Consider the following 144,179-nt stretch of genomic DNA (forward strand, 5'->3'; position numbering starts at 1 on the left):
TTTCAGCTGATGTTTTTCAGACCACTTGAAAAGTGATCATTATTATAGTTGGATTATCTAGTGTTTTAATTGAGCTGTTATGTGATTTCATTGTATTTCCTCACTTAGAATATCAACTGTATTTTTTAAAATATTATTTAGTGGTGTTCCTGGATTTTATAAGATACATATTTTTGACTAATCTAAATCCACTTTCAAAAGACACTGTACTGCTTTAAATGTCGTGTAGGTACTCAGAACATTCCCAATTTCTCTTGTTGCTTCTTATATTACTGTATCAGTCTGCTTGGGCTACTATAACAAAATACCAAGGACTATGTGCCCTAAGGGCTTACCTGGTGGCTCAGATGGTAGAGTCTGCCTGCAGTGCAGGAGACCTGGGTTTGATCTCTGGGTGGGGAAGATCTGTGGAAAAGGAAATGGCAACCCATTCCAATATTTTTGCCTGTAACATCCCGTGGATGGAGGAGCCTGGCAGGCTATAGTCCATGGGGTCGCAAAGAGTCAGACACGACTGAGCGACTTCACTGCTTCCTGCTGTGTGCCTTAAAGAACAGAAATTTATTTTTTATCAGGTCTGAAGTTTGGGATGTCCAAGAACAAGGTGATAACCAGTTCAGTGGCTGAGGGGAGCTCTCTTTCTGGCATGTATTTATATGGTTATCTTCTTGTTACATCTTCACATGGCAAAAAGAGAGTCCAAGCTCTTTGATGTCTCTCCTTATAAGGATACTAATCCTATCGGTTTGGGGCCCCACTCTTATGATCTCAATCTTAATTATCTTCTTATATGCTCTGTCCCCAAATACAGTCACATTGGGGTTAGGGCTTTAACATATAGGTATTAGGAGCACAGTTCAGTCTGTGGTAATTAACATCATTCATTTCACTTACTGATGTATTGTAATCAGCCAATGCATTTTCACTAGTTTTACTTTAAGCAAAGAGTATCTTTTTAGATCAAGAATAGAACATTATTTTAGCTTTATTCTTTCTCTGATAGTCTTACTTATGCAGATTGAAGTTCTGATCTATATCATTTTTCTTTTGCCTTGTGATCTTAACATTTCATGAATGGCAAGTCAGCTGGTAATTTCCTGTTTCTTGTTAGTTTGAGAGTCTTCATTTTTTCTTCACTTTTGATGAGTAATTTACTGGATATAGAATTCCAGCTTGGCATATTTTTTTTCTTTCCCCCCTTTATTTTTCTTAACTCTCTTATATAATTTCTAATGAGAAGTTTACTATAATCCATTTTCCTTGTTTATTCTTTCACAATTTTCTTCTTCTGTTTGGTGTTCTACAGTTTAAATATAATATGTTTGGGTGGTTTTCTGTTTGTTTATATTCATCCTGCTTATTCATTGAGCTTCTGTAAAATGTGTTTTGGTAACTGCCATTAATTTTAAGAGATGCTCAGCCATATCTATAAACCAAAATTTTTGAAACAAAGACTGATTGAAATAAAGAGGAATATTTATTTGTAGTTTGCTAGTACTGCAGCCTGGGAGACACAGATTCAACAAGCACTTAAATTGTGTTCTGCTAGCCTGTAAAATGGAGAAGGCAATGGCACCCCACTCCAGTATTCTTGCCTGGAAAATCCCATGGACAGAGGAGCCTGGTAGGCTGCAGTCCATGGGGTCGCTAAGAGTAGGACACTACTGAAAGACTTCACTTTCACTTTTCACTTTCATGCATTGGAGAAGGAAATGGCAACCCACTCCAGTATTCTTGCCTAGAGAATCTCAGGGATCTGGGAGCCCAGTGGGCTGCCGTCTATGGGGTCACACAGAGTTGGACAGGACTGAAGTGACTTAGCAGCAGCAGCACCAGCAGCCTGTAAAATAGAGGAAGCTTATAAAGGCAAAAGCTGTAGGGCCACAGTTAGTCACATACATTTTTTGTCAAGAATTGTCATTGAATCTATCAAGAACGGTGCTTGTTAAGCAAAGATTTGTTGGGATCTGATATGGTTGCCTAGTTACAATCAGTGAGAGGGACTTGAGACCTTAAAGTTGCAGTTGGTAGACATTGTTCCTAATACACCTGGTGATATCATTTGATTTGATATAATTAGGAGAAAATTCAAGTTCTCAGTGGTCTAGAGATACATCTTGGACCAGATCCTAAATGGTTTCCTGTCCCCAGTTTTGTGTGTCTGAACTATAAATACTCCCTCACAATTTCAATTTATCATCAGTCATTATTAAAATTTTTTCTGCTCCATTATTGTTTTTCTTTTTCTCTTGCTCCAATTATAGGTTATGCTATAATTGTTTTTATATTTTCTCTTTATACTTCAGTTTGGAATAATTTTCTTTGTTTAAAGAGACTTTGTCTTTTTAGAGGAGTTTTAGGTTCACAGCAAAATTGGAAGAAAACATAGAGTTCCCACACACCCCCTACCTCCCTCAACATGCAACCTCTCCTGCAGTCAACATCCAATACCATAATATAAAAATGTCAACAGTCAGTGCAACTTCACTGTCACATCATCACCCAAAGTCTGCAGTTTACACTTAGTTCATTACTGGTTCATTACATAGTTCATTATCAAATTTTATTGATATTCCTTTAAGGTCACTGATTCCTAGGTTGTGTTGTCTACCGATGAGCCCATGGGGGACATTCTTTGTTTCTGTTACTGTGTTTTGAATTCTAGCATTTGCTTTTGACTCTTCTTGTAGTTTCTATCTCTTTGCTGATGTTACCCATGTCATTGCATATTGTCTCCTTTTTTTTCCACAGAGCCTTTAACGTATTAATGATTGATGTTTTAAATCCACTAGGTCCAGCATCCATATCCTATCAGATCATGTTTCTGATACTGCTGTGTCTCTTTAAACAGTGTTGATTTTTTCTTACTTTTTGGCATAACTTTTAATTTTTTTTTATTATAAAGCAGACAGATTATACTGGGTAATAAGGCATCAGAGACATGGGTTTGATCCCTGGGTTGGGACGATCCCATGGAGGAAGAAATGGCAACCCACTCCAGTATTCTTTCCTGAAAAATCCCATGGACAGAGGAGCCTGGCAGGCTATAGTACAAGGGTCAGTTACTAGCATGCATGCACACATACACACAAATGCACACACAATAAGAAATCAAGTAAATAGGCTTTTAGTGAGAATTTGTATTAATTTGGCTTGGAGCTACATTCACTGTTTGTTCAACTGTAGGTGCAAGACGCTTCAAATTCCTCTAATGCCATTATTTTAATCTCTCCTCTTGACTTGGGGACTTCTCTGTACTGCTCCTCAGAAAGAGTAAGCATCTTTTAGCTCTTTTAGCTATTATCTCCTGGAGCAGCTTGATTGTGGTGCTAAAATGTGGGGGAGAGGGAACACTCTATATCTACAGATGACTTGACTGCAGCCATGAAATTAAAAGACATTTGCTCCTTGGAAGAAAAGCTATGACCAATCTAGACAGCATATTAAAAAGCAGAGACATTACTTTGCTGACAAAGGTCCATCTAGTCAAAGCTATGGTTTTTCCAGTAGACATGTATGGATGTGAGAATTGAACCATAAAGAAAGCTGAGCACTGAAGAATTGATGCTTTTGAACTGTGGTGTTGGAGAAGACTCTTGAGAGTCCTTTGGACTGCAAGGAGATCCAACCTTCCATCCTAAAGGAAATCGGTCCTGAATATTCATTGGAAGGACTGATGCTGAAGCTGAAACTCCGATACTTTGGCTACCTGATGTGAAGAACTGACTCATCTGAAAAGACCTTAATGCTGGGAAAGATTGAGGGCAGGAGAATGGGACAACAGAGGATAAGATGGTTGGATGGCATCACCAACACAGTGGAGATGAGTTTGAGTAGGCTTCAGGAGTTGGTGATGGACAGGAAAGCCTAGTGTACTGCAGTCCATGGGTCACAAAGAGTCAGACGCAACTGAGTGACTGAACTGAACTAGTTTATGGCTCTGGATCTCCCTGGTGGCTCAGATAGTTAAGAATCTGCCTGCAATGCAGGAGACTTGGCTTTGATCCATCGTTTGGGAAGATCCCCTGGATAATGGAATGACAGCTCACTCCAGTATTCATTCCTGGAGAATTCCATGGACAGAGGAGCCTGGTGGGTTATAATCCATGGGGTTGCAAAGAGTCAGACATGACTCAACTACTAACACTGTGACTTTTATGACTCTAGTAGCTTCTGCTCCCACTAAGCAGAGTTGGCTCTGATCCTCTAGCTTCACCTTTCTCTCCAGACTTAATAGTGGCAGTTTGCGCTGAGATCTCAGATTGCTACTGGATCCGAGAAATGTCACCAATTTTTGGATTGTCCAGGTTTTTTTCTACTTATAAGAATCAGAGTGACTGCTTCCAAAGTCTTTATATTTTTAAACTGAAAGTAGAAATGTTTTTCTAATTTTTGAAAATTGATTTTGTGTAAGTTTAAATGACTAAGCATGCCGTCTCAACTGCTTTTAGTTCAGAATATTTGAGCAGTATCACGTATGCTGTAGCAATCTAATTTTTGCATTAAATATTTTGAGACGTGCTTATGTTAACATTTGAATGAAATCTTAAATATAAATTCATCTGAATTGTTCAGGTATTTCTATTAAATATTTTAAAATCTTCCACAAATGCAATAGGTATATATAGAAAAATATTCTCGGTTGGAGTGCAAGAAACACTTTTTAAGGTGCTTGTAACTATTAACTGTGATTTACTTGAATGGAGATTTATTAAATACTTGAGGAATTCTCTGTCCATGACTTTACAAAAGTGTTGTTATCCCTTTCCCAAATAAGGGCTAAGTAAATTAGGTTTAAAATGCTAGGAGTCTAAGGCAGCAGAGGTGTTGGAAGTTTGCTTTCTCTGCAACTTTGAAGAGAACGTCCTGATGTCCCATTAAGACTCTAAGCACTGACAGAAATGGAAAGAGTGTTTTTTCTTTTCATTTTAAAGGTTTTATTTACATTAGAAATACAATTTCATGTTAAAGGGGAAAAAAAATCATTGTGACACTGAATCTGCAGCAAATTTTGTACATTCTGCTACTGTACAAATTGGAGACCTACTAGGGTGAATTAGAGATGCTGATTCTACAGTTTTCACAAGTAAACAGGAGACAAAAATAGAATCAGTCACAAACCGCTAGAGAATTATAGCAGCATGCCATGATGTTGATTTTTTATTTTAGCAAGTAGACTTTAACACATGTTAATGATTTGAGTGATTATCCATACAGGTACTATAAATAATCTGATGCACATATATGCATACTCTAAAAAATATGTGAAATAATTGCATTATCAGATGATATTTTTCCTGTTCTTATATGTTAATTGGTTTGTATTTCAATTTCATTTTCTTATGAATTTAGTTTAGAGATATGGTAATTCAAATATATTTTCAAAATCATCCTAACTTAACAACCAATTTCCTTTTGACAATGTATTATACTGTATATCTGACATGTTTCTAGTACAATTCAGAACCAAATGGCTAAGTTTCTTCAGCCTAAATTGCTAATTTGTTCATAAAGTTAAATCACATCCAAGTACCTTAAGAAAAAATTCTAGCAGAAATCTAATTACTAATATTATTATTATTATTAAATTAACATTAAACCAATCCAAAGTGAAATCACTAGCTGTTTATTACCTTGACAAAAATTTTACATTTTCTTATAAATATTGTCTCAGCTTTAGTAATGCCACTGAATTTTTATAGCATAGCACTTGTGCTTTGAGTTATAACTTAGATTGTAGTTATAGTTAAGAAAATATTGTTCTCTCCGATTAAAAAATATCAAAGGGAAAAGGCACAGTAAGTTTTATGTGCTATAGAAACCAGAAAATTATGACAAAGTTAATGCATACATATGGCCAGTTTCCACCTAAAAAACTCAAGATGCATGAGCCTCTTTTCACCAAAATCAACACTTCATCATTTTCAGCCTTGGCAATGAGCATCTCCCTGAAGAAACAAGAAGTATCTTGTTTGCCCAGTTCTAGAATTATGTTTGACTGGTGCTATTTCTCAAAGTCACATCTTAATTTGTTTTCTGGGCTTCATTGGAAAATGTTTGATGCATCCTCACCTTCATGTTTGCAGTCCTGAAAATGAATCTTTCTAGAATAAGAAGACTGGAGAGGACTTTTTAAAGGGCTTAAAATGAAAGTATATGACAGAGATAAAAATATTATGAAGGAAAATAATCTTCAACAAATATAAACTCACTTGATGACAAGGACTTTGGGAAATAGTAAAGCAGTGTTATTTATGTTCTAGACTCAGTTAAGGCTTATGGGCACATCATTTTAATTCAAGACAGAGTTAAGTCATGCTTTAATAAATTTAGTAAAAATAAATTTTATAATGAAATAAGACAGATTCACGGTAGCAGTTGTCCCTATTTGAACGTATCATTGATAGTTTATATGAAGAAGTGACAGCTGAGCCCTGACTTCAAAGTTTCACATCAGCAGGAGTAAAGGAAAGAGTCCAAGTTGAGCGGTCAGTGTGAACATTAGCATATAGTGTTAGAATGTGGAAAATACTCTTTATAGGAGAAAATACTTCTGTTTCAGCCAGTGGAAGATACATGGTTGTTAGAATTTAGAACTGATACTTGGGTATGGCCAGTTTGTTGAAGGCATGGCTTCGGCATTTAGAGACATTATTTTGGAAACATTTCTGGTCTGGGGGCAATAAGGAGGCAATTACAAATGTCAATTGTAATTTCCCAATTACAAGGAAATAGGAAAATACTTTTTGGAAATATAAATTAAAAAACTAGAAGATTATAATAGGTTTTAGGGATAGAAATAATATAACTGGTAGTTCAGTTCAGTTCAGTTCAGTCACTCAGTCGTGTCCAACTCTTTGCAACCCCATGAATCACAGCACGCCAGGCCTCCCTGTCCATCACCATCTCCCAGAGTTCACTCAGATTCACGTCCATCGAGTCCATGATGCCATCCAGCCATCTCATCCTCAGTCGTCCCCTTCTCCTCCTGCCCCCAATCCCTCCCAGCATCAGAGTCTTTTCCAATGAGTCAACTCTTCACATGAGGTGGCCAAAGTACTGGAGTTTCAGCTTTAGCATCAGTCCTTCCAAAGAAATCCCAGGGCTGATCTCCTTCACAATGGACTGGTTGGATCTCCTTGCAGTCCAAGGGACTCTCAAGAGTCTTCTCCAACACCACAGTTCAAAAGCATCAATTCTTCAGCGCTCAGCCTTCTTCACGGTCCAACTCTCACATCCATACATGACCACTGGAAAAACCATAGCCTTGACTAGATGGACCTTAGTCGGCGAAGTAATGTCTCTGCTTTTGAATATACTATCTAGGTTGGTCATAACTTTTCTTCCAAGGAGTAAGCGTCTTTTAATTTCATGGCTGCAGTCACCATCTGCAGTGATTTTGGAGCCCCCCAAAATAAAGTCTGACACTGTTTCCACTGTTTCCCCGTCTATTTCCCATGAAGTGATGGGATCGGATGCCATGATCTTCGTTTTCTGAATGTTGAGCTTTAAGCCAACTTTTTTGCTCTCCTCTTTTACTTTCATCAAGAGGCTTTTAGCTCCTCTTCACTTTTTGCCATAAGGGTGGTGTCATCTGCATATCTGAGGTTATTGATATTTCTCCTGGCAATCTTGATTCCAGCTTGTGTTTCTTCCAGCCCAGCGTTCCTCATGATGTACTCTGCATATAAGTTAATTAAGCAGGGTGACAATATACAGCCTTGACGTACTCCTTTTCCTATTTGGAACCAGTCTGTTGTTCCATGTCCAGTTCTAAGTGTTGCTTCCTGACCTGCATACAGATTTCTCAAGAGGCAGGTCAGGTGGTCTGTATTCCCATCTCTTTCAGAATTTTCCACAGTTTCTTGTGATCCACACAGTCAAAGGCTTTGGCATAGTCAATAAAGCAGAAATAGATGTTTTTCTGGAACTCTCTTGCTTTTTCCATGATCCAGCGGATGTTGGCAATTCTTTGAGTCTGTTATGCTTTAATAAAATGTGAGAAAAAACAAAGAGAAGGTTTTAAAGGATAAACTACTTGTTTTGGATATCATGATTTTCAGGTGGTGGTATGTTATTAGAGGGGTTTCCTCAATGACTCAGCGGGTAAAGAATCCACCTGTAATACAGGAGACATGGGTTTGACCCCTGGGTTGGGAAGATCTCCTCAAGGAGGTAACGGCAACCCACTCAAGTATTCTTGCCAGGAAAATCCCATGGACAGGAGTCTGGCAGGCTACAGTCCAAAGGGTCACAAAGAGTTGGACATAACTGAGCAACTAAACATGCATGCATGTTATTAGAGAGCCCTTGTCTTCATCATGATAATTTGCCTATATTATAGATAAATTTAGTCTAAAAGAGGCTACGGTCACATGATCTTGAGTTATTTAGCAGACATTTGCAGTCAGTTTTGTCTAAAAGAGCAGCTCTTTTCTATGAAGCACACATTTATTTTTTGTCAGTGTAAGTATGACAGGTTGTATTTAGTAAAGGACTCGAGAATGTGTAAGAAGGCCCAGACTGGCTAGGCTGCTCGCTTTCTCCTACAACTTCTACTGCTTGGAACTTATCATTCAACCATGGTGAGTTTCAATGTAGGTTTAAAATGTGGATAATAGCACCCACCCTAACTTCTTGAAAGGATTTCAAACCAGGCTTCAACACTATGTGAACCATGAATTTCCAGATGTTCAAGCTGGATTTAGAAAAGGCAGAGAAACCAGAGATCAAATTGCCAACATCCATTGGATCATCAAAAAAGCAAGTGAGTTCCAGAAAAACATCTACTTCTGCTTTGTTGACTATACCAAAACCTTTAACTGTGTGGATCACAACAAACTGTGGAAAATTCTGAAAGAGATAGGAATACCAGATCACTTGACCTGCCCTCCTGAGAAACCTATATGCAGGTCAGGAGCAACAGTTAGAACTGGACATGGACAATAGACTGGTTCCAAATAGGAAAAGGAGTACATGAAGGCTGTCTATTGTCACCCTGCTTATTTAACTTATACGCAGAGCACATCATGAGAAACGCTGGGATGGATGAAGCATAAGCTGGAATCAAGATTGCCCGGAGAAATATCAATAACCTCAGATATGAAGATAATATCACCCTTATGTCAGAAAGTGAAGAGGAACTAAAGAGCCTCTTGATGAAAGTGAAAGAGGAGATGAAAAATTTGGCTTAAAACTCAGCATTCAGAAAACTAAGATCATGACATCCAGTCCTATCACTTCATGGCAAATATATGAGGAAACAATGGCAGACTTTATTTTTCTGGGCTCCAAAATCACTGCAGATGGTAACTGCAGCCATGAAATTAAAAGACATTTGCTCCTTGGAAGAAAAGCTATGACCTACCTAGACAGCATATTCAAAAGCAGAGACATTACTTTGCCAACAAATGTCCATCTAGTCAAAGCTATGGTTTTTCCAGTAGTCATGGATGGATGTGAGAGCTGGACTATAAAGAAAGCTGAGCACCAAAGAACTGATGCTTTTGAACTGTGGTGTTGGAGAAGACTCTTGAGAGTCCTTTGGACTACAAAAAGATCCAGCCTGTCCATCCTAAAGGAAATCAGTCCTGAATACTCATTGGAAGGACTGATGCTGAAGCTGAAGTTCCAGTACTTTGGCCACCTGATGCAAAGAACTGACTGTTTTGAAAAGACCCTGATGCTGGGAAATATTGAAGGCAGGAAGAGAAGGGGACAACAGAGGATGAGATGTTTGGTTGGCTTCACCGACTCGATGGACATGAGTTTGAGTAAACTCTGGGAGTTGGTGATGGACAGGGAGGCCTGGTGTGCTGCAGTCCATGGGTTCACAAAGAGTTGGACACGACTGAGTGACTGAACTGAACTAAACAAAAAATTAGAGATTTATATAAGACTGGAAAAAATTGGGTCCTATCCACAGACCATAAATATCAATGGTCTTTTGCTAGACTAATATATATGACATGACATTCAAGGGTGACATCAACTTTTGACTTACATTTCTTAGGAAGGTGATTTATGAAAATGAAGATCCTGTTGCATCTTTGGAGGCCACAGAGATCAAGACAGTATGATATTATAGACAGACTGAGAATTCTAGCTTTGGCCTTTTTGCATTCCACTGTATCAATGGTTTCATAAGTGAACTACCCTTTACTTGTGGAGCAGTCACATACCTGAAAAGCTACAGTTTATCACAGTATATATTTAGAGTATGTGGACATGTGACAATAATGATAAAAACTGTGACCTCCCCCTATTATGACTCTTGATACAATAGGGATAAAAACTATTACAGCAGCTCCAAGAAACAGGTTGAACAAGATCTCATATTTGTCAGGGAAGCTGGTGCTGGTGCATAGGACTCTCTAGAAACAAGAGAGTCTATACAGAGAAAACCTTAATGTACTGGATAGTCAATGGTTCAGCTACCTTCCTCTTCTTTGAAGAGGCTGGGTTACTGGGCTGGTAGCCTAAACTGGCATCATCTCCCATCATGGCAAACACAGACCTCCCATTTTAGGGGTAAAGGAGTAGGAGAACTTACTTGAGTTAGTGTTTGTTTCTAGGAGTTATTCAAGAGTCTTCCTTGTCTCTCTTCTGTGAAGAATGACAAACACCTCTGCTTACATTATAATAGTGATGAACGCTGTTTCTTCCTCTCTAGATATGTTTTATCAGGTACTGGCACATCTCATCTCAATGGAATTGAAAATCTTTATATTTGTGTGGCTTAGGGGAGATAGGTCATCTTATTTGCTTTGATCTGAGCATTAGTCTATTGCAAATGAACCAAAAAAAAAAAAAAAAAAGTGTTCCACGTGTTCCATGTCAGTTCATTCCCATTATCAGTGCAGTACATAGTGGTGTGGGACCAAAGGTCAAGTTACAGTTAGCGTACTATTTCAATTCCTCCACTTCTTGGTATGTATTCCTCTGCTTGAGACAGCCAGGATCAAGTCAGGACCCAGGGTAATGTTGATTTCCTGGTCAAAAGCCTGGTGACATCTTGCAAATATCATATGAAATGAATTCACATACATGTAAAGCTTTATTATAAAGTACAGATAAGGAACCAATCTCTGTATTGGGACAAAAATCATAGACAGTTGAAAAGTGTTTCCATAAGCAATAAGAGAAGTTTGAATATCTTCAACTTACTTATTAAAGTTCAGAAGGACATTTGATGAGATCAAATAGCTTTAAAGGATAGTTGTGAAAAGCATAATAAAGGTTATTGTAGAGGAAAATGTGATTGACAATTTCTGCTTTAAAAGTGCACTTGGAGGGAGTGAATATAAGATAGGGTAATAGAAAAGCCCATTTTGTGAAATAGAGGATAAAGTTAAGAAACTGATGAATCATAAAGGCAAAAAATAGAAAACACAGAATAGATCTCAGATGCCTGATGTGGTCTCATTTAATTAATCTTTTTACATATTTGTTGATTATCATAATTTTATATAAAGCACTATCCTGATTGTTTGGGACCTAACACTTAGCATAGCAGGCACTGTCCTTTTTCGGGAAGAGGCTAAAGTCAAGCAAACAAAACAGAAAATTGTGTAATTATGATAAAGCATGATAAATTGTCTGATCAGGTAAGTATAGATTGGTAAGAGAGTGAATAATGTTTATACGAGAGTATTCTTAATAGGATCACAGAGTCTTCTTAGAGAAAATGACATTTAAAATGAGATCTGAAATATGGTAGCAGGTAAAGAAAGAAATGATATGTAGGATTTCAGAGAAAATACCATGTATAATGCTCCATTAGGTCCATATAGAGGAGAGAACAGGCTTCCATGGTGGCTCAGATGGTAAGCAATCCACCTGTAATGTAGGAGACCTGGGTTCGATCCCTGGATTGGGAAGACCCCCCGGAGAAGGGAATGATTACCCACTCCAGCATTCTTACCCAGAGAATTCCATGGCCAGAGGAGCCTGACAGTCTACAGTTCATGGAGTTTCAAAGAGTCAGATACAACTGAGAGCCTAACACATACTTTTCATACACAAAGGAGAGAGAACAGGGCTTCCCAGGTGGCTCAGTGGTAAAGAATCTGCCTGCCAAGCCAAAGACATGGGTTTGATCTCTGCATTGGGAAGATTTACTGGAGGAGGAATGGCAACCCACTCCAGTATTCTTGCCTGGAAAATCCTGTGGACAGAGGAGCCTGGTGGGCTGCAGTCCATGGGGTCACAAAAGAGTCAGATACAACTTAGTGACTAAACAATAGCAACAAGAGGAGAGAACACGGTACATTGAAAGAAATGAAAAACATTCTGTTTTTGGTTGAACAGATGGTCCATTTCTTTCTGTTGTATAATTCACTGGGTTAAGCTTAATTAGGCCAGATACTGGCAAACTCTTGACTCAAGCCAAAAATTAAGAAGCAGTAGCAGGGGCCAGTGTGTCTAGAGACCTGCATTTCTTACTGTGACTGCTCAAAAATTGAGTGCACACAGACAGTAGGAAATTATTACATTTCATAGGACTTTGATGCATTCTAGTAGTTTATTGTAGTTTCTTACTTTTGATCATAGATGTCATGTTCTTGGATCTATGAACATCCATTACTTTCATTAGAGTGCATTGAAAGCAAATATCTTCCAAAATTAATTTTAAATTAATTTTTTCTGTGAGATATCTCTGCATCAAATGCATCTTTTATTTATCCTGAACCTTGAATACTGTATTTCCCATTTTTTAATCTACCAAGCACTATAATCTTCGCTATAACCGTGTAAAGCCAGTGCTATTTTTTTTTATTTTAAACATTTATTACTTAACAAATGAGAAAACTAAGACACAGAGAGCTTGAATTACTGGCCAAAGTCTTCAGAGCTAGAATAGTGGGGATAGTTTTCAGATACATTTATTCCAAGTGCAGAGCTACCTTCTTAATCACTATATTTTAAAAAACCTATCTATAGATAATTGTTAAGTAATATCACTGCTGATTTAAGAAGTGTGAAGGAATGAGAAAAACAGACAAGATAAAGGAAATTAGTTGAGAAAGAAGAAAATAGAAAATCTGAGCTGAAACAAGAAGTTTATTTCACCATATACTCCCTATAATGAATTATGTGTGTTTATTAGACTAGCTCTTTTTTAAGCATCTAGGCCAAAAATTTATATTTTTAAAAGAAGTAGATTGATAACAGTTTTTTTTCCTGTAATTTAAAATTTTTTTCTAAATTTATTGAGATTATTCTTTCACATTTTAATGTAAATTATAATCTCAGAGATTTGTACGTAGAAAATAAATGAATCTTGCATGAGATACAACACAGAAGATATTTTACCATTAACATACTCTTCATGAAAATGCATGTGGATAAAGAATGCAAACTAGTAAAGTGAGCACTAACTAGATGGAGTTCAAAGTCCTTATAGTGAGTGGTAGAAGTCTTCTGGATGAGAGGCATTAAAAGGCAGCCAGGGTGACTGGAACCAGGAGAAGAGATGGTATGGCAAGAAATAGACCTGAAGAAGCAGAATGATGAATTAGATCAGACAGGGTTTCATAAGCCAAGTTAAGTCATCTAGTCAGTAAGAATAGTGAGATGCCATCAGAAAACATTAAGAAAAATCACATTTAGGTTTCAAAATAATCTTTGTTTCTAGTGTGGAGAATGGTAGCGAAGGTGCTACCATTCATTTTGTCTACTGAAAAATGAGTAGACAGAAATGAAGTTGTTCTGGGATAATTCTAGTGTTTTTAATATCACCCTTTTTATTTACTGTTATTCATAGTAACCTATGTAATGCAAAAATAGAAATATTTTAAAAATTAAAATTATATCTGAATGTTATAATAATATTCTCAGTTTTTTAATAATCTAATGAATATCTTCTGGGTAAATCCAACAAATGAACTGAAACATTATTATCACAAATTAAAGTTCAGTAAGATCAGAGGTTCTGGCATAGGATCATGGCATCTGGTCCCATCACTTCATGGCAAATAGATGGGGAAACAGTGGAAACAGTGTCTGACTTTATTTTTCTGGACTCCAAAATCACTACAGATGGTGACTGCAGCCATGAAATTAAAAGACGCTTACTCCTTGGAAGGAAAGTTATGACCAACCTAGATAGCATATTCAAAAGCAGAGACGTTACTTTTCCAACAAAGGTCCGTCTAGTCAAGGCTATGATTTTTCCAGTGGTCATGTATGGATTTGAGAGTTGGACTGTGAAGAAAGCTGAGCGTCGAAGAATTGATGCTTTTGAACTGTGGTATTGGAGAAGACTCTTGAGAGTCCCTTGGACTGCAAGGAGATCCAACCAGTCCATTCTGAAGGAGATCAGCCCTGGGATTTCTTTGGAAGGACTGATGCTAAAGCTGAAACTCCAGTACTTTGGCCACCTCATGCGAAGAGTTGACTCATTGCAAAAGACTCTGATGCTGGGAGGGACTGGGGGCAGGAGAAGGGGACGACAGAGGATGAGATGGCTGGATGGCATCACTGACTCGATGGATGTGAGTCTGAGTGAACTCTGGGAGTTGGTGATGGACAGGGAGGCCTGGCGTGCTGCGATTCATGGGGTCACAAAGAGTCGGACACAGCTGAGCTACTGAACTGAACTGAACTGAAGATCATATGTTAGAAGTATACATAGTTTCTTAATAGTGTGAACTAACCAAAGCATCTTAACCTAACATCAGTCATAAAAATATATCCCAGATTAAACATGAGTTACAAGAAAAAATTAAAATTGGTAGAAAATGTACATGCCAATATTTCTCAAACATTCTATTTGAAATGCTTTTTTCTTGTACTAAACTCAAGGTAGAAACTATGAGTGAAGTGACGTGGTAGTCACATAGTTATGTCAGACTCTTTGCGACACCATGGACTGTAGCCTGCCAGGCTCCTGTGTCCTTGGGATTCTCCAGACAAGAATACTGGTGTGGGTTGCCATTTCCTTCTCCAAGGTCTTCCCAACCCAAGGATTGAACCCAGGTCTCCTACATTGCGGGCAGATTCTTTATGATTTGAGCCACCAGGGAAGCCAGAGAAGCTATATAGGAATGTAATTGATAACAAAACAACGCTGCTGCTGCTGCTGCTAAGTCACTTCAGTCATGTCCGACTCTCTGCAACCCCATAGATGGCAGCCCACCAGGCTCCCCCATCTCTGGGATTCTCCAGGCCAGAACACTGGAGTGGGTAACAAAACAATGAAATATGCATAAAACAAAACAAAGGAAATATCACCATTGCTAAAGAAAAGTTTTGAGTCATGTGCATTAAGGTGCTCAGGCAATCTGTGAGAAATTATGAAGCTGTGAAGAAAAGGAAGACATTCTCTGAATGAACCTGTGAATTATATGCAGGAACATAATAAACAAGAGCAGCTGACTATGGAGACAGAAAATGCAGTTCAACAGGGGAGGAGAGAAACAGTATCATGGAATGCAAAAAATTATGAGTTTCAGTGGTAAAAGGTGTTCAAATGATTTGAAGCCTACTTAAGAACTTGAAAAAAGTTAGAACTAGTTGTTGAATGGTCATATGTTGAGGGGTCATGATGACGTGTAATTACATGGTTTATTTGGAGATATTTAAACTAAGTAAAATAGATCATTAATTGTAGACACATCTCGGAGATATTCTAGTTTTGTTTCCAGGACACAGAGATAAGGTAAATATAATAAAGTGGGTGACACATATTTTGATTTTGCAATGCACATAAAAGTTATGTTTATACTATACTGCAGTTGAGTATAGTATAAAGCCTCCAATAGCATGAAGCCTAAAATAATGCACTTAAGCTTGATTAAAAAGAATTTTTTGCTAAAAGTGCTAAAGTTCATCTGAGCCTCCAGTGAATCATAATCTTTTTTGTTTGTGGAAGTTCTTGCCTCCAAGTAGATGGCTGCTGATTGACTGATCCGGGTGGTTGCTGCTGAAGGTTGGGGTGACTATGGCAATTTCTTAAGATAAGACAACAATGAAGGTTGTAGCATTGATTGATTCTTTGTTTCACAAATGATTTCTCTGTAGTACCCAATGTTGTCTGATGATATTTCACCCGCAGGAGAACTCTCAAAATTGAAGTCAATCCTCTCAAACTGTTGCTGCTTTAATAGCTATTCCAAATCCTTTGTTGTTGGTTCAACAATTTTCACAGCATCTTCACTGGGAGTAGATTCTATCTCAAGAAACCACTTTCTTTGTTGATCCATAAGAAGCAACTCCTCATCTGTTAAATTTTTATCATCAGATTATAGCAATTTGGTCACATCTTTCAGGCTCCTCTTCCAGTTCTCTTCCTATTTCTACCACACCTGCATTGACTTCCTCCACTGAAGTCTTGAACTCCTCACAGTCATCCATAAGGAGTGGAATCGTTGCCTTCCAAACTCCCGTTAGTGTTGGTATTTTGACATCTTCCCCTGAGTCACAAATTTTCTCAATGGCATCTAGAATGACAAATCCTTTCCAGGTTTACAATTTACTTTGCCCAGATCCATCAAAAGAATTGGTTTCTATGGCAGCTATATTGTTATGAACTGTAATTCTTAAACAATATGACTCGAAAGTCTAAATAACTCCTTGTTCCATGCTGCTGAATTCATGCTGTGTTAGCAGACGTGGAAACAATATTAATCTCATTGACCATCTCCACCAGATTTCTAGGGTGACCAGGTACATTAGCACTGAGCAGTACCAGTTTGAATTTTTTTTTTCTTTTAGCTGTAGGTGTCAACAGTGGGCTTAAAACAGCAGATAAACCATGTTGTAAGTAGATGTGCTATTGTCTATGCCATATTATTCCATTTACGGAGCATAGGCAGAGTTCAGTTCAGTTCAGTCACTCAGTCGTGTCCTACTCTTTGCGACCCCATGAATTGCAGCACATCAGGCCTCCCTGTCCATCACCATCTCCCGGAGTTCACTCAGACTCACGTCTATCGAGTCAGTGATGCCATCCAGCCATCTTATCCTCGGTTGTCCCCTTCTCCTCCTGCCCCCTAACCGTCCCAGCGTCAAAGTCTTCTCCAGTGAGTCCACTCTTCGCATGAGGTGGCCAAAGTACTGGAGTTTCAGCTTTAGCATCATTCCTTCCAAAGAAATCCCCGGGTTGATCTCCTTTAGAATGGACTGGTTGGATCTCCTTGCAGTCCAAGGGACTCTCAAGAGTCATCTCCAACACCACAGTCCAAAAGCATCAATTCTTCAGCAGTCAGCCTTCTTCACAGTCCGACTCTCACATCCATACATGACCACAGGAAAAACCATAGCCTTGACTAGACAGACCTTAGTTGGCAAAGTAATGTCTCTGCTTTTGAATATGCTATCTAGGTTGGTCATAACTTTCCTTCCAAGGAGTAAGTGTCTTTTAATTTCATGGCTGCAATCACCATCTGCAGTGATTTTGGAGCCCAGAAAAATAAAGTCAGACACTGTTTCCACTGTTTCCCCATCTATTTCCCATGAAGTGATGGGACCGGATGCCATGATCTTCGTTTTCTGAATGTTGAGCTTTAAGCCAACTTTTCGCTCTCCTCTTTCACTTTCATCAAGAGGCATTTTAGTTCCTCTTCACTTTCTTCCATAAGGGTGGTGTCATCTGCATATCTGAGGTTATTGATATTTTTCCTGGCAATCTTGATTCCAGCTTGTGTTTCTTCCAGTCCAGCGTTTCTCATGATGTACTCTGCATATAAGTTAAATAAGCAGGGTGACAATATACAGCCTTGACATACTCCTTTTCCTATTTGGAACCAGTCTGTTGTTCCATGTCCAGTTCTAACTGTTGCTTCCTGACCTGCATACAGATTTCTCAAGAGGCAGGTCAGGTGGTCTGGTATTCCCATCTCTTTCAGAATTCTCCACAGTTTCTTGTGATCCACACAGTCAAAGGCTTTGGCATAGTCAATAAAGCAGAAATAGATGTTTTCTGGAACTCTCTTGCTTTTTCCATGATCCAGCGGATGTTGGCAATTTGATCTCTGGTTCCTCTGCCTTTTCTAAAACCAGCTTGAACGTCAGGGAGTTCATGGTTCACATCTTGCTGAAGCCTGGCTTGGAGAATTTTGAGCATTACTTTACTAGCATGTGAGATGAGTGCAATTGTGTGGTAGTTTGAACATTCTTTGGCATTTCCTTTCTTTGGGATTGGAATGAAAACTGACCTTTGCCGCCTTTATTAATGATCTTAGCTAGATCTTCTGAGTAACTTGCTGCAGCTTCAATGTCAGCATTTATGATTTTATGTCATGAAGAGAGCTTCTTCCGTTAAACCTCATGAACCAATCTCTACTAGCTTCATACTTTTCTTCAGCTTCCTCACCTCTCTCATTCTTCATAGAATTGAAGAGAGTTAGGTTAGGGTCTTGCTCTGAATTAGGCTTTGACATAAGGGAGTGCTGTGGCTGGTTTGTTCTTCTATCCAGACCACTAAAACTTTCTCCATTTCACCTGTAAGGCTGTTTCTTATTCTTGTGTTCACTGGAGTAGTACTTTTAAGTTCCTTCAAGAACTTTTCCTTTGCATTCACAACTTGACTGTTTGGCACAAGGCTTAGCTTTTGATCCGTCTCGGCTTTTGACATGACTTCCTCACTAAGTTTAGTCATTTGTAACTTTTGATTTTAAGTGACTCTTTTTTTTCACTTAAACACTCAGAGGCTTTTGAGGCTTCTTAATTGGCCTATTTTCAATACTGTTGTGTCTCAGGGAACAGAAGAACCAGAGGAGAGGGAGAGAGAAAGAGGAACGGCTGATCGGTGGTGGAGTCACAATATGCATAATATTTAGCCATTATTTATCATATGGGCACAATTCACAGTGCCTCCAAACAAATAAAATAGTAACATCAAAAGTCACTGATCACAGATCACCATAACAGGTATAGTAATAATGAAAAAGTTTGAAATGTTGGGAGAATGACCAAAATGTGGTACAGAGACATGGGATGAGCAAATGCTATTGGAAAAGTGTCACTGATAATCTTGCTTGGTACACAGTTGCCACAAAGCTTCAGTTTGCGAAAAATGCAATATCTGTAAAATGCAATAAAGCAATGTGCAATAAAATGAGGTATGACTATATATCAATCAACCCAAGTATATATACTGTCAAATTTTATGGTATTTTAAATTCAGTGATGTTTGAGTATTTTTTCACTGACACTTGATAGACCAAATTAAATGATAAGGAAAAACTTTGAATTATGCATGTAATTGTAAAAAGAAAGAACATAATCAAGGCATGTGAATTTTCATTACATTCTTGAATTTATTTATAATAACTTTATCATTAACTTTCTTTTATAAAATGGAGTTCTGTCTGCTTTCATGTCCTCCAAGAGGCACTTTACAAAATAAATAATGGTTGTGAAAGCACATTAAAACATTTAACAGAATTTGATAGTTACAAGTATTCCTAGTACATCCCAAGTTTCTAATTGTTATGAAGCAAGAATGTAATAGATAAGTCTCATTTCTTGAATCTGTCAGCAGGAGAATTTTCTATTTCTTATACTAAAATGCTATATAATGCAAACTAGCACAGCCACTATGGAGAACAGTGTGGAGATTCCTTAAAAAACTGGAAATAGAACTCCTTTATGACCCAGCAATCCCACTGCTGGGCATACACACCGAGGAAACCAGAATCGAAAGAGACACGTGTACCCCAATGTTCACCGCAGCACTGTTTATAATAGCCAGGACATGGAAGCAACCTAGATGCTCATTAGCAGATGAATGGATAAGAAAGCTGTGGTACATATACACAATGGAGTATTACTCAGCCATTAAAAAGAGTGCATTTGAATCAGTTCTAATGAGGTGGATGAAACTGGAGCCTATTATACAGAGTGAAGTAAGCCAGAAAGAAAAACACCAATATAGTATACTAATGCATATATATGGAATTTAGAAAGATGGTAACGATGACCCTGTATGTGAGACAGCAAAAGAGACACAGATGTATAGAACAGTCTTTTGGACTCTGTGGGAGAGGGAGAGGGAGAGGGTGGGATGATTTGGGGGAATGGCATGGAAACATGTATAATATCATATTAGAAACAAATCGCCAGTCCAGGTTCAATACAGGATGCTTGGGGCTGGTGCACTAGGATGACCCAGAGGGATGGTACGGGGAGAGGGGTGGGAGGAGGGTTCAGGATGGGGAACATGTGTATGCCCATGGTGGATTCACATTGATGTGTGGCAGAACCAATATAATATTGTAGAGTAATTAGCCTCCAATTAAAATAAATACATTTAAATTAAAAAATAATTGAATTTTAATTTAAAAAATGAAAGAGGGAAAAAATAAAATTCTATATAAAACTTCAATTGTTATGTAAATTTACAATACATTAAACAAAAAATGGTTAATTCAGAGTTTGAAGAAATAACCACAGAAGAAAATTAAATTGGCTATTCCATTCTCCATTCTTCATGCTCGACCTAACTTTTCTCACTCTTAACTACAGAGATAAAGGATATGAAAAATAATATGTCCACTGTACTTTTTCTTTCTAAATTTGCTTTTCTTTACCTATCTTGGGAAAAGTTAAGGCCACTGACTAGATAGGAGCTTGAGTTAGAAAAATAAACAAGAACAAACTAGTAATTCTGTTATCAAAGAAATTCTGATCTAATACGTATTTTTAAACAAGAACTAGCCAGTAATTCTATTAGCATCTTTTATTTATCATAGTATGTTGAGTAGCAGCAGATTCTTCATTCTTTAAGAATGAAGTATATTTTCAAATTGTACACATCTCTACAGATTCCAGATGAATTCCTAATTTAAATTATTGCTTTCCTTTGTACTCTTTGAGAACATGACTATATATCACTATCTGCTCTTTCACATTGATCCATAAATAATAATAAATACTGTTGTTATCTTCATTTGCAGAGAAATCCTGAATATTGTAGTTTTTAAAATAGTTGTGCTTAAGACTATGACTTTCTTTGCTACTTGAGTTTGTTGTATTGCAGATCCAAATATAACTCATGCTATTCTTAGAAGATATTTAAAGATTTGTCAACAGAATGTTTCATTTATCTGAATTGAAGTGAGATTATGTCAGATTTCAGTGAACTGTCTCATTTATATTAGGAAAAATAAACAGTTTTGTTATAAAATTTATGGTTTCTAAATCATGCACACAAATGTTAGCAACAAGTGTATTTTAAAATTGTTTTTAATTATAAATTAATAGAAAAAGAGATTGTGTTTGGCCAGACAAAACATCTAGATGACCTATGTAGTTATTAATATTTATTCATTAAAGTGATTTTTGTCACCTGACTAATTGTAATCATTTCATGCATTAATTTGTGTCTTATCTCATATAGAAATATTTTCATATTTCATGTTTTATATTTCTAGAATATATTTTCCACACTCTAGATTATTGTCCAGGCTATTATTTCTAGAGCAAAGTATTTTAAACTATTTATCTTGGTGTTATAGTCATTCTAGTATTTTAATATTGATTGCTAATACACAAGATGAAAGAGGTTATTTTCAGGATGTCATTGTTTTAGTGGCCTTGTTCAAACTGCTCAGCAGAAAAAGGCCAATGTGAGTGTCTGTTTACTGCATTATAAATTACTTGTGTCTTGTACATTGGCATTAGAGACAGACTGAAAAATGGATACTCTAAGGTGGAACTTCTTAAAACTGTAAATTTCTTAGGTCCTAGAACATCGCATACCCTAGAGAGACCCTTTTTGACTTAGCATGCAGTTTAAGAACTCTGTTCATAATATTGTAGGAGTTTCTTCTGCCAAATAGTTGTATGAGAAAAGAGAAAATCCTCCTATTTTCTTTATGAAATTCAAATGAGAAATTTGAAGCTAAATTTGAGAAACAAAGTATATACTTAAACTTTAAGCAAAAAAAAAAATGTATAAAATCTAAAATAAATTTTTACAAAAATTGATGGGCAGCAAACTAGCAAAGTTTCTTTTGCTCTTGATTATAAAATTTGATTAAAGCTGCATTGCAGAAGAGAGATAAGATTATTTTCCTTTTGGGATGTTGATATGTATCTTTGATATGCCTTATATTTTTTATTCTGGCAGTTGATTATCTTTCAGAAAGAGAAGTAAAAAGTATGCTTTGTTGAAGTTAACTAAACGTTGTCTCCTCTGGGAAGGAAGTAGAGTCTAGTGATTCAATTGGATATATTGAAGTTAGCCTTGAGAGAGTTATGAATATGATATTGTCTCAAAAATTGTTTATCTGTGAAGATTCATTTTATAATGTGCTTTACATAAGCCATATTCAGTGTATTATTTCTTGATGGAATCCTTCATGTATCTAGCACTAATTTAAGGGAGCCTTTTAATATTGACGGTAAAAAACATAATGTGTACACTAAAATATTTTGTCTTATCTTATTTGATTTTTCCTTGATTCCTGAAGATAGTTTAAGGAAACAGGATTATTGTCCCAATTTCACAAGCTGGGAAAACTGATCCAAAGACTGTCGAGTTCTAAACCCAAGCTCATTAGACTCTATTGTCATGATTCTCTATTAGTTATGTAACTGAGATTGAAACTCTTGCTTTACCCACAGAGTAATTGCATGCTGTGTATTTATTTTTAAATGATGATGGTGAAATACTCCCCAAACTAAATTCACATCCTGTATCTGTTCATTGTGTTGTTTTGTTGAACCCTGATGTTTCTGAGTTCCCTTAGCATCCACTAAAGTGATTAGAAAATAAAATGTTTTAATAATAAAACAATCCTTATTTGCTCACTGATGTAGAGCTATATCAGAGAAGGCAATGGCACCCCACTCCAGTACTCTTGCCTGGAAAATCCCATGGACAGAGGAGCCTGGTAGGCTGCAGTCCATGGGGTCACTAAAAGTCGGACACGACTGAATGACTTCCCTTTCACTTTTCACTTTCATGCATTAGAGAAGGAAATTGCAACCCACTCCAGTGTTCTTGCCTGGAGAATCCCAGGGACGGGGGAGCCTGGTGGGCTGCCGTCTATGGGGTCGCACAGAGTCGGACAAGACTGAAGCGACTTAGCAGCAGCATAGAGCTATATCTTCCACCCTGAAGGCAATGGCAATAGCATTATGTTAAGGATTATTAAGTGTGGAAATTTTTCAAAGGGAGAAAGAAGTTGGGAGATCTCCTTTGTCCAGATCTCTCCTCATGTAATAGACATCTACTGTTTTGCTGCCCAGCATCTGTATAACTTTCTGTAAGCAACTCATTTTTGTGTGTGGGAAATTACCCTTCTACCAGGGTCTTATTTGGTGGCTCAGCAGTAAAGAATCTACCTATCAGTGCAGGAGACCCCAGTTCAATCCCTGGGTCAGGAAGATGCCCTGGCGAAGGGCTAGGCTACCCATTCCAGTACTCTTGGGCTTTGCTGGTGGCTCAGATGGTAAAGAATCCACCTGCAGCACGGGAGACCTGGATTTGATACCTGGGCTGGGAAGATCCCCTGGAGGAGGGCATGGCAACCCACTCCAGTATTCTTGCCTGGAGAACCCCCATGGACAGAGGAGTGTGGCAGACTACAGTCCATGGGGTCACAGAGAGTCAGATACAATTGAGCAACCAAATACAGAACAGCACAGAGACTTACCTTGGTGCTCATTTCCCCTTCAATTACTCTTAGTTTTCTTTTGGCTAGTTGTAAAGCACTCCCTTTAGATTTTTGAGCTACCCATTATCTGCCCAACAAATTCCCTGTCAATTAGTTTAGTCTTTATCAATTTAAGTTGCTATGGTTAAGGAATATTGATTGTCTTGCATTGTTTAACTGCTAAGATTTTTCACTTCTTTCCCCATAAGTCATGCTTCTCAGTATGATTCTATCATTACAATACTGAAGAAGAGGCAGGAGTGTGAAAGATACAGTGTTAAGGAAGTCTGGATGAAAAAAAAATAAGTAGAAAATCTACTTTCTTGGTTCCTAATTAATTTTAAGAAGAAGGAACATGGAGGGAGGGTGGCAAGTGTTGAGATAAATGTATCCTCCTTCCTCCTTGCCCTTATCAGAATGGTTGTTACTGAAGGAATATTTAAAAGAATTGTGGGCAAAGTCAAAACCAAGGGCCTTTTTATTCCTCAACTATCTATTTTGTGCTTTGGAAAGTTACTGAACTATGACAATATGGGATAAGTACACATGAATAGTATCTGTAGTGTAGAGTGTTTAGCCATCATGAACGCCTTCTTTTGGATTCCTTGAGTTCCCCTGAAGTTCATTGTTTCCTGTAACAACAAAAGTATCAAAGCGTTCCCTCATTAGTCATGTAGCGAGATGTGATTATGTGGTCGACAGCACAAGGAGATCCCTTCCTTGATAGGATTTGAGTAGAAGTCAGTCAAAATCCAAGGGATATGAAGCACCGACAATAGCTGAAAGGAGGCAGAGTCAACCCAAGGTGACCTGTGGAGCTTACCTAGGATAGAGTGAACTCTTCTCAAACAGCAAAAAGGTGAACAGTGATGAAGTGGAGAGTAAATGCTAATGCTTCCAGGATCAGAAGGAGCAGATGTGCTGAGCAGAAACTGATCCTCACCAGCCACTTGGTAGCAGGGACCTAAAAGGGCCAGAAACAGTGGCAAGATGGAACTCTACGTTTTCAGAGACCTCAAGAACAAAGAAATATTTCCTATAGCTCCCAAAATATCATCTTAGGAGGAATTACAGAGAGGAAGCAGAACATAGATGATTGATTTAATAGTTTGAAATGAAAGAGGCCATAACTGGCTGATTTAACATTAGTTCTTCTTAAGTCACAGAATAACTGATCAAAAGTGACTTAAACAAGATAACAGAGGCCTATTTTTATCTCACATAACAACAATCCAGAGATGGACAGTCCAAGATATAGCACAGAGATCAAATTCTGGGTCTAAATTCCATTCATCTTTCTGATCTGTCATCTTTAGCATGTCAGCAAAGTCTTGCTTCCTGGTTATAGGATGTCTGCAGCAGCTCTGATCATCACATTCTAAACCCATTCAAAATCAGGAAGAAGGATGTTGAGGGATAGGTGATAAAGACAACAGTATATACATTTATTTCTTATGTATAATCATGTGTGTGTGTGTGTTTGTGTTCCTGTTTTTATTAGGAAAAATATATTTCTGAAAAACCTTAAGCAGACTTCCAGTTTCCAGTTTGTTATGTGAAAAGCGTAGAAAACATCACTTCTTTCCTAACAGCAAGTAAAATACTGAAAGAAAGTAAAACATCAACAACTCTTCTTAGATCTATAAGAGAAATGAGGTCACAGGGTAAACCGCTGCCCCCTTCCTCAAATTGGAGAGATTGACAGGCTAATACAGGGAATTATGGCTTATGAAAGTGGAAACCTACTAACTAAAACTTCCATGAAAACCAGTGCCAGAGTAGTTTACCTGAACTATAATTGATGCATTTCTGAAGGCTTAGTATGTAAAAATGGGAGATAAAAACATCAAGTTTCCAGGGGGGATGGTTATGGCAGAAGATAGGCAATAAAAAATAAACATATGTCATCTGATATGAAATTAAAATGTAAGCTTTATGAGAGAAGGGATTTTTGTTTGCTTTGCTTAGCCATTAGAGCATCGCCTTATCTTAGCCATGGAATCTGGGAAACAAACTCACTCAGAAGGACAATGCAGATAGTGGAGTGAAGTTTATTACACTGGCAGGCCCACGGCAGAGTCTCCTCTTAGCCAAGGACCCTGACCAGTTTTTCTGAAAAACTTACATACCCTAAGTGTATGTGCCCAAATCCACTTCCCCAAATTCCCTGAAACTAGTCTGAACAAAGGAAAAGAAAGATACAATCAAAGTTACCCCCTGATTCATATGCCTTAAGCCTAGGTAGTTAACAGTAGACAATTATCAATAGGTCTGTGGTCATTCCCCAACAAGCATAATAGAATTTATGATTCTATTCAGTTACACAGATAATTAGGGTATTCTTTTAGGCAACAGAGAGTCTTGGTACAAGCCCTGGGGCGCTTCCATCCAGGGGGCCTGGTTTTCCAGTTGGTATGTCATTTCCATAGATACTGGGCATATAGCTCAAAGTCCACCGTCCGGCCCAAGATGGAGTCCTGCTTTCAAGATGGAGCCTGTTCTGTCTCTTTCTTCCTTCATTCCCTGCTCTTGATGCTCTTAACTCATAGTGTGAGCATCATTCATAGGGATATATTGCCCTGACTCTCCAACCTCCAATTTGGGAGAACAGCATCAACCTTTGATTTACAAAGTTCATAATATATTGTAAAATAAAGGGTCCACAAAGCAGAACTATCAAGGCAACTGTAACCACGATAAATATAGTTTTCCACCAATCACCCTTCACCCAAGATAGGACTGAAGTCCAAAAAGGAAGATTATCATCAGACATAACTTTTACTTGACCTTTCATGTCATCTAGGGTGGCTGATATATAGCCAGATAAATTAGGAACATATACGCAATGTTCAACTTTAATTATAGCACAGATCCCTCTTTGTATGATACCAGCAAGTCCTTGTAGCAGCAGTTGATCGTAGAGCTTCATCTCTTTTTCTGTTTGGTCATGTACACTTAGGGTGTATAAGGTTTTCAGAAAAACTGGTCAGGGTCCTTGGCTAAGAGGAGACTCTTCCTTGGGCTGCCCGTGTAATAAACTGCACTCCACTATCTGCACTGTCTTTCTGAGTGAGTTTGTTTCCCAGGACGCATGGCTACAACATTTGGTGCGTTGGCCGGGAAACTCCTCACTTTGAGGAGACAAGTCCCATTTGGGACTACTCCGAGGCTTTGCGGCTCAAATCTAGAGAGGGAAGGTGCCTTGCCCTTCTGGAAGGATTCTGCTTTTCAATGTCCAGACCTTTCACATTAGCAGGTAGTGGATGGCAGCATGGGAACTGAGCACTCAGGTGAGGAGGAACCCACCTGGTAGGGTGGAAGAAGGGGCCTGATCACCCCCCTGGGAGGGGTTAGAAGGGATGCTGACCCACAGGAGCCTGGAATAGTCAGGTGGCAATGATTGCTTGGAAAATTGGAAGTGGTCAAACAAGACATGGCAAGAGTGAACGTCGACATTGCAGGAATCAGCGAACTAAAATGGACTGGAATGGGTGAATTTAACTCAGATGACTATTATATCTACTACTGCAGGCAGGAATCCCTCAGAAGAAATGGAGTAGCCATCATGGTCAACAAAAGAGTCCAAAATGCAGTACTTGGGTGCAATCTCAAAAACGACAGAATGATCTCTGTTTCCAAGGCAAACCATTCAAAATCACAGTAATCCAAGTCTATGCCCCAACCAGTGACACTGAAGAAGCTGAAATTGAATGGTTCTATGAAAACCTACAAGACCTTTTAGAACTAACACCTAAAAAAGATATCCTTTTCATTACAGAGGACTGGAATGCAAAAGTAGGAAGTCATGAAACACCTGGAGTAACAGGCAAATTTGGCCTTGGAATCCGGAATGAAGCAGGGCAAAGACTAATAGAGTTTTGCCAAGAAAATGCACTGGTCATAGCAAACACCCTCTTCCAACAACACAAGAGAAGACTACACATGGACATCACCAGATGGTCAACACGGAAATCAGATTGATTATATTCTTTACAGCCAAAGATGGAGAAGCTCTATACAGTCAACAAAAACAAGACCAGGAGCTGACTGTGGCTCAGATCATGAACTCCTTATTACCAAATTCAGACTCAAATTGAAGAAAGTAGGGAAAACTGCTGGACCATTCAGGTATGACCTAAATCAAATCCCTTATGATTATACAGTGGAAGTGAGAAATAGATTTAAGGGCCTAGATCTGATAGAGTGCCTGATGAACTATGGAATGAGGCTCGTGACATTGTACAGGAGACAGGGATCAAGACGATCCTCATGGAAAAGAAATGGAAAAAAGCAAATGGCTGGCTGGGGAGGCCTTACAAATAGCTGTGAAAAGAAAAAAGGTGGAAAAGAAAGGAGAAAAGGAAAGATATAAGCATCTGAATGCAGAGTTCCAAAGAACAGCAAGAAGAGATAAGAAAGCCTTCTTTAGTGATCAATGCAAAGAAATAGAGGAAAAGAACAAAATGGAAAGACTAGAGATCTCTTCAGGAACGTTAGAGATACGAAGGGAACATTTCATGCAAAGATGGGCCCGATAAAGGACAGAAATGGTCTGGACCTAACAGAAGCAGAAGATATTAAGAAGAGATGGCAAGAATACACAGGAGATCTGTATAAAAAAGATCTTCACAACCCAGATAATCATGATGGTGTGATCACTCATCTAGAGCCAGACATCCTGGAATGTGAAGTCAAGTGGGCCTTAGAAAGCATCACTACAAACAAAGCTAGTGAAGGTGATGGAATTCCAGTTGAGCTATTTCAAATCCTGAAAGATGATGCTGTGAAAGTGCTGCACTCAATATGCCAGCACATTTGGAAAACTCAGCAGTGGCCACAGGACCGGAAAAGGTCAGTTTTCATTCCAATCCCAAAGAAAGGAAATGCCAAAGAATGTAAACTACTGCACAATTGCACTCATCTCACATGCTAGTAGAGTAATGCTCAAAATTCTCCAAGCCAGGCTTCAGCAAGATGTGAACCGTGAACTTCCAGATGTTCAAGCTGGTTTTAGAAAAGGCAGTGGAGCCAGAGATCAAATTGCCAACATCTGCTGGATCATCGAAAAAGCAAGGGAGTTCCAGAAAAACATCTATTTCTGCTTTATTGACTATGCCAAAGCCTTTGACTGTGTGGATCCCAATAAACTGTGGAAAATTCTGAGAGAGATGGGAATACCAGACCACTTGACCTGCCTCTTGAGAAATCTGTATGCAGGTCAGGAAGCAACACTTAGAACTGGACATGGAACAACAGACTGGTTTCAAATAGGAAAAGGAATACATCAAGGCTGTATATCGTCACCCTGCTTATTTAACTTCTGTGCAGAGTACATCATGAGAAACGCTGGACTGGAAGAAACACAAGCTGGAATCAAGATTGCTGGGAGAAATATCAATGACCTCAGGTACACAGGTGACACCACCCTTATGGCAGAAATTGAAGAGGAACTAAGAAGCCTCTTGATGAAAGTGAAAGTGGAGAGTGACAAAGTTGGTTTAAAACTCAACATTCAGAAAACGAAGATCATGGCATCTGGTCCCATCACTTCATGGGAAATAGATGGGGAAACAGTGTCAGACTTAATTTTTGGGGCTCCAAAATCACTGCAGATGGTGACTGCAGCCATGAAATTAAAAGACGCTTACTCCTTGGAAGAAAAGTTATGACCAACCTAGATAGTGTATTCAAAAGCAGAGACATTACTTTGCCGACTAAGGTCCGTCTAGTCAAGGCTATGGTTTTTCCTGAGGTCATGTATGGATGTGAGACTTGGACTGTGAAGAAATCTGAGCACCGAAGAATTGATGCTTTTGAACTGTGGTGTTGGAGAAGACTCTTGAGAGTCCCTTGGACTGCAAGGAGATCCAACCAGTCCATTGTGAAGGAGATCAGCCCTGGGATTTCTTTGGAAAGAATGATGCTAAAGCTGAAACTCCAGTTCTTTGGCCACTTCCTGCGAATAGTTGACTCATTGGAAAAGACTGTGATGCTGGGAGGGATTGGGGGCAGGAGGAGAAGGGGACAACAGAGGATGAGATGGTTGGATGGCATCACTAACTCGATGGACGTGAGTCTGAGTGAACTCTGGGAGTTGGTGATGGACAGGGAGGCCTGGTGTGCTGCAATTCATGGGATCACAAAGAGTATGACATGACTGAACAACTGAACTGAACTGAACGATTGCTTGGTACACAGGTTGCCAAGCATTTTAGGGCTTAGGAAGGAAAATATGAAGGTCATTTAGGAGGTGGTGTCCACACCGTCTTGGGGAAAATTATTACCAAGCAATTGCCAGGGGATTTTTAGGAGAAGAAAGTTGGTTTTTGTGTGCTCGTATTCTGCCCTCTCCAAGGAGGTGTCTCATCTGCTATGATATTCCTGACACTCTTGATGCCCTGAATTGTCAGGCTAGAATGAGGGAGATACATAAATGAGTACGAATTGGCATTTCTGGAGACAGCCTGGGATGTGGGATATTTAACCCATCTGTATTTTCATCCACACCTGATAAAGTCCGCCAAGGCAGAATGGACTTTAAAGTTAAAGGAGAAACAGTCTTGGATCACGTGATGTTCTGGTTTGGCTTTACTGATTGGCAGGTGAAGACACGCCGATCCCCCTTCTCCCTCTGGGATCTGGCAGGTAAGGGGAGAGGAAGGTAAGCAAGCCAGGCCTCCCTGTCCATCACCAACTCCCAGAGTTCACTCAGACTCACATCCATTGAGTCAGTGATGCCATCCAACCGTCTCATCCTCTATCGTCCCTCTTCTCACCCCGACTAGGAAGGAGGCAGAATGGCAATTTAAGTGTCATTGAGTGGAAATATCAGAAGTACACAGGGTACTGAGAACTTCGTAGACAGAACAGAAAGGAAAAATAGAAGAAGGTCCGAGAAGGTAAGCAAGATGGGAACAAGTGTCTCTAAGGCAACTGTATTGGAGTGCATGATTAAAAATTTAAAGAAGGGATTTGGAGGAGACTATGGGGTGGAGATGAAGCCTATCCACCTCCACGTACTCTGTGAGGTCGAATGGCCCCCTATGGGCGTAGGATGGCCACCAGAGAACACCATGAACTTAAAAATAGTGGAAGCAGTCTATATAGTAGTCACAGGAGAGCCAGGACACCTGGATCAATATCCATATATTGACTCATGGCTAGAGTTAGCTCAAGACCCTCCTACTTGGACAAGGTTCTATATCCAGAAGGGAAAGGGAAAAATATTAATGGCACAAAAATTGACTGATGATAAAAAAGGAAATTCTACAGGATTTGGACAGGGATGACCTGACCCCTCTGCCATACTGGATAATGAAGTGCCCGCCTCCCAGTACTCCACCAGGACCAGAGGCTGCCTTAATGTCCAATCCAGGGCCAGGTGAAGTTCCTGCAGCAGCCACTGCTCTTCTACCAGCTCTCCTGGAGTTCATAGCGCCGCTGTTTCAGCAGGCTCCAATCCCAGCAATGGAGACCTCTGGTCAATGCCCCCAGAATTCCACCTCAGCTGGACCTCCTAGATTGTATCCACCTCTCCCAGACAAAATCTCAGAACTGCACTGCCTGCTCACAGGTCAATGCTGCCTCTCAGCACAGACAGACACCTCCAGGGATTCAGCTAAAAGGCACACTGCCCTTTGAACACCTGAAAGTGGACTTCACTGAAATGAAACCTCACCGACACTACCATTACCTGCTGGTCATAGTATGTATGTTCTTGGATTGGGTAGAAGCTTTTCCTACCCAGACTGAAAGAGTATCAAAAGTAGCCTGGTGCCTGCTTAGGGAGCTAGTTCCCAGATTGGGATTTCCTATCAGCATTGGATCAGACAATGGCCCTGCTTTCATAGCTGATTTAGTATAACAATTAAGCAAAACTTTAAACATCAAGTGGAAATTACATACAGCATATAGGCCCCAGAGTTCTGGGATGGTGGAAGGAACCAACTGGACACTTAAAGACACTCTTCACGTGGGTCTTAGAGACTGACTGTTCCTGGGTGGACTTGTTTCCGACGGCTCTGCTCAGACTCAGGATGACCCCACAGTCCCTTGGCTCTTCTCCCTACAAAATTGTGTATGGGAGGCCCCTCCCATAATAAAACAGGTGTCAACAAATTTTCCTCAGGTAAGGGGAGATGAGATTTCACAGCGGATGGAACAACTGAGTAAGGTAATAAATCAGGTAACTAAGTTTGTACAAGAAAGTGTACCATTCCCCCTTGGGGAACAGATTCATGAATTTGTGCCCCAGGATCAGGTGTGATCAAGGACTGGAAACATGACTCCTTCGCCCCACATTGGAAGGGTCCATATACTGTTGTTCTAACCAGCCCTACTGCAGTTAAAGTTGCAGGTGTCACTCCCTGGATCTACCACATGAGGGTGAAGAGCACATACTACACAGATCTGGAGGATGCCGAGTGGACTACACAAAAGGACCCTGACCAGTTTTTCTGAAAACCTTATATACTCTAAGTGTATGTGCCCAAACCCACCTCCCCAAATTCCCTGAAACTAGTCTGAACAAAGAAAAAGAAAGATACAATCAAAGTTAACCCCTGATTCATATGCCTTAAGCCTAGATAGTAAACAGTGGACAATTATCAATAGGCCTGTGCTCATAACCCAATAAGCATAATAGAATTTATGATTCTATTCAGTTACACAGATAATTAGGATACTCCTTTAGGCAACAGAGAGTCTAGGTACGAGCACTGGGGCGCTTCCATCCAGGGGGCCTGGTTTTCCAGTTGGTGTGTTGTTTCCATAGATATTGGGCATATAGTTCAAAGTCCACAGTCTGGCACAAGATGGAGTCCTGCTTTCAAGATGGAGCCTGTTCAGTCTGTTTCCTCCTTCAGCCTAACATATAGTAGAAACTCAATACATAAATGGTGATGAATGTTGCAAAAATAAGTATAGCATTATAAGGTGATAGAGAGTAACAAGTGAGTGCTACTTAAACTGGGGGGATTGATTTAACTTCACATCTTGGATGAGATGACATTTTAGCAAAGACTTGAATATACTGAGAATACCTTGGAGAATGTTCTAGGAGAAGGCCAAACATAAGCAAATTTTCAAGGAAGGCAGTGTGCATAGCACATCTGAGAAACCAGATCATGTAGAGCTTTGTAAATCATAGGAAAGACTTGAATTTTATTAAATGTGATGGAGGAGATGGGATAGTCACAACTTGAGTATTGTTGTGATCTAATACATAATTTTACAATATCATTTTGGTTAATCTCTTGAACAAAGGCTGTGGAGAAGCAAGGATGGAAACTGAGAAACTAATTTTTATGATAAGATTGTCATTATTGTCACATTATTAACTCTTATTATTACTTCTTTCCTCCTTGTTGAGAAATATTATTCTTTGAAAAATGTCTTCACCCAACCTAGAGCTGATTATATAGAATGAAATTAGAAAGAGAAAAAAACCCACAAATATTGTGTGTGTGTATATATATATGGATCTAGAAAAATTGTAATGATGAGCCTATTTGCAGGGCAGGAATAGAAATACAGATATGGAGGACAGACTTGTGGACACAGACTTGTTGGGGAAGGAGAAGGTGGGAAGACTTGAGAGAGTAACATTGAAACATGTACATTACCATAAGAAAACAGGTAAGTAGTGGGAATTTGTTGTATAGCACAGGGAGCACAGCCAGGTACTCTGTTACAGCCTGGAGGGCTGGGATGGGGTGGGGGCAAGAGGGAGGTTCCAGAGGGAGGGGACATACATATACCTATGGCTGATTCACATTGTTGTATGGCAAAAACCAACACAGCATTGTAGAGCAATTATCCTCCAATTTAAAAAAAAAATAGAAAGTATCTTTACCCAAACGATTTATACATTAAACGTCAAGGATGTTCAGTTCAGTTCAGCTCAGTCGCTCAGTCGTGTCCGACTCTTTGCAACCCCCTGAATCGCAGCACGCCAGGCCTCCCTGTCCATCACCAACTCCCGGAGTTCACTCAGACTCACGCCCATCGAGTCAGTGATGCCATCCAGCCATCTCATCCTCGGTCGTCCCCTTCTCCTCCTGCCCCCAATCCCTCCCAGCATCACAGTCTTTTCCAATGAAGTCAACTCTTCGCATGAGGTGGCCGAAGTACTGGAGTTTCAGCTTTAGCGTCATTCCTTCCAAAGAAATCCCAGGGCTGATCTCCTTCAGAATGGACTGGTTGGATCTCCTTGCAGTCCAAGGGACTCTCAAGAGTCTTCTCCAACACCACAGTTCAAAAGCATCAATTCTTCAGCACTGAGCCTTCTTCACAGTCCAACTCTCACATCCATACATGACCACAGGAAAAACAATAGCCTTGACTAGACGGACCTTTATTGGAAAAGTAATGTCTCTGCTTTTGAATACACTATCTAGGTTGGTTATAACTTTTCTTCCAAGGAGTAAGTGTCTTTTAATTTCATGGCTGCAGTCACCATCTGCAGTGATTTTGGAGCCCCAAAATAAAGTCTGACACTGTTTCCACTGTTTCCCCATCTATTTTCCATGAAGTGATGGGACCAGATGCCATGATCTTCATTTTCTGAATGTTGAGCTTTGGGCCAACATTTTTGCTCACCATTTTCACTTTCATCAAGAGGCTTTTTAGTTCCTATTCACGTTCTGCCATAAGGGTGGTGTCATCTGCATATCTAAGGTTATTGATATTTCTCCCGGCAATCTTGATTCCAGCTTGTGTTTCATCCAGCCCAGCGTTTCTCATGATGTACTCTGCATAGAAGTTAAATAAGTAGGGTGACAATATACAGCCTTGATGTACTCCTTTTCCTATTTGAAACCAGTCTGTTGTTCCATGTTCAGTTCTAACTGCTGCTTTCTGACCTGCATACAGATTTCTCAAGAGGCAGGTCAGGTAATCTGGTATTCCCATCTCTCTCAGAATTTTCCACAGTTTATTGTGATCCACACAGTCAAAGGCTTTGGCATAGTCAATAAAGCAGAATTAGATGGTTTTCTGGAACTCTCTTGCTTTTTTGATGATCCAGCAGATGTTGGCAATTTGATCTCTGGTTCCTCTGCCTTTTCTAAAACCAGCTTGAACAACTGGAAGTTCATGGTTCACATCTTGCTGAAGCCTGGCTTAGAGAATTTTGAGCATTATTTTACTAGCATGTGAGATGAGTGCAATTGTGTGGTACTTTCAGCATTCTTTGGCTTTGCCTTTCTTTTGGATTGGAATGAAAACTGACCTTTTCCAGTCCTGTGGCCACTGCTGAGTTTTCCAAATGTGCTGGCATATTGAGTGCAGCACTTTCACAGCATCATCTTTCAGGATGTGAAACAGCTCAACTGGAATTCCATCACCTCCACTAGCTTTGTTCATAGCGATGCTTTCTAAGGCCCACTTGACTTCACATTTCAGGATGTCTGGCTCTAGATTAGTGATCACACCATCATGATTATCTTCTGTGTATTCTTGCCACCTCTTCTTAATATCTTCTGCTTCTGTTATGTCCAGACCATTTCTGTCCTTTATCGAGCCCATAGTATATGTGAAAAATCATATCTGCAAAAGGACCAACTGGAATCTCTAGAAATGATTGAAAATCAACATTATTGTTAAGAAAAATTTAGTGGATCAATTAAAGAACAGATTGATACAGCTGAAAACAGAATAAGTTAACTGGAGCTGGTCTGACTTACGAATTAGAAAGCAGTTTGGAGAAATATTGAAGTGGAAAGTAAGTGAAATGTTAAGAGACACGGAAAATAGGTTGACAAGTTCCAAACATCATATTCGGGAAGGTATTAGAATTAGTGAAAGTAAATGTATGCTGGTATACAAGGTGAAAATTTCCTGGAGTTAATAAAAAGCGTTTTCACAGTCAACAAATACCAGGAATCCTTAGCAGAACAATCTAAACATAAAACCACCCTTTAATATTGTCATGAAACTGCAGAACACAAAAATGAAAAAGTCTTATGAAAGACATTGAGAAAAGACCTATTATTACAATTTAACCTGATAAGAGATAGATCAACAGCAAGAAGAATCCAAAAAAAGAAAAATAAACATAACTTAAAATGCTAAAACTGATAAAATAAAATAGCTGTCAACTGAAAACTCTGTACCCAGTTAAATTAGCATTCAGGATTGAGGGTGAAGTAAACATATTTCCACTAAGTAAAGACTGAGTGAGTCTGTCATCCCTGAAAACAATAATTCTGAAGAAAGGAAGTTATTCCAAAGAAAGAAATGAGATGCAAGTAGGAAATGAACGAATAAATTAGTAAAAGGTTGTTGCTGAACCTTGAAAGACGCCAGGATGCTTGGCCTCCAGAGGAGAAGAATTCAATACGGGGCCATAGAAGAGGCTTGACAGCTCAGAGCTTTTGTGTAATAGACTTTTTTTAAAGCATAAAAGGGATAGAGAAAGCTTTTGACGTAGACATCAGAAGGGGGCAGAAAGAGTACCCACCTGCTAGTCTTTAGCTGGATGCTATGTAGTTACTAGCAGTCTGTTAATGAAAGAAAGGAATGTCTTAAAACTCAGAGAATGGCACCAGACAAGATGTATTTTGGGATAATCTTGTCACCAGGTGAGTCATCCTCGGGCCATAAAACAATTGACTTGAATCTTGTAGAAACGCGGATTACCTTACAAATAGTTTCCTTTATGTAGATTAGGAGAACAATGTCTGATTATAACATACTGGTTTATCAAGTCAGTTCTGAGCCTTTAGGTGGAAGCCACTTGAAGACTGAGTCTGGGGTAAATGCATAGAGCATTAACATAGCTTAAGACAAACATTTCCATAAGAAAAATGCATTGGTTAGCTCAAAATTTGAGAAAAGTTAAGTTCAGGTGGAACCAGGTGTCATTATGGCAGCACGGTATTTCAAGAGAAATCTCTTTTTAAATTTGTATAGAGAAAGGGAAAAAATATATCACTAGTTTGTTTCCTCCTGCCTCTTAAGAGAGATTAAAAAAAAAGTCTGACACTTGTAGCCTATTTCCTCTGGAGACCCCTGGCCTTCCTGCCTGTTACCCTCTCATTAGTAAAGTTAAATCTATATAAGAAATGAAAATAGTGACTCATTTTGAAGTATGTGGTGGTGGTGGTGTTCAACTGCTAAGTTGTGTTTGACTCTTTGTGACCCCACAGACTGGAGCATACCAGGCTTCCCTGTCCCCCACCATCTCTGGGAGTTTGCCCGAGTTCATGTCCATTGAATCGGTGGTGCTATCCAGCCATCTCATCCTCTGTCACCTTCTTCCCTTCTGCCTAATCTTTCTCAGAATCAGGGTCTTTTCCATATTAGATGGCAAAAGTTTTGGAGCTTCAGCATCAGTCTTTCCAATGAGTATTCAGGGTCAATTTCCTTTAGTATTGACTGGTTTGATCTCCTCTCAAGAGTCTTCTCCAGCACCACAATTCAAAAGCATCAATTCTTCAGCCTTGTGCCGCCTTTATTGTCCAACTCTCACATCCTGTGCATGACTACTGGAAAGACCATGACCTTGACAATACTGACCTTTGTCAGAAAAGTGATATCTTTGCTTTTTAATTCACTGTCTAGGTTTGTCATAACTTTCCTGCCAAGAAGCAGCCACTAATTTTATGGCTGCAGTCACCATCCACAGTGATTTTAGAATCCAAGAAGAGGAAATCTGTCTCCCCTTGCATTTTGCCAGCAAATGATGGGACTGAATGCCATGATCTTATTTTTTTTTTTTTTTAAACACTGTGTTTTAAGCTGACTTTTTCACTATCCTCTTTCATCCTCATCAAGAGACTCTCTAGTTCCTCTTTCCTTTCTGCCATTAAGGTAGAATCATCTGCGTATCTGAGGTTGTTAATATTTCTCCAGACACTCTTGATTCTAGCTTATAAATCATCCAGCATGGCAATTTATGATGTGTTCTGTGTATAAGTTAGATAAACAGGGTGACAATAAACAGCCTTGTCATACTTCTTTCTCAATTTTGAACCAGTCTGTTGTTCCATATAAGATTCTAGCTTTTGCTTCTTAACCCAAATACAGGTTTCTCAGGAGACAGGTAAGATGCTCTGGTATTCCCATCTCTTTGAGAGTTTTTCAGTTTGTTATGATCCACACTGTCAAAGGCTTTAGCATAGTCAGTGGAACAGAGGTAGACATTTTTCTGGAATTCCCTTGCTTTTTCTATGGTCCAGCAAATGTTGGCAATTTAATCTCTGGTTTCTCTGCTTTTTCTAAGTCCAGCTTGTATACATCTGGAAGTTGACAGTTCTTCAAGCTAGTGCTGAAGCCTAGCTTGAAGGATTTGGAGCATAACCTTAATAACATGGAAGATGAGCATGCTTTTCCGGTAGTTTGAACATTCTTTAGTACAGCCCTTCTTGGGAATTGGGATGCAGATTGACTTTTTCCTGTCCTGTGGTCACTGCTGGGTTTTCCAAATTTGCTGACATATTGAGTGCAGCACTTTAATAGCATCATCTATTAGAATTTTAAATAGCTCTGCTGGAATTCCATCATCTCCAGTAGATTTATTGGCAGCAGTGCTTTCTGAGGCCCACTTGACTTCACACTCCAGAATGTCTGGCTCTGGGTGAGTGACCACACCTTCAATGTTATCTGGGTCATTAAAATATTTTGTACAGTTCATCTGTGTATTCTTGCCATCTTTTTCTTGATTTCTTCTTCTAGTAGGGCTTTACTATTTCTGTCCTTTATTGTGCTCGTCTTTGGATGAAATATTCCTTTAATGTCTCCATTTTTCTTGACGAGCTCTCTAGTTATTCCCCTTCTGTTACTTTCCTCTATTTCTTTGCATTGTTCATTGAAGAAGGCCTTCTTGTCTCCTTGCTTTTCTCTGGAAGTCTGCCTTCAGTTGGGTATACCTTTCCCTTTCTCCCTTGCTTTTTTGCTTCTCTTCTTTTCTCAGCTATTTTAAAGCTTCCTCAGGCAACCATTTTGCCTTCTGACATTTCTTTTTCTTTGGGGTGGTTTTGTTTACTGCCTCCTGTACAATATTACCTGTACAGTTTGACTTTTGTAGTGTGTAAACAAGGTCAATTAAAGTAATGGGAAAATCATCAAAGAAGACATGAGGTGATAATTATAGTTAAAGTTTTCTAAGATCTTTTTGTATTAACTTGAAATTTTTATGTCAAATATGTAGGTTCAAAATTTATTGCTATCCATAAAGACAAAGAAATAGAATACATAATATCTAAAATAGTAAAGAGGGAAACAGAGCTAAAATATAAAGTTTAGTAATATGCTTAATGCTAAAGAATAAATTTAAAAATAACATATTTAGTAATATGTGAAGTAACATAGCAATGTTTAAAACAAAGCTATAGCTTTAAATATATACAAATAATAATAATCACAATTTAATAATCTAAATATTCCCATATAAGTCATTAGATAAAGAAAAATAAACATGGATAATATAGAAAGAAGGGATAATACATACAAGAATATACTTGATGAGATAGGAAACAAAAGTTTTATTAGGCTCTCTGAAGGTGTTCCTCTGAAGAGTTTAGTTAAATAGTGAATTATTTGTTGAATCAAAGCAAGGAAAATATAAAATGTTAGAAATACAACGTATGTATGGAAAGGATTGAAAATAGTGAAAAAAGTCTTATTGAAATATATTTGGTAAGGGTAGATTAGTTAATTTTTTGGGTGGGGAACGTAATGATATTTTTAAGGAGAAAAGTTACAATCTATAACCATTAAAATATTTGAAATCTAAAGTAATATCAGGTACAAATTCTATGTGTCTAATCTTACATAGACTAGAATAGGAAAAAAAAAAAAGAAAAATTTCTCATCTTTGATGTCTCATATAATCTTAATGTAGAAATTAAATAAGGAGAGATTTGATATCCTGTTAATATGAGCAGGTAAGGTTTCCAGAATTGAATATAAATTTGGAAAAGAGAAGTTATATAATTATTCTCAAACCTATTGAGTTAGACCCAACCAGAAATACTGAAACTGTCTACATTGATGTCATTTGCTTATAACATAATAGGAGACTACTTGGAAACATGTATCACCATTTAGCCTTTTAAGTCTAAAATTTTGCCTATTTTTGGTTTTATTTTGGAATAGTTTTATTTGGAGATAAAATTTATAAGCTATGTGAACTGTGGGTTTTCTTTGTCCCTCCTTCTGAGCTTTTTAAAATGTTATGAGATTGTATAGCTTCATGTTTATGAAAATACTTAAAACCAAACTGTTTTATTTTGGATTATTTTAAGCAAATTGTATTTTCCATAATGCCTTATGTGGGAAAGTTGATGGCTAAGGGATTGCAATGAGAACAGGAAAGTTCAAAACTAAAACATCGTTTGTTTGTCACGTGAACTTGTTACTGAGTTATTTCTCCTTTGTATTTTGCCTAATTGACAGTCTTGTGGGTCGACGTAGGACAGAAGTAGAGAGAGGAAAGGGTGGTATCCATGATTGGTTTGTCTTGCATTCTTTAGCTAGTATTTTTTGGTACTTTTATTTGATTCATTTTCTTGTCTACTTTTGCCAGAATTTTTACATGTAAAACTTTCAGGAGCAAATATCAAATGTAAATGGAAAATGAACACTCTAATAAGATAATAGGAAGCTGGATGAGCTTTCAAATGGTTATCCGCCCACCTCATATTACTTACAGTGCAGAAAACTCAATTTTAAGTATAACTGTCCAATTCCACAGCACAGAAAATGAGACTATATATATCATTACAGTCCCCAGTAGAGATAATGAGAGCATACGCACAGCTACAGCTATCCATTGAGATAATGAGATTATAAATACTATACTCCTACTGCTTCCAGGTATAATGAGAAGCTACCATTTTATGGTCATATTTCCTGCAATCATCCTTGAGACCAGGAAACAGTGAATTCAGAAATAACCTAATGAGGAATAGAAACAGATGACCATTTATCATAACCTTTACAAAATCAGCTCATGAAGAAAGGCACAAATGGCAACAAAGTTACTGAATACATCCATTTGTTAACTAATACCTGCTGTTCTTAGAGAACCATGAACAATGAAGGCATTGTTAAAGAGGTAATGACTTGAAATACTCCTCTACAGAGTTAAACATCATCCAACAGCTCTCATAAATGTAGGGTACAATTTAGAGCTTTTTGGAAATACTCATTTAATAAATTTTTTTCTCTTTCAAAGTAAAGAAAAATCAGTGTCTAACACATTATTCATAAATAATGTTTTTGGCAATGAAAATATTTATTTTTTGCAGCCAGAGGATATTTATATTCCTTAGATATGTATATATTTCTAGTGATATTTGTGTTCAAAAATATAATGTGGAAAGTGGTCCAGGCTATTTTGAAATGGGGTGGGGGATTAATTTCCATGTAATCCAAATTGAAAATTTTTTTTTAATATTCTTCTGTTCAGTTTTGATACTTGAAATTTTATCCCCCAAAGTAAAATGTTCTTGCATATAAGAAAATGTGATTCTAGTTTTAAGAAGATGGAATTGATTTTTTGTTCTCTTATGCATGAACTAAGTTGTAGATTTTTAATCTCTGATTAGTTTGAGCCTTTGCTAGAAGTTTTGAAGTAAAATCCAGATTTTGAATATTTCACAAAATTCTTTCTGCCTACTTCTAAATTTCAAAATCCACCACTCACCTCCTATCCCCTGTTGCTTTAAGATCCAGAAACAGTGGTTTTCTTACTGTTGTCCCATATGCAAAGTCTTTTTCTAGGCCTTATTCACAAAGTCTTAAACCCACTTCCTTAGCTAGAAAATGATTTATTCTCTCACTTCCTTTAGGTATCCAGGCGAGAGAAGTCTGTCATTCCTAATCAATTTATTTAAGAGACCACTCTTAACCTATCAACCTAGTCAGGTTATTGTATCATGATACATTTCCACTTTTTTTCTTAGTAATTATCACAATCTGAATATATATTTCACTTATATTACTTAATATCTGTCTCCCCTACAAAAACATGAGTCAAGAAATAAGAAAACATTTCTATATTGTATATAGTTATAAAATAGGAACATAGCACATGCCTGAGCATTATAGATAATAAATGAGTGATAAATAGAATCAATGACTATGTACAGGTGACTATAAGTAAAATAGTTGAGGCTATGCTTATTCTATGTTGCATATATATTTCTGGATACCTAAGATGATTTCATACACACACACACATATTGTTGTTGTTCAATCACTTAGTTGTGTCTGAGTCTTTGTGACGCCGTGGATTGCAGTACACTGCATTTTATTATGATCCACACAGTCAAAGGCTTTGGCATAGTCAACAAAGCAGAAATAGATGCTTTTCTGGAAATCTCTTGCTTTTCTGATGATCCAGCCAATGTTGGCAATTTGATCTCTTGTTCCTCTGGCTTTTCTAAAACCAGCTTGAACATCAGGAAGTTCACGGTCCACGTATTGCTGAAGCCTGGCTTCGAGAATTTTGAGCATTACTTTACTAGCGTGTGAGATGAGAGCAATTATGCAGTAGTTTGAGCATTTTTTGGCATTTCCTTTCTTTGGGATTGGAATGAACGCTGACCTTTTCCAGTCCTGTGGCCACTGCTGAGTTTTCCACATTTGCTGGCATTACATAGCCACCTGACCTGCTTCGTGAGAAACCCATATGCAGGTCAGGAAGCAACAGTTAAAACTGAACATGGAACAACAGACTGGTTCCAAATAGGAAAAGGAGTACGTCAAGGCTGTATATTGTCACCCTGCTTATTTAACTTATATGCAGAGTACATCATGAGAAATGCTGGACTGGAAGAAACACAAGATGGAATCAAGATTGCCAGGAGAAATATCAATAACCTCAGATATGCAGATGACACTACCCTTATGACAGAAAGTGAAGAGGAACTAAAAAGCCTCTTGATGAAAGTGAAAGAGGAGAGGAAAAAAATTGGCTTAAAGCTCAACATTCAGAAAACGAAGATCATGGCATCTGGTCCCATCACTTCATGGCAAATATATGGGGAAACAGTGGAAACAGTGCCAGATTTTATTTTGGGGGGGGGCTGCAAAATCACTGCAGATGGTGATTGCAGCCATGAAATTAAAAGATGCTTACTCTTGGAAGGAAAGATATGACCAACCTAGACAGCGTATTAAAAAGCAGAGATATTACTTTGCCAACAAAGGTCTATCTAGTCAAGGCTATGGTTTTTCCAGTGGTCATGTATGGATGTGAGAGTTGGACTGTGAAGAAGGCTGAGCACCAAAGAGTTGATGCTTTTGGACTGTGGTGTTGGAGAAGATATCTTGAGAGTCCCTTGGACTACAAGGCGATCTAACCAGTCCATTCTAAAGGAGATCAATCCTGGATGTTCATTGGAAGTGCTGATGCTAAAGCTGAAACTCCAATACTTTGAACACCTCATGCAAAAAGTTGACTCATAGGAAAAGACTCTGATGCTGGGAGGGATTGGGGCCAGGAGGAGAAGGGGACGACAGAGGACGAGATGGCTGGATGGCATCACCGACCTGATGGACATGCATTTGAGTGAACTCTGGGAGGCTGGGTGTGCTGTGACTCATGGGGTTGCAAAGAGCTGGATGCTACTGAACTGAACTGAACTGAGTGCAAAGAACCCACCTGCCAATTCAAGACACTTAAAGAGACACGGATTTGATCCCTGTGTCAGGAAGATCCCCTGGAGGAAGGCATGGCAACCCACTTCAGTATTCGTGCTTGGAGAATCCCATGGACAGAGGAGTCTAGCAGGCTATGGTCCATAGGGTCACAAAGAGTCAGACACAACTGAAGTGACTTAACACACAGTATATATCTAAAGTAGCTTCAGAACTACCCATACCCTTGAAAATGTTCTAGCTTTAACTAGAGGAACATTCATAATTCCAAAATGGTAATGGAAGTAGAGACTTGACTTCCTTCAAATTGAGATATTCGTTTTTAGAAAGACTTGGGGGAAGCCCATTGTTTGCCATAGTGTTCTTAAACAAGTTCTCACTGCTCATCTTTAGCTTTCTTGATTCCTTAAGAAACATATCCAGTCTAAATTTTCACTTCAACCCTCTGTCTGGCTTTGTGGAAACCTGCTTTTGTAAGTTGTATTTTATTTTGCCAATCTTATGATACCCAATTTCTTATCTTTGGTGTCTGATTCATTTCAGAGCAATTGCAAGCAAGAGTTGCCCCTGCTCCTTTCTTACCATTTAAGAAATCGATCTTAAACCAAATAGAGGGGGTATAGGAGCCTTTTTAATCCTTAATCTTTTTATCTTCTTATTTCCACCATTCCTACCCTCATTTAAGACAGTTGTTCTTTGAAGTCCTTCTTTCCACTGATGACAGAGCTACCCCATTCTATCATATTTACACAGGCTAAAACTTTAGAGACATTGTTGATTCTGCCCTTTACTTTGTTTTTAAATTTAATTCATGGCTTCACAGTTTAAATTTTAAGTTAACTTTCTTACCTATGATTGCTTTCATGTTTTTATGCCCATGAGAGTCTTGTTATAATACAAACCTGCAGTACATTCTGCATGAGAAATTTTAATTAGTTGCCCCTATGTCCCAATGTAGTTTGCATACTGCTAAAAATAACCTTATTAAAGTAGCTGATGATTTATTTTCTAGGGCTGACAAGATCACAATAGATTTAAATGCAATTTCTTAATCAAACATTCCAATCTTATTATGCTATGATTTCAATCAACATTTCTGGAGGGATCTTTGATCTTTCCCTTGACATCTGCAGTACTAAAGTAAAAACAGAAAACTCTACATTCCTTGAACCTTCCTTTATTTTCATTTTACCTGTATTATTTCCTTTGTGTTTCAGAAGAAAATTTATACCAGTAATGACATATATTCAGTTCAGTTCAGTTGCTCAGTCGTGTCCAATCTTTGTTGCTCCATGGATTGCAGCACGGGAGGCTTCCTTGTCCATCACTAATTCCTGGAGTTTGCTCAAACACATGTCCATTGAATTGGTAATTCCATGCAACCATCTCATATCCTGTAGTCCCCTTCTACATATGCGTTCTTTCCCAGCATCAGGGGCTTTTCCAATGAACAAGTTCTCTACATCAAGTGGCCAAAGTATTGGACCTTCAGCCTCAGCATCAGTCCTTCCAATGAATATTCAGGACTGATTTCCTTTAGGATGGACTGCTTGGATCTCCTTGCAGACCAAGGGACTGTCAAGAGTCTTCTCCAACACCACAATTCAAAAGCATCAATTCTTTCACACTCAGCTTTATTTATGGTTGAACTCTCACATGCATACATGACTACTGGAAAAACCATAGCTTTGACTGGATGGACCTTCGTCAGCAAAGTAATATCTCTGCTTTTTAATATGCTGTCTAGGTTGGTCATAGCTTTTCTTCCAAGGAAAAAGCGTCTTTTAATTTCATGGCTGCAGTCACCATCTGCAGTGATTTTGGAGTCCAAGAAAAGAAAGTCTGTCACTGTTTCCATTCTTTCCTCATCTATTTGCGATGAAGTAATGTGACTGGATGCTATGATCTATGTTTTTTGAGTATTGAGTTTTAAGCCAACATTTTCACCGTGCTCTTTCAGTTTGATCAGAGGTTCTTTAGTTCCTATTCACTTTCTGCCATAAAGGTGGTGTCTTCTGTGTATCTGAGATATTTCTCCCACAATCTTGATTCCAGCTTATGCTTCATCCAGCCCAGCATTTTTCATGGTGTACTCTGCATATAAGTAAGTTTAATAAGTAGGGTGACAATATACAGCCTTGCCATACTCCTTTTCCTATTTGGAACCAGTCTGTTGTTCCATGTTCAGTTCTAACTGTTGCTTCCTGACCTGCATACAGGTTTCTCAGGAGGCAGGTCAGGTGGTCTGGTATTCCCATCTCTTTCAGAATTTTCCACAGTTTGTGGTGATCCACACAGTCAAAAGTTTCGGCGTAGTCAATAAAGCAGAAGTAGATGTTATTCTGGAAATCTCTTGCTTTTTTCAGGATCCAACGAATGTTGGCAATTTGATTTCTGGTTCCTCTGCCTTTTCTAAATCTAGCTTGAACATCTGGAAGTTCACAGTTCACATACTGTTGAAGCCTGGCTTGGAGAATTTGGAGCACTATTTTGAAAGTGTGTGAGATGAGTGCAGTTGTGCGGTAGCTTGAGCATTCTTTGGCATTGCCTTTCTTTGGGATTGGAATGAACACTGACCTTTTCTAGTCCTGTGGCCACTGCTGAGTTTTCCAAATTTGCTGGCATATTGAGTGCAGCACTTTCACAGCATCGTCTTTTAGGATTTGAAATAGCTCAACTGGAGTTTCATCACCTCCACTAACTTTGTTCGTAGCGAGGCTTTCTAAGGCCCACTTGACTTCCCATTCCAGGATGTCTGGCTCTAGGTGAGTAACCACACATTCATGGTTATCTGGGTCAGTAAGATCTTTTTCTGTATAGTTCTTCTGTGTCTTCTTGCCACCTCTTCTTAATATCTTCTGCTTCTGTTAGGTCGATACCAGTTCTGTCCTCTTTTTGCCCCTCTTTGCATGAAAACTTCCCTTGGTATCTCTAATTTTCTTAAGGAGATCTCTCTCTTTTTTTTTTTAATACTTTTTATACTCTCAAAATAATTATCACATAAAACTGAAATATTCAAATCCATAGCATCTATAGAAAATTAAACAACTAGGCTAACTCTAACACAAGGTGTAAGTCTTCTAAGCTGAATAAACCAAAGTTGTATTAATAGGAAAAAGTATCCTCTGTTTTATTTACAAATTGAATACCATTCCATTCAAGTTTTCAGCAGGTTTTTAAAATGGAAATTGATAAGGTGATTTAAAATTTTATATGGAAATGAAAATGACCAAGAAAAGCCAAATTATAATTTTCTTTTGCTTCCGTTAAAACAAACAGTGGCTTAACACAAAATTCACTTGTTATTTCACAGTTTCTGTAGTTCAGAAGACCAGGCCCAGCTCAGGTGGGTTCTGTAATTTTAAGTCTCATAAGGGTACAATCAGGGTGTCAGCCAGACTCCATGCTCCTTTGGAGGACTGACTAGGGTTGGATACATTTCTAAGCTGATTCAGGTTGTTGGCAGGATTCAGTTCCTTGTAGCTGTGAGGCTGAGGTCCCTATTTTCTTGCTTCTCTTAGCCTCAGGTGCCTCTCAGCTTCTAGACATTGCCTAACTGCGTGGCTCTCACAATACCTGATACTTATTTCTTCTACATGATGGTCTTAAATAAGGTCATGTAATCATGAGAACGACAATCCTTTCATTTTTTCTATATAACATAAGCTAGTCAAAGGAGCCATTAATCCATCATATCCTCAGGTCCTGCCCATGCTCATGGAGAGGGTACTGTGCAGAGTATGTATTCCAGGGGTTGGAAAACTTAATGGGCCATCTTAAAATTCTATCTGCCACAGTATTCTATAAGCATGAGAATTAAGCCAAAGGATGTACGCAACCAGTCATAAAGGCTAATTATAAAGCTGGTTAGTAATGTCTATTATTGGTTCAAGAATACACAGATACAGTAATAGAAGAAAGGTGAATGACAAGAAATAGACCCACAGATATAGAACTGCTGTTTAGTTTAAAGATGAGAATGTAATGGATTGAAGAAAAGATGGTATTTTTAATTAAGAATATTGTGTCAATTGGATAGTTACCTAGAAAAATCAGAAAACAGAAGTAAATCTTCCCTTCTACCTTATATCATAACACAAAAGTCAATTCCAAATGAATTGGATGTTTAAATGTAAGAATTAAAACAATAGAATTTATTTAAGATAACTTGAAAATATCGTCAGGACCATGAGTTCAGCAAAGATATTTTAAGGAAGGAATGGAAGGCAATAATCGTACAGCATGGATAGGATTCATAAGTTGCTAAGTTGTGTCCAACTCCCTGTGACTCTATGGACTGTAGCCCCCAGGCTCCTGTGACTATGAGATTTTCCCAGGCAAGAATACTGGAGTAGGTGGCCATTTCCTTCTCCAGGGAATCTTCCTGACCCAGGGATCAATCCTTGGTCTCCTGCATTGTATGCAGATTTTTTACCTACTGAGCCATCAGGGAAGATAAATTTGGCTATTTATTTATATTTGTCACAAGGACCATTAGAAAGTAAAAGCACAATGCACAGAAATAGAAGATATTTTCAATATGTATCAAATAGCTCATACACAATATATCAAAAACTGACTTTTGGAGTGTGACCAAAAAAATAAGTAGCCAATAAATATGAAAATTTATTTCACTTAATTTTTAATAATATGCACATTAACCTGACAATGTTATACAACTGCATATCTATCAGAATGGCTAAAATTTTTAAAAGCCTAATAATTGGCAGTCCTTTTGATCAATATGTACAGTAATTAGAAACTTTGTGCATTTCTGTCAGGAACATAATTTGGGAAAACTATTGCAGAAAAAAGCACAATTGTTTCTACAAAAGTTAGTCATGTGCAAATCTTATTAGTCAGGCCTTTTAGTCAGGCCTCATATATGCATCAAAAGATATGGAGAATATTCATAGTAGCACAGTTTGAATTTGCCCAATTTGGAAACAGCCCAAATGTATATCAGTGGTAGAATGGGTAAGTAAATTTGCTATATTCATGTAATGGAATGTTAAGGCATAATAAGATGAATCTCATAAATATTGAGCCAAAGAAACCCTATGCAAAAGCATGAATTACTGATTCAATTTATATAAAATATAGAAAGAGAACTATCCAATAGTTTGTGATACAGATCAGGATGGAGACCACTCTTGACAATGGAAGTAAGGAAACTAGGAGGGCCATGTGAGAGCCTTGGTGCTGAGAGGTCTGCTCAAACACAAATATGCACAGGTTGTGAAAATTCGTTGAAGTGTACTTTCATGGTCTATGCATTTCTTGATATATTGTCTTAAAAACATAATCTTCAGCTTTGTAGGGTAATTTTACTTTTAATTTGTATCATTTATACACACATCAAAACTCTACAGTTAACTGTGATGTGTGTGTGTGTTGGTTGCTCAGCTGTGTCCAACTCTCTGCAACCCCATGGACTGTAGCTTGCCAGGCTCCTCTATCCATGGGATTCTCCAGGCAAGAATACTGGAGTGGAGTGCCATTTCCTTCTCCACAGTTAACTGTGATAATTACCTATGAATGCATTTATTTGTGCCTTATATACTGCAATACAGCCTTGTGCTTGACTGGAGAATACATGATGTGACTACTAATTATTCACTTAAAATCATGACATTGATAGACTTCCTGTCAGCCTGAACTTTGATGATGATAGTAATTTCAAGCAACGTACTCCATGTTTCCCCAAAGTGCAGTGTATTTGTAGTCACATGGGTACTGTAATATATTAATTTTATTCTTTTTTCCCAAAGATAAAAGCAATATATGCTTGAAATATTTTCCATGTCAATATATGCATTGAATATTTGCAAATTTTATTTAAATTTCAAAGTTAACTTTGAGCTTAAGATTTTTGTAATTCTGATTTAGTTTGTCCATCAAGTAAGCACATGTCTTGGAAGATATACTTGGTGGTTTTGCATCAAATACCCATAAAATATCTTTTTACTGGGCTATGAGTTTTTAGAAGTATTTTTTTCTTCTCTGTGCTAGTCTGACAGCTGAGAGATTAGGAAAAAGAATTCACAGTCATCCCTTGGTCTCCATCACGGATTGGTTCCAGGACACCTTGCAGAGACTAAAATCTGCAGTGCTTAATCCCCTCATATAAAATAGTGTCAAATTTGCCTATCTTCGCATATACTTTAAACCATTTCTGGTTACTTATGCTATCTAATACAATGTAAATGCAACGTTTCCACTATCACTGCAAATGGTGATTGCAGCCATGAAATTAAAAGACACTTACGCCTTGGAAGGAAAGTTATGACCAACCTAGATAGCATATTAAAAAGCAGAAACATTACTTTGCCAACAAAGGTCTGTCTAGTCAAGGCTATGGTTTTTCCAGTGGTCATGTATGGATGTGAGAGTTGGACTATAGAGAAAGCTGAGCACCAAAGAATTGATGCTTTTGAACTGTGGTGTTGGAGAAGACTCTTGAGAGTCCCTTGGACTGCAAGGAGATCCAACCAGTCCATTCAGAAGGAGATCATTTGCTATTATTTTCTCCCATTCCGAAGGCTGTCTTTTCACCTTGCTTATAGTTTCCTTTGTTGTACAGAAGCTTTTAATTTTAATTAGCTCCCATTTGTTTATTTTTGCTTTTATTTCCAGTATTCTGGGAGATGGGTCATAGAGGATCTTGCTGTGATTTATGTCGGAGAGTGTTTTGCCTATGTTCTCCTCTAGGAGTTTTATAGTTTCTTGTCTTACGTTTAGATCTTTAATCCATTTTGAGTTTATTTTGTGTATGGTGTTAGAAAGTGATCTAGTTTCATTCTTTTACAAGTGGTTGACCAGTTTTCCAGCACCACTTGTTAAAGAGATTGTCTTTAAACCATTGTATATTCTTGCCTCCTTTGTCGAAGATAAGGTGTCCATAGGTGTGTGGATTTATCTCTAGGCTTTCTACTTTGTTCCATTGATCTATGTTTCTGTCTTTGTGCCAGTCCCATACTGTCTTGATGACTGTGGCTTTGAAGTAGAGCCTGAAGTCAGGCAGGTTGATTCCTCCAGTTCCATTCTTCTTTCTCAAGATTGGGAGAAAATAATAGCAAATAAAGCAACTGACAAACAACTAATCTCAAAAATATACAAGCAACTCATGCAGCTCAATTCCAGAAAAATAAATGACCCAATCAAAAAATGGGCCAAAGAACTAAATATACATTTCTGCAAAGACATACAGATGGCTAACAAACACATGAAAAGATGCTCAACATCACTCATTATCAGGGAAATGCAAATCAAGTCCATAATGAGGTACCATTTCACACCAGTCAGAATGGCTGCGATCCAAAAGTCTACAAGAAATAAATGCTGGAGAAGGTGTGGAGAAAAGGGAACCCTATTACACTGTTGGTGGGAATACAAACTAGTACAGCCACTATGGAGAACAGTGTGGAGATTCCTTAAAAAACTGGAAATAGAACTGCCTTATGAGCCAGCAATCCCACTGCTGGGCATACACACCAAGGAAACCAGAATTGAAAGAGACACGTGTACCCCAATGTTCATCGCAGCACTGTTTATAATAGCCAGGACATGGAAGCAACCTAGATGTCTCAGTTCTAATGAGGTGGATGAAACTGGAGCCAATTATACAGAGTGAAGTAAGCCAGAAAGAAAAACACCAATACAGTATACTAACACATATATATGGAATTTAGAAAGATGGTAATGATAACCCTGTGTGTGAGACAGCAAAAGAGACACAGATGTATAGAACAGACTTTTGGACTCTGTGGGAGAGGGAAAGGGTGGGATGATTTGGGAGAATGGCATTGAAACATGTATAATATCATGTAAGAAATGAATCACCCTTCTAGGTTCGATGCAGGATACAGGATGCTTGGGGCTGGTGGACTGGGATGACCCAGAGAGATGGTATGGGGAGGGAGGTGGGCCATGTACACCCGTGGCAGATTCATGTTGATGTATGGCAAAACCAATACAGTATTGTAAAGTAAACTAAAGTAAAATTTAAAAAAATAATAAAATAAAGGAGATCAGTCCTGGGTGTTCATTGGAAGGACAGATGCTAAAGCTGAAACTCCAATACTTTGGCCACCTCATGTGAAGAGTTGACTCATTGGAAAAGACCCTGATAGGGATTGGGGGCAGGAGGGGAAGGGGACAACAGAGGATGAGATGGCTAGATAGCATTACCGACTCTATGCACATGAGTTTGGGTGAACTCTGGGAGTTGGTGATGGACAGGGAGGCCTGGCGTGCTGCAATTCACAGGGTCACAAAGAGTTGGACATGACTGAGTGACTGAACTGAACAGAACTCAAATGCTATGTGAATAGTTGCAGATATGTAGCAAATTCGGATATAGCTCTTGGAACTTTTTGGAGTTTTTCATTTTGTTTTTTGGAATATTTTTGATGTAATGTAACACATGGATAGAGAAGGTCAATTGTATTTTATTTCCAGAATACTTTCTTAGTCCTCTTATATTTATTTCTGTTACTTGGTGAGAAGAAAATTTTGCATTTCAATAAACTCATTTTAAGAAACTTTTCCCCTGCTTCTGAGAATAAAACTATCTGCAAGTGTTAATATACTTACAGAGTTCACAAATCATTTATCCAAAATATCTCATAGGAAAGTAAACTGTAACTGTGATAGCTCCAAATCTTAGAAGAAACAGTATTTAACTCTACTTATTTGCCCTAACACATAGGCTTAAAAGCTTTGGAAATATCTTGAAATTTTATAAAAGTCTGTCATATTCTTATAAAATTATTTCAGATTAAAAAAATAATTTCATCACTTTAAAACACATCAGGCTCTAAATCTATTTTTACTCAAGCATTTTTGAGTAAAGATTTTAAGAAGTAGGAAAAAAAAAACCATATTTTGTCTATTTCTGGCCTAAACAGAGAAAAAATCAGTGTGGACAGGAATGTTTTTCAGATAACTGAAGCCTAAGTAAATAATCATCAAAATGTTTCATTTTATTATTGTTTTTGATGTAAGTAAGAATGAGGGCTTCCCAGGATGCTAGTGGTAAAGAACTTGCCTGCCAAGGCAGGAGACATAAGAGATGCTGGTTCAATCCCTGAGTCAGGAAGATTCCCTGGAGGAGGGCATGGCAACCCACTGCAGTATTCTTGCCTGGAGAATCCCATGGATAAAGATGCTTGCAGGCTACAGTCCATAGTGCCACAAAGAGTTGGGCATGACTGAAGTGACTTACCAGCAGCAGCAGCAAATAAGAATGAACAATATCAAAAATCTTCCTGCCTTCTTAGAGACTAGAGAGGAAAACTTGGCCATTTCTAGGAGTCTTTCACACCTCAGACTGCTATAACAAAATTACTATAGGCTAGATGGTCTAATAAGCAACAGAAGTTTATTTCTCATAGCTCTAAAGGGTGGAAGGAAGTTCAGGATCAGGATGTCAGTATGGTGAGCTGCTTTTCTGGGTTGCAGACTACCAACTTCTTGTATCCTCACATGGCAGAGTAAGGAGGTGAAGGAAACTCGGAACTCTCATAGGGCATTAATCTCATTTACGAAGATTCAACACTCATGACCCCATCTAAGCCTAATTACCTCTCAAAGGCTCCAACTCTTGATATCATTAAATCAAGTCATGGTATTTCAACATATCAGTCTTCGGTGGGTGGCACATTCAGTCTATAACACTGAATCTTAAATGATTCAGTTATTTTCACATGTTATCTAATCTGGGCCACTATTATAATGGACCATAGCATGTTTTCTCCATTATACTGTCTTATTGAACTAAGTATCAGTAATGTAACTTTTTTCATTTTCAGTTTGGTTCAGTTGCTCAGTCACGTCCCACTCTTTGTGACCGCATGAACTGCAGCACACCAGGCCTCCCTGTCCATCACCAACTCCCGGAGTCCACCCAAACCCATGTCCATTGAGTTGGTGATGCCATCCAACCATCTCATCCTCTGTCATCCCCTTCTCCTACTGCCCTCAATCTTTCCCAGCATCAGGGTCTTTTTCAATGAGTCAACTCTTCACATGAGGTGGCCAAAGTGTTGGAGTTTCAGCTTCAACATCAGTCCTTCCAATGAACACCCAGGACTGATCTCCTTTAGGATGGATTGTTTGGATCTCTTTGCAGTCCAAGGGACTCTCAAGAGTCTTCTCCAACACCACAGTTCAAAAGCATCAATTCTTCAGCTCTGAGCTTTCTTTATAGTCCAACTCTCACATCTATACATGACCACTGGAAAAACCATAGCCTTGACTAGACGCACCTTTGTTGACAAAGTAATGTCTCTGCTTTTGAATATGCTGTCTAGGTTGGTCATAACTTTCTTTCCAAGGAGTAAGTGTCTTTTAATTTCATGGCTGCAATCACCATCTACTGTGATTTTGGAGCCCAGAAAAATAAAGTCAGCCACTGTTTCCACTGTTTCCCCATCTATTTCCCATGAAGTGATGGGACCAAATGCCATGATCTTCGTTTTCTGAATGTTGAGCTTTAAGCCAACTTTTTCGCTCTCCTCTTTCACTTTCATCAAGAGGCTTTTTAGTTCCTCTTCACTTTCTGCCATAAGGGTGGTGTCATCTGCATATCTGAAGATATTGATATTTCTCCCAGCCATCTTGATTCCAGCTTGTGCTTCCTCCAGCCCAACGTTTCTCATGATTTTTTTTTTTCTCATGATTTTTCATTTTAGGCTTTTGAAATACGTTTGAGGGATTGTTTTAAGTATTCTTTTTTTTAAAGATTGTTTTATTTCAATGTGGAGCATTTTAAAAGTCTTTATTGAATTTGTTACAGCATTGCTTCCATGTTTTGGTTTTTTGGCTATGAGGTATGTGGGATCTTGGCTCCTTGACCCAGGAATCAAACTTGTACCCCCTGCATTGGAAAACAAAGTCTTAGCCACTGGACCAGCAGGGAAGTCCATAAGTGTTCTTATATTCAATGAAGAAACATTTGTTACATGCTTCTTATATGTCAATCACCATACTGAGATTTGGAGATTCAAAGATGAATTTAAAGGGACTCCAATGTAAAGAGTGCATGGTGATAATGGTCAAGTAAATTTTAATAACGCTTGATATCTATGCTATAGGTAGACACTAAAGACAATGATGATAAGAAGCGGAGACTACCTAAGTGGAAAGATAAGTCAATTCTTTTGGGTTTATTTCCTCCTTAGTTTAGTGACATGGTACTTTAAAATTCACAAAATCAGTCCATTAAATTGTAATCAATTTTTAAAATAAATGAAAGTATGAGATGTATCATGTAATAAGAAAGGATTTTTATGTGAAAGTTTTTTTCTTTTATACCTATATTCACTCATGTATTCATATATTTGTGTGTGGTTGGTTGGTCTTTAAAATACACATCTTATTGGAAGTCAAAATCTAAAAGGTTTTAAGCTTTTTTTCTTCTTTTTGCATTACTAGAATAAGAAATAGCAGATGCAAAACATAGACAAATTCAAAACTAGACATAAACAAAACATAGACATACTCAATTAACTATAGTTTGGTTTGTCTAGATTGTAGACTGTGTGTTAGGGAAATAAATGGAGGGAAGATGTGTGTAGGAGCCCTATATTGTAATGTTTTAAATGCTCTTTAATGAATTAATATTTTGAAATGTGTTTTATCAATAGCCCATGACATTCCTATTGTGGCCTACTGCTGCACTGTAGGCCACACTTATCTTTGATTATACATTAAGATTAAATTTTAACACTTTTCTTGATTATACATAAAGATTAAATTTAAAATTTTAATCTTTATGCATGCAGATTAAATTTGAAGTTAAGAGGAAATATTTATTGTTTATATGTTACTCAAGGGACTCAGAAATTTGAGGGCAAGGGGATAAGATTAATTTCTTTTAACCCAGGTGCCCAAGCAGATATTCCAAGGTTAAGAGATAACTACCAGTGAGGATGAACAGAAACTGATCAGGTGGGAAGCACAATCCTTAAGCTCCAAATTGGTTTACCTGATGTGAAACAGCATCATTTAGGGGAGGAACAAGAATAGTGGTTCAGGTTGGTTTAGAAGCTTCAGGAACATGTGCGGACCGCCGATGAGAATAGATGACTTGGAATGTCCTGTGTGATGCCACATCGAATTTCTTTACAGCCAGTCTTTGGAAGAATTTGAATCAGGATATTATAGTATGAGGATTATATAAAGTCAAAAACAATCCAACAATTGTATGAGAGGTTGTCAGAAACTAATTGGGCCCTATTTTTGTCTTATTAAATGAATTTTAAATACATTTTGTCTAAATAGGAAGATTTTAATTATTGAATCAGAAGAGATTATCATGACAAAAATTTTTCATGTATACACTGAGCATGTACCCAGAGTTTAGGGCAACTGGAAAAGTTATCTTATGAGGCAGCAAAAGAAGCAACATCAAGACCAGAAGAAGAGATGAAGTGACCAGGGATGTCCCTAGCCACAGGCATAAGAAATGGCAGCAGGAAAGGGTCTGGGGAAGCTATGGAAATGGGACCAATATTCATTCATTAATTTATCAGTCATTTGCAGCACACAGGATGATTATGGAATTTGTTTATCTCAGTATTATTAATATTAGTTAAACCTTAATCTAAAAGAATCTTCAAAGTTGTTTTGTTTTTTAATTACTTCTGCTCAGCACCTGTCTGGATGTAATTACTAAAGCACATTATCATAAGTATCTAATCAAATCCTCCACACTGGAGTACACATCCATTTCCTCATGAAAACTCTTCTAGTCATTCACTTAGAAATGTTACTGCCTTCTATTAAGCCTGAATTTAAACCATTCTATTCTATTTATTTGAAGGAAGTTCTGTTTTTTGAATTTCAGTGGGTCCACTTAAATTCCCATTGTGTTGTTGGGTTACCTGAAAAAGTAAAATTCCTACATTTTGATGTCTAAGGTCAGCAGTGTCTTCTGCACAATTACAACTCAGCCTTGAGCCAGCCATCTGGCATACTCTGTAGACACAAGGAACAACGCTTCAATTTGGTTATATTTCTGTTTTATATGGGCTGGAAATATTGCAAAATGTCATATATATACATACATATGTATGTCCACAATACATTCTTGTCAATGTCATATTCACAGTCATTTCATAGGTTAATAGATACAGAAAACAAAATCTGAAGTTTATTATACAAAAGGTATACATACATATATTTCCTGGCTATCAAAAGCAAAATTTTCTTTGGCTCATACTGCATATTTTTAATGCATTTGAAGTAGTTATTTCATGTTGGATCTAGATGCATAGATTTATATTGATTCACCTTATCATCCTTCTTATTCAGACCCCATACTTTTGTTTTTAATCTCCTGTATCCATAACTTTCCATCTCATCATTAAAACACATAATCACAAATAAAATACTTAAATTGCCAGTCCTCCATCTCTATATTTATATACAAATGTGCATACAAGTAAGTAATAATGTGTATTATGTGTGGTTTAAAAATTATGTTTATTTAATGCAATGTTCTACTGCAACATTTTTATCTACTTTTTGAGGTAACCCATGCTGAAAAAAGGGCTTCCCAGATAGTAAAGAACCTGTCTGCCAGTGCAGGAGACGTAAGAGACATGGGTTCAATCCCTGGGTTAGAATGATCCCCTGGAGGAGGGCGTGGCAACCCACTCTAGTATTATTTCCTGGAGAATCCAATGACAGAGGAGCCTGGCAGGTTACAGTCCATAGGGTCACAAAAGCATGTTGAAAAAAATCAATAGATTTTGAGATCTATTTCTTTAATTACATAGTATTACGGCTTGTGTCATGCCCCATTTTATCTATCCACTGATCCAACTGAAGCATGTTAAGCTGTTTCTGAGGATGCCACAATGAATGACTTCACCCCTATCTCCATGTGTATATATACAGATTTCCTTAGGGTGTAAATCTAGGAGTATTGCTTGGCTATAAAGGTAAATGTTCCCTTTACTTATATTACCCGATTGTTCTTTCATACTTTGTGGTATATAGCTTTACGGGCAGCATATTTGGGTTTCTCTTTTCCCCATACCCTCAAACTTTGGTGCAGTCACACTTTCAAATTTGCCAGTCTAATGGATGAAAAATGTTTTCTCCTTGTTCCAGTGTGCATTTCTTTGAGTACTCCTGATACTGAGTGGCATCATTACATTTCACCTAGGAATTGCCTCCTTATAGCCTCTGCCCATATTTTCTGTAGTTATCATTTTCTGTATATATATGTATTTACATATTCATGTTGTTTTCTTTTCTCTCACTACTAATCTTTTCTTGCATGTTTTCGAACATAAAGTGGTTTATTTATCTATGGTACTTTTTCTATCTTCTGTAGTTAATCATATTAGCTCTTTCATTTTTCTTTATCCCTTTAAAATTTCCTGATAGGTATATTTTAGTTTGTTCCAGCAGATTTTGTTTTGGGGTGCTTTCACTGGAGTTCTTTCCCAAAACTTCCATAGATTTCCTGTATATCCTTAGAGTATTAAGGAGTGAGTATGTGAAATATCAGAGAAAGCAATGGCATCCCACTCCAGTACTCTTGCCTGGAAAATCCCATGGACAGAGGAGCCTGGTAGGCTACAATCCATGGGGTCACTAAGAGTCAGACATGACTGAGAGTTTTCACTTTCCCTTTTCACTTTCATGCATTGGAGAAGGAAATAACAACCTACTCCAGTGTTCTTGCCTGGAGAATCCCAGGGACAGAGGAGCCTGTTGGGCTGCCGTCTATGGGGTCACACAGAGTTGGACACAACTGAAGTGACTTAGCAGCAGCAGCAGTGTGAAATATGTGTGGGTTTTCTCTTCTGTCTATGGGATTATGAAAATTGTCTTTCTACTATTGATTTCTAATTACATTGCATTGTAAACTAAGAATTTATCCTATAAAATTAAAATTTTTGATTTCTTCAGATAGCCACTTTTCTGTAATATGTGGGTAATGTTTCATAATATTTTTATTATGTGATGAATATTTTTTATTTTCTATTCCTTGGGTATAAATTCTTTGAAATAGCAAGTTCAAAGGTATGTAACTATATAATTTCTAATGTTGATCTGCTTTATATGTTAACTTATGCAATAAATATGTAAATTATGAAGCTTATCATTGTCCCTTTTATTGGCACATTAGTTGCTGCTTCTCATCCTATTTCTTCTTCTCTCTTGTTTGGTTAATATTTATCTGATACATATTTTTCTATTGTTTTATTTCCAAATTCTAAATACAAATATTATCTCTATTCTGTCCCTTAGCATATTTTTGTGTCTGTGTTTATTTTTAATATTTCTCTTCCGTTTGCTACTTTCTACCTCTAACCTTTCTTTTCTGTCTTCCCCAGCATAGCTCCAAAATTTTAACCTTTGGCCTTTTGGTTCTGGACTTTTATGGGAGAATGCTATTGTTATTGGATAGGCAATAAAAAATTCAGTTACTTACTTCATATGTCTTAATTTTCCCCTGGATATATATATATATTTTTTTCTTCTTGGATAGCATTTAATAATCATTTCAGAGAGGGTCTCTGGGTGATAAGCTTTCTGAGTCATTTATATGTCTGAAAATAACCACTATTTAAATATTACTCTACTAGAAATTTACTTTTATTTTCCAAGTTTTTTTTTCCACTTTGTATGCATTTTTTTGCCTACAGTATTGTTAAAGATAAATCAGTTATCAAATTTATGCTAATTAACTATAGGTATTTTTGTCAGTCTCGAGATATTTAATAAGCTTCACTTTATCCTTGATTTCAGAAATTTTACTCTCATGTAGGTAGAAAAGATTGCTCTTAATTTATTTTTCATACTACCTTGTTCCTTTTAAATATGCACTATGAAAAAACATAGCATACTTTAGTTCTGGGAATCCTTTACTATAAAATTTTCAAAAGTTTCTTACTATTTTTCTTTCTTTCTTTTTGAACTTCCTGTGAATAAGATTGTGTGTGTGTTGGTGGGGCGGGGCATATGTATGTGCTCACTCTCAGTCGTGTCTGACCCTTTGCATCCCCATGGACTGTAGGCTCCTCTGTCCATGTAATTTTCTGGGTAAGAATATTGGAGTGGGTTGTCACTTCCTTCTCCAGGGGATCTTCCTGACCCAAGGATCGAACTTGTATCTATTGCATCTCCTGCATTGGCAAGCAGATGCTTTACCTCTGTACCATCTGGGAAACCCAATAAGATATTATACTTTAACATTTATTCTTTACTTCTATAGTTTTATTTTATATTTTCCATACCTCAATTCATTTCTGCTTTAAACCGGGGAAGTGACTCTCTTTCCTAACTTGCCGATTGAATCTTTGTCTTTACCTATGTGCTGATTGTCTGTTTTTTCATTTCCTTTTCATTTCCAAAATCTTTGTTTCTTCTGAACAGACCCTGAAACACTGTACCGTCACAATTTCTGGACTGCTTCATATTCTACAATTATCTCTAGCCTGCTTCAAATCAGGATCATGTTATATAATTTTATTATCCTTTTCCAACAACAACTTCCAACTTCTTAACTCCCACTCCCTATGGACCTGTTTCTTGTTTTCACCGTTATCTCTTATAGTTTTTTTTCTATCTTTTCATCTTGGCCTCTCCTTCATTCTAGGTATTAGCTTATGATTGAGCTTCACAAACAGAAAGACGTTTTAACACATATTTTATAGCAACCAACAGGTAAATGTAAAACCTGAAAATTCCCAATAAAATATTTGGTTAAAAATAAAGAGCATGTAAAATTTCCTGTTTATAATATTGGAAAAACTCATAGTGGTAACTCTTCCGTATCATTTGCTTCATATGCTGGTCAGAAACAGTAAAAATCTTTTTTTTTTCCCCAGAAGTGGCATTCTTCATTGATCAAAAAACAGTTGGTTCTTAGCCTTGTCAACCAGAATACTCTTCGTTTCTGGGTCCACACAACTTTATCAGTGTATTTCTTATTGTCATAATTATGGGGCCTGGGAATTGTCATTGGAATTGTGTAGTAACCGTTTAGTCATAGAGATCAGTTCACTCTCTGATAGGATTATAGTAGTTTTTGTTTGTTTGTTTTTATCTTCTAGGGGAACTCTGTGGACTGGTAGCAAAAATTGGAAATCTTGTCTAATGGAATTATCAGTGCTAGAGTTAACATAAGGAAAGATTTTGCTCATCTTTAAATGTCTTCATTTTTTCCATTTTATTTTTTCTGTTTCATCTTAAACATTTTATTTTAACATTTTAAACATTTTATTTTTCTATTTCATTTTAAACATTTTGGAGGGCATGTGAGGAAATATATGTATAAAGTATATATGTAATATACTGTATGCATAATATACCTGTCGAAAATTATACTTTTTATATTTTTCAAGTAAATGGATAATACTTTTTTCACATTTTAAATTATATTCATGATTAAAATATATAGTCTTTCTAAATATGTAAAGTTTTTATCTTTGCTTTTTGGATTATGCTTGCTTATGGAAAAAAACATATATTACCTGAAATCGTAAATTCTTCCATGATACTGCCTTTGTCCCCTTTTTTATAAACATGATATATGTATTTATATGTCACTTAACATTGCTCAAATATACATCAATAACATTGGCTTATAATTATTAAAATTAAACTCAAACTTAGTTATGGTTAATACTATTTTTGTTTAATAAAAATATCATTAAATGCCATATTTATCTCTGAATACAGTTTTGGGAAAAGTTAATAAGCTTTAGTAGGCTTTGTTCTTATTTTTATATCCTTAAAAACTGCAATTTACATTAAGATTTATACTTTTAATTTGAATCTTAGTTAATGTTAATGATCATAGTTTCTTATTTAATAAGAAAAATCATTAAATATACATTTTTCTCTGAAACCACAGTTTTGGGAAAATTCTATACATTTTCATCTTTTGTTCTCATTATTGCTTATCTTTAAAAACTGTAACTAACTTTTGGTTTTACTCACTGATTTAGACATTAGATAAATTTTTCCCCCTAAATGATATTTTCCTTTACCTTGTATATACTTTTGTTATTAACTTTTGTTGCTTGTATTACTTTTAATTTTTGAAGTGAGTTGATTTTATATAAATGTTCTACATATACAGGAAAGTTGGCTCTGTTCTTAGAGACAGAATTTGATATATTTTTATTTAATAGAACAAATATTTTTACTCATATGACCTAAATTCTTAGTAATTTTTGCTGTTTGATCTATAAAGTTCTAAACAAATATGTTATGTTATATAAAGCTATCCTTTCTCCCATATTTATTGTTATCTATTTAGGTATGTCTCTAGGAAAATACATATGCATTGATTGATGGATTTGCTATTTTAAAGTCCCAGTGCCAATTGTTCCCAGCAGTAATAACTTCAGTGTGGGCTAAACCTTTCATAGAATTTTTCACTTGCAGGTAGTAACACTACAATTCTTGTAAATAAACTCTAATCAGATACTTCAGAGCCAGTTTAGAGTTTGAAAATGGGACTTAAAAACAGTTTTCCATTTGTTGCAAAATGGAAAAGCAATACCTGATTTAATCTCAGAGAGGCGAGAACCTCCAAATTGGACTAGTAGCATTATTTGGCCATATCCCCACGATGTGTCACAAAGCCCCAAGTGTAGAAAATAATATGAGATTTTAGAGGATGTATAATGTAGTGGTTGATTCAGAGGTGGATAAGAGAGACAGCCTGTGTCTGTTGGCAGTAAGCAACTTTTTCCTCTCCAAATTAAAGATGTAAACCTTTGTGCTGCTACTGCTACTGCTAAGTCACTTCAGTCGTGTCTGACTCTGTGTGACCCCATAGACGGCAGCCCACCAGGCTCCCCCGTCCCTGGGATTCTCCAGGCAAGAACACTGGAGTGGGTTGCCATTTCCTCCTCCAATGCATGAAAGTGAAAAGTGAAAGGGAAGTTGCTCAGTTGTGTTCGACTCTTCGCAATCCCATGGACTGCAGCCTACCAGGCTCCTCTGTCCATGGGATTTTCCAGGCAAGAGTACTGGAGTGGGGTGCCATTGCCTTCTCCAAAACTTTTGTGCTAGAGCAAACTAAATGGTAATAGTCTGTTCCTACTCCTTGAGAATTCACCATTCTCCAGTTTAAAGGTTTATGAGAAAGGATTGTGCTGCAGTGAGTCAAACTCTGAGTCAAACTTACAAAATCTCTGAGAGATTTTTTACTCCTAGTGAAAGAAGAAAAGACAGGAGATATTGGGCTATAAATGGAAGGAATACAAAGCACACATATAGCTACTAAATACATTTTTAGGATACACCAGTCTTCACCCCTGCTTACCAGAAGTGGAGAAATATGTCTTTCTAGAAGGACAAAAAACTCCACATATTTTGCACTTTGGTGGCATGTGCAGAGTGAGGATCTTACAGAAGTGGGAGCAGAGTATACAACTTTCAGTTCAATTCAGTTGCTCAGTCATGTCCAACTCTCTGTGACACCATGGACTGCAGCATGCCAGGCCTGCCTGTCCATCACCAGCTCCCGAAGTTTATTCAAACTCATGTCGATTGAGTCAGTGATGCCATCCAACCATCTCATCCTCTGTTGCCCACTTCTCCCACCTTCAATCTTTCACCGCATCAGGGTCTTTTCAAATGAGTTAGCTCTTAATATCAGGTGGCCAAAGTATTGGAGTTTAAGCTTAAGCATTAGTCCTTCCAATGAATATTCAGGACTGATTTCCTTTAGGTTGGACTGGTTGGATCTCCTTGAAGTCCAGGGGACCCTCAAGAGTCTTCTCCAACACCACAGTTCAAAAGCATCAATTCTTCAGCACTCAACTTTCTTTATAGTCCAACTCTCATATTCATACATGACCCCTGAAAAAACCATAGCTTTGACTAGATGGACCTTTGTTGGCAAAGCAGAGGATTTTTAATATGCTATCTAGGTTGGTCATAGCTTTTCTTCCAAGGAGCAAGCATCTTTTAATTTCATGGCTGCAGTCACCATCTGGAGTGATTTTAGAGCCCCTCAAAATAAAGTGTGTCCCTCTTTCCACTGTTTCCCCATCTATTTGCCATGAAGAGATGGAATGAGATGCTATCATCTTAGTTTTCTGAATGTTTAGCTTTAATCCAACTTTTAAGCCATACAACTTTGGGAGAAGAAAAATTATAAGGATTCAGTAAATAGAGAGGAGTGACATTCCAGTCTGCAGCTTAGATTTTTGTGGGGATGCAAGAATGAGTATGTGTAATACAAGTCCTTTCAACTCTAATCCTTCTTACTATGAACCCAGCCTCTTTTCTGTGAGGACTTAAATTTCCAGCACCTGAAGACAGACTGAAGGAGGAAACTGATAGAACAGGCTCCGTCTTGAAAGCAGGACTCCATCTTGGGCTGGACTGTGGGCTTTGATCTATATGCCCGTATCTAAGGAAATGATATACCAACTGGAAAACCATACCCCCAGATGGAAGAGCCCCAGGGCTCATACCTAGACTCTCCATCACCTAAAAGAATACCCTAATTATCTGTGTAACCAAATAGAATCATAAATTCTATTATGCTTATTGGGGTATGACCACAGGCCTATTGATAATTGTCCACTGTTAACTACCTAGGCCTAAGGCACATGAATCATGGGTTATCTTTGACTGTATCTTTCTTTTCCTTTGTTCAGGCTAGTTTCAGGGAATTTGGGGAGGTGGATTTGGGCACGTACACTTAGGGTATATAAGGTTTTTACAAATACTGTTTGGGGTCCTTGGCTAAGAGGAGACTCTGCCTTGGGCCCGCCAGTGTAATAAACTGCACTCCACTATCTGCATTGTCCTTCTGAGTGAGTCCTGCTTCCCAGAACGTGTGGCTACAACCAGACCTTTTCACTAAACTTTAGAGGGCAGAACCATATAACACTCTAGGATAAAAATCTATATATACACACTTTTTAATTCTGAGAAGTAAAGGAAATGTTCACTATAATGTGCCTCTGTGGTGTTAGCATTAAAGCCAAACATTAGTGTGTTCAAGTGAAAGTTGCTCAGTTGTGTCCAACTCTTTGTGACCCCATGGACTATACAGTCCATGGAATTCTCCAGGCGAGAATACCTGAGTGGATAGTCATTTCCTTCTCTAGGGGATCTTCGCAATCCAGGGATTGAACCCAGGTCTCCTGCATTGCAGGCAGATTCTTTACCAGCTCAACCACTAGGGAAGCCCAAAAACTGAAAGTGAAAGTCGCTAAGTTGTGTCTGACTCTTGAGACTCAATGGGCTGTAGCCTGCCAGGCTCCTCTGTCCATGGGGTTCTTCAGCAAGAATACTGGACTGGGTTGCCATTTCCTTCTCCAGGGGATCTTCCTGATGCAGGAATCTAACCCATGTCTCCTGCATTGCAGGCAGATTCTTTTCTAACTGAGGGAAGCCCATGGACTATACAGTCCATGGAATTCTCCAGGCCAGAATACTGGAGTGGCTAGCCTTTCCCTTCTCCAGGGGATTTTCCCAACCCAGGGATTGAACCCAGGTCTCCTGCTTTGCAGGCGGTTTCTTTTCTAGCTGAGCCACAAGAGAAGCCCTTAGTGTGTTCAGATGACTCTTATCCTAGCATCAGCATACATTTCTGTTTAGAAATTTTCAGCTTCATTGTGTGTCTCAAGTTGTTGTCAGTTGTCTTCAGAGTATATCACAGTCTTTCCATAAATACCTTCACCTGGCTTTATCAGAGGAAACAGCAACAATGCTATAATACAAAACACCCCAAGGGCTAAACAGGAAAATAAGAGGATGTGGAACTTCCTTATCTCCTGGTCTTGTCAGTTTAATCAAACTGGTAGAAAGTATTTATTGTAGGCCTATTATCTATCATCTATATCTGAGAATGTACCAGAGCTTTCTGAATAGAAACTAAGATCATTCTGTTAGTGACTCAATTGAAATACAATGCTCATCGTTTTTATCTTAATATAGCAAGGTTTGAAAGAAATAACACAAAAGCCTTCACAATCTGTTTTGGCCTCTTGTTACAAGCAGCAAGAAATTAGAATTGAACACAAGTGAGTTTTCCAGGTAGACAAAATGAAATAAAATGTGGATCACATTCTCTGAATGGTCAGTGTGATAAAGCTTTCTGTTTCTAATCAGTGTAAAGGGACTGGATTATGAAACCAGTTATAAATCTATTAAATAATGAGAGAAAACTAGGAAAGTCGTATGGGCCCAGCATGAAGCAGAGACAACTGTCAATGATTTATACCTACTAGTACATGATTTTTCTACAATATACCCAGCAATTTAATACTGACATGTATGTTATAATGTGTCAGAATTGTGCAAGTAGGTAACAAGAAAATAGGCATGAAGGAAAGCTGACAAGTCTGAATTACTGGTGTTGATAAAATAAGGCCTGAGTGTCAAAGCTGGCTCTCCACTTCCTTTTGTAAATAAAGTTTTATTGGAAGTTATGGAGTTGCAAAGAGTCAGACACGACTGAGCGACTTCACTTTCACTTTTCACTTTCATGCATTGAAGAAGGAAATGGCAACCCACTCCAGTGTTCTTGCCTGGAGAATCCCAGGGACGGGGGAGCCTGGTGGGCTGCTGTCTATGGGGTTGCACGGAGGCGGACACGACTGAAGCGACTTAGCAGCAGTAACACTCATTCTTTAAGTATTGTCCATGGCTGTTTACAAGCTACAACAGCAGTGGTGAGTAGTTGTGATGAAAAACTTATAGCCCAGAAAGCCTAAAATATTTACTATCTGGCCCTTTATAGAAAAAAATCTGCCAACTTTTGCTGCAGAGAATAATTTTAATACATCCAGACATCCTGATTAAGAAAATAAGTTATAGTCAAGCTTAGAGTTTTGTTTTGTTTTCTTTTAGCAGAGAAATCTTTATAGCAGGGCCAAGCAAGGAGAGGGCTTCCCAGGTGGCTCAGTGGTAAAAATATATGCCTGCCAATACAGGAGACACAGGAGACTGAGTTCAATTCCTGGGTTGGAAAGATCCCCTGGAGTAATAAATGGCAACCCACTCCAGCATTCTTCGCTGGAAAATTCCATAGAGAGAGGAGATTGGTGGGCTGCAGTCCATGGGGTGACAAAGAGTTGGACGTGACTGAGCATATTGAGTGCAAGCAAGGAGAACAGGTGGCCTGTGCTCAAAAAACCTGAGCTCCAGTTATAATTATGTTCTTAATGAGTGTTTGCTTAATTAAATATGTTACCCAAACATTGAGAACTCCTTGAATATGGCACAAAACCTTCATAAATGAACACATACACTGATTTGGTTTTGAATTGTGAAAAGTTTAATTCTGTGAAAAGTTTAGCATATCAAAGCCATTTTAAAATAGGAATTACATACTTTAGGATATCAGTAAGTAATTGATATTATAATTATAAAAGTAATGCATGCATGTGTTACAATATTGAAATAGTGAATAAATTAAAATTAGAGATGATGTTCTTTCCATACTTACTGAGCTACTGTTCTTTTTTGGTCTGTGCAGCCAGACTCTGTCATAACTTTAAATATACTTATTTTTAAATTTCTTATCAGTGTAAACAGTTTCTATTCTCCCTTTTTGGAAAATTGTGTTCTATAATAGACTTCCTCTTCGATTCTTATCCTATCCCACTGTTCCTTCTATAACATGTTTTATTGTATTTATTTTATATGTTTTGAAGTATTTGTAATGTTTATAAACAGATACTTAGCATATGGTATTTTGATTATTTGCTAAAAAGTATAATTTTAACTTGTGTTTTACTTCTAGGTTGATGATAAAATTGAGAATCAATAAATAGAATGAAATACTATTATAATTATGCAACTCTGTATCACTAATGAAGTATATTTTCAGCATCAGAATTTAGCTATCAATCCCACTTCATAAACATACTCAGCAGTTTCTGCTTTTTAATCCTAGGTGCTCAAAATTCTTGATTCCATTTCCAGTTTTTTAAAAATTGTTTCTGGAGTAATTTAAAAATCATATTTATCTATACATATTTTCATTTTGCTTTCAAATTTTATAGAAAAATTGACCAGACAAAAAATTCTGGTTTTAATGTAACTTTTTGTTTTTGTAATTCACTTCTGCTGAATAGAAATCTGGTGTTAATTTAAAATTTACTCTTCTAGGAAATTCTGTTTTTCTTTTTAAAAATATTCAGTTTTCCTTTAATGGTTGTGAAGGAGGAAACAGACAGAGCTGGACTCCATCTTAGGCCAGGCTGCGAACATTAGGCTACACGTGTGGTCACCCTCCCAATGGACTCTGAACTTTGTGACTGGTGTCTATAAAAGTGGCATACCAATGGAAAACCAGCCCCCCTGATAAAAGAGCCTCAGGTCTTGTATTTGGACTCTCCATTGCCTAAAAGAATATGCTGATTATCTCTGTAACAGAACAAAGTGGTAAATTCCATTATGTTTATCAGAATATGACCACAGTCCTATTGGTAAATGTCTACTGTTCATCTGTCTCGTGACACATGAATCATGGGTTAACTTTGATCATATCTCTCTTTCACCTTGTCCTGAATAGTTTCAAGGAATTTGGGGAGATGGGTTTGAGCAAGTACACTTAGGGTATATAAGGTTTTCACAAAAACTGGTCAGGGTCCTTGGCTAAGAGGAGACTCTGCCTTGGGCCTGCAGTGTAATAAACTGTACTCCACTATCTGCATTGTCCTTCTGAGTGAGTTTGTTTCCCGGAACGTGTAGCTACAACAGTTGAAATTAAAATTTCATAGTATTTTATCTAAATATAGTGTTCTGGTCATTTATCCTCCTTGGTCTATGTGGTTTCTTTCAATTCAATCTTTTTCAAGCTTTGAGAACTTTCTCCTCTTAAATGTTCCCCTAAGTTTGCTGAAACTACCATTAAGCAGATGTTGGGCTCAACGACCAAATTAGAGTCCATGAGTATTAGTTTTTCTCCTCTGTTTCCTAATTATATCTTTATGCTGTAAGTTCTGGTGGAGATTTTTATATTGCCTCTTAAATTAGTAGCTTTTCTCTTATCTGGGACCATTTTATTATATTTTAGTTCAGTAGTTACGTATATTAATTCCTTATAATATTTTGTTCTCTTATTGTAATTTTTTCCTAGTGGTCTGTACTTAATTTGGTGGTGGTTTAGTTGCTAAGTCATGTCCAACTCTTGCTATCCCATGGACTGTAGCCTGTCGGGTCCTCTGTCTCTGAGAATCTTCAGACAAGAATACTGGAGTAGGTTGCCATTTCCTTATCCAGGGGATCTTCCTGACCCAGGAATCAAACCCAGGTCTCCTGCATTGCAGGCAGATTCTTTACTGACTAAGCTTAATTTATAGATATGTTATCTTCTTAAATCTCACTGATGTGAGTAATTTTAATGGATTTAAAGTTTACCTTTTGAAATATTTTCCCTTAGGTGATATTAATGTAATGACAGTGACATTTCATTCAGTCTGTATAACTGCTACCCCTATATGTAAGAAAAGAAAGGGAAAATAGAAGAGGGCCCCTTTGTCATGGTGTTTGTTCTGTGGTATTAACATTACTGTGACTTCAAGAAATCATTCAGATTATTGAAAGCCAAATAGCAAAATAATCAAACTTTTCTCATCAACTAGTCATTCTTGAGTAAATACATTCTGCTCTATTAAAAACACAAAAGTTGATCTTTCTTATCTCGGGAATTAGTTCTGTTTGTTTGTATTCATCTTCCTCATTTAAAAACATAATCAAATAAATACATTGATTTATAGAAGTGGCTGGTACCATTTCCATCTACAAAAGATTAGGATTGATTTCTTAACAGGCCCCGTTGAAATAGAAGGGTGACTGCAGATTGGCATAAGTTAACAGATGATGTTAAGTGGTTGGATTCCATTTCAGGCATTTGGGTGGGTTATGTATAGGCAGGCTTTTTTTTTTTTTTTTTTTGCCTCCCACTGTTGCCAAAGTGAGGAGTGCTTTTATTCTGGCAGCAGAGATAATTGAAGTTTTCCCTCTTGGGTAGAGCTACATTTTCTCCCTTTATTCTATTTGTTTCTCCTTTCTCTTAAAATAGTTATAATAGGAACCTCCAGTAGATTTCTCATATCCTTGAGGAAATGTTTCTGTGAGCCTTGGTGTCCGTAGTTGAAAGAAGGAATGACCCGAGTGACCCAAGTTTTTCAGCCAGACAAGCCGGATTTCAAGTACTCAGTGCTCATACTAAATCAGATAGTACAGTTATAGAACTTTGCCATCATTTCAGAAAAATCAGTTGAACAGCACTGGCCTAGTCTTCACTGATCTATTCAGTTAAGTCTATGATATTGTGACATAAGTGTAGGCATGTACAGTAATGATATAATTTTCATTTTTTTAGATTTGTTTTTTTAATCACATCATAAAGATAGTAAAAATATATGATAGTTCTTATATTCTTATATTCTTATATAGTTCTTATATTCTTAGGGCTTATTCAGGCATAAACCTGTTTCCTCTACTGGATTAGTCCAGTGTAACGTATGATAGATGAAGAAAATTGAAGTTGTTATTATAATCCAATTAAATTACATGAGTATAATGATATTGAAAATTAAATTAGATTTACTCATTTGTATCTTAAGATTAGTGTATAAACAAACGCTGAATAAATAAAGCTAGAAAGTATACTTGTTACTATAAAATGAAAGCTTTCCACAGGAGAGTCACTCATTGAACAACTACTGGAGACAAGAATCCTATGGCAGTTACTTTAAGAAAAGACATTGCATAAGAATATATGGTATGAATGTTATGCAGCCATAAAAAAGGATGAAAAATGCCATTTGCAACAACATATATGGTCTTAGAGGCTATCATACTGATTGAAGTAAATTAGATAAATGTCATATAATGTCACTTATATGTGGACTCTAAAAAAGACAAAAAGAAACTTATTTACAAAATATAAATAGACTCATGGACATAGAAAACAAATTGATGGGTACCAAAGGCAAAAGAAGGGAAGGATAAATTAGGGATTTGGGATCAACAGAGACATACTACTATATATAAAATAGATACAAACAACAAGGACCTTCGGTATAGCACAGGGAACTATATTCAAACTTAAAATGGAAAAGACTCTGAAAAACATGTATGTTTAACTGAGTCACTGTACACCTGCATTGTTGCCAATCAATTATACTTTAATTTTTAAGAAAGTGTACATCATGGATTATTGTAGGTTATATCCACGCTAGTAAAAAGCGTGTAAAGGATGAGTATAATCAATATAGCAAATCGTGTCAATATTACACTATTAAGTAAGTTGGTGTGAGGAAAGAGTATCTTTAAAATATGAAGTTTTAATAATGTGATAATCCCAAAGTAAAAATTTAGTTTAAATACTTTGGATGAAAAGTTCATAATAAAGTAAGTGGGGAGGGGGGTTCAGGATTGGGAACACGTATACACCTGTGGCGGATTCATGTTGATGTCTGGCAAAACCAATACAATATTGTAAAGTAATTATCCTCAAATTAGAATAAATAAATTTAAATTTTTTAAAAAAGAGAGCGATCATGAAAGAAATAACAGTTGAATACCTAAAGCAGAGTGATTCTGGCAGGAAACTAATTTAAACAAAATGTTGAGAGGGTTTTAAAGTTTGCCTTGAAATCAAGCAAAATATATTGCTTGGTATAAACAACATAGTTGCATAAAAATTCCCATAACTTTAGGATTAGTCTTCCAGTATATACTGTATATTTTATCTTTGCTAAATATTATTATTTAATATAATACCTACAAAGCAACTATCTTGTTAAAAAAGAGATATTTACCAGAATTAATTTTCAATTTTAACTTTATTTTAAAATTTAAATCAAATTTTCTAAAATAAAAATTATCTCAGAATAGCTAATTATTGATAGCATTGTACTTTATTTTACTTTTGTTAGCGATTTTTATTTTGAAAATTATTAAACAGAAGGATACAAAAAGAATGGTGTGATGAGAGTTTTGTATATACTACTTTTGTTTAACAATTGCTGATATTCTAATTAACAAACATTCCTTTAATCTCCTACCTTTGATGCAATTTCTGTGATTGTTTCAAAATATTATTTTGACGCTTTTAATTTTTTAAACAACATTGCATTTGATTTTTCTCTTTCTCTCTCAAAGAGTCCACAAACCCTTTTTATATGACTGATTTTTGGAGACACCAGACTAATAGCCTTATAAAATGTCTTGAAAAGAAGAAAGTGTTAGTTACTCAAATCATGTCTGAGTCTTTGGGACCCTATGTGCTGTAGCCACCAGGGAAATCTGGGTTTCTCGCATGACAGGCAGATTCTTTACCTTCTGAAAATGTCTTACAGGAGTGTTTTCTTATGGTGCTGGTCAACTTGTTCCTTCATCCGCCACATTTGCAAAATACTAGGATTTTTATTTGTAGGCCAGTGGAAATAGACTGTCAGAGTCAGTTCTTCATTGAGTTACTTTTTCATTTGGCTCCTGAGGATCTTTTTTTCTTGCAACCCCTGGTGCATATGCTTTTTAGTTGTAATCCAGTATTTCTCTGCACTGATAGCAGGAGTGTGAGACAGAGGGCAGAGTTGTCATCTCATTCTAACCCATATCTTTTTCACAAAATGTTTTATAAATCATTTTTCTTTGTTGAAATTTGTGCATTCTATTATGCACAAATTCTTCATAAAATGTCTTGAGAAAAAAGCCTCTTGGTCAATTTTAAAAAGTGGAGGTTGATATCATCTTTCTTCTCCACTGCCGTTTCTTTTCCATCATTCTTCCACTGTCATTAGATCCGTTCTCCCCTTACCTCTAAATCACACATGCATAGTAATCCTCTAGACTGGATCATTGGCCCGATGAACACAGCTAGAACAACTAATGTGAAATTGTAACAACAAATACTCAAATTTCTATCCAAAACCTCCAACATTTTTTGTTCTCTCTATTCTTTACTTTCACTTCAAATGCAAGTTGGTGCTATCAAAATCTTTATTGAGATGTAACTAACATACAACATTGTATAATTTAAGATGCATAGCATGTCGATTTGATACATTTATATATTGCAATATGATAACCCCCGTAGAGCTAGGGAACATGTCCAATATGTCACATATTGTTTCTTTTTTTAATGTTAAAAACATTTAAGATTGTGTCTCTTAGCAACTTCCAGTTATATACAGTATCATTTACTGTAATCGCAATGTTGCACATCACATTAGACTCTCAGAATTTACTCATCTTCTAACTTTAAGTGTGTATCATTTGACCAGCATCTTCCCTTTTTCCCCGTTCCCCATCCCTTGGTAAACACCATTCTACTTTCTTTACGAGTTCAGCTATTTTAGATTCCGTGTAAAAGTGATATCCGGTAGTATTTATCTTTGTCTGACTGATCTCACTTTGTATAATGCCCTTAAAGTCTATCCTTCTTGTCTGTCTCAGTATTAAACTATCCCTATTTTTACTTCTTTCCCTTTATCCTCTGTTTGTGTGTTCATCATAAATTTTATTGCTTTTGCTGCCTTTCTTTCTAATTCAACCGTTCTCTAAGCTAACATCAAAGAGCAACACTGTCAGCCACAACATCTGTTCATGTTTGTAGGCTGCAGAGCACAACTATAGGCAATCACAGACCCATAGACTGGCACCCCTCTCTATGTATTCACTCAACTGGATTACTTCACCAGGCAATTCTGTTTGCCCCTGATGTAAACAAAACAAACAAAATCAACCAAAGAAACAATAACAACAAAAGGAGAAAGCAAATGAAAAAATTTCTCTTCTTCATAATAACTATTCAGTCATTTACTATAATTCTCAGACTCCATTCATATTTGTTCAGTTTTAGCAGATACATCGTACTTATGGCTTCATGGTGAGAAAAGTATACCTTTTGTGTGAATTTGCTTCCCCAGCTTGCAATTGTAGCTATATCCTCTATCGTATTCTATTCTTTCAGGGACTCCATATACATTCTCTTCGATATCCTCAAACCTGCCTCCTCTGACTCCTATCATAGAACCTATAAACCCCAATTTCTCAAACTATTTTTGCCTTCAGTTATTCAAAGAATATTTATTAGAGACCAGCTCCAAGTCAGGCTCCCTGTCATCATAGTGACTTAATATTCAGTGTTGTACAGAGCCAAACTTTCTACTTCTATAGGACATATCAATGTACACACACACACACACACACACACACACACACACACATATACAAGAAAATATGAGAATCTTGATATTTACCATTTTGCCTTTATCTACAATTCTGACAAGTTTCTAGGAGAACTTTTATTACATTATCAAATTATTAAAAGTTCAAGTTTTTCTTAACATAGAAATGACTTTGGGGAGATAGTAAAATATCAATAAGTGTATCAGCTATTAACATTTAAAATACTTTGAAGAAAACTTTTTCTAGTAATGAATGTAATTTTGGAGATGTTTCTGCAGGGGGTTTCATTAGAGATTTCATTCTCAGGTAGGAGAGAGACTCATTTGCTATACAATATTGCTGAGCCTGGGCTTGGTCAATGTCAGTACCATAAAGAAGTGTGCAGAAAGGGTGAGCAGGAGATAAATAGGAACCTCAAGGATGTCAATAAATGGACTCCTGTTATATTATAGATTTACTCAGGTCACGTTCAGTCATGTTCAACCCTGAGTTGATTTGGCATTCATTGCTTATATCAATATCTCCTGAGGTAGCGTATAAAGTTCAGATATCTAGACCCAACATCAGGTCTGTGGAGCTAAAATTCTTAAGTGTAGGACTTGGGAAATCTGTATTTTTAACCTGCTCCCCGGGGCTTTTTATGTATTCTGAGTTTTGAGAACCACTACAGTAAGAGGTTAACATGATAAATAGTAAGACATTTCGATTTAGTCACTGTTTATGAAAATTGTGTTTGCCACTTACAATCTCAACATTTACCTCACCATTTTTCAGGTAAATAGCTTCAGTTCTGTCATGGTGATCAACATTAGCCATTAATTTATACTATTGTTTGGATGTTTGAAAAATGAAACAAATTATATGTGTGTGATTAGTATTCATTTTACCAATCATAAATTTGTTTAGGCATGCCATTAACCTGCTAGAATTTTGTTTAAATGGTAACACCTACTTACTATTCATAGTGGCATTAGTTCTGATTTTAGAAGACATTGAGCAATAGTATTATAAAGAAAATTAAGCAATTTTAGGTGCTGCCAAAGTAGCATTCTGGAAAAGGCAAATAATTCCTAATAGTTGAGTTCTCAAGTAATAATAATTTTAAAAATCTATGTTATTTAAGCTTCATTTGAATATCCACATTTTGAAATTTTAAATGGAGCTATTACAATTCAATTGAAAGCTAAGTTATAGAACTTCATTTTCTGTCAATAGCTTGGAAAAAATAGATAAATTCAATACAAATACTTGCTATAGAATCACAGCTTCTATGTGAACATTTATAACTGTAAAATACTAGAAGCTGTGTTGAAAAATGCTCAATTCAAGATCCAAAGGAAAAGAAACCAAGTGCAACATAGTCCATTTTAATAGTTTGCTATAAAAAGTATAATTTATGAGAGAATGTTTCCATGAACATAGGTTAAGAAAGTATTCTTAATAGAACACAAAAGTGCATGAATTGGAAAGAGATACGTTGTAACTAAGATATTTTCATTAATTGACATCATTACGGTATTGGTTAAACTGCAAGCTACGTAACAGGCAATGTATTTCCATGGTTTATAACCAACAAAGAGCTTAGAAAACATGAAAAGTGAAAGTGTTAGTCACTCAGTCGTGTCCCATTCTTTGCAACCTCATGAGCTGTAGCCAGCCAAGCTCTACTGTCCATGGAATTCTCCAGGCTAGAATACTGTAGTGGGTAGCCATTCCCTTTTCCAGAGGATCTTCCCAACCCAGGGATCAAACTCAGGTCTCCCAGATTTCAGATTCTTTACCATCCAAGCCATCAGGGAAATCCTAGAAAGCATAGAGAACTTATATAAATCAAAAGGTAGAAAGAAACTAGCCCACAAGATGGGCAAAAGAATTCAATGGACAGATGGCATTAGCAAATAGATACATGAAGATATGTTTGATTCTTTAGTCATCAGAAAAATCCAAGCTGGAATTACCGTGAAATGACACTGCACATGCAACTGAATGGTAAAAAATATGGCACAAATGAATAAATACATGAAAAATTAAAATAGACAGTGGTGAATATAGGCAAGAATGTGAAGCAATAGCAAATCTCATACTCTGTAGGTGATACTATCAACTGGCGTAAAATTCTACCAAACTGTAATAATGTAAACTAGTTCAACTTCTTTGGAAAATTATCTGTATCTTCCAAAACTCAAAAGTTATATATTGCTTTACTTCCCTGGTGGCTCAGACAGTAAAGACGCTGCCTGCAGTGTGGGAGGCCTGGATTTGATCCCTGAGTTGTGAAGATCCTCTGGAGGAGGGCATGGCAATTCACTCCAGTATTCTTGCCTGGAGAATCCCTATGGACAGAGGAGCCAGGGGGCTAAAGTCCATGGGGTCGCAAAGAGTTGGACATGAGTGAGCTACTAAGCACGCAGCTTACTAATGTTACTGTACTCAAGTCTGGCTGCCTGCCACTCAAAAGTCAATACTCAAGAAGCCTGTGTAGGTAGGAAGGAACGGTTGCTTTAGTTAGAACATTAGCAATCTGGGGAGAAGGCATACTTGTGTCCCCCAAAACCAGCTCCCGAGATTCTGCTCAGCCATGGCAGTGTTCAAAGGGAAAAAGAAGGGCAGTAATCTCAGTTAATCATTGAGGCAAAAGGTTAAGTTCAGCATCATTTTTTGTGAATGCAGGCTGCCTGAATCCTCACGCTATTTCTTCAGTTACTGTCTTGCCCCTGTGGTCTGCCTGCAGGATTGCTAAGGGGCTGAGAGGGATTGAGAACCAGTCATTGTTTAACTACTTAATTCTTCAATCCTACTTTTTTTAATCTAGGAAAGAATCAAAGGTTAGGCAAGTATTATGTGCCTTTAGTAAAGCATAAATCAGGAGTTAGGTTACATGTTACCTAGTGATCTCATTTTTATAATTTAGGTTTCAGGGGAACAGAAATGGACAAACTGGAAAGGGGCAAAAGAGTTGCTTTCACTAAAGCATATCACTCCCAGATGCACATACACCCCAAAAGTGCATGTATTCGTGCCATACAACACATATGCCAGAATGTTTGTGGCAGCTTTATTTGTAATAGCTTCCCATTGGAGACCAAGCGGAATTCCATAAACTATAAAATAAGTCGTGATACAGGGATCTGTCAGAGAAATTGTGAGTTCTGTCTCTTATAATCATGGTAAGCAAATATGACAATAAAGTGAGTCACATGGATCTTCTGGTTTCCCAGTTTGTATGAAAGTAACGTTTATACCATATTGTAGACTGTGATGCATGCAAGAGTATTATCTAAACAATGTACATACCTTAATTTAAAATATTTAAGAGCTAAAAATAAGGCTGACCGGCATCTGAGTCTACAGAGTCATAATTGTTTTGTGTGTGGGTGAAGGGCTTGGCCTCAGTGTTGATGACCACCGACTAGCCTGAGTGGTGTTTGCTGAAGATTGGGGTGGCTGTCGCAATTTTTAAAAATAAGATAACAATGAAGTTTGCTGCACTGATTGACTTTTTCTTTCTCTTGAACACTTGGAGGTCTTTGTATAGTTATTAGTCAGCCGAATTCCAATATTGTTATGTCACAGGGAATTGGAAGGACCAAGGAGAGGGTGAGAAATTAGGGAATGGCTGGGCAGTGGTGCAGTCAGAACACATACGACATTTACCAGTTAAGGTTGTCCTCGTATGGGTGAGATTCCTGGTGCCCCCAATTACAACAGATCGTATCAAAGGTCATTGACTGCAGACCACCATGAATGTAATAGTCACGAGAAAGTTACCAGAATGTGAGGCAGAGACATAGAATGAGCAAATGCTATGGAAAAATGGAGGCAGCAGACTTAGTTAGGGCAGGTTTGCCACAAACTTTCAAGCTTTAAAGGAAAAAAACCCACAAAAACCAATATTTATGAAGTGCTACAAATCAAAATCAAACGACAATAAAATGAGTAACTCTGTATATTCATAGAATGAATACTATGCAACTATGAAAACTTAAAAAAAAACTATGAATCTCACAAGGAAAATAATGAGCAAAAGAAAATGCATCCAAGTACAATACAGCCATTCACTTATTTGTACATTTTTCTTATTAAACTATACTTTAATAAAAAGATAAATAATTTAGCTCATGATATGATTATTATAGTGAAACTCGACAAATGTAGTCCAGATGCAAAGAATTTCATCAACAAATTGGACTGAACAAGTTTTAAGTTTGTGGTACAGTTAGTGAAACAACTTTCTCATTGCCTGAGGAGGTCCCACAGTTCAGTCCAGTTCAGGTGCTTAGTCGTGTCCAGCTCTTTGTGATCCATGGATTGCAACACACCAGGCCTCCCTGTCCATCACCAACTCCCAGAGTTTACTCAAACTCATGTCCATTGAGTAGGTGATGCCATCCAACCATCTCATCCTCTGTTGTCCCCTTCTCCTCCTGCCTTCAATCTTTCCGAGCATCAGGGTCTTTTCAAATGAGTCAGCTCTTCACATCAGGTGGCCAAAGTATTGGAGTCCTTCCAATAAATATTCAGGACTGATTTCCTTGAGGATAGACTGGCTGGATCTCTTTGCAGTCCAAGGGACTCTCAAGAGTCTTCTCCAACACTACAGTTCAAAAGCATCAATTCTTTGGTGCTCAGCTTTCTTTATAGTCTAACTCTCACATCAATATATGACTACTGGAAAAAACATAGCTTTGACTAGACAGATGTTTGTTGGCAAAGTAATGTCTCTGTTTTTTAATATGCTATCTATGTTGGTCGTAACTTTTCTTCCAAGGAGCAAGGGTCTTTTAATTTCATGGCTACAGTCACCATCTGCAGTGATTTTCAGTTCAGTTCAGTTCAGTTCAGTTGCTCAGTCGTGTCTGACTCTGCGACCTCATGAATCGCAGTATGCCAGGCCTCCCTGTCCATCACCCACTCCCTGAGTTTACCCAAACTCATGTCCATTGAGTCGGTGATGTCATCTAGCCATCTCATCCTTTGTCGTTCCTGATGCAGTGATTTTAGACCTTCCCAAAATAAAGCATGTCACTGTTTCCACTATTTGCCATGAAAGTGATGGGACCAGATCCCATGATCTTAGTTTTCTGAATGTTGAGTGTTAAGCCAAATTTTTTACTCTCTTCTTTCACTTTCATAAAGAGGCTCTTCAGTTCTTCTCTCCTTTCTGCCATAAGAGTGGTGTCATCTGCATATCTGAGGTTATTGATATTTCTCCCAGCAATCTTGATTCCAGTTTGTGCTTCATCCAGCCCAGCATTTCTCATAATGTACTCTGCATATAAGTTAAATATGTGGAGGTCCCACATATAATTTAAAACAATATGAAATAATGTGAAGTGAAATGAAAGTCGCTGAGTCATGTTCGACTCTTTGTGACCCTAGGGACTATACAGTCCATGGAATTCTCCAGGCCAGAATACTGGAGTGGGTAGCCTGTCCCTTCTCCAGGAGATCTTCCCAACCCAAGGATCAAATCCAGGTCTCCCACATTACAGGCAGATTTTTTACAAGCTAAGCCACAAGGGAAGCCTAAAATAATGTTAAGTAAAAAGATTATAGTATTGAAACACTAAATCTTGTCATTTTATAGAGAGTAAAGTTCTCAGAACACATGTGTATCCTGCTTTAGTAAAACATTGTCCAATTCACAAAATGTTTATTGAATTCTTAAATGTGCATGAGGCACTTTGATAGGGGAAAAATAAGGAAAAGATCTAGCATTTCTTTCAAGGAAGTAGCCATCAAAATGTACATTACAGGAGTATTCACTCTTAAATTTAATATATTTTTACACTTTGATATATACTTTCAAAACAAGGAATAAATAATCACTGTGACAAGGTTCCAGTCTGTGTTCTCTGTATGATTTTAAAAAAGGGAAAACCCTTCAATCTAAAGGTGAAGTTCATGCCTGTAGTTTAAAAAAAAAGGTATCAGTGTGAAAGCAACTGAAAAGGATTTTAAAGGATTGGGGAATGGCTATACTTATTACAGGGAATAATTAAGGTTAAGAGTGAGACAAGAGCACTCCAGAAAAAGATGATTTCTTGAGCTGAGAAGGAACTGTTGAAAACTGTGGGATAATTCCAAATAACAGCTGGTCATATTGTTTGCCAGCTTTGTAAAATAAAAATCTGAAAGAAATGTAAGGCAAGATCTGGAAGTTATTTGGCTTATTTTACAACAAAGATTTCCTTTTTAACTCAGAAGATTACATATTAATTTGTTAGGCAACAGAGGAAGTATCAAACTACTACTGACATTTTATGAATTAGTAAGACTTACATTAAATTGATCCTTTAGGAAGGCATAATAATAATCTAGATGAGAGTAAATAGGATGACAGTAAGGAAATGACTATGAATAATAAAAGTTATTTAACTTTTGCAGAAAAAAAAAAATCCAAGGATCATTGTAGAATATATTGGTCCTAGTTTTCTTTTTTTTGATTGTGCTATTATTGACTGACATTCTATTAGTTTCAGTTTCATGTGTATAGCATAATGATTCAATCTTTTGCAAAATGATCCCCACATATTGCATAATGATCACCATGATAAGTCTAGTTAACTTCTGTCACCAAACATAAGTAGAGATTTTTTTTATCATGAAGACTTTTAATATCTACTCTCTTGGCCACTTTCAAATATGCAAAAAATACCTTATTAAAGAGTCAGACATGACTGAGTGACTAAAAAACAAAATTTTTAACTCTAGTCACCATGCTTTATATTACATCCCTATGACTTAATTTTTATAACTGGATGTTTGTACCTTTTGACCCCCTTCACTCTTCATCTACCCACCACCCCCAACCTCCACCTCTGCCAATCACCAGTGTGTTCTCTCTATTTATGAGCTTGGCCTTATTATTTTTTTAATTACAGTTTTTCTCTTTGTTTTTAGATTCCACATGTGAAATCATATAATATATGTCTTTCTTTGTCTGACTTGTTTCACTTAGCATAGTGCCCCTAAGGTATACATTTCATCTATGTTGTTGCAAATGACAAGATTTCATTCTTTTTTATGGATGAATGAGGCGTGCATTCTCAGTTTTGTCTGACTCTTTGTGACCCTATGCACTATATGGCCCCAAGCCTCTCTGTCCATGGGATTTTCCAGGCAAGAATACTGGTGTGGGTTACCAATTCCTTCTCCAGGGGATCTTCCTGACTCAGGGATGGAAGCTGCATCTCTGCTATTTCCTGCATTGGCAGACAAGTTCTTCACTGCTGAACCACATGGGGGCCATTATGGATGAATAATACCCCATTATATATTCCATGGCTTCCCTGATAGCTCAGCTGTTAAAGAATCTCTCTGCAATGCAAGAGACCTAAGTTGGATCCATGGGTTGGGATGATCCACTGGAGAAGGGAATGGAAATCCACTCTAGTATTCTTGCCTGGAAAATCCCATGGACAGGGAAGCCTGGTAACCTACAGTCCATGGGGGTCTCAAAAAGTTGGACATAACTGAGCAACTAACACTTTCATATATACCACATTTTCGTTATCCGTTCATCCATGGATGGACAGTTACATTGTTTCCATATCTTGGCTATTATAAATAATGCTGCATTGAACATAGTGTTGTATATATCTTTTTGAGTTATTCTTGTTTCCTTTGGCTAAATATCCAGAGTTCCTTGTGTTTGGTTGAAAATCAGAGAAGAAAAATCTGGGATTTAAAAGGACTTCAAAGTTTGAGGTATAGGTGACTGGGTATCAAGTAGTGAAAGAGTAGCCCTAGCCAAAATCAGTAGATTTTTCCTTTGTGTTCATAGAAACTTGCCAATGAATGGAGAGGAATTAGAGGAAGGTGAAACTGAAGGCAGAGAAGGGTCAAGGGAAGAGATTTTCATCTTAGAGTGAAATTAATGCTTTATTTTTCTCTCATCACAATTTTTAAAACATTCTTTATATTCAAATGTGTTTTATTCTATTTTACTGAGAAAAAAAATTGAAATTGCTTTCAAATAGCTTTCCCAAAATCACTGTTTAACTTGCATCATTATGTGTATGTACGTGTGTGTTTGTCTGTGTTTGTATACCTGTTGATTACCCCTTTGTCTCTTAAAAATAATTTAATGCAGGTCTAGATCTTATCTATAATGTTTGATGATTCTTTCTCTTATTTCAAATTCTGTTTGAATCTCTCTGTATATAGTCTTCCACTGATGATTAGGTCACTTCAACTACCATTTTCCTATTACACTGTCATTTTTTCCCCATTTAATTTCAATATGAAGCAAATCTATATTGTATTAGCACCTTATGTGAATAACTTACTTTCCAAACTTAGAAAGTCTGTAAGCAAAGTCTTCTCTTTAATATCTGATATTCCTCTAGCTTATTTCTGTTCTCTAAATGGCACCACTATTTGTCATGCTTTTATTTATTCAATCTTTCTGAATTTTGAAACCATGATACCTTGCAGGATTAGTGGGAGAGATAGGTATGTAAATTCTGGGGTAGGATGCAAGCAGATTAGAGTTGGAGACCTTGACCTTGTGATTACAGGACTTCAGAGAAATGTTATGGTGTGTAGCTAAAATTCATCAGCTGGAAGAATGGATGGGATAAGTGTTTAGCCAAAATCTTTAGTGCTTTATTGGAAAAGGATTGCTATCCTTGTTAACTCTTCCAGACCTCTGAGTTGTAAGCAGCTGAGTACCAAGGGATTCTGCAGTGATCTGAGGTCCAAGTGCTGGAAAGCCTCAGGCCAGAAAATGAGACTCTTGGTGGCCAGGACAGACACACTTGAGTTACACTTACCAGAATCTGGCCTGTGCTGGTCAGAAATTACTGGAGCTAATTGCTGAAGTCTTTGCCAAATAAGAGATGAGTGTAGAGAATGTGAAGCAATAAGAAATATCTGGCACATTGTGATTTTTCTACAGTTTAGGAGACTAGATTACTTTCCAGTTGCCAAACCTGACCTCTGTGTTCCCCTCTTGCTTATTGTGATCAAGTTAATCCCCAAACAAAAGAAATGCAAAGTGGCAAAATGATTGTCTGAAGAGGCCTTACAAACAGCTGAGAAAAGAAGGGAAGCTAAAGGCAAAGAAAAAAAGGAAATACATACCCATTACCCATCTGAATGCAGAGTTCCAAAGAATAGCAAAGAGAGATAAGAAAGCCTTCCTAGTGATCAATGCAAAGAAATAGAGGAAAACAACAGAATGGGAAAGACTAGTGATCTCTTCAAGAAACTTAGTGATATCAAAGGAACATTTCATACAAAGATGGGCATAATAAAGGACAGAAATGGTATGGGCCTAACAGAAGCAGAAGATAATTAAGAAGAGGTGGCAAGAATACACAGAACTATTAAAAAAATCTTACTGACCCAGATAACCACAATGATGTGGGCAGTCACCTAGAGCCAGACATCCTGGAATGCTAAGTCAAGTGGGCCTTAGGAAACATCACTACGAACAAAGGTAGTGAAGGTGATGGAATTCCAGTTGAGCTATTTCACTAAAAGATGATTTTGTGAAAGTGCTGCACTCAATATGCCAGCAAATTTGGAAAACTCAGCAGTGGCCACAGGACTGAAAAGGTCAGTTTTCATTCCAATCTCAAGGAAAGGCAATTGCAAAGAATGTTAAAACTACTGTACAATTGCATTCATCTCATATGCTAGCAAAGTAATGCTTTAAATTCTCTAAACAAGGTTTCAACTATGCGTGAACTGCGAACTTCCAGATATTCGAGCTAGATTTATAAAAGGTGGAAGAACCAGAGATCAAATTGCCAACATCTGTTGGATCATTGAAAAAGCAAGAGAGTTCCAGAATATCATCTACTTCTGCTTTATTGGTTACACCAAAGACTTTGCCTATGTAGATCACAACAGCTGTTGAAAATCCTTCAAGAGATGGCAATACCAGATCACCTTACCTGCCTCCTGAGAAATCTGTATTCAGGGCAAGAAGTAACAGTTAGAACCAGACATGGAACAATAGACTGGTTCCAAATTGGGAAAAGGAGTACATCAAGGCTGTATATTGCCACTGTGCTTATTTAACTTGTATGCAGAGTACATCATGAGAAATGCTGGGCTGGGTGAAGCACAAGCTGGAATCAAGGTTGCCGGAAGAAATATCAGTAACCTCCGATATGCAGATGACACCATCCTTATGGCAGAAAGTGAAGAACTGAAGAGCCTCTTGATGAAAGGGAAAGAGGAGAGTGAAAAAGCTGGCCTAAAACTCAACATTCATAAAACGAAGACCATGGCATCTAGTCCCCTCACTTCACGGCAAATAGATGGAGAAGCAATGGAAACAGTGACAGATTTTATTATCTTGGTCTCTAAAATCGCTGCAGATGGTGACTGCAGCCATGAAATTAAAAGTTGCTTCCTTCTTGGAAAAAAAGCTTTGACCAACCTAGACAGCATGTTAAAAAGCAGTCATTACTTTGCTGACAAAGGTTCATCTAGAAGGCTACAGTCCATGGGGTCGCTGAGGGTCAGACACGACTGAGTGACTTCACTTTCACTTTTCACTTTCATGCATGGGAGAAGGAAATGGCAACCCACTCCAGTGTTCTTGCCTGGAGAGTCCGAGGGACGGGGGAGCCTGGTGGGCTGCTGTCTATGGGATCGCACAGAGTCAGACACGACTGAAGTGACTTAGCAGCAGCAGCAGCAGCAGTCAAAGCTATGATTTTTTTGGTAGTCATATATGGATGTGAGAGTTGGACCATAAAGTTAGCTGAGTTCTGAAGCACTGATGCTTTTGAACTGCGGTGTTGGAGAAGACTCGTGAGAGTCCTTGGACTGCAAGGAGATCCAACCAGTCCAACCTAAAGGAAATCAGTCCTGAATATTCATCGGAAGGACTGATGCTGAAGTTCAAGTGCCAATAGTCTGGCCACCTGAAGCGAAGGACTGACTCATTTGAAAAGACCCTGATGCTGGGAAAGATTGAAGGCAGGGGGAGAAGGGGTAACACAGGACAAGATGGTTGGATGGCATCACCGACTCAATGGACCTGAGTCTGAGTAAGCTCCGGGAGTTTGTGATAAACGGGGAAGCCTGGTGTGTTGCAGTCCATGAGGTCACAAAGAGTTGGACACAACTGAGTGACTGAACTGAACTGAATCTGTCCTTTTAGATGCTTGTCTTCTCAGTTCTGTCTCTTCTGATTTCCACTGTTCTTTAATTCCCAGCTCAAATTATCCCTCCTTGATTTCGCCACATTAGTAAGAAGCTATTTCTTCCTCCTAATTCGTATATCCCAGTACGGGAAACTGTGGTTTCCCTAATGAAGTGAATCTTTGTTAAAGACAAGAGTAATTTTCTCTTTTTTGTAGTGTTTGATTCTCTTCCAACTAATGAGTCTGGAGAAGTGTGTCATGATGATAGTATACCCGTGATCATATATGTGTGTGTGTGTGGTTAGTAGCTCAGTTGTGTCTGACTTTGCAACCCCATGGACTGTAGTCTGCCAGGCTCCTTTGTCCATGGGATTTTCCAGGCATGCATATTGGAGTGGGTTGCCATTCCTCCTCCACCTGATCTTTCTGACCCAGGGATCGAAACTGATTCTCTTGCATCTCCTGCATTGGCAGGTGGGTTCTTTATCGCTGAATCATCTAGGAAGCCCATGACCATATATATCAGTTTTCCATTCCATTTGAGCCTTAACTTTCTCGTCTCTATAATCTGGGTTAATAATACCTATTTTGCTGGGTTATTTCCAGTTTTAAATAATGAACTATAAGTAATAGGCTTTCACAGAATGAGTGACCTTGGAAAGTTCGCTTCTCACCTGCAAGACCACACTAGAAATTAGGCAGTTGATTGTTGTTGTTTCCCTTTCTGTTCTGCTGAGGTAATTCATTGAAAAGTTAGTTGTTCCTGGCTGCTTCCAGGTGGCTCAGTTGATAAAGAATTTACCTGCTCAATGCAGGAGACACAAGAGATGCAGTTTCCATCCCTGCATCACGAAGATCCCCTGGAGAAGCACATGGCTACCCATGCCAGCATTGTTTCCTATAAAATCCAGTGGACAGAAGACCCTGCTGGGCTACAGTGCATGGGGTCACAGAGTTGGACATGACTGAGCATATACGCACACACGGGTAATGTTTTTTTCTCTGGTGAGGATTACATCTCTTTTTTTCAGTTTATCTGATCCCCTAATTGCCATAGAGATCATATTGTAAGCACTGTGGGGAGGGACAGTACAGCCTTGAGATAAAGCTGATGCTGAGGTAGACAGAGCAGAGAGCAAAATGATCCCACTGTCTGTCCTTTTAGAACCTTCTCTACCTCTGACTTCTAATTTTATGAACACATTTCCTAAATGTTCAGGCCTGAGTTGGTTTTTCTGGGTTCTCACTGTTTTAAAGTCTCTAAAATGATAGATACTTCATTCTACCTCTACTGATGTTTATGCTTTCCATTTATCTCAGACTCTGCTGCTGTCCATGCCATAAGGTCAGGTGTTGGCAAAATATTAGACCACAGGAAACAGGACAGCCTCAGAGAAACATGACTCAGCACGCAGTGTGGGACCACTCAGGGCCCCTCCAGTGTGCACAGGGTTTGTTCAGCTTTCCAGGCTCCCCACAGTCTCTGAAGCTTGGCATCCCTGGAGGCCCTGCCCATATGCTTACCTTTATTACAACCTGTGGTTGCCAGGCATCTGCTAAATTACTGTTTTGAGTGCTTACTGGTGACTTCATTTGCATATAAAAAGGAGACCCTGCCCCTCATGCGGTTGCAAAGTGTCGGACACCACCAGCTAAACTGAAGTTAAAATGGCAGAGTGCCACAGTGTAGAGCTTGCATAGAGGTGTAGCCAAGACTTGAGCTAAGAGGCTTAGAGGCTTCAGTGTGCCGTGGGAACTCAGGTTGTGTTCATGTGTGCTTATTGTACTTTCTCAGAACAATAAAGTAAACAGATTCTCTCCTCAGAGAGAAAAGGAAGTTAAATAACGTAGAATTTGCTTTGCTTCTGTCTAAAGCCCTTATGTTTTTTCAACTCCCCAAAACATATCACAGAGAATGTAGGAGAGTATTGGCAACATATAAAAGGATATAAAGGCCACAGAGCAGCAGATGTTCTCTGATCCTGTGCAAGCTGATTCATCATGGTGGCTTCCTTCCTGCAAAGCTTCTAGCTCATTCTGTAGCAACACCTGGTTAGACAGCAGTGCACTGCCACGTTCCCAGCTGTCCTTTCCTCCCTCGGTTAACTTTTCCTGTCAGTGCAGTTGAGTTATCAAATGCTGTAAGTGCTATGTCAATACCACTTCAAATATAAAACACTAGCCATGCAAAGGCTAAGGCAAATTGGTTTCCAACTAACTGCTGGCAGCCCGCTCTTACAGATTAAGGCCAGGTCTCTCCACAAAGCAATGAAGCAGCAAATTTAAAAGGAGGCAAATAGAACATAGACTATTTGGCATCAGAGATAAAACAGTTCATTACCTGGTTAATGTCTGCATTTTCTTAGTTTAGAGCGAGCATAAAATTACAGATAACAAAGTGACACTTAATAGACGCTGGACATTTCAAGAGAAATGTAGTTTTTAAAGACATTCTTCTACCATTCCTGGAAAAAAATAAAGGTAGGATGAGGTGGGAAGATTGTATCAGGTACAAATCTCAAAGGCAGAAAATATAGGGGAAAGAACTATGGTCTGGCCTCAATTCTATGAATTGTTAATTATGGAAATTGGGCCAAGCCACTCTCCTTCTAGCAAGGACGTAATTTTCAAATTTATTATACAGAAATTAAAACAGCTATGTTCTCTACTATGCAGAGTTGTGGCAAAAATGAAATAAAACCTCATATATAAACGCGTGTTAAAGTGTGTTAGAAACTGTAAACCGCAGTGACGAAATTTAAGCCGTTCTTTTGTGTGAAGATCCACTGAGTCACATTGACTCTGCAATGTCCGCGCGTATTAGCCTGAGAACGATGAAATCACAGAACACACAGTGGAGGCTGAGATGGTCTTGATTCACAGAGGTGTTTATACTTAACCCAACTCAGCCTCTCAGAGTTAAGAGGCACTTTAGAAACCATCTAGTCCATCTATAGCTAGAGTCCTGTACTGCTCTGTCAAGGAGTTTTTTCTGCTTGCATTTGGACATATTTTTTGATAGAGTTCAGTGCTTACTTATTTGATCCCAATGTGCTGGGTGACGTTTCTTATCTTAATGGAGTGACCCACGCCTTCACATTAACTCTTAACATATAATATTATTACAGTTTTCTTGGGAAAGCTAATTGTTTTCAGCATGATTCTGCTAGCCATCCTTTTGCTAAATGGTTCAGTAGTAACAGTATGTTTTCTGTTCTTTACTCTCCCTAACTTTTGTAGGTGGAGGGGGCAGCCCTATCAGCTAGGCAAAGTGGACAGATGTTTTTGGAAAGTTTTTGTTTTTGGGTAGCTTAATAGTGATAATACTAAAAATTGTATAATATACAATTCAGTCATTGAATATTTATTGCATAGTATCTTGACATTCTCAACTGGATTCTGACATTATTTATTTAAAATTGTCTATAATATTTTAAATATCTGTTCCCTATTTTAAATTATTAAAATAGTTTGTATATTCCCCTTTTGTTAGAAAACAGAATATATAAGAAAACAAAAGGATGTATTAAAAGATTGAACTATTTAAACATAATAAAAATATGAGACATTCACACAATAGATATTAAATTAATACTTGATTAAATTATATACGATCAATAAAAAATAAACATACCAAATACAAACACTGAGATATATATATTCAGATGTTATTATTTTATTCATACTTAGTCACTGAAGGATAGGAGAGACCATATTTATAAAATATCATATATATTTCTATTTATAAAAATCATATGAACAGTTGCTTATTGCCTACTTAATCTCTAGAGCAAGGAGTCTTTATGAGTTTGTGATGCCCAATATCCAGCCCACTTTGATTAATTATTTATTTTTTTGTCTGCCAGACTAGATCAGAGTGAGAAAGAGAGTGATTTGGGGTGTGGGAGTATAGATGGCTCCTTGGAGAAGGGAATGACAATCCATTCCAGTATTCTTGCCTGGAGAATCCCATGGACAGAGGAGCCTGGTGGGCCACAGTCCACAACTGAGTGACTAACACGGCTACTATTATAGATGGCTCTGCAGGTAAAGAATCTGCCTGCAGTACAGGAGACATGGCTTTAATCCCTGCCTGGGTCAGGAAGATCCCCTGGAGGAGGAAATAGCCGCCCGTTCCAATATTCTTGCCTGGAGAACTCCAGGGACAGAGGAGCCTAGCAGGCTACGGTCCATGGGACACACATAATCTGACATGACTGAGCACGTGGCACATAGATACGTGCAGCACCATCAGAAAGACTGTTTAATGTAGAGAAAACAATATTGAAAACACCAGGTAGCAGCTGTCATTTTTCTGGCTCCCAAACATCTGAAAATTGTCAATATATTTAGGCAATTACTATTATTTGTTCATGTACAAATCAATTCATTTAATAAATCTATGGATTGCTAACTGTGTGGCTGTTGGAGTGGGTATGCAGTGGGAATAATGTAGGCAAGGTTACTGCCTTCATTAAACTTAAGTTCTAGAGGATTGCTATAGGAAGAGAGGTCACCACCCATTATAACTAAAGGAAAGATGCTTTGATTTTCAGGTCCCTTCAGTCTTCCCCCTTCCACACATCCATACACACAGACTGTTTGCAACATGAACAAGAGCTTTAACTTGACCTTGGCTAGTCAGAAACAATCATCCATGATTTAGAATTCAGAGCTACTGATGCAAAGAATTGGCAAATCCATTCTGGTCATATCATTAAACAGCTCCTATTCCACTCATTACAAGGACTATCACCAAATATATGTGTAATTTACCCATGTTTAATGATTTGTATAACTATTTACCATGTTCTAATATTTTTTTCAGTTATAACATTTCCTGTTTTATTCTTTAATATTTTAATACTGCTTTACTCTTATAAATTTCTGTACCAATTTTCTACTTGGGGGGAAAAATGCTCACCTCTACATTCACCAAATTACTTTATCAGCTTTCATCTATTAATTAACATAATACTTAGTAGGACATGTATGATTATCAGATGGGCCCAACTTGATGGGATAACTTATCTTGTCCCCTGAATTCCTAGGATTGCATTAAATGCTAACGTCCCACTCGATTCCCAATTTGTGGGAAAAGGCATGTCTTTTTTCATAATGCTTGAAATTCATGACTGGTAACTGATTCTAAAACCCGAGTCTCTTTACAGATTCACAGGCCTTGAAAGAATGACCAAGTATTCTTGAGGCAGGTCCTAGCTATATAGTATTGCCGATATATACTATGAATCATTTTCTCCAAAGACTTCTATGACCATTCTTTCAGTTTCCGAATATCTGGCTCTTAAATATGATATGATACAATATAGATAAAATTATACTGAAAAAGGTCAGTTTTCATTCCAGTCCCAAAGAAAGGCAGTGCCAAAGAATGCTCAGACCACCACACAACTGCATTCATCTCACATGCAAGAAAAGTAATGCTCAAAATTCTCCAAGACAGGCTTCAGCAATATGTGAACTGTGAACTTCCAGATGTTCAAGCTGATTTTAGAAAAGGCAGAGAAACTAGAGATCAAATTGTCAGCATCTGCTGAATCATTGAAAAAGCAAGAAGAGTTCCAGAAAAACATCTATGTCTGCTTTATGGACTATGCCAAAGCCTTGTGTGGATCACAATAAACTGTGGAAAATTCTGAAAGAGATGGGAATACCAGACCACCTAACCTGCCTCTTGAGAGATCTGTATGCAGATCAGGAAGCAACAGTTAGAACTGGACATGGAACAACAGACTGGTTCCAAATAGGAAAAGGAGTACATCAAGGCTGTCACCCTGCTTATTTAACTTCTATGCAGACTACATCATGAGAAACGCTGGGCTGGAAGAAGCACAAGCTGAAATCAAGATTGCTGGGAGAAATATTGATAACATCAGATATATAGATAACACCACCCTTATGGTAGAAAGTGAAGAGGAACTAAAGAGCCTCTTGATGAAAGTGAAAGAGAAGAGTGAAAAAGTTGGCTTAAAACTCAACATTCAGAAAACTAAGATCATGGCATCTGGTCCCATCATTTCATGGCAAATAGATGGGGAAACAGTGGAAACAGTGTCAGACTTTATATTTTGGGGCTCCAAAATCACTGCAGATGGTGACTGCAACCATGAAATTATAAGATGCTTATCCTTGGAAGAAAAGCTATGACTAACCTAGACAGCATGTTAAAAAGCAGAGTCATTACTTTGCCAACAAAGGTCTGTCTAGTCAAAGCTATGTTTTTTCCAATAGTCATGTATGGATGCAAGAGTTGGACTCTAAAGAAAGCTGAGTGCCGAAGAATTGATGCCTTTGAACTGTGGTGTTGGAGAAGTCTTTTGAGAGTCCCTTGGACCGCAAGGAGATCCAAGCAGTCCGTCCTAAAGGAAATCAGTCCCAAATATTCATTGGAAGGACTGATGCTTTAGCTGAATCTACAACATTTTGGCCACCTGATGCAAAGAACTGACTCGTTTGAAAATACCCTGATGCTGGGAAAGATTGAAGGTGGGAGAAGGGGATGAAAGAGGATGATATTGTTGGATGGCATCACCGACTCAATGGACATGAGTTTGAGTAAACTCCAGGAGTTGGTGATAGACAGGGAGGCCTGGCGTGCTGCAGTCCATGGGGTCACAAAGAGTTGGTTATGACTGAGTGACTGAACTGAACTGACTAATATATACATGTATCTCCTCAGAAAGCTATATCAGTATCATCCCATTGATTGCCTAGGTGAATAAAGTAAAGAATGAAGATGAATAAAATAAAGGCTGCAAGATTCTAGAAGTCCTTAGATTTCCCTTTTTTAAATGATAAAAGAAAAAATAATGTCACATTGAAGAGAGGATGGTGAGCTTAGTGTAATTATCCAAGGCTTGAAGGGTTCAGATGTGATTTTTGATATCACATTGACATTTACTTCTCCAGTTTGGTCATTACAGAAAATAAATGAGACATGGAAAATGATGATGGGATGTTTTAGGTCTAATATAGTGGTGACTTTAATTGCAGAGTGAACACCAAATGTGATATTCTTTCAGGAATAGATAATGTGGACTTAGATATCTAAAATGAAACCAGTGACCTCGTTGGTTTTGTTTGTTTGTTTTCCTCTTCCAGGAAGACTTGAAACTTAAAAGTAATTTGTACCCAATAGGGAGAGCAATGCACATTCACCACCATGAATCTTCACCAGTAGACCACAACAGTTTCTGTTCCACAATTTAGTCGCCAGTTATAATGACAATCTCACTCTTACACGACATGGTATCATGCTGATTCACTATTTTAATAATACACACTAATCATGAGCACTGGTGAGCAGAAAGCAGCAGGAACTAATGGCAATACATATTTCAGTAAAATTTCTGCTATTTGTTATAATGGAGCACCTAAGGATATCATCACTAAAGTGAGTCACTGGTTCTGATTCTAAGCAATAGAAACATTACGTTGAAATCTTTGATTTTGTGTTCAACACATACTAAGTTTGAGTGTGTTACTCATACTATTTACCTAGTGTCCTAAAATGCTGCTAGCTTTGATTGATAAGGATATTTTAATGAGTCTAGACTGCACTATAATCTGTACCAACTCATCCTTTATGATCCATGGTAGTCAGAAGTTTTGTGGCTGATTGTGATACTGTATAGAATCTGTAACAAAACACAATAGGAAAATCACAGAGAAAGGCACCAGTGTTTTGAAATGACGCCGAACTTTCTTGGGTTTAATAACCATTCTGTTTCTCAGAAATACGCTTGCCTTACTTCTACTATCTCACATATCCTAAAGAGTTAACTACTTGACAGCAGATAAATTTGTGGCTCATTATGTTGTCATATCCATCTAGTCATAAACTTGATTACAACCAGCATCCCTACTGTAGGGCTTCAGCATGTGTAAGTAGCTGGCATAAGCGGGCTCTTCCAAATGTCTGTTCTGCCACGCTGCTGGCTCTCCCTCAGTGCACAGCTGTTGTTTCATGGAATATTTCCTTGACTACTCAGCTGAGGTCGGGGAGAAACTGAGTCTGAGTCACACTCTGTGGGATATGTTAGCAACAGCCATAGGTGGCCATAAAGAAGAATGGAGAGAAAAAGCTACACTGAAAACAGAACTCTGAGCATTACATCTCCCTGTTCATCTCAGCTAGCTTTAATAGAATGACATCAGAATTTTAATCAAAAGTCAGTTGAACAGAGCCCTCCCTGTTGGCTCAGCAGGTAAAGAATCCATCCGTGATACAAGATATGCGAAAGACACGGGTTCAGTCCCTGGGTAGGGAGGCTCCCCTGGAGGAGGAAATTGCAACCCACTCCAGTATTCTTGCCTGGAGAATTCCATGGACAGAGGAGCCTGGCGGGCTATAGTCCATGGGGTTGCAAAGAGTTGGACAGGACTGAGCAAATGAGCATAAATGCATGCAGAGGAACCAATGTGAGCTATCCAAAATGCAACTAGAATATCATAATGATTATTCTTATTGATAGTAGATATATGAAACATGTAAACGACATGACATTTACATGACATTCAAACCTTAGGATCCCATCATCCCTCAATTCAGTTCAGTCACTCAGTCATGTCCAAATCTTTGTGACACCATGGACTGCAGCACGCCAGGTTTCCCTGTACTTCACCAACTCCCAGAGCTTACTCAAACTCATGTCCATTCAGTCGGTGATGCCATCCAACAATCTCATCCTCTGTTGTCCCCTTCTCTTCCTGCCCTCAGTCTTTCCCAGCATCAGGATTTTTTCCAATGAGTCAAGTCTGCACATTCAGTGGCCAAATATTGTAGTTTCAACTTCAGCATCAGTCCTTCCAATATTCAGGACTGATTTCCTTTAGAATGCACTGCTTGCATCTCCTAACAGTCCAAGGGACTCTCAAGAGTCATCTCCAACACCACAGTTCAAAAGGATCAATTCTTCGGCACTCAGCTTTCTTTATAGTCCAACTCTCACATCCATACACGACTACTGGAAAAATCATAGCTTTGACTAGACGGACCTTTGTTGGCCAAGTAATGACTCTGCTTTTTAACATGCTGTCTAGGTTAGTCATAGCTTTTCTTCCAAAGAGCAAAGGTCTTTTAATTTCATAGCTGCAGTCACCGTCTGCAGTGATTTTAAAGCCCAGAAAAATAGAATCTGACACTGTTTCCACTGTTTCCCCATCTATTTTCCATGAAGTGATGGGACCAGATGCCATGATCTTAGTTTTCTCAAAGCTGAGTTTTAAGCCAACTTTTTCACTCTCCTCTTTCACTTTCTTCAAGAGGCCTTTTAGTTCTTCTTTGGTTTCTGCAATAAGAGTGCATATCTGAGGTTATTGATATTTCTCCTGGCAATTTTGATTCCAGCTTGTGCTTCATCCAGTCCAGCATTTCTCATGCTGTACTCTGCATTTAAGTTAAATAAGCAGCTTGACAATATACAGCCTTGCTGTACACCTTTCCCTATTTGGAACAAGTCTGTTGTTCCATGTACAGTTCTAATGGTAGCTTCTTGACCTGCATACAGATTTCTCAGGAGGCTGGTCAGGTGGTTTGATATTCCCATCTCTTTCAGAATTTCCCACAGTTTGTTATAATACACACAGTCAAAGGCTTTGGCATAGTCAATAAAGGAAAAATAGATGTTTTTCTGGAACTCTTGCTTTTTTGAAGATCCAACAGATGTTGGCAATTTTATCTCTGGTTCCTCTGCTTTTTCTAAATCCACCTTGAACATCTGAAAGTTCATGTACTGTTGAAGCCTGGCTTAGAGAATTTTGAGCATTACTTTGCTAGTATATGAGATGAGTGCAATTGTGTGGTAGTTTGAGCATTCTTTGGCATTGCCTTTCTTTGGGATTGGGTTGAAAATTGACCTTTCCTATCATTTCTAAGGGGTTGTTAAAGATAAATGGATAATACCAACATACATTTTATGGATAGATAAAATTTCTTTTCTGTGGTAAACCTAGGTAGGTGTTATATGTGTCTGTGATTAGATAATCTCATTTTGACTGTTACAGCTGAAGATACAATAATTGTTTTAGAAATGGGTCACTGAGAATACTTAATATGCATGTCTGTATTTGTAGGTCTCACACTCAGCTGATACCTGATTGTGAATAACTTCAGTTAACTAGGATGATGCTTGTGTTCTTCCTGTATAGGCAAACTCATTTGAATGTGGCGTGCTTTTCAACACTTGAAGATATTTCTTTAATACTGTAAAATGAATCCAAACACCCTAAAAAGTGGTTTTTAAAATATACTCTTCTTGTAAAGAGAAGAAAATCTATCTTGCTGAATTTAATAGAGAGATACTTTTTAAAGTTGGTAACTTTAATGAACTGAACACTTGTTGTTTAAACAAAAGCAAAATTCTAGGTGAGAGGATAACAGGCAGGAAGGCTTGGGGTCTCCAAATGGAGGAAATAGGCTGCAAGTATCAGATGTTTTTTATCTTTTTCTTAGGCAGAAAGAGGACACAAACTACAAGTGTCAGATTTTTATCCCTTCTCTATGCAAATTTAAAAGAGTGTTTCTCTTAAACTTCTGTGTTGCCATGATGACACCTGGTTCCAGCTGAACTAACTTAACTTTTCTCAAACCTTGAGCTAAGCAATGAGTTTTTCCTATGGAAATATTTTTCTTAAGCTATGTTAATGAATTATGTATTTACCCTAAACTCTGTCTTTCTTCAAAGTCGATTCTGCTTAAGACAGAACCAATAAGGCTGAACAAACCAGTTTGTCTTACTCATACATTTTTCTCCTAATCTATGGAGAAGGAAATGGCAACCACTCCAGTGTTCTTGCCTGGAGAATCCCAGGGATGGCAGAGCCTGGTGGGCTGCCGTCTATGGGGTCGCACAGAGTCAGACACGACTGAAGCGATATAGCAGCAGCAGCAGCAGCATGTTAATGAAACTATATATTTACTTGGAAAACTGCCTTTTTTCAAGATTCATGTCTATCATTTTATGGCCCAGGATGACTCATCTTGTGTCAATGTTATCTCAAAATGCATATTGTGGATGTGGGGTCTGGGGCCAGTCTCTGAGTTTTGAGACATTCCCTGTCTCTAATAAGCAGCCTGCTGGTAGCTATATAACTTTCAACTAAAGACTAGCAGGGGGTCACTCTTTCTGCTCCCTTCTGATGACTATGTCAGAAGCTTTCTTTATCTCTTTTATACTTAAATAAAACTTTATTACACAAAAGATCCGAGTGATCAAGCCTTGTCACTGGCTCCAGATTCAATTCCTCTTCTCCAGAGGCCAAGAATCCTGGCATCTCTCAGGTCTCAGCAACAACCTTTCATAGGTATTTGAAAATAAAGCTAACCTGAGCCTGAAGTGTGAGTGCATTTGTAATTCAGGTAGTGTATTTAAAGATCCCCACTAATGAAAGGGATTGTAATTTTCTGATGCAGGTGTAGCGAGTCTGCAGCCTGCACGTCATATCTAGCCCTGTTTTTGTGTGGCTGAAAAAAAAAAATAAGGACTACTTAGTGACATGCAAAAATTATGTGAACTTCACATTTTAGTGTTCAAATACGAAGTTTTATCAGTCCAGCCTCACTCATCTATTTATGCATTATCTATGACTGTTTTTGTATGATAAAAGTGGTTGAGTAACTGTGACAGAGACTCTATGGCCTGCAGAGCCTGAAATACTATGTGACTTTTACAGAAAAAGTTTGCTGACCTCCGACCCAGTGAATAAGATCATAGGTTCTGTTGAGGGAATATGTAATTTCCTGTTCTGTTTTGCCACAGCAAAAGTTTGAAGTGACAGGTGCATCAGTGTTACACCTCAGTTTTATTAGGAAAAACAAAGTATAGTACACCCTCGAGGAGTGAGGGCAGGCCGACCCAAAAGATGAAGAGAAGAGAGAGCCTCAATCCTTCCTCCATTTATACATTAGTCCTCTCCCCACTGAGGCTGCCCTATGTAAATGGGGCTAGCCAAGAGGGCTGTTTGTTTTACCTGAGATCCTCACTCCAGTCGTCAGACATTTCCATGTTCTATTTTCATGGGTTTTTCCCTTTTTTGTCTTTTAGCCACTGCCATTTTGGACTCCTTTTTCTGTTCTATTAACTACCTAACAGTTCTATGGATTTCATTCATTACTGTGTATTTCCCAGAAAAATAGAAAATCATTCTGGATTTGGTTATGTTTCCTCCAGCCCTGCACTTTTTGGACTTAATGTGTACCTATTCATTTGCAGGAGTACCAACTGCACCTGCATCCAGGTTCAGGAGTGGCCCTGCCTGCGGGGCCAGCAGCCTGTGTGTGCCCATGTTCTGAGCTGAGGGACAGGGTCTTCTGCTATAGGTCTAATTGACTCACCTCTCAATTGGTCTGAACCTTCCCAGAGATACCCTGCTTTCCTGGAGGTCGTGAAAACTACCCAATATTCTTTCCATTAGTCTTACTTTTCTGATTAAATCCAATAAGTAGTTTCTTATGACTAAAAATTCTGATGGTTACAATATCAAATATGCCAGTAAGCTAACAAAAAAGATCAAGAAGATGCTAAGATCGGGACCTGTGTAAGCAGATGACGTGATTGTACACAAATGCTCTCTGAGTTCTATAAGGAACATCCAGCATCCAAGGACCTGTACTCATAAGACATCTGAACGAGTAAAGTAGATGTGACCCACCGTCTCCCAAGAAATATGAAATATAAATAAGTAGGCCAGAATTAGGGGAATAAACTCAAACAGGTTTTAAATAAAATAGCATGAACAGCAACACAATGAAAATAGCTTTTTAAAAGTATATTTTAACTTTCCCTTAAAAGCAGCATATTTCTAAAGAGTCACTGGGTGTGAAGGAAACAGTGACTTTCAATGTCACATAGGGTGAGCAATCAAGAAATGGCTGGCAGGAGGGAAGGGAGGAAGGAACTTCTCCTCTCTATAATTTCTAAATTCTCCTGATTCAGCCAAGGCACTATTCTCATACTCTCAGTTTCCTCATCTTCCAATCTAGGAAAAATGTGACCTCCTTTTAGGGTTAATTATGATGACTAAATGACCCTGGTTAAGAGCGTGATTTCAAGTCAGTCCAGGAATTAAATTCCCCCACCCCCAAAATTTAATATCAGGGTACATTTGGCAAGTTACATATTCTTCCTAGTTTAGTTTTCCTCCTCTTTAAGTGGGGATTACAGTATTAGTGTCTAATAGATAAGCTTTTGTGATACATTAAATAAAGGATCATGTTTTAGTTCTTGGCAGAGTGCCTGCATATAAACGATAAATGGAAGGAAAGAAGCATAATGGTTTGTCTAGGGTGGTCAAATAAGAAGTGAAGTCAGCCCCACTCCTGCCCTTACTGTCTACTTTGGAACCACAGTGAAACACTCTTGAGCAGATTTCTTTTAGATAGGTAGGAATGACAATAGATAAGATGCAAGCACTTCTTTTTAGAACTGCATTGGGATCTTTCAAATTGGCCTCTATATCCAGTTGCTGTTTTAGAAGTGGGGAGTGACACAGTTTTGTGAGAACAAACCATGTATTATGGAAGCCCTTTCATTCTACGTTCAGAACTCACTTTTCTCACAGCATTCCTCAGTCATATCCACATGCTAGGTACCATAGCCTGAACCTCATTGGTCTGTATACCTACCCTACAGGGTTACGTGAGATATCAGGACTGACTTTTCATTGGCTTATTTATTTTTAAGGCAACTGCTTTAGAAACAGGTCTTATTTATTTTGACTCAACATTTATCTTGTTTAGAGAAGAAAAATTTTAATAACATTGTAAAATCTAATTTTGCAGTCCATGGTTATCTAGGGGTACAGAGAGGAGTTTCTATCTGCTTTCTCATAGCACTTGGCATGCGTAAATATACATCAGTTCTTTTGTCTTTATTTCTTTATTCAAAAAAGCATGAAAAAATTAAGAATTAAAGGAAATGGACAGTTAAGAGTCATGAGAACGCTGGGCTGGAAGAAGCACAAGCTGGAATCAAGATTGCTGGGAGAAATCTCAATAACCTCAGATACGCAGATGACACCAGCTTTATGGCAGAAAGTGAAGAGGAGCTAAAAAGCCTCTTGAAGTAAGTGAAAGAGGAAAGTATAAAGTTGGCTTAAAGCTCAACATGCAGAAAACGAAGATCATGGCATCTGGTCCCATCACCTCATGGGAAACAGAGGAAACAGTGTCAGAATTTATTTTTCTGGGCTCTAAAATCACTGCAGATGGTGATTGCAGCCATGAAATTAAAAGACACTCTTTGGAAGGAAAGTTATGACTAACCTAGATAGCATATTCAAAAGCAGAGACATTACTTTACTAACAAAGGTGTCTGTAGTCAGGGCTATGGTTTTTCCAGTGGTCATGTATGAATGTGAGAGTTGGACTGTGAAGAAAGCTGAGCGCCAAAGAACTGATGCTTTTGAAGTGTGGTGTTGGAGAAGACTCTTGAGAGTCTGTTGGACTGCAAGGAGATCCAACCAGTTCATTCTAAAGGAGATCAGTCCTGCATGTTCTTTGGAACGACTGATGCTAAAGCTGAAACTCCAATATTTGGCCACTTCATGGGAAGAGTTGATTCATTGGAAAATACTCCGATGCTGGGAGGGATTGGGGGCAGGAGGAGAAGGGGACAACAGAGGATGAGATGGCTGGACAGCATCACTGACTTGATGGACGTGAGTCTGAGTGAACTCTGGGAGTTGGTGATGGACAGGGAGGCCTGGCGTGCTGCAATTCACGGGGTCACAAAGAGTCGGACACGACTGAGCGACTGAACTGAACTGAAGAGTGTTTCACAAATGTCTTATATTGATATTTGAGAATCAAATGTAACACATAATAACAAATTCCAGACATTTCAGAATAACCATGCTATATACATGTGGTCAAAATATTTGGTCAGTCTAATTTCGTTCAAACCTAGAAATGGTTTTGTCATTCTCAAAAGATTTTCAGAAGTTGAGATCAATCAAAATGTCATACATTTTAGAGGTCTCTTAATTCTCAGGTAGCTCAGTGATAAAGAATCTACCTGCCAAGCAGGAGACCTGGGTTTGATCTCTGGGTTGGGAAGATCCCCTGGAGAAGGGACTGGCTACCCAGTATTCTGGCCTGGAGAATTCCATGGACTGTATAGTCTATGGGGTCACAAAAAGTTGGACACGACTGAGCACCTTTCACTTCACTTCTTTTCACTTAATTCTCTTCTGATCATAGATGCCTGGCTTAGCATGCATATAAATTTAAACCTACTTGCTTATTTCTAGGCTTCAGTTCAGTTCAGTTGCTCAGTCGTGTCTGACTCTTTGCGACCCCATGAATCGCAGCACGCCAGACCTCACTGTCTATCACCAACTCCTGGAGTTCACTCAAACTCATGTCCATCAAGTCTGTGATGCCATCCAGCCATCTCATCCTCTGTCGTCCCCTTCTCCTCCTGCCCCCAATCCCTCCCAGCATCACAGTCTTTTCCAATGAGTCTACTCTTCCCACAAGGTGGCCAAAGTATTGGAGTTTCAGATTTAACATCAGTCCTTCCACTGAACACCCAGGACTGATCTCCTTTAGAATGGACTGATTGGATCTCCTTGCAATCCAAGGTACTCTCAAGAGTCTTCTCCAACATCACAGTTCAAAAGCATCAATTCTTTGGCATTCAGCTTTCTTCACAGTCCAACTCTCACATCCATACATGACTACTGGAAAAACCATAGCCTTGACTACACGTACCTTTGTTGGCAAAGTAATGTCTCTGCTTTTCAATATGCTATCTAGATTTGTCATAACTTTCCTTCCAAGGATTAAGCGTCTTTTAATTTCATGGCTGCAATCACCACCTGCAGTGATTTTGGAGCCCCAAAATAAAGTCTGACACTGTTTCCACTGTTTCCCCATCTATTTCCCATGAAGTGATGGGACCAGATGCCATGATCTTCATTTTCTGAATGTTGAGCTTTGGGCCAAATTTTTCACTTACCATTTTCACTTTCATCAAGAGGCTTTTTAGTTCCTCTTCACTTTCTGTCATAACGGTGGTATCATCTGCATATCTGATGTTATTGATATTTCTCCCGGCAATCTTGATTCCAGCTTGTGCTTCTTCCAGGCCAGCATTTCTCATGATGTACTCTGCATAGAAGTTAAATAAGCAGGGTGACAATATTCAGTCTTGACGTACTCCTTTTCCTGTTTGGAATCAGTCTGTTGTTTCATGTCCAGTTCTAACTGTTGCCTCCTGACCTGCATGTAGGTTTCTCAAGAGGCAGGTTAGGTGCTCTGGTATTCCCATCTCTTTCAGAATTTTCCACAGTTTATTGTGATTCGCACAGTCAAAAGCTTTGACATAGTCAATAAGGCAAAATAGATGTTTTTTGGGACTCTCTTGCTTTTTCAATGATCCAACAGATTTCTAGGCTTATCTATTTATAATTACCTGCTATTCCTTTGAAGAAGACTTGGTACCTCTCTAAAGCTATCATCAATAAACTTGGAATCACTGTTAAAATTTTTGCATGCAGTAGGGTTGTTGACAAACATAAAATCTGAAAATACCCAAATCTAATCCTTTTTATGAGGTAAATTGAATGATTTTTATACTGTATTTTTTCAAAAAGCATGTTTGGTGGAAAGGAAGGAGATTTATAAAAATCATTTTCTTCAGTCATAAAAATCAAAGATGCTCTATTTACTAAGGATATTAAATTTATAAATGATTTAAGATTTGTAAAGTGAAGTTGCTCAGTCGTGTCTGACTCTTTGCGACACCATGAACGGTAGCCTACCAGGCTCCGTGGTCCATATGATTTTCCAGGCAAGAATACTGGAGTGGGCTTCCATTTCCTTCTCCAGGGGATCTTCCCAACCCAGGGTTCAAACCCATGTCTAGAGTAAACCAATTTATGAATGGTTTAGGATTAGAACATTATAACTTGCTTTAAACTTTTATTAGAAATAAGTTTTTAATTTATAGTCTAACTAGATTTTGGCCAAATTTATATTTGTAATTACAAAAAAGCAGCAATGTTACTGAAAAAGTCTCAACAGCCATTTAGACTAGTTTTAACATCAGTAAATAGCAAGTATTAGACCAAGTATTTAAAAAAAAAATCATCTGAAAAACAGATTAACTTAATTATCAGAGAGATCCTTAAGAGAATAACTTAAGAGAACATTAATTCTTTTTTTTTGTAGAAAATAAAGGAACAGCTGTCAGTAAAACTGACATCTGATGAGCTCCTTAAGGTGGAAAAATACAGTTAATTCATAGAATGTAGGGAATCAGACTGTCTGAGGAACAAAAAACTCAAGAAAACAAAGGTATGTGTGCAAAAAAATATTTTTTTCTCTTCTAATTTGAGAAGTGAGAAACTGGAGAAATTGTTTTACATTTCTGATTAAATACTTCCACCTCTCCTTTTTGAAATATCATTCAGAAAGCTTGAAGTATTAATATATTTTCCTATGCAAGAAGGCACACTGCTTGCATAGCTAAGTAAAGAAACACACCATTCAAAAAGAAAAAAAAATTCTGTATTTCTGATTGAACAAGTGGAGAGGTTAGAAAAAGATGGGAAAAAATACATGAAAATGAGATCTCTATGAATAAAGAGGTTTGAAAGTACTGTTTGGTAGCTTTCCCACCATGCAGAAGAATGAGTGATGCTGTTGAATAAATGACCAAATACACACTTTTCTCTTTATGTTGTATCATTGGACAATGATCCCTTACTATATATATTCCTGTAGCAGTCCTATGTATGTGCGTATGGTCTCAATCGCTCACTCGTGTTCAACTCTTTGCAGCCCCGAGGACTGTAGCCTGCCAAGTTCCTCTGCCTGTGGAATTTTTCTGGCAAAAACACTGAAGTGGGATACCATTTCCTACTCCAGGGAATCTTAATGACCCAGGGATCAAATCCACGTCTCTTGTTTGTCCTTCATTGGTAGGCAGAGTCTCTTCACTAGCGCACCTGGGAAATCCAGCAAGTCCTCTAGTGATCAATCACTGTGAATAGTGATATCTATTTATATCCATATCATATTTTGTGGATTGAATCTGTAGAGGAGCAAAATTGGCTACCCTTAAATATCTCTTTGGTGTGTGCATTCTTTCAAGCTGAAAACAATCAAGATCCAAAAGACCTTTCCCTTAACTGCCTAAAAGAATTTGTAGAGGACCTGTTCCTAGAGCAGAGCTTTTACCAGAAATGTCTGCAAGCAGTCTTGTTAGGGGAAGCTCACTGATTGAAACCGCCCACCTTGGCCAGGTACCATAGTAATTATTTGCATGAGTTGTTTTATGACAGGAGATCCTGATAAGGAATATGGAACTAATAAGCCATCACCAATCGGAAGAGCTCAGGAAAGGTCTAAAGGAGACACTGCATGTCCATCCACTTCCCAGAATCCCTCTCGCTAGTATTCATCTTGGCTGAGCGATGCGTGCGCCATCAGGAAAGACTGAATTAGAATGATTGGCCAAAGACCAACCGGAAACTAATCCCATCACCATAAAACCTGACATTGTGAGCCACGCAGCAGAGCAGTTCTCCTGGGTTCCCTTACCCTACTGCTCTCCACCCAGGTGCCCTTTCCCAATAAAATCTCTTGCTTTGTTAGCACATGTGTCTCCTTGGACAATTCATTTCCGCGTGTTAGACAAGAATCCAGTTTCGGGCCCTGAAAGGCGTCCCTCTTCCTGCAACAGTCTGGGATAGGTATGGAGGAGGAAATCTACCAAGGCCTAGTGATCAGAGTCCACTCTGCATCCCAGGTTCTCTGCAAGGCCCAGCAAGCATTTATTCACCAACAGTAGCTTTTGAATCTATACATCAGAGAACTAGAGGTGCTGTTACATTATCAAATAAATTGGGTCCTGCTGCTCACTGCTTAAAAAATCAAACTCATAAATGTAGGTAGAGGGGAAAGTTGTTTTTAATCAGAATGCCCGCAATCTGGGGAGGTAGCAGACTTGGTATCCCTGAAGCACCACTGTTGAAGATTTTGTTCAACCATGAAAGTTTTAAAGGAAAGGAGGGAAGTACCCTCAGATAATCATTGAGACAGAGCATCAGAGTCATCACCATTCCCCACGGCATGCAGGCTCCTTGACTCTAACTCTGTGATCTTCCTCTAGACGTTATCTTGTTCCCATGGTTTGGTCACAGTTTGTTTGGGAGATTACTGGAATGGGAGCTAGTGAAGAGATATGGTCTTCTGTTGATTACTTGTTCTTCATTCCTGTAACAGGGAAGAACAAAATCTTACTCCATGGTTGGATCTGTTTCTTTTACTTTAACCTTTGCTCTCCTTTGCTTTTGTGGCTACAGTCACTAAAAAGATGCTGTCTGTAGCTATAAGCATCCAGAATGACTCACCTCAGGGAACCCTGCCCCCTGCCTGCAGCTTAAGTGCCTTTGTTCAGATCAGAGAAAGACAGTCTGACTCTGCCCACCTGTGAATCGCTGTAGAAAAGAAGAAATTAACACATCCTCTGTGGCATCTTTATCAAAAAATTATTATGTCCTTCTTTAGCTATGGTATTGTATTAAAAATAAGTAAACAAAAACACTTCATGCCAGATGTCTGTGAATTCTCAGGCAGCTATGGTGCTGATTTCTGCAGTGGTCTTCGGAATTTCTAGTCTATTATGAATGTGCATATAACCATTTATTCTTCAGATGACAGCCTGAGGCAGGACATTTGAACTCTTTGGAAAGTTCACTGTGAGGGATACAAAAGTCCCAAGAGCTAGGCATCACTGACACATGTTTATTGTGTCGTAGTCATCATTAATGACATATTGGTAAAATAAATTATAGATAATATTCAGGAGAAAAAGTCCTTCCATGACTTAAAAAAATAGAATATATATTAATCTTATCAGAAAAAAATGTACAGATATGAAAAAAGCTCCATGAAAAATATGCTAACCCCAGGTAGCTAAGTTACTATGACATGTTTCTTTCTAACATTTGAATGACAGAAAATGATTATGTGATGTAAATTGTTTAGTTACGGAAAATGCTTAGAAAATTCCCACAATTTTTAAAAAAAATGAACACTTGTCAAGTTATAAGAAAAGAGCAAAAAAATGAGAGTCAATAGAAAAGAAAAATATTTTATTGAATTTGAAGGAAGAAGTTTAAATGGTTGTGTGTGTGTGCTAAGTTGCTTCAGTCACGTCTGACACTTTGCGACCCCCTGGAATGTAGCCCGCTGGGCTCCTCTCTCCATGGGATTCTCCAAGCAAGAATACTGGAGTGGGTTGCCATATCCTTCTCCAAGGGATCTTCCTGATCCAGGGATCAAACCCAGGTTTCTATGTGTCCTTCACTGGCAGGAGAGTTCTTTACCACTAGCACCACCTTAAATGGTGGAGTAGCTTCAACTGGGGCTTCCCTGGTGATTCAGGATAAGAAATCCACCCGCAAAGCAGGAGATGCAGGAGACCTAGGTTGGATCCCTGAGTTGGGGAGATCCCCTGGAGGAGGAAATAGCAACTCACTCCAGTATTCTTGCCTGGGAATTTCCATGAACAGAGGAGCATGGTAGGCTACAGTCCATGGAGTTGCAAAGAGTTGGACATGACTAAGTATGCATGAAATCCGCCAGCACAGCTTCGATTCAGGTTAATGTTTTTCTTCTACAGAAATAGGTTTCTAAAATCCAATTAGGAAGAAAATTATCTGGAAAAAGAAAAATATTAAGATTTTGGAGTCATTCAAAACTAATTTACATATACTATAAAAAGTATCTATTGCATTTCTGCTCTGAAAGTTGAAATTTGGAACTATTAAATTATGTAATAGATATATTAATACTGACACTAGTTAATATTCATATCAATATTATGAATTAGTTATTTTCCACCAAATAATGTGAAAAAAACCTGACGTCTTAAGTGAAAAAAATGTATTACAAATCATTTTGTAATTATATAATATTTACCTTAAGAATAAACTAAAATAATATCCTTAATATGACAATAGCTTTGACTAGGTATCTGGTTGACTGTTTTTCTTTTTTATCCTTTGTGAATTATTCCCTTTACTTCTACAATGTCCCTGTCTAATGTCGACCTGAACAAATAGATAGACTGCCAGATATTTCTCTAACAAAGAGTGTATTGGGGATCAGCAGAGAATTGCAATTTGGGGTTTGCAATCACGGGTGAGTTATGTGCAAGTCCAAATACAGCAGGGGAAGGCAAACATGTTTGTAATAGAGAGGAAAAGAAAGTTGGGTAGGCTATAGGAAACAACAATTCTGGGGCTTCTCATTTCCCAGAGAGAGGAAAAGTCTTCATTTTCCCTTCTGGGCTCTGCCATGATTGTGAGACAACAACTCTATTTAACTGAGATCCCTGTTTATTAATTTTTACACTAATATGTAGTGTTTATAACAGTACAATATTTTAAGTGTGTACAGTAGTGTACCAAGTATGTGCCTGTATATGTATGTGTATCCCCATTCCCACTTTATTGGTAACCTTTCTTAGTGTCCTGCAAAGATGACCAGTAACACCTGTAGTCAAAGAAAGTTGGGTTTAATACTTGTTTCAGGAGGAAGATGCACCACAAGGGAAAACGTGGGGGTCACAGAGGATACTGGAGTGAGGACTACAGGAGTTAGACTTGGGTTAGGTGATTTGTGCTTACATGGGGAGTTTTTGCTGAACTGGGTCATGGATGAAAGTGGGAATAATGATATGATTGAGTAACTTAATAATTTTTACATAGGAGACAGAAAGAAAGGAGAGGGGGTAACATCTAACGGATAAAGAAACAGCAGTCACTAGTATTAGTGTCAGGAGAGGAAGATGCTTGATCATGTTTGTGGTTTGCACTAAATTCCAGTTTTTGTCAACTGAGGCATAATTTTATAATGTTATCTTTTCCTTGTTCATTATGGACACAGAGTGACTTCAAATTATTTTGATGTTTGCGTGCTGCGACTCATGGGGTCGCAAAGAGTCGAACATGACTGAGTGACTGAATTGAACTGAACTGAACTGAAAATTGGTTAACGAAGAACATCATAGCCTAGCTTTTAGTACTTTTAGATGTCAAGGTTGCTTTATTTTTTCATGCTCAGGTTTACACTAGTGCCACCTGGGAAGCCCAGAAAACATCTTACATATGCACAGATATTCTGAGTAAAGATGTTTATTTCATCACTGATGGTAATAGTAAAGGGTGTAAATATGATATAGTCCCTGGCTGAGGAATGGATAAATCATAGGGTATTTATAAAATGCTATACAACCTTATGTTTAAAATAAATTACAGATGGTTCCTGGCTTTAGATGGTTCATTCTACTTGCGATTTTTTAACTTTACACTGGTGTGAAATGATATACATTCAATAGAAATCATACTTTGAAATTCAGTGGAATTTTCAGGCTAGTGATATGTTGTAGGATACTCTCTCAGAAGCTGGGCAGCAGAAGTGAACTATAGCTCCCAGTCAGCTCTGTGGCAATGAGGGTTGCTGCTGCTGCTGCTGCTGCTGCTGCGTCGCTTCAGTCGTGTCCGACTCTTTGCAACCCCATAGGTGGCTGCCCACCAGGCTCCGCTGTCCCTGGGATTCTGCAGGCAAGAAGACTGGAGTGGTTTCCCATTTCCTTCTCCAATGCATGAAAGTAAAAAGTGAAAGTGAAGTTACTCAGTTGTGTCTGACTCTAGCGACCCCATGGTAAGCAGCAGATATACTTAATAGCCATTCTATACTCATGTAACCATTCTGTTTTTCACTTTCAGCACAATATTCAACAAATTACATGAGATATTCCACAATTTATTATAAAACAGGCTTTGTGTTAGATGGTTTTATCCAACAGTAGTCTATTTGCATGTATTCTATGCATGTTTAACGTAGACTGGTTTAAGCTATGATACTCATTAGGTTTGATGTCATAAATGTATTTTTTGATTTACAGTATTGTCAACTTACAGCAATGGGTTTATCAGGACATAGCACCACTGTAAATCGAGGAAGCCTGTATATAAACTATATCACTGTGAGTGAATACAATGATGAGTGAATCCAGCAACTTGAAAATGTTACATATAATTTTAGTAAGTCTTAAAAGCTACATCTTACTTTAGGCACAATGTAGTGTATTGTAAAAAATTTAAGAGCAACCACACAAATGATTTGTACATCTTCAGCAGAGAAGTTGCTCCTTTGGGACATAGGGCAGAGATAGAATTCTGGGAGGTTTAGATATATTACTAATGTTTTATGTCTCTAAAGAGTAAGTGAAACAAACATAACAAAGTGTGATATTTAAAGATTAGACTAGGGATGGCCACTTAAGAGTTCTGGTCTGGGACTACTCTTGTCCTTCAATGTAGTGCTAATAGTGCCATGCTGGTGTCGTCTCCCTCAAAGCCTAGTTATTAATTCTGCATAGACTGTGAATTTGTGTGTTTACATTTTAGAATAAGCAGATAAAATGTCAAACAAAACCAAAATGAAACAAAAACTAGAAGCTGAATGTTAGATACAAATGTTTCTGAACTCCAGGATTAGATAAAAATGGCAGAATTTTCATACAGGATGTCTCACCTCGATCTCCCTCGTTCCCCCCGCCCACCACCACCACCACTGAGAGTCTCCACCTGCATTCCACTCCCCTTTAGAAGAACCTAATTTGTACCCATGAGAGATGATCTCACCCTGGGTTTATACACAACCCTCTCTCCCACAACCTCTCCAACCATGTGACTAACTGCCATGATTCACAAGAGCAAGGCAGGGTTCAAGTGAAGATAATATTTCAGGTAAAAGGACAGTTTTGGCAGAACTGTTCTAATGGGTATTTCCACTTTATGGACAATATTCTTTGATTTACTCCTGCATCCTGTTAGGATATTCCTTCATTGGATTTCCAGGCTTTTATGGAAAATGATGGTGCAATATGGGGCCTTCTAGGTACCTCAGTGGTAGAGAATCTGCCTGCCAAGCAGGAGGTCCAATTTCGATTCCTGGATTGGGAAGATCCCCTAGAGGAGGAAATGGCAACCCACACCAGTATTCTTGCCAGGAATATCCCATGGACAGAGGAGCCTTGTGGGCCACAGTCCATGGAGTTGCAAAAGAGACCCAAATGACAACAGACAACATTTGGCAATGTGTAGGCAATCATTCTCTCTCTCTCTGTCTCTCTCTCACACACAGATATGAGCACAAGTTTAAAAAAGTTATTATTCTTGGTGATATCATAGTTTAAATTTATGTTAAGAAAGGGACCACACTAAAATGCAGATTCTAATTTATAAGGTCTTTGTGGAGCCTGAGAGTCTGCATTTCTAGCAAGCTTCCAGATGATACTAATTTTGCCAATTGAGAATTATATTTTCAGTAGCAATGTGCTGTACTATAGTTCTAAATTACTGGTCAAAGGCCTCCTAATTCCTCTTAGAAGAACACAATCACAAGAAGAATTAACATATATTCAGTGTTTTTTCTGGACTACTTCCAAACTGTCATTTATCTTTCCTTGTCTCTGGGACTCATTGACAATAGAAGTGATCATCCTCAAAGCCACGTGTAACAATGGTTCTTCATAAATCTGTATTCACTGTAAAGTTGTTTTAGTTTTCTTTTATTATAAAACAAACCATCCCCAAACTTAGTGTCTTAAAACAGCAGTTTATTACACGCCATCATTCTGTAGGTTGACTGGTTTGTCTGCTTTGATCGAGTGTTTGGGTGTCTGCAGTCAATCTGGAGGCTTGACTGGAATCTCAGAAGGGCTGTCAGTCCAGAGCCCTTGTTCTCTTCCATGTGGCTACTTGGGCTGCCTCCTAGCATGATTTCAGGATGGAGCATTCTAGCAAGCATTCCGAACAGGAGAAAGTGGAAGAATATCAGACAAGTTAAGGGTTAGGCTCAGAACTGTCTTCTACTAATTTTTTTTTTTTTTTTTTCTGTCAGATAAATCAGGTCACAGGAGGGGGCTTAGATAAGGGTGGAAATCTGGGAAGCATGGTACACTAAAGTAACAGTCCACTGCAGGTACTTACAGAATGAGAAGTTTAGTTAAATTTATGTTTTTTTTTTAACTGTCAATGACTTCTGACATTTATTTTCTTTTTATCTGTTGAATATCATTGTTCATTAGGTAAAAAAAAATGTGATTCTATTATTTAAAGTAGGCATAGAAAACAGCAAGAAAATGAATGAGGAGAAAAAGAGTATGATAGAGGTGGGAGATCATGTAAACATCGGTTCAGTTCAGTCGCTCAGTCCTGTCCCACTCTTTGCGACCCCAAGATTCGCAGCACGCCAGGCCTCCCTGTTCATCACCAACTCCCGGAGTTCACTCAAACTCACATCTATCAAGTCAGTGATGCCATCCAGCCATCTCATCCTCTGTCGTCCCCTTCTCTTCCTGCCCCCAATCCCTCCCAGCATCACGGTCTTTTCCAATAAGTCAACTTTTCACATGAGGTGGCCAAAGTATTGGAGTTTCAGCTTTAGCATCAGTCCTTCCAAAGATCACCCAGGAGTGATCTCCTTTAGAATGGACTTGTTGGATCTCCTTGCAGTCCAAGGGACACTCAAGAGTCTTGTCCAACACCACAGTTCAAAAGCATCAATTCTTTGGCGCTCAGCTTTCCTCACAGTCCAACTCTCACATCTATACATGACCACTGGAAAACCATAGCCTTGACTACACACACCTTTGTTGGCAAAGTAATGTCTCTGCTTTTGAATATGCTATCTAGGTTGGTCATAACTTTTCTTCCAAGGAGTAAGCATCTTTTAATTTCATGGCTGCAATCACCATCTGCAGTGGTCTTGGAGCCCCCTAAAATAAAGTCTGACACTGTTTCCCATCTATTTCCCATGAAGTGATGGGACCAGATGCCATGATCTTCGTTTTCTGAATGTTGAGCCTTAAGCCAACTTTTTCACTCTCCTCTTTCACTTTCATCAAGAGGTTTTTAGTTCCTCTTCACTTTCTGCCATAACGGTGGTGTTGTCTGCATATCTGAGGTTATTGATATTTCTCCCGGCAATCTTGATTCCAGCTTGTGCTTCTTCCAGGCCAGTGTTTCTCATGATGTACTCTGCATAGAAGTTAAATAAGCAGGGTGGCATATATACCCTCAAAAACCAAAATAAAAGTTGTACTGCATTTGTGAAAAAAGGTGTTCATTATATAGTACTATTTAATTATAGAAAATATAGTACATTTAATTGCCTGTAATTATATGAATCTGTGAAAGAATGATTGTCACATCCTTTTATGTTAAATTATTAAATAGCCCTTTCAGTTCACTCTTAATATCTAGATCCTGACTAGCTAAAGCTTTAAATTTTATTCAGCAGTCTTTTACATAATCTTTAGGCCCACTGTGATTTAGTAGAATTAAAACTTAAATAAAGTTGAATGGTAATTTCTGAAACTTTTCTTTATCTGAGATTCTCAAGATCTGAATAAAATTCAATAGCAACAATATATGCTGGAGCAGTGGTGATATTAAACTAAACTCTTTTCTAAAGAAATAATATTGCAAAATGAAAATCAGTTTCAAGAGATGTTGAGAGAAACAAAATTCTATCTAATAAATCTGTGACAAGACAAAGAATTTAGACAACTGATTTTCTCCCTCTGCTTCAATGTACTTGGAATCTCAGATACACAGTGTCAGAAAGCTCTGAAGTAATATTTATCTAAATGGGTTTTTAGTTTCAATGTTTGATTCATGCCCAGAACAAGCCTGGCACATGTATTTAAGTAACTGCACTGGGAATAGTATAAAATACAATTTTACTTATTGTGCAAGAGCGATTTAGGTTTTAATGACTATCACATTTCCTTGTTTTAAACAGTATACTCTGTAATAGAGAAAGAAGAACTCTCTGTGGTACCTGTAATTGTTCAATATGTTTAGTCATGTTTTTATACTGAGAGAAATATCTTTCTAATTACATAGATTTTTAAATGAAACTTTATTTTGAACTAATGTTTGATTTTTAGAAAAATGGCAATCATAGTAGAGACAGGTCATGTATATCCTTTGTCTAAGTTTTCCCAGAGTTAACATCTAACATTTCCATTGGTACAGTGGTCAAAACTGATAAAGTGAGCCTGGTAAATTACTTTCAACTAAACTACAGTTTGGGGGCTTCTGAGGTAGCTCTAATGGCAAAGAACCCGCCTGCAAATACAGGAGACATGAGACCTGGGTTCGAGCCCTAGGAGATCCCCTCAAGAAGGGTATGCAAACCACTCCAGTGTTCCTGACTGCAGTGTGAGTTTCAGTGTCCCCAGTTTTCCCACTGATGTTCTCTTTTTGTTCCAGGATCCAGTCCAGAGCACCACATGGCATTTACTTCTCATCTGCTTTGGTCAGTGATAGCTTCTGAGTCTTTCTTTGTATTTTTATGACTTTGAATGTTGAGAAGTACTGACCAAGTGTTGTGCAGAACATCCTCCAACCTGGGTTATTGAGGTGTTTTTTTGATGATTAGTCTGAATTTATGGGTTGATGCAAAGAATACCACAGAGGTTACGTGCCCTTCTCAGCACACTGTATCAAGGAGTATGTGATATACACACAACATCATTGAGGATATTAAGCTTCATCACTTGATTATTATTTGTCAGCTTTCTCCAGTGTAAAGTTTTCATTTCTCCCCTTACCTATTTCGTTCTTTGCAAGCAAGTTACTAAGTCAAGCCCAGCCTAAAATGTGTGTGTGTGTGAGTGTTTGTGTGTGTGTGTCTGTGTGTGCTATAAGCATCACCCTCTTGAAGCATGGAGTATATACATATATGAAATAAATCTCTTCTGTAAGAAATATCCATCTGTTCCTCATCATTTATTTCAGTATAAACTCATGTGTATTTACTTTGTACTGTATAAGCTAATAACTTCCTTATTTCTTTTGCTGCTCAAGTTGTCCCAGCTTTGGCCAAAAAGAGCTCTTTGCAGGTGGCTCCTTTGCTACTCGAATCTGTCCTCTTTCCCTTGTATTTTGCATACTTCCTTACTCTCTGGTGGAGTAAGATGCTCAAAGCTCATTTTGTATTTTGCATGCCCCAGCCCTAGTACTGGTAATTTCTCCAAGGAACTTGGTTCTTTTTATTAGAGAAGAATAGTTGGAAACTAAGATCTGGACACTGATATCCTTGTTGATGGGATGTTATTATTTCTAGGTCTTACCTACAGACTATAAATATATGTAGTCATAATAATCTACAACATGAACAATATATCTATTAATATAATTATTTTTATATCTACATTTTAAGCTAAATATTAGTTCACTCTAATGTTTCTGACATGGTTTAGTCTAACCTTCCCTTTTGTTTATGTATTACAACTCTCTTTGAAAGTGAGAAACATAGCTGCATGCTCTTTTGCTTCAGTCATGTCCAACTCTGCCACCCCATGGACTGTGGGCTGCCAGGCTCCTCTGTGAATGAGATTTCCTAGGCAAGAATACTGGAGTGTGTTGCTATGCCCTCCTGGGTAGAGAACCTTCCTAGCTCAGAGATTGAACTCACATGTCCCGAGTCTCCTGCATTGCAGGCAGATTCTTTATTGCTGAGCCACAGGGGAAGCCTCAAAACTTAGCGAAATATACTTCATTAAAAAAAATTTTATTTGAATTTTTTTAAATTTAATATTTTGGCACTATCTACATGTGGGACATTACTTATATAGAACAAAAATCCATTAAATAAACATGTACATTTATCCTTTGAATGGATTATATTCTATGTATATATAGGTTGTTAATTAGAAATATATTACTTTTAATGTATGTATCAGCTGTGCTTTGCAAAGGATGAGTACAGCAAGAATCTAAAAGTAATGTTGAGTGACTAATCAGGCTTAATAAAATTACCCTAGTGTGAACTGCAGTTATTTGAAGCTGTAGATCAGTGGTTCTCAGTCACAACTACCTGTTAGAATCACCTGGGGTGTTTTAAACAAACACTGATGCATGGTTCTTACCTCGGAGATTCTGATTTAATTTGTCTGGGTTAAGAATGAGAGCGACTTCCTTGGACAGCAAGGAGAGCAAACCAGTCCATCCTAAAGGAAATTAACCCTGCATATTCACTGGAAGGGCTGATGCTGAAGCTGAAGCTCCAATACTTTGACCACCTGATGTGAAGAGCTGACTCTTTGCAAAAGACCCTGATGATGAGAACAATGGAGGGCAGGAAGAGAAGAGGGCAACAGAGGATGAGATGGTTTGATGGCATCACCGACTCAATGGGCATGAGTTTGAGCAATGCCTTGGAGATAGTGAAGGACAGGGAAGCCTGTCATGCTGGAGTCCAGGGAGTCTCAAAGAGTCGGACCTGACTTAGTGACTGAAGAACACCAACAATTATGTGCATAGGGTCTTTCAAAGCTCCCCAGGTGGTCTTGATATGGAGCCTAGAGTAGGTCAAGTTTCAGAACCTCTGCTGTACTTGGATAAGTTGATAATGACTGCAGCATTTTCTGTACTGTCCTGTTTTCTGAATGCATATATTCCTAACTAAGTAAACTATGAAAGAGTAATATGTATTTGAATTGGAACAATGGGACACATTGTTTTGTTATCATTGCTGTCATCCCTGAAGCACTGTTACAATAGTTACATTGTAACTATTAATGTAACAGTTAATGTAACAACTGTTACAATAGGTTATCCAATGATGTTGTGCTCTCTGTCTGAGGAATAGTGTCTTATATTGCTTTTTTATTTTGAATTATAAAACACAGGCAGCCACTAAAATTAAAAACTCCACAATAAGGTTCTGTAGGAATAAAACCCCTGTAAAATTATGACCTGGACATATAAAAGCCTGAAGGTGAAAGTGAAGTTGCTCAGTCATGTCTGACTCTTTGTGACCCCGTGGGCTGTAGCCTACCAGGCTCCAAAAGCCTATGCCTGCCTTAATCCAAATTGCCCTCCAAGCAATTCCAAGATACTCCTTTTTCATTAAGAAACATAGTCACCATGACCCAGTGTTATAGGTTGGATCTGGCCCCCACCCTCTGTACATTCATACTTTGAAGCCCTAACCCCTGTCTTTGGAGATAGAGTGTTTAAAAGTGTTTGAGGTTAAATGAAGTTAAACAAATTGGGCCTTGATCAATAGGTCTGGTGTCTTTCTAAGAAGGGGCAGAGATAAGGAGTGTGCATACACAGAGGAGAGGCCATATGAAGTCAGAGAGAGGTCTCACCAGAAAACAACCCTGCCAGCCTCTTGCTCTTGGATTTCCAGCTCCTAGAACTATGAGAAAATAGATTTCTATTGTTTAAGTCATTGCAACATTCTGTTCTGGCAGTTCTAGTGGACTAATATAGCTAGCTTATATACCAACATATATATCTCAGTATATATGTATGTACAAACATTTCCAGAAATGTTCTAGGAAATTCCCTAGCAGGCCAGTGGTTAGAACTCTACTCTTTCAGTGCTGAAGGTATGGGTTCAATCCTTGGCTCGGGAGCTAGGATCCCACAAACTGTGTGACATGGCCAAATTAAGAAAAAAAGAAAAGAAAGAAAATGAATATTCCAAGATATTTATAATAGCTTTATTCATAATCAACCCCAAACTGTAAATACCCCCAATTCTAACCTAAGTGGAACTATTCAATGAGTGACATATACACACAGCCATATAATCTAAACCTATAACACAATATAGATCATTTCCTCCACACTGGAAATTTCCTACACATGTTTTCTTAAAAACAATTCATATTCAGAAAGTCTCACTTTTAGTTTTTTTCACTATAGATTAGTTATATCTGTTGTAGATCATAAAGGAAATGCAATCAAAAACATACAGACAAAAACTATAGTTTCTCACCAGAAAAAAAGATTGCTAGCATTTCACTATTTTCACTAAAGCTTTTAGTGCTATTTTGACACAGCATAGCCTACAAATATTTAATATATATTCTCAGTTCACGTCAGTTCAGTCGCTCAGTCATATCTGACTCTTTGTGACCCTATTAATCACGGCATGCCAAGCCTCCCTGTCCATCACCAATTCCTGGAGTTCGCTCAAATTCACGTCCATCGAGTCAGTGATGCCATCCAGCCATCTCATCTTCTGTCGTCTCATTCTCCATCTGCCCCCAATCCTTCCCAGCATCAGAGTCTTTTCCAATGAGTCAACTCTTCGCATGAGGTGGCCAAAGTACTGGAGTTTCAGCTTTAGCGTCAGTCCTTCCAGTGAACACCCAGGAGTGATCAGCTTTAGAATGGACTGGTTGGATCTCCTTGCAGTCCAAGGGACTCTCAAGAGTCTTCTCCAACACCACAGTTCAAAAGCATCAATTCTTCGGTGCTCAGCTTTCTTCACAGTCCAACTCTCACATCCATACATGACCACTGGAAAAACCATAGCCTTGACTAGATGGACCTTTGTTGGCAAAGTAATGTCTCTCTGCATTTTAATATGCTATGTAGGTTAGTCATAACTCTCCTTCCAAGGAGTAAGTGTCTTTTAATTTCATGGCTGCAATCCCCATCTGCAGTGATTTTGGAGCCCCAAAATAAAGTCTGACACTGTTTCCACTGTTTCCCCATCTATTTTCCATGAAGTGATGGAACCAGATGCCATGATCTTCGTTTTCTGAATGTTGAGTTTTAACCCAGCTTTTTCACTCTCCACTTTCAATTTCATCAAGAGGGTTTTTAGTTCCTCTTTACTTTCTGCCATAATGGTGGTGTCATCTGCATACCTGAGGTTATTGATATTTCTCCCGGCAATCTTGATTCCAGCTTGTGCTTCTTCCAGCCCAGCGTTTCTCATGATGTACTCTGCATAGAAGTTAAATAAGCAGGGTGACAATATACAACCTTGACGTACTCCTTTTCCTATTTGGAACCAGTCTGTTGTTCCATGTCCAGTTCTAACTGTTGCTTCCTGACCTGCATATCGGTTTCTCAAGAGGCAGGTCAGGTGTCTGGTATTCTCATCTCTTTCAGAATTTTCCACAGTTTTTTGTAATCCACACAGTCAAGGGCTTTGGCATAGTCAATGAAGCAGAAATAGATGTTTTTCTGGAACTCCCTTGCTTTTTCCATGATCCAGTGGATGTTAGCAATTTGATCTCTGGTTCCTCTGCCTTTTCTAAACCCAGCTTGAACAGCTGGAAGTTCATGGTTCATGTATTGCTGAAGCCTGGCTTGGAGAATTTTGAGCATTACTTTACTAGGGTGTGAGATGAGTGCATTTGTGCAGTAGTTTGAACATTCTTTGGCATTGCCTTTCTTTGGGATTGGAATGAAAACTGATCTTTTCCAATCCTGTGGCCATTACTGAGTTTTCCAAATTTGCTGGCATGTTGAGTGCAACACTTTCACAGCATCATCTTTCAGGATTTGAAGCTTGGCCGAGAGGAGCTACCCCATGCCCAAGGAGTGGTAGCTGTGCCGGTGCCGGAGGGCTGAGAGGAGCTACTCCATGTTCAAGGTCAGCAGGGACAGCTGTGAGGAGATACCCCTCATCTAAGTTAAGAGAAACCCAAGTAAGACGGTGGCAGTTGTGAGAGGGCATCAGACTGCAGACATATTGAAACCATAATCACAGAAAACTAGCCAATCTGATCACACGGACCACAGCCTTGTCTAACTCAATGAAACTAAGCCATGCCATGTGGGGCTACCCAAGATGGGCGGGTCATCGTGGAGAGGTCTGACAGAATGTGGTCTACTGGAGAAGGAAATGGCAAACCACTTCAGTATTTTTGCCTTGAGAATGCCATGAACAGTATGAAAATATATAATCTAAGTGAAGATAAATAAAATTAATAATTTTTCCTCAAAGTTATCTATCTTTAATACTTTAGGGTACATCATTACCTTGGAAGCGAAGGTATTTATCATGAATAATCTTATAAATCTTGGACTTGCCTGCATAGTTAACTGTGAATTAAAATAGTGCATCCTTTTACTTGAATCAGTGATTTATGGCATAAATGGAAAGTATTTGGAGTTAATGATTTATTGTTCTTGCTGTATATATGTGGTTGATATTTTCTGTGTGTTCATTTTGGATCAATATGGATGTTCATAATATCTGAGCTCAGATATCTTAATTGTATACCTTGAAGGCTTTGATGAGTCACTTTCAATTTTATAGAATTATAAGAAAAATGGTACAGTACTAGATTATATATTTTTTCCCAGCACAGTTACTTTTTAAAAGTTATACATTCAGTTTGTTAAAGGGCTTACCTTTATAATTTGATTAGTATTCATTTAAATGAGACATCTTAATAGTAAATACTATATCAAAATACAAATTTAGGATACCAACTTCTATGGCTGTTATTGTAAAGATCAACAGTATATTATTTTGTATTATTTTTACCTGAGGGGAAATAATGACTCTGATAGTCTTATTCTAGCCATATCAATGAACATTTTTCTCTAAAATATTCAGTATCCCATGCATATTTCTGAAACAAAATTTCAAGTTAGGTGTGGTTCAATATGGGAGTGGAGAAAGAGCCTCCTCCTTAGAAACAACGAAGCTACAACTACATATGGATTAATTGTCTCAGAAAGGGACTTGAAAAGTGGATGAGCAGAGCCTGCACAACAACAGGTCAAAGGAGAGCATGAAGATGAGTAGGAGAAGTGAGATATGAGGTCACCTATCGAAAACTCACACCCTTCCTATGGCAATCCACAGTCAGGAGGCATCACAAAGCTATGACCTTTTCCCTGAGCTGTGAGGATTCCAGCTCTATAGATCCTTCCTAGTAGAGATGAGCCCCCCAAATACATGGTTTTGAATACACCCAGGAAAACTATGGAATTGCAGGGGACAGAAAATCTGCTTGTTAAGTGCTTGTGCACAGATTGACTCGACCCCAAAACCAGCACCAAAACAGCAAATTGAAAAGCACATGGACTGTGAGTGAAAGGGATCCACTTATTAAAGTATCTACTGTGGAGGCAGGAACCAGCTGGAACACTCCCGAGGGACTGAGTCACTGGCAGTGGCCATTTGTATGACTTCAGGCCACTTTGCAAAGCTGAGCCTGTCAGGAGCCTTTACAAACTCTCCTATCTAATCTGTTAGCACCAGGGAGTTTCCTCTGCTGAATCCCGCCCACCTCTGCACCTTGTCTGGGCTTCACAGCCAGTCTGGGGACCAACTTTGCTCACGAGTGCCCTGTGGTAGTCCTGACCTCAACACAAGAGGAGAGCACACAGCCCACACAGGGGACGCCCCTTGAGTAACTGGCAAAAGGTAAAGGAATTCATCATACCACTAAACCAGTCACTAAGTAAGAAATATTAAAGGGACGTCTTTAAACTAAAAAGGAATGGCACTAATTAATAATAAGGAAACGTACAGAAGTAAACATCTCACTGGAAAAGGTAAATATATAATAAAGTAGACCATTTACTAATAAAGCAAGCATGAAATTTAAGATAAAGGTAGTAAAGATAACTAAAATTACAATAGTTAAAGGATGCATAAAATAAAAATATGTAAAATGTGTCATTAAAAGTATAAAATGTGGGGGAAAGAGTAAAAAGATAAACCTTTGAATGTGTTCACATTGAAGTTGCTACCAATTTAAAACAGGCTATGACCTGCGTAGGATATCATAACCGAACCTAACAGTTACCACAAGGAAAAAATATTAAATACGTGGAAGAAGATCAGAAAGGAATCTAAGCATGATGCTGAAGAAAACCACCAAAACACAAGGAAAGGAAGAAAGAGAAAAGGAAAGAAACAGGGAGGAATTTACAAAAGCAGCCAGAAAACAATGAACAAAATAACAATACATGTATAAGTGTGCTCAGTCATATCTGACTCTTGTGACACTATGGAGTATAACCTCCCCACTCACCCCCCAGGCTCCTCTGTTCATGAGATCTTATAGGCAAGAAAATGGAGTGGGTTGCCACTTTCTCTTCCAGGGAATCTTCCCAAACCAGTGATGGAACTGGCCAAAGTACCAACTTTGTCAATCAAAGACTTAAAATGGCCTAATGGATAAAAGGGCAAGGCCCATCTGTATGCTGCCTACAAGAGAGTCACTTCAGAAGAAAGGACACACACGTAAGGAAAGTGAAGTGATAGAAAAATATATCCTTAGGAATTAGAAATGAAAAGAAATTTCAAGTAGCTAAACTTTGGCCACCTGATGCAAAGAGCCGAATCTTTAGAAAAGACCCTGATGCTGGGAAAGATTGAAGGCAGAAGGAGAAGGGGAAGACAGAGGATGAGATGGTTGAATGGCATCACTGACCCAATGGACATGAGTTTGAGCAAGCTCCGGAAGATAGTGAAGGACAGGGAAGCCTGGTGTGCTGCAGTCCATGGGGTCGCAGAGTCAGATATTAACTGAGCAACTGAACAGCAACTGAATAGCAACAGCAAAACATGAGTCAGACAAAATAGTCTTTAAAAACAAAAATTGTAATAAAAGACAAATAGGGCACTACACAGTGATAAAGGAGTCGATTCAGCAAGAGGATGCAACATTATAAATGTATACAACAGAAGATCACCAAGATATATAAAGCAATAGTAACAATCTCAAAGGGAGAAGTTGAAACTGGAGACTTTAACACCTTATTTACATAAACGAATAGATAATCCAGGCAGGAAATCAATAAGGAAACCTTAGAATTAAATGATACATTAAATCAGACTTAAAAGTCCCCAGTAAACAACTTTATACCTAAAGGAACTAGAAAAGGGAGAAAAATAAAAGCCTAAAATTAGTAGAAACAAGTAAATTATAAAGATCAAAATGGAAGTAAATGAAATAAAAACTACAAAAAAAAAAAAAAAACTCAATGGAACTGAGTTGGTTCTTTGAAAAATATAATTGACAAACCTTTAGTTAGGCTAACCTAGAAAACAAGAGAAAGGACTCAAAATCAGAGATGAGAAAGAAGTTATAACTGATACCACAAAATACAGAGGGTCATAAGAAAACTATGAACAATCACATGCCAACAAATTGGACCACTTAGAAGAAACAGATGAATTTCTAGAAACATACATTCTTCCAGGTCTGAATTGTTAACAAGTGGAAAATCTGAATAACCTGAGGATTCTTCTTATTTCTTGAGGTAAACCTATATTGTCAAGAACTTCTCTCTTAGATCCACTTTTTGCTGCATTGAATAGATTTTGGTATGGCATTTTTCTTTTTTCATGTCTCTGATGACAATGCCAAAGAATGCTCAAACTACCAGACAACTGCACTCATCTCACATGCTAGTAAAGTAATGTGCAAAATTCTCCAAGCCAGGCTTCAGCAATACGTGAACCTTGAAATTCCAGATGTTCAAGCTGGTTTTAGAAAAAGCAGAGGAACCAGAGATGAAATTGCCAACATCCACTGGATCAGGGAAAAAGCAAGAGAGTTCCAGAAAAATATCTATTTCTGCTTTATTGACTATGCCAAAGCCTTTGACTGTGTGGATCACAATAAACTGTGGAAAATTCTGAAAGAGATGGGACTACCAGACCACCTAACCTGCCTCTTGAGAAACCTATATGCAGGTCAGGAAGCAACAGTTAGAACTGGACATGGAACAGCAGACTGGTTCCAAATAGGAAAAGGAGTATATCAAGGCTGTATATTGTCACCCTGCTTATTTAACTTCTATGCAGAATACATCATGAGAAATACTGGACTGGAAGAAACACAAGCTGGAATCAAGATTGCCGGGAGAAATATCAATCACCTCAGATATGCAGATGACACCACCCTTATGGCAGAAAGTGAAGAGGAACTCAAAAGCCTCTTGATGAAAGTGAAAGAGGAGAGTGAAAAAGTTGTCTTAAAGCTCAACATTCAGAAAACGAAGATCATGGCATCTGGTCCCATCACTTCATGGCAAATACATGGGGAAACAGTGGAAACAGCGTCAGACTTTATTTTTCTGGGCTCCAAAATCACTGCAGATGGTGATTGCAGCCATGAAATTAAAAGATGCTTACTCCTTGGAAGGAAAGTTATGACCAACCTAGATAGTATATTCAAAAGCAGAGACATTACTTTGCTGACTAAGGTCCATCTAGTCAAGGCTATGGTTTTTCCAGTAGTCATGCATGGATGTGAGAGTTGGTCTGTGAAGAAAGCTGAGCGCTGAAGAATTGATGCTTTTGAGCTGTGGTGTTGGAGAAGACTCTTGAGAGTCCCTTGGACTGCAAGGAGATCCAACCAATCCATTCTAAAGGAGATCACTCCTGGGTGTTCTTTGGAAGGACTGACGCTAAAGCTGAAACTCCAGTACTTTGGCCACCTCATGCGAAGAGTTGACTCATTGGAAAAGACTCTGATGCTGGGAGGGATTGGGGGCAGGATGAGAAAGGGACAACCGAGGATGAGATGGCTGGATGGCATCATGGACTCGATGGACGTGAGTCTGAGTAAACTCTGGGAGATGGTGATGGACAGGGAGGCCTGGCGTGCTGCAGTTCATGGGGTTGCAAAGAGTCGGACACGACTGAGTGACTGAACTGAACTGAACTGAACTGAAGTGATAGTTTTTGACTTCTTTAATTTTTTTTTGATGACTCACCGGCTGCTCAGTATCATGTTGTTTAGTCCCAGGTGTTATGAATTCTCCTGTTTTTCTCTAATGATTGATTTTTAGTTTCACACCCTTGTGATTAGAAAAGATGTTTCACATGACTTCAGACTTCTTGAGTCTAGTGTGATTTAATGTGATATCCCTGGAAATTATCCCATCACTGTGCACTTGAGAACAATTCTATCTTTTGGATGTAATATTTTATATATATATATATATATATATATATATATATATATGTGTGTGTGTGTGTGTGTGTGTATATATATATAAATGTTATATATATATGTGTGTGTATATATACATATATATATAATTAAAGTCTATCTGGTCTAGCAAATATTTATTTTTCCATGCTCTCACTTGGACAAAGTACATTTCTTAACTCCACTGATTTCATGGACTCTGTGGCTCACTTTGGCTTGTGGAATGACCACAGGTGTGATATAAGCAGAAGCCTTGAATGTGCTGGGATATTTGGTTCACCTTTTGTGCTCCAGTGATCCTTCAAAAGAAGAGAATGGCTTTAGCACCTGTTGCACTACAGGCGTGGTTTCAGAAGAAGACCTAAAACTCTACCCAAAGCCTGAATACATTTCTGATGAGCCACATTGTGAAACAGAACTATGTAGTTAATTCTTACCTTGATTAGTCCAATTGTAGTCAACCTGCTGACTCATGAAAGTTAGATTTTGAGTTTAAAGGTTATGTGATAGCAACTGAGACTAATACTGTCTTATACATATTTAATTTTTGCTTATCAAGTGGGAGATATAGAAGCAAAATAGAACATGATCCTTTCCTTTCATATGTTTATAATCTACTTGTTGCTCTAAGGGGGAAACACAGGAAACTAGTCAGGAAAACAAGATTTATTGGTAAACCTAATTAGTTGGATGAAGATAGAGATATTTGTTTGGTGGGTCACAACTCACTTAGAAAAGTCATTGGGAAATAAAAGAGATAGGCTGTTCTAATTTTGTATACTATAAAAATAAACATCTTATAATCTAGTATCTCAAAATGACAATTTATTATTACCTTTAATATTTACATGTATTAATGTAGTCCAACTAAACAGTTTTCACTTGGGTCTCCCATGTGTGGTAATTGTATGTCAGCTGGGGATATCATCATCAGAAGGCTTGACTTTGCTGGATGCATGAAAGGGTTACTACATGGTACTCGGTGCTGGCTCTTAGCTGGGGCTTTAGTTGGACTGTCCACTAAAGACCCACATGCAGTCTCTTTAGGAGGCTTGGACATCTCACAGCACAGTTGCTGGGATTTTGCTGAGAGTGTCCCAAGAGCAAGTGTTTCAAGAAACCTAAACAGATACTGCAAGGTTTTCTAATGACCTAACCTCAGAATGTCTATTACCATATTCTTTTCTTCAAGTAAGTTACTATGATCAGCACAGATTCAAGTTGAGGGGTTGTAGACTCCGACTCTTCATGTGGGAAGCAGCATGTACAAACAGATGAGAAGAAATTGAAAGTGGCCATCTCTAGAACCATGGAGACTTCCATTTACCATGAGACTTCATTTACTATGAGACTTCTATTTACCATGGAGACTTCAATTTAATTTGTGTTTATAGTTTTATCTGTAGACTTGCTCATACAATTTGTCACCCATATCATGGCATATTTAAGAGTAAAATGGACCCTGAGTATATATACATTGGAACTTCTCAGAAAAACTGGGATTTCTATCAGTGTGTTGATGACTAAGCTCTTATGTATTGGCTCTAACTCATCCTTCCATGTTACGCTTTGTGATGCTGGGCCTGTGATTCTAGAAATCACATTTCTCCTTTGCTAGCTGGATCTCTCTTAGGCTCTACCCCAAGGGGCACTGAAGGGAGGCCCAAAGGCAGGTAGAGGAAGGAGAAGCTTGCCTGTTCCTATTCCCATTGACACTGTCTCAGCAAAACCCCACCAGTGGCAGTAGGTTCCATTTCCTAAGTTTGATTTTTTCACATTCCCCAATGTACTCCCTCACTTAGATAAATCAGCATCAATATATGATACCTCTTTTTCGGAGATGTGAGATTCCTGGAAGCTCCTAAGTTCTAACAACCTCAAATTCTTCTCTTTGTTCTTTCTGCCCTAGAGGTGTGAGCTACTCCTGTTAGTCCTTCAGTGCCTGTTTAAACAATTTCATACATTAAATTCATTGTCCAAAAAAGGATGCGCTTTCTGTTTTCCTATTTTCTTGACCTTGATTGATACCAGAATCTTATATACCTGGCCTTTTTCGTGGTATATTACTATGTCAATCCAAAAGTTATATAAATAATCAGAATTACAGTGACCATGTTCTGTGAAATAAAAGGATAAAAATAGCACAAAAGCTAATTTTAAAAACAGTTACACATTGCTTAGAATGAATTTGGAGTGCTGATGGTGAATGGCAAGGACTGGTCTCAAAGACATAATTCTGTTACTTCTGTGGTATAATTCATATAGTTACCATTAAGTATTAAAAAGTGTCCCTAAATTACTCTATCAATTTATTGCATGATATATAGATCTTGGTTTCTTTCCCACAGAGAAATAGATTCTATTAAAAAGCAGTCATTCTCTGATTAATGTATATGTAAATAAGTTCAGTTCAGTTCACTTCAGTCGCTCAGTTGTGTCCTACTCTTTTCAACCCCGATGGACTGCAGTATGCCAGGCCTCTCTGTCCATCACCAGCTCCCAGAGCTTACTCAAACTCATGTCCATTGAGTCAGTGATGCCATCCAACCATTTCATCCTCTGTCGTCCCCTTCTCCTCCCGCCTTTAATCTTTCCCAACATCAGGGTCTTTTCCAATGAGTTGGTTCTTCGTATGTGGTGGCCAAAGTACTGGAGCTTCAGCTTCAGCATCAATACTTTCAATGAATATTCAGGATTTATTTCCTTTAGGATGGACTACTTGGGTCTCCTTGAAGTCCAAGAGACTCTCAAGAATCTTCTCTAACACCGCAGTTCAAAAGGATCAATTCTTTGGTACTCAGGTTTCTTTATAGTTCAACTCTCACATCCATACATGACCACTGGAAAAACCATAGCTTTGACTAGATGGACCTTTGTTGGCAAAGTAATGACTCTGCTTTTTAATATGCTGTCTAGGTTGGTCATAGCTTTTCTTCCAAGGAGCAAGCGTCATTTAATTTCATGGCTGCAGTCACCATCTGCAGTGATTTTGGATCTCCCCAAAATGCTAATGTGTACATAAAATAATTTTTATCATTCTATTATCTTACTAACATATAGTAAAGAGTATTTGATGCAGTGTCCTGATCTGCAATATGTGAGAGAATCAGAATGCTTTGGCACAGATTCTGCAAATAGCAAGCTGATTCAAAGCTGGCAAACAGACTTTAATTTATATTCCACATAGAATTCTCATAGTAAATACTTTTAGTGATTCATACTCACACATATGATCTAACATAGGTGTATTCACTTGTAAGGTTAATTATTTTTATTTAGAGGATCAAGGCCAAATATAGTGGAGTTTTTAGTGTTACCAATTACAAGGCACTTTCAAGATTGAATTTGTATGTGTTTATAATGTTTAAAAAACATTAGCAATGCAGCATCTCTTTTATTTTTCTAAAATTTTTAGTAGTACCCCTGCTTTGCTTACGGTAAAATGGATGAATTGTCATGGCAGGAATTTTTCTAACATTTTATTTTGTCTTTAGCTTTTGTTTTGTTTTTTCTTGTCCCAATAGAACAAGAAAACACGCTGACCCAGGTGACAAGATGATTCCCTTTGTCAGATAAGCCACTTAGAGATCATAGAAACTTTTTCTCTCCTTTGATGGAGACAGCATAGGTACTGCAGATACACAAGAAACATGTGTTTTAATGGTTCTTGAATTAAAAGTACTATGCATCTTTCACTGGTGAAGAGAATGGCAACCTGCTTCCTGCCTAGAGAATCCCTAGGACAGAGGAGCCTGGCGGGCTACAGGCCATGGGGTTGCAGAGACACGGCTAAGTTACTAACACACACACACACACACACACACACACACACACACACACACGTGCATCCTTTATATGAGATCCGCTTATTTAAAAGCATTTGAAATTGATATTGTCAGAGATCTTGCTTTTAGAGTGTGTCACTTAATTATGCTAAGGTAGCAGGATCTGCCTATAATCCATAGTATCAGTAAGAGGCATAGCAAAATGACTGAGAAAATACAGTCTAATAATTTTGTTGTTTTAGTCAGCAGGAAGGGGGCTTGCTGTGTGTGCTGCGTGCTAAGTCATTTCAGTCTTGTGCGACTCTTTGTGACCCCATGGACTGCAGCCTGCCAGGCTCCTCTGTCCATGGGATTCTCCAGGCAAGAATACTGGAGTAGGTTGCCATGCCCTCCTCCAGGGGATCTTCCTGACCCAGAGAGCGGTGTCTCTTACATCTCCTGTATTGGCAGGCAGGTTCTTTACCACTACCACCACCGCGGAAGCTCTAAAAAACCGATTTTGTTTTTTTTAGTCAGCAAGAAGTGGGCTTACTATAGATACACAATCCTGTGTCTGCAAAAGTGCAGGTGGTTGGTCATTTGACAGTTGTATATGTATGGTAATATCTGTATGCAGGTCAGGAAGCAACAATTAGAACTGGACATGGAACAACAGACTGGTTCCAAATAGGAAAAGGAGTACGTCAAGGCTGTATATTGTCACCCTGCTTACTTAACTTATATGCAGAGTACATCATGAGAAACTCTGGACTGGAAGAAACACAAGCTGGAATCAAGATTGCTGGGAGAAATATCAATAACCAAAGATATGCAGATGACACCACCCTTATGGCAGAAAGTGAAGAGGAACTCAAAAGCCTCTTGATGAAAGTGAAAGAGGAGAGTGAAAAAGTTGGCTTAAAGCTCAACATTCAGAAAACGAAGATCATGGCATCTGGTTCCATCACTTCATGGGAAATAGATGGGAAACAGTGTCAGACTTTATATTTTTGGGCTCCAAAATCACTGCAGATGGTGACTGCAGCCATGAAATTAAAATACACGCTTACTCCTTGGAAGAAAAGTTATGACCAACCTAGATAGTATATTCAAAAGCAGAGACATTACTTTGCCAACTAAGGTCCATCTAGTCAAGGCTATGGTTTTTCCAGTGGTCATGGATGGATGTGAGAGTTGGACTGTGAAGAAGGCTGAGAGCCAAAGAATTGATGCTTTTGAACTGTGGTGTTGGAGAAGACTCTTGAGAGTCCCTTGGACTGCAAGGAGATCCAACCAGTCCATTCTGAAGGAGATCAACCCTGGGATTTCTTTGGAAGGAATGACGCTAAAGCTGAAACTCCAGTACTCTGGCCACCTCATGCAAAGAGTTGACTCATTGGAAAAGACTGTGATGCTGGGAGGGATTGGGGGCAGGAGGAGAAGGGGATGACAGAGGATGAGAAGGCTGGATGGCATCACTGACTCGATGGATGCCAGTCTGAGTAAACTCCGGGAGTTGGTGATGGACAGGGAGGCCTGGCGTGCTGTGATTCATGGGGTTGCAAAGAGTCGGACACAACTGAGCGACTGAACTGAACTCAACTGATGGACAAAGATATCAGGATACAAATAATACAGAAGGTAGAGAAAAGATAGCATAGGCAAAGGAATGAAAATAAATTTTGAAAGGAAGGATGTTTAAGAAAGAAAGGTCAGAATTTGGGAGCTGTATGCTAAAATAGTTTGTTTATATTTACATATCCTCTCTTTTGTTGTTCTTATTAAGATGGATCATTTATGTCTGTCTTTCTAATGTGGGATGATGATAAATGAGAACAAATTAGCTGAAATTGAAAAATGATTGTTTATCATAAGTTTAGTAAAATAATATTGGAGAATGATATTTCTGGCTAATATTTACTGTGAATATCTTACATGATTGATGGCAATCAAAACAACTATATTTATCCTGAAACCCTAATTTAAAACCTGTATTTATTCTTTAGTACTTTGGAAGGTTTCCAGAAATCTTGTAGGTTTGTAAGATTTTCCAGACTGATTCCTCAAGGTTAAGGTTAAAAAGAGATAGATGACTGAGGAGACAAATTTAGGGTGTTATAACCTCATTTCTCTGACACTTGTACCATTATCACCTGGGAGAAACTCAGGAAATATCACTGAAATCTTCTTACTCAAGAAGCATTTCCATTCACACGCTAAAATTGATGCCCTACTCTTGATATTTCTGTAGACGGTTGTTTTTCTGGTGGAACTTGACTCACTTTCTTTGTAGCTTACCCATGGCTACCCATCAGAGATTTAAGTCTTGGAACTTAAAAAAGAAGCATCTAATTCAAGCTCAGCAAACTAGGGACTTCATGAAAACACTGTGAGAATACATCTACAAAGAATATCTCTTTGTAAAGCAAGTGCTCTCCAATACAGTCATTGATTAAATACTTCTCGCTGGTATTTTGTTTATAATTCTTGTTCAAATGGGTTCAGTAAAAGGCATGGTTTTCTTAATAACTGGCTGAGCTATGTGAAGTGACCACTTCAATAACACTAAAAAAATCCATTAATTTGGAGAATTGCACTCAAAAACAGGTTCAGTCTGAATTCCTTTTCTTTACTGTGGCACCTTGCTTGTGGTACTTCAGAATATATGTGATATATATATATATATATATATAAGGAAATTAATGCAGCCACAATAGGGAAAGCGGAGATGTGCCTGCAAACAGGACTCTCTGCTTGGGCTGAACGTGCTTGCAAACAAGATGTTCTGCCAAGGAGACTGGACACAGCCTTGAGTTTAATGGTCCCTCGCAAACGAGGGAACATTCCCTTCCTGTGATAAGGAGGAAGAAAGGGCTCTGGACAGACTCTGCAGTAAGCAGGAATTTCACTCCCTTTTGCTGTACGATAACATTTATGCACATGCGCTATACTGAGAAGGCTTAGTCATACAGTCTGGAATTCTGCCCAGGGGGGCTATATAAAAGTAAACCACAAGCTTGCTTGCGCAATTCTTTTTCCTCCGGCCGGAGTTGTGTCTTTGTCCGTCTCTTGTGTGTGTGTCTTTGTGTCATTTCACTCACAATCTCCAACATATATGTATGTATATATATATATATATATATATATATATATAAAACCTCATATATTCTTATTCCCTTCCCCCCTATTCTCTACCACCACACGCAGTATTTTTGCCTCATATGTTATCCTTCATAGTTATCCTGTTTCTTTCCCACACTATCTATCCCACACATATAGATGGTGATTCTATTGCTCTCTCCTTTAGTCATACTTCTGTATTACTTTCAAGACCATGTAGAAATGACAGTGATGCAAAATGAAGTTCTAACTTTGGAGATTTTTATTATCATATGTTACTACTTTGGGGGGAGGGGTGTCTGAATTTAAGACTTAGATAACTCTAGAATTATTTTTAGGAAGTGTCTGTCTGTGGAAAGTAATAAATGATAATGAAAGGAAATACAGTTTTAAGACTTTTTTCCCCCATTTGTGTCTTTGGCCTTTATTGTATCTCTTCTCCAAAAATAAAAGTAATTTTTTAGAATTATTTTCAAATTCTTCTTGAGAAATTTGAATGTGGGTTATTTATTTATTTTTTACTAACATATGGTAAAATCTGAGGAAAGGAAAATAAGAGTTCATGTTATCAAGAGTTAAATGTGACCAATGGAATTAAACTTCATACAGAGTGCAATGGAGTTTCATTGCCTTGTGGAAAGTTACACCCTCTGCAGGTATGTCCCAGGGATTTTCATGCTATGAAGAAGTTAATATTCAGGGGATGGTGTCTATTCCTCTGTCTTCAGTCTTATCACTTGCTTTCTGTACTATTTAACTAAGGAAAATGTCTCCAGTAATCTAAATTTTGATATATTTCTCCTAAAACACCCAGCAATTCTGTTATTCTGTATTCTATTACACATATAAAAACTAAAAGAAAAACAATCAAAACAAGAAAAAGATTTCCCAGGGAAATTATTTAACAAAAATAATTCTCATGCGGTTTTATCTCTATTTTGGATGAGACTGCTGCTGCTGCTGCTAAGTCGCTTCAGTCGTGTCCGACTCTGTGCGACCCCATAGACGGAAGCCCACCAGGCTCCCCTGTCCCTGGGATTCTCCAGGCAAGAACCCTGGAGTGGGTTGCCATTTCCTCCTCCAATGCGTGAAAGTGAAAAGTGAAAGTGAAGTCACTCAGTCGTGTCTGACTCTTAGCGATCTCATGGACTGCAGCCTACCAGGCTCCTCTGTCCACGAGATTCTCCAGTCAAGAGTACTGGAGTGGGTTGCCATTGCCTTCTCCGCTGGATGAGACTAATGGTATTTAAATGCACCTGTCACAACTTAAATTCTTAATGTCTCTTTATATAACAAAAAATAATTCAAGAAATGATGCACCTGCATTTCCAAATCCAGAAAAACATTTTTATGAAGTTTGCTTCTCCAATAAGGTGGCTGGTTCAACATAGCTACATTAAAATTGCTATCCAATATAACTGTAATAACCAGTCATAATGTACATTTTATAAAGATCCTGTCATATTTTCAGAAGAAATTACATAGGAAAAATGAAACCTACAAAAATACTAAAATTTCACTTACAATGATAAAGCTATCATTTTCAAGAGGGAACTGACCAAATGGAAAGAATATTCCTGGTTGTAGAACAGTGATGGTTAGGTTTTAAGTGTCAAATTTCCTTACCTATAGTAGGCAGTTAACCAGATACTAAGCTACGTGTGCTGCTATGAAGGTGTTTGTAGATGTGGTAAACAGCTGCAATCAGTTGACTTAAATAGTATTTTTCTTAATGATATGGATGAGCCCCATCTGTTGAAAGGCCTTAAGACAAAAAATGTTTTCCTGAAGAAAAGAAAAGAAATTCCCCCTCAAGGCTACAGTGTGAACTCTTACCAGATAATTCCAGGCTGCTGGCAGGCCCTATGGACTTTTAAGACAATCTTTGAGCACAACCCAATTCCTTGAAATCAGTCAAGGATACATATATGTGTGTGTGTCTGTTTGTTTGTGTGTATGTGTATTTCCTTACATATCCTACTGGTTCTGTTTATCTAGAGACCTTGACTGATTTGATACAGAAGTGCCTAAATTATATAAGGGTATTAATCTATCCCAGTTAAGTAATTCTGAAATATGACTAAATTTGACAAAATGTTACCTGGAAAAACATATTGGAATGGTGAATATACAAATACCATAGAGGTCAGACCATTGATGACAACATAGCAACCAGCCCAAGAAGCCAAACCACTTGCAGTTTCCCTGAATGAGCAACCTACAATTGGAATTTTCTTGAAGACGCCTCTCTTTCTCTCTCCGTCTATTTTACTCCTCTGCCTGTCTTTGAGTTTCTGCCAAATCTTTAAGTCATAACAGCTGATTCCCTAGGTACAGCAAGCTCTGAATAAATAGCCTCTTTTTTATTTCCACAGTTTTCCTGGCGGTTCCATGGAGATACGGTCGTCACTGCCAATTGCTGTCAGTTTGTTCTCAGCCAGGTATGAAATTCAGATATTCATAGGGGCCACTGGTGTCTTGTTACTCTTGGTTTATGGATTTCCTGTTCGGATGTACTAAGTCAGCTTCAGGTTTGAACTCTAGTCTCTCTGCATTAAATGCCTTAGTTATTGTCTCAGATTGGCACTCAGGATCTGTTAGTAGTTTCAATTTGTTTGGCATCCTTGGAAGAAACAGGCAATTGTGTTTCTTTCATTATTGCTCTTTTGTGCTTCTGTTTTTGTATTGTGCTGTAAAACAGTGTTGCGTGTCATCCAAAAGAGAATCACAGGTTAAATCGAGAGTCACAGGTTGAATGGCAGTTTAAAACCATTCACAAGCCTTATAAGCCTGTTGTTGGAGCTAGCCTTTGTAGACTGGTTGAGAACTGGACGAGGTTATTTTTCCACCTAAAATTTTTGTGCTGAGAGCTTAGCTATGATACACTGAAAATGTCTTCTCTAGTTGTCCATCTTCTGGGGGTGCAAATTATCAGCTCTGTGTTTGGAGGTGGCCATGATGAGGTTGGAAGTCCAAGACATAAAGTATATACATAAATAATAATACAGTATTAATATATTTAAGATGTTAATATAGGCAAACTGGCTATCAGGTATATGGGAACAGTTCACTATCTCCTCAAGTTTTCTGTCAATCTAAAAATATTCTGAGATAAAAATTTTAGTTCCTCCTCAAAAATCAATTGGAATATTTTTTGTGAAAATATATTTTAATAAAATTAAATATTACAAAAATTTAAAATATAAGTGAAGTAAGTATTGGAGTTGCAAAGAGTCAGACATGACTTAATGATTGAACAATGACAACAAATAATACCAACAGATATTTTTGGAAGTTCATGTTATGAAGATATTGCTGAAATAGAAAATGTTGATAATTTCAATATAATTTAGAGGATAACAATAACTGAATGGAATTAAGAGATGATATCCTTACACTGCTCTGTAAGCCTTAGAAGGAAAGTACAGTTTCTTTAATTACAGGTATTCTTTAGCAAAAATTTTGCTAAAGTTTCCTGAACTGTGTACTTCACTTCTGAAACTTAGTAGGATTGTCATGTATTACTCTTTCACTAGAGCATCAAGATAGGATTTTTCAAAGTATGAAAGTGGAAGAAAGTAAAAGTGAAAGTCCCTCAGTCATGTCTGTCTCTTTGCATCCCCGTGGAATTCTCCAGGCCAGAATACTGGAGCGGGTAGTCTTTCCTTTCTCAGGGGGATCTTCCCAACCCAGGGATCGAATGCAGGTCTCCTGCATTGCAGGCAGATTCTTTACCAGCTGAGCCACCAGGGAAGCAGTGTATAGCTGGTATATTTGTATAACAATGGACTTAAGCATGCCTGTTTTTATGTTTATATTTTTTGGAAGAAACCTGGTTGAAGATAGACTATTTGACATGTGCTTTTTCCCCTTCTAAGCTCATTTTCTATATAGTGGCTCTGAAAAGCAAATAAATAAATAAAACACCAGCCTTTCCCTCACAAACATGTAGAATGACTGCTTACTATTGCAAAACTTCAGATTTATCTGTATTAGTACATATATAACACTATACATTTAGGCTACGTACTTCTGGAATGTAACCTACAAGGAAATAGCTGAGACAGTTTACTACTTCAGCAGTGCCTAGGACAATCTCTTACTCAGTTTATAAACAGTAGTTTATAATAATTCCTAATATTATAGCTCCAGTGGCTGCATTCCTTTAAAGTCATATAATGTTTATGTAAATATTAGGTAAACAAAATATGACTCTTGGTAGTCAGCCATGATACCCTTTGAAGGGTATGAATGATATAGATTAGGAAGGACCATATAATGTAAAACTAGATTCTTAGCAAAGTTATATTTGCATATTTGTCCATGGGATTTTGAAAAATATTCATAAGAATAAATGTATTTATATATAATTTAACTTAAACTATTTACCTGGTTTGATTTTCTGTTTATTGATCTTTCAGTAAAATATGGTCAAGTCTACAGGAAAATTATAATCATAGTATTGGCTAGGTGAGATGGAAATAAAATTTTTATTTAAAAATACTACATCCATTTTGTAACTACTCTTCCTTTCTATTAATATTTCTATTAACACTTAGTTTTATTGAACTTGAAAAAGTGAACTCCATTTTTGTCTATTTCATATAATGTAGAGTACTAATATAGTTTTCTAAATATTTGCAATTTCACCTAACCTAATCTTATATGCATATACTACATGATAATTGGATTCTTAGATTTTTAAAAAATAGGTTTGGTTATGTTTTAAGGAAAATGAGTCTACAATTTAATTCTTTTGGCAATAGAAGTGATCTAAGGAAAAACTCTCCACTGAGTGATTTGTTTCACAATTTTTTTATATAAAGGGATACCAAATCACAGGAAAGTGTATATTTGAAATGTTACCCTGGTGTGGGTAGGAAGCTGAGATGATTAATGAAAATATATTTGGAACTTTGTTTACCCATGTCTAAAAGCCCCCAAACACTGTGAATTCTAATGACTACAATATCGTCGTTACCTAATTTGATCTGAAATTGTACAACCACTCTTTATTTGTTTAACTTTCTTTTCTTGTAAATGGAAAATAAGGAATTTATATCCTATATAACTTTTATTTTCTTAAAATCATGCTGCATTTCTCACTGTTACCATCACTTGCTCTGACAATGCTCTCAGTATTAATACAGAGAGTGCATGAAACAAACATTCAAGAAAGTTTAAACTTATACAACAGGAAGCCAAATGGAAACAGGATGATTTTTTACAGTGGAGAAAACTGAGCTGACCGGCCAATTAACAGAATATTTATTAAACAATATTTTTTAACAGTTTCATAAAACCTCAAGCCAATAGGAACAGAGCTCTCTACCTGGGATTAGATTCAGACAGTTTTGACAATTTTATTTCTGCCTACATCAGAAATGTGACTAAACACTGTTGACATTTATTTTATTCAGTAGCTTCTTTGGCTTTTTACCTGCATGGCTCTGAAGAATACAAATTGTTTGACTCAAGCTCAGCCGTAATGTCAGGATTGGGAAACAAAATAGTTTATGGTGTAAAATAGATGTTCTCTTATCCTAGAGCAGGACATAACAATACTTTAGTGATAATGGAATAAAACACATAAATAACTAGAAGGCTAACCTATTAGAAACAGAGATGGAGGGATATCATATTATCATCAGTGTAATTAGGACGGAGAGCTACATAATGGCTGAAATCATTTTCCTAAGCATATTTTCATTCAGAAATCAGAAGAGTGAATAGTTATAGCATATAGTACAATACCATTGGCGCTGAAAATACTAAGGAAATAAAACAATTTACCAATTTATGTGCACTCACAACTCACTAAAGCAGACCAACAATAAAACAAGTTCATTAGTATTTACTTTGATAATGGAGAGGGCATGATTTTCAAACCACTGCCATTCTGTAGGAATAGCAAGCAACTCAAATTGGTCTACATGGGAAGATGCTAAGGAACTGTGCTGGGAGGTACTACTTGAGCTGAACATTAAAGGACAAGAATTAGATTTCCAGAGTAGTTGTAGAATAACATTCCAGTGGATGGTAGCAGAATAGACAAAATTTGCAGAGGCATGAAGAAGCATAGCTTTGGGGGGTAAAACTTATTTGAGGGTAATTTGCCTGGTGATAAGACTGGACAGATAATTGGAAGCGAGTTAATCAACTATTCTCATACACTTCTTTTTCATCCATAACATATAGATAGCCTCCTGTATTAATCAGGATTCTCTCAGAAACAGAACCAATATGGAGTATGTATATTCTGTGCTTTGTGTGTGTGTGTATATCTGCAAATGTGGGGAGAGAGTTACTTTTAGAAATTGGTTTACATAATTTTGGAGGATAGCAAGTCCAAAATCCATAGGGTAGGCTAACAGGCTGGAGACCAAGGGGATAAATAGTGAATATTGCAACTTAAGTCTATTTAAAGCCAATTTGGATACAAATTCTCCCTTTTTTTAAGGGGTATTATGTAACCTAGCTCAACATTCAGAAAACGAAGATCATGGCATCCGGTCCCATCACTTCATGGGAAATAGATGGGGAAACAGTGGAAACAGTGTCAGACTTTATTTTTTGGGGCTCCAAAATCACTGCAGATGGTGATTGCAGCCATGAAATTAAAAGACACTTACTCTTTGGAAAAAAAGTTATGACCAACCTAGATAGCATATTCAAAAGCAGAGACATTACTTTGCCGACTAAGGTTCGTCTAGTCAAGGCTATGGTTTTTCCTGTGGTCATGTATGGATGTGAGAGTTGGACTGTGAAGAAGGCTGAGCACTGAATAATTGATGCTTTTGAACTGTGGTGTTGGAGAAGACTCTTGAGAGTCCCTTGGACTGCAAGGAGATCCAACCAGTGCATTCTGAAGGAGATCAGCCCTGGGTGTTCTTTGGAAGGAATGATGGTAAAGCTGAAACTCCAGTACTTTGGCCACCTCATGAGAAGAGTTGACTCATTGGAAAAGACTCTGATGCTGGGAGGGATTGGGGGCAGGAGGAGAAGGGGATGACAGAGGATGAGATGGCTGGATGGCATCACTGACTCGATGGATGCCAGTCTGAGTAAACTCCGGGAGTTGGTGATGGACTGGAAGGCCTGGTGTGCTGCAGTTCATGGGGTCACAAAGAGTCAGACACGACTCAGCGACTGAACTGAACTGAACTTGCCTCTTTTCTCTTAAGAGCTTCAGTCTGTTGGATGAAGTCTGCCCACATTAAGGCTAATAATCTATATTACTTAATGTCTACAGACCATGGCCTAGCTAAGTTGACATAAATTAGTCATGATGAATCCACCCTTTGTCAACTTGACACCCATAAGCATTTCCAGTTTTAACCTCTAAAGAAAAGAACAGTATCACACTTCTGTTTAACATGATGCACCTATTCAGTATGCAACTGAAAACACACTAACCTTTGGACAGAAAAGGATAAAAAGTCCTTGGGTGATGTTTACTCTTCTCTGTGATATCCTGTAATTTAAATACTGTGATATAAAGTCAGTGCATCTTATGTTATATGATAAGGGTGTAATAAGGGAAAAAAACCAGATATTTCCTAGATAGGTAGGCAGATAGATGTAAACATAAACACAGATATAACCATATTCATAGAAAATAAGGAAGAAATACTCATGGTAATCACAGTCCTTATTTCTGTAACTGGTGATGTGGTCACGTTGCAATATGCTAAGTCACTCAGTTGTGTCCGACTCTTTACAACCCCATGGTTGCAGAGAAAGTTTAAGCCTATAAAGTTTAAGTACTATAGCCCACCAAGCTCCTCTGTCCATGGAATTCGCTGCGCAAGAATGCTGGAGTGGGTTGCCATTTCCTACTCCAGGGGATCTTCCCAACCCAGGGATCAAGCCTCTGTCTCCTACATCTCCTACACTGGCAGGTGGTAACTGCCTTTTTCTATTACGCATTCCATGTTCCCTTTAGAGTTAAAAAGCACCTCAGATAGTTGTGATTCTTTACCTGGAATGTGGGTAAGGGTGATCCAAACCTTGATTCCTGAAGGGTCTGGACCTTTAGTAGTCCTGTCTGAATTGGCTAGTTATAGTCTTCCATTGACTTTAATCACAAGTCATAGTAAAAGTAACATTTCAAGTGATCTCTTGTATTCTGGACATGTTTTTTCCATATCTCTATTGTAGAATAGCTATCCAGTTTCCCCTTCATGATTAGGATCAGTCAACCCAACCAGAGTGGTAACTCCTTTCTTTGCCTGCTGATGCAAAGGCATGAGAAACCCAAAGCGGCTGGGTGGCAATCTTAACTTCCTATTCAGTGGAATCATTGTTGTGTCTCCTGGTGGAAGCATTCCTCCCTTTGGAACTACTACTTCTAAGCCAGAAATTCATTAAGTCATGGCAATAAGAAGCAACTGTTTTGCTAGTGGGTCACTGGGGTCATAGTGAGTGATGCCACTTATATTTCCACCCTCTGATCCCTGGACCTGTGGATCCTGGCTGTGGGAGAAACAGTGCCATGCCGGGAGCCAGTGTGAGGAATCCCGCCCGTGACAAGGTCATGAGGAAGGAAGCTGACATACGCAAGTTGTGCTCAGACTTCAGGGACCCTCTGGAAATTCCTAAGCATGTACCCCAACAAAAATCTGCCGGCTTTTGTGCTCTGCTTTTCTACTCTTCTGACATTTTTTGGAAAAAGTCAATTCAGGGCTTTAGTCTTCCGCATTTGAAAGAGTGTTTCAATCCAAATACTCCTCTGATGGCTTTCTAGCCTGCCTGCAGGACTCGTACAGCTGCGCATGTGATTGTTTGGGGCCTCCTGACCGCAGGAGGCACAGGAAGCTTAAAACATCCTAGGAATGTAGGGGCTTCCGAGGAGTCAAAATCTTTAGAATAGGACTGATTAAAGGTTTCATTTGTTGAGTCAATACTTGCTGCCAAATTTTCACATCCTTTATTTGTAGATATAGTTAGAAAAACAAGTAGTAGACCTTGTATTAGCAACATTAGATCTTTGAGTTAAGTACCTTCTTTGTTATATCCCACTGCACCTTTGTTCTATAGAGATGTAACTTTAATGCTTTAAGGAGATGTAGATTAAAGAAAAACACTTCAGGGGAAACAAGATTAACATTCATTAAGGAAGAGAGCCAAAAGTGTTAACAAGCCTCTTGGCCAGAAGATAATGTAAATCACCTGAGACCTTTTGTATACAAAATGATGTACAGAAAGAGTCTGAGCTACATAATCTTGTGTTACCCATTGATCTCTGTGTTTTATCAAAAGTATAAAAGGCCTTCTGAACAATAAAGGATGGGGCCAGCTTCTTGGACCAGCTTCTCTAACTAGTCGCCCGGCCTGGTTTCTTGGGGCTCTGGCTCCCCCGTGTCTCTCTCTCTCTTTCTTCTTCTCTCCCTTTCCTTCTCTCTGCTCTTTACTTTAACTTCAGGCTGAATCTCCACCTGGGGCGCGGAGGCTCGCCAGGTATACTTACTTGCCCTGGCTGTTAAGACCCGCGAGAAAGGGAGCCTAAGGCGAGGCACCCTTAGATATTCAAGCGGGCGCCGGTGGCCCAACGTAGATGGTGCAAATTCCTTGTCTGGAATTTTATTGGTCTTCCGCTAAACCAAGCTATTCAGCCCTCTTCCTCCACTTAATCTTCTTACTACACTATAGTTTCTTAATCTAATCTTTCATTAATAAATAAACAAGTCTTTCCACGCCGACGCCGTCCACCCTTCGAATTCCCTGGATCCACCGGGGCTGGACTCCGGCAGTGCCACGTATTGCACACTGATTCAGAGCACATGCAGCCTCCTGGAGAACTTTGCCATAACCCTGCAAAATATTGTCACCTAACTGACATAGTAACTGAGTATTTAAGAGTCAGTTCTACCATTATCTCAAGCCAGGTGCTTCAGAATGGAGGGAAACATGGTAAGACCAGTGAATTACAAGAGTATGGGCCCATTGCTGCACTTACTTTTGCTGTGAAGTGATTTCCTTGATCAGAAGCAATGCCATGTGGAATACCATTCCAGTAGATGTGGCATTCTGTAAGTCCACAGATAGTAAATGGTGGCAAGTACACTGCATGCTAGAAAATCAGATCCACAGATGGAGAAAATGGCCATTCCAATAAGGAAGAAAAAAAAAAAGAATCACTTCCACAGCAGAAGCTGTACAGTGTAATTAACTTGCTATCAAGTAGCTGGCTGACCATCCATGAGGAAAGGTGCCAGGTTGAGGGTCTCAGCTGCTGTCATACTGGACACAGCATTGTCTACAGCCAGGTTGGCCTTGGTGAGTGGAAGTCTACATGCTGAACTCCTGGATTACCTCTATCCCTGCCACCATTTTATTAATAGTAGAATATAGCAGCAAAATATCTTGTTTTAATTATATTACATATGTGAGAAAAAATATTTTATCAAGTTTAATGTTGAACTTTATCACCCTTTGCAATGTTATCAAGTATGCCAGTGCTCACACTTATTTTTTATGATACTTTCATGAAGTAATATTTAGAAATATTTATCTCATTTGTGTAAATTCTCACTTTAGCTTATGATGTAAGAGTTAGTGTTTTAATTCAGAGTGGTATATTCAAAATCAGTTAATAATAAGATGTAAAATGTCTAGCAAATTCTCAGAAAAAAAGTAAATGCACCAAACAACAAACACAAGCATATTTAGCTTTGTTTCAGTAATGAAACATGCGTGGCATATTTATTACAGTTTAAGAGCCCAGCCATCAACAGTACTATTTTTGTTCAGTGTCAAACAAACTTTGATGTGTAAATAACAGGGTTATTCCATCTATCAAATACTGATGTTCTTTCAGGCTTGTAATTATTTGTTTGGAAAGCATCAAAAAACTGGTAATTTTATTATGCATTTCTTATAGTTTGATTCATTTTCTGTCCATCATATCAAAAAGAACAAATAATAAATCTTGGTCCTCTTCAATAATTGCAATTTTCTTGCTTCACTACAGTTTTAAACCTAATAAATCAAAGATACCTTCAACAAGAAAAAGAGAAGGCACAGTATTTTTAAATTTTCTGAGTGAGAATTTTATTTAATTTGAGGATCTTAGAAAGAGTCATATATACTATACCTGCAGGTTCTACTATTTGACTTTTAAAAATCAAAGTAAAAATAAACAAAAATGAAATGACCTAGGTATCTCATTTAGTAAATCTAGTGGTATTCTAATGCGCAGGCACCAGGGCAGATTAAACACTGTTACTTCTGCGGCTGTGTTGAAATGATTTAGAGTAATGCGTGGTTATGACTTCTTTTAATGACAGAGAAGTTTAGATTATGGCTTGATATAGGGTCAATGCAGTTCTGTTTACTTATTTTAGTGTAGAAAATCCCTTTAGCTATTTTAGTCTTTAATTTGATTGACTTTCCCTAGTTTTATGCAGAAAAGCTATTATATGGTTCTTAGATACATCAGGAAATAAAATACAGAAAAGTCCTTGTCTTTGTGAAGAAACATAAGTAAAAATACATATTACAAGTATATATATTTTGTAAGACGTTAGAAAACAAAGTGCTTTGGGGAAAAGTAGGTCAGGATAAGGGCTAGATGTGTATGGAGGAGGATGGTTTGAGTAGACCTAGTTGAGAAGGTAGCATTTGATTACATACCAGTATTTGTACTGAAAATTCCCTTTGCTGACTTAGCACATGACCTCAGTCATAATCAATTTTATCACATTGCTATGAAATAAAAATGAATCTACAATATTAGAAATAATATCCTCTTAAGCAGGATGGGCTTCAGATGACTTTCTTTGTCGATTATTTTCTTTATTGGCAATTAATAAATGTTAAACTTTGGTTTCAAATGCCTAGTATAATTTGAGAATTATTTCTGTTTTCTAGGAGAAAAGTTGACTGCATTGATAGAGTGAGTATTATGGGAAAGCTGCAGTATTTTAGTGAACTTCCAAGGTTCTGAAACTTCCTCAATGGTTGTCTGAGTCAAAGCCATTCCAGTATCAGATTCTTCTATTTTGCTTGTATGTGTGTGTGTGTTTGTGTGTATAAGTGTTTATTTTTTGTTTTGTTTTCTTAAGTGAAATTTTCTTTTAATGATACATGATGAAAGTGAGGCTCTTGTCCATGGATTTCTGCTAATTGCAGTTTTTTAGGTTTAACTTGAAATAAATGTTGATATGTGCTTCAAAAAGAGTAATTTATTTTTAATGAGACTGGGAGAAGTACAAATGGCTTTTAATCCTTAAACAAAATTACAGTCCAGGCCAGAAAACTGAATAAGCAAAATATTCACTTTCGGTTCTAAACTATTTATATTGAGTTATAACTTTTATTAAATGCATAAGATGTATTTCTATATTCCCATTTATTTTTTTAATTAACTTATTTTTTATTGAAGGATAATTGCTTTATAGAATTTTGCTGTTTTCTGTCAAAACTCAACATGAATCAGCCATAGGTATACATATATCCCCTCCCTTGGGAACCTCCCTCCCATCTCCCTTGCCATCCCACCCCTCAAGGTTGATAACAGAACCCCTGTTTGAGTTTCCTGAGCCATACAGCAAATTCCTGTTGGCTATATTTTACATATGGTAATATAAGCTTCCATGTTACTCTTTCCATACATCTCACCCTCTCCTCCCCTTTCCCATATATTCCTGTTTATTTTATGCTATATTTATGTGGCATTAAAAGTAAGTTATATAGGGATTTTTATAGATAATCCAAGTATCAGTAAGCACCGATACAAAAATGAACTGTAAAAAGTGAATTGGAAAATGGAATACAGAAAAATTTTCCTTTATTTTTTTATAGTTAGGCTCTGTTGGCATCAAGGATGAGCCAATTGAATGTGGGTGAGTGGAGGAGGAGAGTAGAGGTGTTTGAGGTACATGTAACATCTCTGCGAAAATACCGGGAAAATAGCATATTACATTCAGGGCATATCAATAAGGGAGAGGATTAAAAGATGTTGGAAAGTTAAGTAGAAATCCAGCTGTGGCTCAGGTGGTAAAGAGTCTGCCTGCAATGCAGGAGACCTAGGTTCAATCCCTGGGTTGGGAAGATCCCCTGGAGAAGGGAATGGCAACCCACTCCAGTATCATTGCCTGGAAAATCTCATTGACAGAGGAGCCTGGGTGAGCTGCAGTCCATGGGGTCACAAAGAGTCAGGCACAACTGAGCGACTGACAAGATAACAAGAAGATACTTAAGACTATTTTAAACTATTTTTTAATTTTTTCAGTTTTGAGAAATAATGGACATAAAGCACTGTGTAAGTTTAAGGTGTACAGCGTGATAGTTTGATTCACAAATATTGTGAAGTGATTGCCACAGTAGGTTTAGTTATCATTTCATCATCTCATCAGTTCAGTTCAGTTGCTCAGTTGTGTCCGACTCTCCGCGACCCCATGAAATGTAGCACGGAAAAGAAAAATAAATTCTTGTAATGAGAACTCTTAGAATCTGCCCTTTTAACAACTCTCCTGGATGGCATACAGCAGTGTTAACCACAGTGATTATGTTGTACAACTCTAGTACTTATTTATTTTATAACTGAAAATTTTTACCTTTTACTACCTTTTTCTCCAATTTCCCCCTTCCCTACTCCTACCTCTGGTAACCACAAAGCTGATCTCTTTTCTATGAGTTGGATGTGTTTTTTCTTTTTTTAAAATTCCAGTTATAAGTGACTACACAATATTTGTTTCTTTCTGTCTGATTTATTTCACTTAGCATAATCCCTTTAGGTCTATCCATGTTATCATAATGGAAGGATTATCTTTTTTTTTTCTTATGAATGACTAATATTCTGTTGTGTATAAATGCCCTACATTTTCTTTATCCGTTCATCCACTGGTGGATACCTGAGGTTGTTTCCATGTCTTGGCTATTGTAAATAATGCTACTCTGAACGTTAGGATGCAAGTTTGGGTTTTTGTTTTTTATTTCCTATTAGATATACACTCATGTGAAATTGCTGACTCATATGGTAGTTCTATATTTAATTTTTTTGAGGAGTGTCCATAATGCTTTACACAGTGACTGTACTAATTTATGATTCCTTCAATAGTTTCCCTTTTCTCCACACCCTCACCTGCATTTATTTTCACTTATCTTTTGATGAGCTTCCCTGGTGGCTCAGTGGTAAAGAATCTGCCTGCCAATGCAAGTGATGTGGATTCGATCTCTGGGTTGGGAAAATCCCCCGGAGGAGGAAACGGCAACCCGCTCTAGGATTCTTGCCAAGATGATTACACAGACAGAGGAGCATGGCAGGCTACAGCCCTTGGGGTCATAAAAGAGTCAGATAGGACTTAGCAACTAAATAGCAACAACAAATCTTTTTGATGGTGGCCATTCTAACAGGAGTGAGGTGATATCTCATTTTGGTTTTAATTGACATTTTCATAATGACTAGTGATGATGAGCATATTTTCATGGATAGGCATTCATCACTCTTCTGGGTTTTGCTTTGTTGTACTTCTCAGATACTGTGGGTTTTTTTTTTTTTTTTTTTTACACATTGAATGTAGCAACTACTACTGGTTCCATTTCTTTCTTTTCTTTCTTTTTTTTTTTTTTTTTTGGTTTTGAATGCAGTTTTTTTTCCAGATTTTATTTTATTTTATTTTACTTTACAATTTTTTCAGCAGCAGTTGTTCAGTTTGTGCCTCAGTCACATTTGGTCATTCTCGTGACTATTTCAAAAATTTTCACCATTATTGTATTTGTTGTGGTAAACATTGACACTACTATTGCAAAAAAGATTATGACTCATAGAAGACTCACATTATGATTAGTGTTTTTGAGCAATGACATATTGTTTAATGAAGGTATATACATTGTTTTCTTAGACATAATGCTACTACACATTTAATTACAGTATAGAGTAAAAATAACTTTATGTATGCCCTGGGAAGCCAAAAAATTTGCATGACCTACCTTTGATATTTGCTTTTATTGATGTGGTCTGGAGCCAAACTCCCAATATCTACAAACTATGTTTGTGTCTGTAGGCCGTTTGAATATCTTCTTTGAAAAAATGTCTGCACA

At 37.9% G+C, this 144,179-nt stretch overlaps 1 pseudogene; it reads right to left on the minus strand.

The window, feature by feature from the left end:
- Positions 1 to 15,829: 15,829 nt before the first annotated feature.
- Positions 15,830 to 109,328, minus strand: LOC114109049 (tigger transposable element-derived protein 1-like; annotated as a pseudogene).
- Positions 109,329 to 144,179: the final 34,851 nt, after the last annotated feature.

Source organism: Ovis aries, chromosome 18 (assembly GCF_016772045.2).
Source record: "Ovis aries strain OAR_USU_Benz2616 breed Rambouillet chromosome 18, ARS-UI_Ramb_v3.0, whole genome shotgun sequence".
In the NCBI taxonomy this organism is placed as follows: domain Eukaryota; kingdom Metazoa; phylum Chordata; class Mammalia; order Artiodactyla; family Bovidae; genus Ovis; species Ovis aries.